The sequence below is a fragment of the Phascolarctos cinereus genome, unplaced genomic scaffold, assembly GCF_003287225.1.
Source record: "Phascolarctos cinereus isolate Bilbo 61053 unplaced genomic scaffold, phaCin_HiC Scaffold_7;HRSCAF=346, whole genome shotgun sequence".
Lineage (NCBI taxonomy): Eukaryota > Metazoa > Chordata > Mammalia > Diprotodontia > Phascolarctidae > Phascolarctos > Phascolarctos cinereus.
Window position 1 is genome coordinate 40,279,898 of NW_027556180.1, and position 144,179 is coordinate 40,424,076.

The window sequence follows — 144,179 nt, forward strand, 5'->3', positions numbered from 1 at the left end:
AGGAAATAAGGAGTCTTTTTGCAGACCTTTGAGTTTTACATTGTATACAACCACTTATTCATAAGGCCAACTTTAGTGGCAGTCAGTATTTTTCTTATGCAGGGAATAACTAACGGGTCCTGTTTGTTATTCATCATATTTCAAAGTAAACAGAATCATTAGAAGCAGCATGGTACAGTGGGCATGGCTAGCCTAGTGGTCAGTTAGATCTGGGTTCAAATTCTACCACTAACCCTTAATGGTTGTGTGACCCTTAACAAATCATTTCACTTCTCAGTAATCTGGCAATTTATAAAGATTCCAAGCCTTTAAGACAGCTACATTGGTAGAAGGAGGTTTAAGCTCTGTGGTCTAGTCAAATGAACTTTTGACTGTTCCTTATATATGGTACTCCATTTCCAGACTTTGAGCCTTTGCATTGACCATCACCCCTGCCTGCAATGTTCTGCCCCCTCACCTCCACTTTTGTTTTTTTGGTTTCCTTCAAGACTCAGCTTAAAGCTGGAAGAGGCTTTTCTTTGGCTCTCTAGCTGCTAGTGTCTTCCTCTTTCAGATTACCTTCTAGCTACTCTGTATATATCTTGTACATACCTAGTTATTTATAGGTTGTTTCTTCTGTTAGAATGTAAGCGTCTTGAGGGAAGAGACCATTTTTCTTTTTCTTTGTATTCCCAATGGTTAGCATAGTGCCTGGCATATCTTAAGTGCTTAATTACTGCCTATTAACTAATTGGCTGACTAAGACATTTAATCAGAACAGAAATGAGTAGGGAGATCATTTCATGGACATTCCTGAGTGAGCATGCAGTTGTCATAGTGATCTCTTGCTTATATTACTGCCCTCATGGTCTTGAAACTTGGGAGCAGCTACCATCTTTCCTCATCCTCGGCCATCATCCTCAAGATATGGTCACCTTGTGTCACAGGCACAGTCTCGTAGGAACTGAAGTCCTGCGAACATGACCTGCCTGGGAGTGATCATACTGTGTCCCAGGCATTCTGGGAAATGTAGTCCTTGAACTAGCCTGTTACATTTAATTCAAATCCATAACCACCCAAGGGAGGTAAGCACTGATACCTCGCTGAAAGTCCTTCCCTAGTACACTTGGCAGCACAGGAATCATTTTGATTTTCGAGGGAAGATGATGGGGTACATCAAAGGGGAGATTTATAAATGAGCTTCCGGTTTTTCCCCCAAATACCACTTTCATAGCTGTGAAATACACTTATTTGGATTTGGTGTGTCACTGCTGGCACAAATGGTAGCCCTCAATTTTGACAGCAAAGAACAGTGCCAACAAAAGTGATTTATTTTGGAACAGAACAAAATGATCATTGCTATAACTGAAAGCTTAGATCTGTTTCAGAAGGTGCTGAGTAGGGATATAACAATATATATGTTATATCAAATATGTTAGAGTAGCAAGAACCCTTGATTGGGAGTCAGAAGATCTAGGTTCAAATATCGACTGTCACTGACCAGCCTTGTGAGTCTGGGCAAGTCACTTCCCCTCTGTAAAATGAGATATTTGGATGAGATGTCCTCTCAATCATCTTCTGTTTCTAAAGTCTAGGAATTGTCCTTTGAGATCCAAACAGCTAATGGTGACTCACATTCTTCAGATCTACAGATGCCTTTGATTTTCTCCACTTGCGTAATTTGGAATAATGGACATTATTAGAAATGCTTTAATGAGAAATCATCAGACAGAGTGGTAGCCACAGATATGAGTTTCCTTCTCCTCCATTTAGCTGAAAGCTGAAGCTGACAGGAATCTCAATTAGATTGAACAAACATTTATGAAGCACCCACTATATATATAAGGCAGCCCAGTGGTCTGGTGGATAGAGCCCTAGACATGGAGTCAAATCCAATCTGAGATACTTGCTAGCTGTGTGACCCTGGGCAATCTGCTAACCTTCTGTCTACCTCGGTTTCCTCCACTGTACAATGGAGAAAATAATAACACCTACTCCGCATAAAATGCTTTGCAAACCTTAAAGCACTATGTAAACATTAGCTATCATTATTATTGTTGTACTAGTTTCTGGGGATATAAAATTCTTTTATAAGGTCAATGTATGACCTATGTCTGTAGGTCACACAGCGACCTAATAGAAGATCTCTTCTAGTAATTAGATTCATGCTTTCCTTGTACAGGGGAAGAGACTAGTAATTGAAAACTAGTGCCTTGGATTTACTGAAGCAAGGCATTGTGGAAGATGGCAGAGGGGGAGATGGCGCATCCCTAGGATTCTAAATCTATAGCTAGAAACGACCTAATGAGCTATCAAATCTGACACCCTTACTTGGCCAGGTGGTGTCAGAAGCAAGATTATATATGGGGAATAGTATACAGACAAATTTGACTACAACAGGAATTGTGTGAAAGGAGGTAATATAAAATCAGACTGGGAAGGTCAAAGGGCACAAGGTAATTACCAAACCAGTTTTTCATTTGGATGACTGTGAATGCCTCTGATTAGTGATTCTTCCTTTTAAAGCTCTGGTATCATCAAAGAAATATAGTTTCTCCTGACCCTCTACACTCTTCTCCCAAATAAATACTTCCCATTAAAGAGATAGTCTATGTGTTGTGATTAGGTTGCCATACTCAGAATGAGTCTGGCTCACAAATTCATTTATTCAGCAAACACTTTTTAAGAACCTACTTTGCACAGGGGGCTGTGTTGGGCTTTGGTAGAGATACAAAGCATAGGTAACACAGGGTCCCTGCCCTCTTGGAGTTTATTGTCTAGTAGAAAGATAAGACCCTGGCACAGATAATATACCATGCTATATGATAAGTGGATTCATTTTTTAAAATCTAGATGAGACCTTTAAAAATATTTTTCTTTATATTATTATGAACTTGACAATATCAACAAACATGAACATTTCTGTATACAAAGAAGGGCAAAACAGGGGACTGCATATAAAATCACAAACCTCCACTACATGGATAGCTTAGGTTTTTAAAGCATTTAAAAATTTTAATGTGGTAGTTTCCATTCTCAAGTCAATAAGCATTTATTAGGCATTTACTATGTGTCAGGCACTGTGCCAAACTCTGGGAAAACAAGAAAGGCCAAAAGCCAGTCTCTGCTCTTAGGGACCTCACAGTCTAATGGAAGACAACATGTAAATCACTATATACAATCGAGATACAAACAAGGTAAATTGGAGATGAAGTTGGAAGGCAAGCAATAAGATTAAGGATGACTGGGAAAGGCTTTTTCTTTTTTTTTTCTGAGGCAATTGGAGTTAAGTGACTTGCCCAGAGTTACACAGTTAATGAGTGTTATGTGTCTGAGGCTGGATTTAAACTCAGGTCCTCCTGACTCCTGGGCCAGTGCACTATCCTTTCCTCCATCTAGCTGCCGCTGGGAAAGACTTCTAACAGAAGGTAAAACTTTAGCTGAGATTTCAAAGAAGCCAGAAATGCCAGGAGGCAGAGATGAGAAGGGAGAGAGCTCCAGGAAGGGAGGATACCCAGTGAAAATGCATGGAGTCTGAAGATGGAGTATCATGTGGGAGGAACAGTAGGGAGTGAAGACTCTAATTCTTCAGTACCCTTCCTAATGAGTGAAGGCAAACCTTACATGCCTGTGGACTCAGAGGTTTTTTTTTTTTAAACATGGAATAGAGGCTATACATACCTCATAAAGCAACAGATGATGAAAGTGACTGAGAGACAGAGAGAAGGAAAGCACAATCATAGATATTATGGATACTGGCTAACAATACCATGACCCACCTCTTTTTCGCTTTTTTTTTTTTTAGCAGCTGAATTAGTGGAAATTTTGGGCTTTACTAAGAGTGTGCTGGTAAGTATTCAACAACTGGCTCTTGTGGCTGGGGGGATGTGGGCACTACACACTTTTAAGTTTAATATGTGTTATTAACTTTCCCCCATCACTTTCTTAATTCTAGACAATCAACAAAAGAATAAATCAAGTCGTGTTTTCTAGTGTTTGCTGATTTCAGAGGAATAAACGCTCACACTGAAAACTGAATAATCAGCTCGTGAGCTGGTTCAATCTGGCTCCAGTTCATCCCTGGCTGTATTCCAAGGAACAACCAGAACACATAGCCATTTTCTCATTGCGTAGGAATAATCATAACCTGAGGACTGATGTGATAGAAACATCTTGATCTCTTAAAAGAGCATTCTAGTTCTCAATTTATAAAAAATCATTATTATGTATTGGGCAAATGAAATGGATGTTATTTCAGGATTATTACGAGGGCTCTGTGCAGCCAACATACAAGAAGGTCTCTGACTTCTGGCTTCCTGTTCCTCCATTGAAGAGCTCTTCTCTTAGATTGGTGCACTGATCTATATTAGTGTTGATGTTTCAAGCTGTGGCTGTCATTGCCAGGACAAATGCCAACAGTTCCTCTACTAATGAGACCTGACCTGAACCCGGGCCTGTGACTTGCCCAATAATTGTTCCTGCATTTGGTATAGTATCACTTGATGCTTGCTTGAATATTAGAGATTCTTCATCACCTCATAGGTGTGTTGTCACATAGACTAGAAAGTTAAAGCAATTGTTTTAGGGTTGATAAGGTCATACTGCAGACTTGCCAAATTCATGCAGCTCACTGCATCACATCTTAGGAGGCTGACTTTTCAAAAATTATATTATTTATTTATTTTTTAACATTCTTTAAAAAACCAAAAACTTTTGACTTCCAAATCTTCTCCATCCCTCTAGCCCCCTCTCCTACTGCTTGAGAAGGCAATCAATATGGTATAAATGATACATGTGAAATCATGCAATACATATTTCCATATTAGCCATGTTAAAAAGAAGGGGAAAAAAGCAATAAAAAACAAGAAGTATAAAGAAAGTGAAAATGGTATGCTTCAGTCTGCATTCAGAGTTCATCAGTTTTTTCTCTAGAAATGGATAACATTTTTCATCATAGGTCTTTTGAAATTTTCTTGGATCATTGTATTGATCAGAGTAGCTAAGGCTTTCACAGTTGATCCTCATTACAATATTGCTATTACTATGTACAATGTTTTCCTAGTTCTGCTTACCTCACTCTGCATCAGTTCATGCAAGTCTTCCCAGGTTTTTCTGAAGCTATCTTGCTTGTCATTTCTTATAGCATAATAGGATTCCATCACATTCATAAACCATAATTTGTTCAGCCATTTCCCAATTTATAGGCACCCCAATTTCCAATTCTTTGCCACTACAAAAAGAGTTTCTATAAATATTTTTGTACTTATAGGCCCTTTTCCTTTTTCTTTGATCTCTTTGGGATGGAGGCATATTTTCAAGGTTGAACAAATAATAATAATTTTATTTTTAAAAAATGAACTGCCCATTTTATTAAAAAAAGAACTGAGAGTTTACATAATCAATTCCATGTATAATAAAAATAATTCTAATTAATAATGATTAGAAGCTAGCTAGCCTTGGAGTCAGGAGGACCTAGGTTCAAGGCCTGTCTCTGACACATACTAGCTCTGTGATGATGAGTATATATATCATTTAATCTCTCCATGCTCCAAGCAATTCACAGAGACTATGAGTTGCTGTTCTGTATCAGTGGTGGAAATTTCCATACCTGGAGTTCCCCACACCAGAGAAGATACCTTTTTTACTTTATTTTACTCCTTGGCACATCTCAGTCACATGACTGGGACAAAGAATGCACTGCCTGGTATATGAATGCTTTACCACTGTCCTATTATAATGAAATAGAAGAAATGTGGGGCTTTACCTCGTATTACAACTGGCAGAAAAATCAATGGGAAATCTTAGATTTCAGATAGGAAAGAAAAATTCAGTGCTAGTCTTCTGTCTCTCTGATTATTTTGCTTATTTCTGATGTTCTATCCGCGTGGTACTTTTAAAGTTGTTCAATCTTTCAGGAAAGTGAAGCTCTTGCATATTAACCCCTGGCCTCTCAGAGTGTGGCTTTCACATCCCTCCTTTCTCTACACTCACCGCACTTCCACCTTTGTTCAGACTCTGCTGTCCAGGACTACTTCAATCACCTCCTAACTGGTCTCCCAGCCTCGTCTCTCCCCACTCCAGTCCTTTCCCCACATAGCTGCCACGGACTGACCGCATCACTCATCTACTCAGGTTGCTTTAGTGACTCCCTATAGGCTCTTTGATAAGGTATAAATTCCTCTTTTAGACATTCAAAGTTTTCCACTATTTTACTCTGACTAAGTACTTCATGAATTGATTTTATATTATCACCTGTCTTAGCTTACTTGCTACTATCTCACCAGCAGCTTTGGTCACCTAGATACATCTCCACCCTAGGTTTGCTCTTATGATTGTTGAGTCCCTGGCTAGGTTGTCATTTTACGAGGGGCTGAAGTCATGGCTTACTTTACTCCCAGGCAGGCTTTCTCTACTGGCTGCTCTACCTTCTTCTCACCAGCAGCCTAGTGCCCTTGTGCTCTTCTACTCCTCCCATCACTTTCTAGCTTTCCTTTATGTTTGATCTTCCCCTAATGGAATATAACCTTCTTGGTAGTAAGGTCAATTTTGTTTCCTTATTTTTTGTATCCCCATTTCTTTGCACAGTGCCTGGCCCATAATAGGTTCATTCTCTCATTCTCTCTCTCTCTCTCTTTCTCTCTCTCTCTCTCTCTTTTCTTTCTGTCTTTCTCTGTCTCTCTCTCCCTCTTTTCTTCCCCCTTCTCTCTCTTTCCCTACCTTCCTCCCCTTCCCCCACTTATTCCAGGTTCCAACCAAACTAGTCTACTAGCTGTTCCCTGTACACAACATTCCACCATCTCCTACTTCTATACCTTTGCACAGGCTGTCCCTCATGCCTGGTGTGCTCTCTCTTCCCACCTCTGTGCCTTAGAACCCCTACCTCTTTTCAAGGCTCAGCTCAAGTGCTACCTGGTACTACAAGGAGCTTTTCTTGATCCTTCATGTTTTTAGTGGCCCCCAACCTCAAATTACTTCGAATTTACTTTGTATAATTTTGTATTTACCTACCTAGGTACATGTTGTCTTATCTCAACAGAATAAATGCTGCCTGAGGACAGGGACTGTTTGTTTATGCTTTTGTAACTCCAGCACCAAGGATAGTGCCTAGCACAAAATAAGCCCTAAGTGAAGGCTTACTGAAGTTTGTTAGTTGAGCACCTTCCCCCATCCTATCCCCTCACCCCCCAAATAGTTCTACCCGAAAAGCATTTGTTTGACAACGCTCCAGGCCATTTACATGATCTTGCCTGATGATGGTTAATGCTATATGCTTCCCAGCAAGAAATCCAATCTCTCTAAGTGTAACCGGATGAGCTCTGTGTCTTTTCCTCTTGGCTCCAGCTGGCTGCCAGCTCAATCTGATGATTGATTACCCTTGGCATCTGAACCTTGTTTACATTAATGGCAGTTTCCAAATTGAATCACAGAAAAAGCTTTCCTTATTTCAACTATGAACTTGGTGGAACTGGCAGAGGCAGCCAGACAGTGAAGTCAGTGGCCCATTATTAGAGCTGATCTGGTCTCATAGTTGAAATGCTGGCATAGCTTGCTAGAAGAATAGTGATGATGCTGGTATTCAGGCAGATCCCAAGAGGTGGAGGCTAGCAACCCAATGAGGTGATTGAAAAAAAAAAAGGCTTGCTGTATCGTGTGTGTGTTTGTGTGTATGTTTGTGTGTGTGTGTGTGTGTGTGTTATAATTATTCATTTGTATAAGTTTAGGTATTTCTCACTTTTCTATTTAGATTGAAATCTTTATTAGCAACCCAGAAACCACACCCCCAACAATCTGAAAGTCAGTAATTAGAATAATATTTGAGACTATAAACTGAAGTAAAATTTAAGACCCTGAGTTTTCCTGGGGTTCCTATCTGTGACAGAGGGCTGTGTGGTATGGCTGATGGGGTGCCGGACTTGTCAGGGAGGCCAGGGTGCAAATCTCACGTCAGAAACTAGAGGTGCAAATGATTCTAAGTGATTCAGTTCTCTCATCTGTCAAGTCATGGGGCTAGGCTCCATGGCCTCAAAGGTCCCTTCCAGCTCAAAATCTATGAGGCTATGAGACATTAGGTTGTTAGAGAAGGAGATGCTTAGCCATCTACCAAGAAGAAATCAGCACGAACCCCAGATAAGTCTTTTGATAGAACAGACTTTGCTGTATTTGTATCACTTTATTTTACTCAATCCTCCCCATCTGTGATATTCCAGCTCCTAATTTTACACAAGCCTGGGACACCCTTCCTCATCACCTAAAACCTTAGAATTCCTGGTTTCCTTTCAAGTCCAACTTGGTGTTCCCTCCTGCGCAAGAATTTTCACGATCCCCCTTCCTCCCCTAGTTGTTAGTGCTATCTCTTTTGTGAAATTACTTTGTATTTACTAATCTTAGAACATATTGTATCTCTTCCCCCCCCGCCCCAACCCCAGTAGCATATAAACTCCTTGAGGGCAGAGAATGTTTTGGGTTTTTTCATCTGTGCCCCCACTGTCTAGCAGATGCTTAACAAGCATTTGTTTAATTGAATTGAATTTATCATGTCACTTTACATGGAAATGGAAGAAAATGAAACATCAGATCAATAAGAAGCTAAAATAAATGAGTATTTCACAGGTCACCATTAATGAAAACCTGCAGGATCCTTAGTTATTAATCCCCATTACTGCTGAATAAATTCCTTCTTACCAAACCCTCTCTAGCAAGTCCACTACTCCATTGCAAATAATCTCATTAGAGTCATACATTTTGTATGGTAAAATGTAAGAAAGCCCTAAGAGTGCACTTTGATACAGGCTGACATGTTACAAATCATGGCAGGCTGAATTTCTTGGTTGTAACTTAATTTCTTTTGCTGTCTCTTTTAATGGCATAACCCACCCTGCTCAGACGGAGCATTTGAGCTCCATAATGCGTCAAAAAGCAAGCTGACCACAAATTATAGATGATTTTCCAAATGAGAATAACATGTCAGTCAGAAGACTATATACATCAAATGGGAGAAAACACTTACCTTAAAAGCAAATCTCTCCTTGGATAGATTTATTGTAGTTGCAATTTACAGCTGTCTTTTTTTTTTTTTGGTTGTCAGATTGGAGTTTCTCCGGTGTACCAGCCTTGCTGTGGAAAGCTCAACTGAAGCTTCTCTCTACACTTGCTTGTCTGCAGTGGTGCAGCTGGCTGGGAGATGAAGTCTGAAACACGCCCTCTAAACCAACTTTTCTTTCCAGATAAAAGACTGCTAGTGGAACCTGGAATGATTTGAGTGTTTCAGACTTTTTTCCCCCTTCAGATTCCTACAAGGCAGATATTCTCATCTTAATTTCCATTTACCTCAGTTTCCTCAGCCGTAAAATAGGGATAAAAATAGCACCTACCTCCCAGGGTTGTTGTGAGGATAAAATAAGAGAATATTTGTAAAGCGTTCAGCACAGTACCTGACATATACAAGGCACTATAGAAATGCTAGTTATCATCATCATCATTCAATGTATTGTGTTTCTGGGTTATATTCTTTCCTATACATTTTGACCAAAAAAAAATTGCACAAGTGGGACAAAAGATCAGGAAAGATGATAGATATCAATGATCACACAATCTCTGTCCCTTGTCATTATTATAATGAATATTCTAACATCCCCCATGCCTGCAACGCTCTTCCTCTTTCCATTTGATCTCTTAGAATCCTTCCCTTCAAGCCTCAGCTTAAATGCTGCTTCCTAGAGGGGTCTTTCATAATTTTCCTAGCTGCTAGTCTCCCCCTCCCCCACTTATTTGTACATATTTTATATTTGTATTTATGTTGTATATATTATATATTTTACATATTGTATATATTCTACATTTATTTATGTGACATGTTATTTCCTCCAAGTGAAATATTAAGTTCCTTTGGGTCAAGGACCATTTCATTTTTTTCCTTTGTATCACCAGCGCCCAGCCCAGCATGGAGCACAAGAACATGTTCTTAACAAATGCTTGTTAAATTGAATAATTAACACCAGAAGGTAGGTGATGGAATTTTTGCACATATATATTGTCTTGTTGGTTTAGTAGAAGTACACATATCAGTAGGGGCACAGAAGTCATGGCTTTGAGTGGATGGTGACTCACAACGTGAAGATCTCATAGGCCTTACAAACATCTACTACTATCTTGGCCAGTGGAGTCTATTTCGTACCAGCTCCAGATTTGTCCATTGACCTGCATGTCCAAAATCATCAGAGATTCCATGGCCGTAGATGAACATACCTTGGTAATGCCATCTGCTTCGTTTAACCTGGGGCTGGATCAATAGTGGTCTGGCACAGAACTTCATTTCGTAGCTCTAACTTCTGCAAAGTACTCTCTGGAGAATGAAGGGCCTTGAGGGTCTCACCCTCGTTTTTTTTGGCTAAATCGTTACTTTAAAAACTGTATCATGGGATCCATTATCCAGTATGATTAAGATCCATGTATCCAGTGACTGCTGGAAGTCCTAAACTTTCAGCTACAAGTCCCCACATTAGTGGCCCAGAAACCTGTGTGTAACCTATCACCTTTACCCTTTCTGTAGGATATCACTATGGCTGCTGACAAAAGTAGCCTAGGTTATGGCAACAGTCTGCCAGTGGGTCTCCCTGCCACAAATCTCTCTCTACTCCAGTCCCTTCTCAGCTCAGTTGTCAAAGTGATTTTCCTAAAGCAAGGTCTCACTATGTCACATATCCCCCGCCCCTCCTCAACAAACTCTCATGGCTCCCTATCGCCTTCAGCATCAAATATAAAATCCTCTAGTTGGCTTACAAAGCCCTCCGATGAACCTAGGCCCTTCCTACCTTTCAAAGTCTTCTTAGACCTTACTACCCCTCCGCATACTCTACTATCCAGTGACACCAGCCTCCTTCCTGTTCTATGTACATTACACTCGTCTCCCAACCCTGAGCAATTTTTTGGGCTGTACTTCATACCTGGAACTTTCTCCCTCCTCATCTTTTCCCTCTGGCTTCCATCAAGTCTCAGCTAAAGTCTCACCTGTTTTTTCTTTTCTTTGTGAGGCAATTGAGGTTAAATGACTTGCCCAGGGTCACATAGCTACTATGTGTCAAGTGTCTGAGGTTATATTTGAACTCAGGTCCTCCTGACTCCAAGGCTGGAGCTCTGTCCACTGCGCCACCTAGCTGCCCCTAAGTCTCACCTGCTGCAAGACGCATCCTTAATCTTCCCCTCTCTTGGGTGTTTCCAAAGTATGCTGTCTATATCTTGTTTGCTCATAATTGTTTGTATATGCTCTCCCCTATTAGACAGTGAGCTGCTAGAGAGCAAGGACTCTTGCCTTTTTCTGTATCCCAGAGCTTAGCACAGTGCTTGGTATATAACAAGTGCTTAATAAATGCTGTTGACCAACCTGAGTCTTCCCTGATGGTAGTGCATACTTGGCTAATGACTGCCATCTCAGCAGGCAGCATACAATTTAGAGCTAGTTGGAGTAGGTCAGTAGATCTTTGACTGCCCATATTTGAAAATGAGCTCCATGCTCAGTCTCAAAAATTTGTCAGGGCAGCCTGTTTCAAAGCCAAGAACTCCAATTAATGCATAGAACAAGTCTCGTTACTAGTATGCCCTCTACTGGCAAATGCAATGAATTTCAGAATCCCATTGCTCTCCTGATATAAAACTGCTCCCAGGCTTTGTAGGGTAGCTTCAGTGTGTAACATAAAAGGCTGGCTTGCTTCTGTAGGTACCAACGCTGGTGCCTGGGAGAGGCACTTGACCACCTCTGGAAAACTGCTCGGGGCCGGTGTCTTTTGCTTTGCTTTTTTTTTTTTTTATTAGTCTCTTATCTGTCTGTAGACATAGTCCTTCTAATGTCATATATAACATGTCATACTTTTTCTAATGTTATAACGGTCATGGGCTGTTTCTTTCTTGTCTTTGGGCTCAAGACTCAGAGCACAGTGTCTGGCAGGCAGTAGATGCGTAAGAAGTATTTGTTGTTAGAATAAGGATCCCACATTTTGTATGCCTCCCAATTCTGTATTATAGGCCTGGTTTTGCTGTGTTTTCTCTTGTCACCCACAAAGTCGTTTGCATTTATATATTTGGCCACTTGCCCAAATCAAAGGGAGTTCTGGGATTTTCTAGTCCCAGCCCTGTTACCTTCTAGCCAGAAGCTCCAAAAGCCAAGCTAACCTCCCCAGACGCACACAATGAAATGCGGTGGTGGTACAGCTTCAATTCAGTTCTAGGAGCATTCATTAAGTGCCCAATAGAAGCCACACAGGGTGATATATACTGGGTACGACAATGAAACAGCCGAATGGAAGCAGATCCTGCGCACCCGGAGCTGACTTTTCAGTACCCTAAGGCTACCTTCCCTCTACTCGGTGCGTGCACCGGGTAAGCGCCCACCTGAGCCTACTTGTAGATGGGTGTGGGGACCATATAGAGGTCTGGTGCAGCTAAAGATGCACCAGAGAGGAGCCGCTGGATCAAGCGTGTTCGAGGGTCGTAGATCTAGAGCCGGAAGGGACCTTAGTGCTTCATCGAGTGCAACCTTTTCATTTTACAGACGAGGTAATTGAGGCAAAGGGTCGTCCAGGTAGCACATATCCGAAGTGGGGGGATTGGAACTCAGGTCTTCCTAAGTGGGCGGCGCCCAGTCCACTCAGACGCACTGAGTCCCAGCACGGGTGCAGATCTATAGGAGAAGGGGAGGACCTCGGGAGACAGCCCGAGCAGCTGGAGCTTTCCAGCCTGCAGCTGGAGGTCACAGCGGCTCCCCACTCGGGCTCTGCCCCGACGGCCTGTATGATGTCAGGCGAGTCCCTTTTTCTCCGGGAAAGAGTGGGTGGGACCAGGTGACTCGTGCGGTCTCTGGGGCTCCCGCTCTTGGCAAGTCCCGCCTAGCCCCTTCGCAGGCCCCGCCCCATTCCTCTAGGCCCCGCCCCCTCCACGCTGCAACCCAACTTGGTCTCTCCTCCGCCCCCTTCCGTCGCTGGGCTGTCTCCCCGCCCCCCGGGGACGTTCTATTGGTCAGGCGGCTGCGGGCTGGGGCAGCGTTTCTCTCGGATTGGCAGGTGCGGAGGCCTGTCCGCTCGTCATTGGCCCGTGGCGCGGCGGCAGCAGTGTGGTTGCGCTGCGGGCCGGACGGCGCTTTGTTACCTCAGGGGGAAGCCGGGGGGCGGGCGGCGGTTGCTGGAGCCCAGGAGGCGCCGGGGCCGGGCAGGCCGGGGCCGGGGGCTGCTTCAGTGCGGCGGCGGCAGCAGCAGCCATGAGCGGCGGCGTCTATGGAGGAGGTGAGCGCGCGGGCGCGGGCCGCGCGGGCCCGGGAGAGAGCCGGGCCGCCGAGCCCCAGAGAGGGCATCCTCGCGCTCCGACGCCGTTCCGGGAGGCGGGGAGAGGGGAGCCCCGAAGCCTCTGCCGGAAGGCCTGCCCCGGCCTTTGCTGGGGCCCAGAGAGGGCAGCGGCCGGGCGCCGTCACACAGCAGCGGGGAGGGCGCGGGTCCGCGGGCGCTAGAGCTCCCGGGAGCCCGAGGCCCAGAGAGGGCAGCCATCCGCGTTCTGGCGCCCAGCACCAGCCCCCAGAACGCTGGGCTTGGGAGGGAGGGGGCCTGCAGCACCATGCGGCGGCCGGGTCATGGGGGCGGGGGCGGCGATTACCAGCAGAGAGCCCCCCGGGCAGGGCAGGAGCCCACGGAGCGCCCCGGGGGCCATGTGCGGCCTGCTTCGGGGCGCCTGGACCCCAGGACCCAGCGAAGACTCTGCCTCCAACCCCTGCGTCCCACCAAGGGCACTGGGGGCCCAACGCCCCCCGTCCAGAACCTCCAGGGAGCAGTGGCCGAGCCAAGGCCAGTGGTCGTCCCTGCTCCCAGAGACGAAGGAGCCGAGGCCTGGCTGGGGAAGGGGCTTCCCTAGGGGAAGGGCCAAGCCTTGGGATTCCAAATTCAGCGCTCAGTGCCTCCATCTGTCGTGGTGGGAGATGCTTGGGGCTGCTGATACCTTGTGGGCCTTGAATGCCCTTTGTCAATGTCTTAGGCACCACAAGGCTGGATCTAAACGGGTGGTGATGGTGTGTTCTTCCTGGCAGAATGAGCTTACACTGACTATGATGGGGATGACCTCTCCACGCCATCATCCCTTGTCTGAGTAACAATCAAGACATCACGGTATTATAGAAAGTTTCAGGAAACTTAGAGATCATCTAAACCAGGGGATTCTTAATTTGGGTCTATGGCTAGATTTCAGCAAGGTCAATGACCTTGAACAGGAAAAAACGATAGCTGCGACAAACGACATTATTTTAACTAATCTCTCGCTGAAATGTAGCATTTCCTTGATTATAACTTAAAACAGCAGCCAACATGCTGAGTAGAGGTCCTTAGTTTTGACCAGATTGCCAAAGGGGTTCATGACACAAAAAGGTTAAGAACCACAGATGTAGAATCTCTTCTGAGGTCCATAGAGGCCCCGTGGTTCTTTTAGAGATGGCCAGTGGCCTTCCACCATCACTTCTGCACACAGGCCAAGGATTCGTGGTCCTGTCAGGGCTGAGCAGTAGCAGTAGATGCTTTTTGACAGTTGACTCTCAGAAATTTTTTTCTTTCTTGGGATACAGTTGGAAAAGCTCCTGGGGTTCAGGAGATTTAGAATGGGATTATAAGTTTGTATTCTGTTCTTAGAAGTCTTTGCTAAACTTTTCTGTGCACCTTGTGAAGTGAGGTAGTCATAAGAACAGTGGGCCTGGGAGTCAGAAGAAATGGCTTTCAGGCTGTATGCCCCATTTAATTAGTTTATGTCCTTGGAGACATTACTTAACCTTTTTGGACCTAATTTTTCTCATCTCTGAAAGGAGAGGGTCAGCTTGATGATTTCTAAGGCTTCTAAAATCCTGTGTTCATAAGGGGCTCCCACCAGTTGCATTGTTGGCTGCCTTATCTTTATTAACTCTTCCCCCTAGCCTTCCTGCACCTTAGCTAAGGGAGCTATACCATAATACACATTATTTCATTTTATTTAGCATTGAACAACAGCCACATCAGACTCTTCTACTCCTATGGTTGTGCTTTGTCTTTGACTTGATGAAATACTGAAGCTTTGAAAGAACAGTTAATTACTCCCCCTCAGTCTTTCTCTATACCCAATTCCAATGGAAAGTAGCTCAAGCATTGTGGGCATGTGGATGGTTTGGAAAACCAGCACATTTCTAGTTTATAACTTTTTGCCTTTAATACAGCATAATGTTAAGAAGCATGTATCAAGTGCCTTAATGTCACTATTCTGAAAAACAAAATGATACGGCAGGAATAATACTGAACCAAAGGTTAGACATGATCATAGGCAAGTTATACTTAGAATCTCTTCAAGCCTCAATTTTCTTCCTCTGTGAAAGCACTGCATACCAGACTTATAGGATGTGAGCCACTTAGAGGTCCTCTTTTTACATGTGAAAAAGCTGAGACCCAGTGAGGTGAGATGATCTGCCTGAAGATCACACATTGATTTAATGTCAAAGCAATCAGTTGACCGGCCAGCATGTGTTGTTTTAGTATAAATTGTTTTCCTGGTTCAGCTGCTTCAGTTCATATGAGTCTTTCCAGGTTTCTTTCAGCCTTTTTGTCTTTCAGCTTAGTATGTTATTCGTATGATTTGTTCATCCATTCTTGATTGATTGATAGTTTCCAGTTCTATGCTACCAGAAAAAAGAGCTGTTATAAGTGTTTTTGTACATAAGGTACTCTTTCCTCTTTCTTTGATCTCTTTGAGGTACAGGATAGACCTAGAGTCAAAGGATGTGCACAGTTTGATTATTTTTTGTGTCATTATTACAGATTGCTTTCTACAATGGCCAGACCATTCACAGCTCCAACAGGAGTGCATTAATGTGCCTGATTTTCTATAGCCTGTCCAACATCCAGCAGGAATTTAAGTACCTGCCATGTACTAGATTTAGGAAGATGCAAAGACAAGAAAAATGAAATAATCTCTGCTCTCAAGGAGCTCAGAGTGGTTTGGGGTAAACAACACATCCATTTTTGAGCATATACTGAATAAATACGAAGCATTTAGGGAAGTAGAACAGCAGTAGTTGGGAGGATCATGAAAGAGTTTGTAGAAAGTGGTATTTAAGCTGTTTTCTTGAAGGTAATGGGGTACCCCTGCCTACCTACATTGGAAGAAATGGCAAGGGAAGACTTTTTTTAAAGTGTATAGAGTGTTTGCTAATTAACTTTTTAGGATTAAAAGGGAAATTTCTGTGTGATTATTTCAAAATCACTATTACTTTGAACTAGTTGTAGAAGACTATCCAGTGGGGAACGTGTTTTTCTGAAGTACCTAGCTTCCACTTTTTCAGCAGTAATAACAAAAATATGAATGAAACTTTAATGTTTAAATAATAAGACTCTTATCTCTAGCTTATTTATTTTTAAAACTCTAGATGATGGAAGCAGCTCCAGGATGGTGGAGGTAGGGTAGAGCACTTTGTTCTTAAGGATCTTTTCTATCTAAAGTTTTATGAGACGGGTGTGCAAGTCATTATTTTAATTAAGGAAACACAATGACATGCATCTGGCTATTGTTCAAGTCTTTGAACAGTTTGGAAAACATTTTCCCAAAGTACCTGAAAGCTACTATATCAATAGCAAACCTTTCCCCTCCCCACCACAAACAATCCTTTTGTGTATTTCTGGATAGTCTATTTTAAAGTAGATTATCATTGGTTGCATAGTGGATAGAGCACCAGGCGTAGTGTTTGGAAGACTCCTCTTTGTGAGTTCAAATTTGGCCTCAAACACTTAGTAGCTGTAAAGTCACTTCACCCTGTTTGCCTCAGTTTCCTCGTCTGTCAAATGAGCTGTAGAAGGAAATAGCAAACCACTCCAGTATCTTTGCCAAGAAAACTCTAAAAGGGGTCATGAAGAATTGGACACAACTGAAAATGACTAAACGACAACAAACCATATTCTGAATATAGTCTTATAGTTAATACCTCAGCTATCCAGGCAGCTTCCAAATCTCGTCATTTTCACTTCTCTAACATCTCTTGCATCTTTCCCCTTCTTTTTTGCTCACCTGACCACTCCTTTATTGTAGGCCCTTATCACCTTCGACTGTTGCAGTAGCCTCCTAACTGACCCCCCTGCCTGATGTTTCTTCATGCTCCCTCCTTTACACAGTTGCTAAAATGATGTTTCTAAAGCACAGGCCTGACCATAAATTGCACTCTACTACTTGGTAAATTGCAGTGCTTCTCTGTTGCTTCCAGGATCAAATATAATAGTCTTTTTGGTTTTAAAGCCCTTTACAACCTGGCCCCACTTAACTTTTCAGCCTTACGTGTCATTCCCCTTCCTGCATACTATACATTTCAGCCTAAGTAGCATTTCCGTTCCTCACACACATTACTTCATGATCTTTGTGCGTTTGTACTGGCAGTCCCCCATGTCTAGAATGTTCCTCCTGTACCACCTTCTGCATTGAGTCATGATTCACTTGCAGCTGCTGGTAGTATCCTTATTCCCTTCCAAATTACTTTATCTTCTGTATGAACTTTGGTAAATACATATTGTCTCCTCCAGTAGAATATAAGCTCCTTCAGAGTAATGACTGTTTCATTTGTGTTTGTAACCTCAGAATCGAGACAATGACAACTTTTTTTGGTGTAGACCTGTGATTCTGTTGGTGTAGTGAACTCCTAGTGAGGACATCCCTTCTACCCAGATAGAACAACTTCTGTGTAATAGCTCCTCTTAGGGAGTTGCTTGAGGTCCTGGAAGGTTAACGAAGTTCCCTCAACAGTCATGCTGCAGCACGTTATCAGAGGCCAGACTTGGATCAGGTCTTCCTCACTCCAAGATTGGCCTAGCCACTGTGCCACACTGTCTCTCATTTGGTGCTTAAAAAATGTTGGTTGATTCATTTATTAGGCTAGGCCATTTTATACAAAACTGGATTGTATAAAATCAAATTTGACTTATAGTCAACATTAAATGTATGCAAATATTTTTTCTTATAACAGGATTTCATTTTAGGGATATTGCTTCTATTTTGGGTCAGCTTTAATATTTGGACCTTTAAAGCAAATTGACTTTTCTGATGTATTCTAGATGATATTTTTTAGATATATTTTAGATATATTACATATATCTAAAATTTTAGTCACAGATAAGTTTGTACATACTGGTTTCAGTTTATGTATCGCCCATCAGAATTCCTATATCACTTTGAGGGGTTGTAAAGATTAATTAATGTCCCAGGCCTGTTCCTGGAACTGTATCACTAATTCAGAGAGTTAATTTGTACAAAAACCTTCCTTTTCACAATATTAATTTTATTGCTGAACCTGTAAAAATTGGATATAAACTTTCTCAAAAAGCCATAGGCCCTCATGAAACCAAAGTCATCATAACTTTAATTGATTTTCAGGAGACGGATGAATCACAAGGAAATAAGCTGGTATCTAGGATTTAAATGGTTTGGCAAGAGTTAGTACACATTTAGGTTAATCCTCTTTACCATCTAGATTCCTAGGGCCTGAAAGATTGTGATTACTATTTAGGATGACCCGATCCTAATGATAATTATTATTGGTATTAGCTTGCACTTTTATATCATTTTGTGGTCACAAAACACTTGACTGTACATAAATGCTAACTATCATTATCATTATTATTATTATTATTATTATTATTATTATTATTATTATGTAGCACTTTAAAGTTTGCTTTGCAAACCTTATGAAAACCTTTACAAATATCTCATTTTTATCTTCACAACAATCCTGGGAGGTAGGTGCTATCTCCATTTTACAGATGAGGAAATTGAGATAGACAAAGGCTAAGTGATTTGCCCAGGGTCACACAGCTAGTAAGTGTCTTAGGCTGAACTAGAAATTAGACCTTACTGACTCCAGGTCCACCACTCGTTACTGTGCTACCAATAGTTAATATGTTATTGCATTGATTCTCCTAACAACCCTCTAAGGTAGGTAGGGTAGATATTATCTAAACATTAAACAGACAAGTTTATATAGAAATAATGTGAGTCACTGGAGTTAATGGAATAGAAGAATGTTATGGTCAGATCTATGCATAAGGAAAATCGTTTTCAGGATAGACTGGATTGGGAGAGATTTGAATAAGAGAGACCAATTAGGAGGCTGTTACAATCCTAGAGGGTTAGGTTTTGTCTGTGGGTCCAGCAATGGACTGTTGGCCTTTTTTCTCCACAGGGATCTGTTCAGTTCAGAGGGATGCAGCACTAGGTTGACCATATGATGATGAATGCTTCAGTCATAGACCCTCCTGAAGAGCATCTAAGTGGTAGAGAGATTGTGATCTGTGTTAAGGGAAATCGTGAACACTTTAGCTTTTATTGTTTCATATGTTTAGAGCTAGAGAAGTGACCTCAGTATTGTAGTATATCTATCATGAGTAAGAATTGTTCTCCTTTTTAAAAATAAGGAGACTCAGAAATTATTTGACTTTTTGAAGCCACGCAGCTAAATGGCAGAATTGAGACACTTTACCTCAGCTTTTCTAATTCCTAATCTCATGCTTTTTTCATTTGGTCGTGCAGTCTCTTTTACCAAATGAATCATGCCAACGAATACAAGTTAGACATCTCCTAAGGTCTCTGGTGGGAAGAACACTAATGTTTTAATGGGAACAAGGTGTTTTGACTTACTGAGTTTTCTGGTAAACTCTAGGCTAACTAAAGGTTAACTGGAAATAAAAGACAGAAGACTGAGCTCTGGGGACTTTTAGAGTTAGGGAATTGAAACAATAGCCTGTGAAGGAGACAAAAAAAGAAGCTAAAGAGGCAAGAGGAAAAGCTAAGTTAAGGAAGCCAAAGGAAGTGTTTCAAGCAATTTGTCAGGACTATAAAAATAAGCAAATTGAGCCAACAGTACCAGTTGAGAAATTGTGTTTCTTAACCTGTGGGATTAATTCTCTATTGAGAAGATAGGTAGTATGAAGACTGATTGTTTTTGGCAGCTAAGTGGCACAATGGATAATAAGGCCTGGCCTGGAGTCAGGAAGATCTGAGTTTATAACCAGCCTCAAGACACTTATTAGCTGTGTGACCCTGAACAAGTCACTTAACCTTTGCTTGCCTCAGTTTCTTCATCAGTAAAGTAGTGATAATAATAGCATCTATCTCCCAGGGTTATTGTGAGGATCCAGTGGGATAATATTTGTAAAACATTTAACACGGTGCCTGGCACATAGTAAGTATTATACAAATATTAGTTATTGTTATTAGCTATTATTGGACAACTAAATTAGTTATCAGTTACTATATTAATTATAATTAGGATATATTTTAAAATATAATTGGAAGCTTTTGCTTATGAGTTTAAATATAAAGTTTCCAAAACAAAACTCATCTCTATTGGTCCATATAATAGATTCAACTTAAAGTAATTTCATTTTCATTATTTTTCACAGGGCGCCGTGTGTGCATAAAACTCTATTTGGAATACTTTTATTCTGCTTTATATGGAATATTCTTACTTTGGATGCTTCTTACCCTTTTTGTCAAATGTCTTTACAGTACTGCCATTTTTTCTCGTGATTTGTAAAAGTAGGACCCACGAGAGCTGAATTCTTTGTTTGATTTCAAGTGCTAAATTAAATCCATTTTTTGTTTGAGTTCCACATTTATGCTACTAATAATATAATGCATTGTATTTAATTCCAGCTTTTTCTTTACATCATTTTGTTTTAAACAGAGTGCATTTCAACTCTTACTTTAATATTAAAATGATCGTGTTCATTGGCTATCTACTTATGATCTCCTTTTCATCCTTCCAGATGAAGTTGGGGCTCTTGTTTTTGACATTGGCTCCTATACAGTGAGAGCTGGCTATGCTGGTGAGGACTGCCCGAAGGTAAGTACAACTGTTGGGTTGTAGGGTATGCATAAAAATATCACTATGCAGCTTTAAATAAATTCAAGAAATTTTTATGTGGAGCAATATAGAAACAGGGCTATATAGTTCAAAAGAAAACCACTTCATTCAGCAAGAATTTATTAATGCTACTATGTGCCCAGGCATTGTGCCAAGTGTGGAGGATCAAAAGACAACAATTAAACAGTTCTTGTCCTTAAGAAGCTTACATTCTATTGCGAGAAAATAGCATATACACAGATAATTAATTTAAAAGTAACTTATCAGGGAGAGCAGTTGAATCTGTGGGGATCAGGACATGCCTTATGTAGGAGTCGGCAATTGGGCTGAACCTTGAATTGGTATTCCAAGAAGCCAGGTGACAAGTGGGAGGAATTCTAAGCACTAGGACAGATGTAGAGATGAGGAAGGAACCTCAGGTAAGATAATTTGGCCCAAACAGAGCTCATTAGGAATTGATGAAGACTTACACGGTCGAACGTGCATGGTGTCTGCTACCTATTAGGCACTTGACAGATATTTGGCAGTGGGCTACAGTTGAATGGTAGCTGCTACTTTAGTTCAATGGTATAAAGTTTCAATTGAAAGGGATCCTGGAGGGCTGTGCATTGACTTAGAAAGCCACAAATTATGATATTATGTTGTGTTGTGTTTTTGTTTATTTTATTTCCCATTGACATTTTAATTGGGTTCAGGGAACACCTGGAGTTGGACACCTCTGCTTCAGCTAATCTTAATCATAGCTGATATTTACGTATCAGTTTAGGGTTTACAAAGCACTTTGCTAACATATAATTCAATGACCACAGTGACCCTGTGAAGTAGATACTGTAGGCATTGTTCTGATTTTACAGATGAGGAAACTGAAATTCAGAGAGCTTAAAAGGTATTTGCCCATAGTCACATAGCTCACAGCCATTAGAGGAAGAATGTGAAGCTGCATCTCTCCTGATTCCAAGTCTAACACTTTTCCCATGAAGGAAAGTAATATGTACTGTAAATAAGCCTGGAGCTGGAGGCTGGAGTCACTGTGTACGGCTTCATATGCCAAGTAGAGGAGTTTGTATTTGGTCCTAGAGGCAATAGAGAGAAATGCTGGAGCTTCTTGAGCAGTGCAGTGACAAGATTAGGTAGATCAGTTTGGAAGCTAGGGTGGATTAGAAAAAGGAGAGCTTTGAGTCAGAGAGGCCAGGGAAACAGCTATTGCAATAGTATAGGAGAGAGAGGATGAGGTTCTGAACTAGGGTGATGGTTGTGTGAATAGAAAGAAGGGGATAAATATGAGAGGTATTGAGGAGATGGAATTCATTTTACTTTTTTGCCTGATTGCATATGGGGGAATGAGGGAGAGGAAAGAGTCAATGATTCCTTAAAGTCTGTGAACCTAAGGAGAATAGTGATGTCTTCAGCAGAAATAGGGATGTTAGAAAGAGGGAAGCATTTTGAACGTTTGGAATTTTGAGATACCTTTGGTACCATGTAGTTGGTGATGGGGGACTGGAGCTCAGGAGAGCCACTGAGGCTGGATATATAGCTTTGGAAATCATCTGCTTAGAGTTGATACTTGAAACCATAGGATCTAAGAGAGAATACATAGAGAACTTCGAAGGCAGGACAGAATTTGGGGAGGTGGGAGGAGGTGGGATGAGATACCCTTGGTTATGATATGGGTTATGGGATAAAGATATTATAACTTGTATCCTTTTCCTGTTTCTTTTATTGCAGGTTGATTTTCCCACCGCTATTGGTGTGGTACTTGAAAGGGATGATGGGAGCACATTGATGGAGATAGACGGGGATAAAGGCAAACAAGGAGGTCCCACATACTACATAGATACTAATGCATTGCGTGTTCCAAGGGAGAATATGGAGGCAATATCACCTTTAAAGAATGGAATGAGTATGCTACTTTTTTCCCTTGGAAATAATGACCAATATACTATGTGGCATATCTTTTGCATGTGAAATAGTTTTTCTTCTCAGTGGAAAAAAAAACTGTCTATTATGTATTACTTTGCTGGTTGCTCTGGATTTGTGAAGAAAAACTACTACATTTTTCCTTATTTCATTCAGGTTTCTTTTTACTTATGCTTGAAAATCTTCAAATCACACAAATTTCCCTATATTCAAAACAAAACATAACATGTTGTTAAATATATGAGGGAAAGGAATTACAATAGGGAGGTTCACACAATATCCAGGATGTCTCCAGATTTTGTTAAGGGTTTGGTTTAATATCCCTGCTTACATTTTATTGATGGGAAAACTGAGGAATAGAGACAAAATTACAAGGGTGTAAAGAAACCAAAACCAGGTCCCTAAACTCTCATTCCCTGCTGATAATATATTTGAGATGCTGAGAATGTCACATCTCCCAGTACCTAGCTACATGAAGTAAAGTGTCAGAAATACTGCCTGTAGTAGTTGTTTTCTCCCCCAGGGCAAAGCCAACTGCCTGCTTTTACCCAGTGAGCTTATTCTTGCCTGTACATGTTAGCTGTAATTATTCTTGTACTCCATACCCCCTTAGAAGGTTCTCTTTCCTTTTCTCTGCTAGGAATAGGCACCAGGACTCTGGAAACCTGAAGTCTCCACAGCACTTTCAGCTTTTCTACAGGTTTCCTTTTTAAAAAGAGTACCCTTTATACATTTTTTTTTCCACTATAGTAATTTCCCTGTATATATACTTTCTTCTTTGTTCCTCCTTTTGGACCAAGAGGAATAGTTCAGCAAAAGTTACTGACAGGGCAGCCCCATCTTACATCATATGCAGCATTCTGCATTTATAACCCCCAGCCTTTCTACTGAGAGCCGGGGAATATATGTTCTCTAGAACATTGGTTCTTCCAATTAATCAGACTTTTGCTGCTGTTTTGTAGTCTTAGAGGTGGTATTCTTCTGTTCTGCCCTTTTTTTTTTTGGTTCTTCATCTTTCTAAAAGGTTCTTATGACCATACTAGTATTATGCAGCCATGAAGGGTTCATGGGGACCAGGATATCTGGATTTAGGTGCCAGCTTTGCCACTTCATCCTGTGGCTGAGAACCCAGTTGGTCTCATTCTTCTTGTTGGCAAAATAAGGGGTCCTCAGAAAGCCTGGGAAATAATTTTTACAGGTAGTGTCTCTGATAAAGGCCTCATTTCTAAAATATATAGAGAACTGAGTCAAAATTATAAGAATACAAGTCATTCCCCAACTGATAAATAAAGAATATAAAAAGGCAGTTTTCAGAAGAAGAAATTAAAGCTATCTAAAGTCATATGAAAAAATTCTGTAAATCACTATTGATTAGAGAAATGCAAATCAAAACAACTCTGAGGTACTACATCACACGTATCATATTGCCTAACATGACAAAACAGGATAATGAGAAATGTTGGAGAAGATGTGGGAAAATTGGAATACTAATGCATTGTTGGTGGAGTTGTGAAATGATCCAACCATTTTGGAGAGCAATGTGGGGCTATGCCCAAAAGGCTGTAAAACTGTGCATACCCTTTGACCCATTAATACTACTTCTAGGGCTGTATCCTAAAGAGATCATAAAAATGGGAAAAGGACCCATATATACAAAAATATTTATAGCAGCTCTTTTTGTGGTGGCCAAGAACTGGAAACTGAGGGGATGCCCATCAATTGGGGAATGGCTGAACAAGCTGTGGTATATGAATGTAATGGAATACTATTGTGCTGTAAGAAATGATGAGGAGGCAGACTTCAAAAAAACCTGGAAAGACATGAACTGATGCTGAGTGAAGTGAGCAGAACCAGAACACTGTGCACAGTAACAATCCATGTGTTCCATGACTAACTTTGATAGACTTAGCTCTTTTCAGTAGTGCAAGGATCTAAGACATCTCTAAAAGTCTCATGATGGAAAATGCTATCCATATCCAGAAAAAGAACTTTGGAGTCTGAATGCAGGTCAAAGCATACTATTAGCTCTCTGTTTTGTTTCTTCTTTGTTGTGATTCCTCCCATTGGTTCTAATTCTTCTTTACAACATGACTAATGTGAAAATGTTTAATATGAATGTATATGTAGAGCCTATATCAGATTGCACACCGTCTTGGGGAAGGGAAGAAAATTTAGAACTCAAAATCTTATGGAAGTGAATGTTGAAAACTAAAAATAAATAAATTACTTTAAAAAAATAAGGGATCCTCTAACATCCCTTCCAGTTGTAAACTTCTATGGTTCTGCACACTTGTCACTGTTCTCTGATTCCTTCCTCTTGGTTCATTTTGTCTTCCTAACTTGATTGTAAGATCTTTGAGGGATTATGCCGTATTCTTTTTTACATTTTAATAGTGTTTGCTACAGATTAGGCATTTGATAGATACTTGGCAATTGGCTACAGTTAGTAATAATTAATGCTTTAGCTTAGTGGTGTAAAACTCAATTGAAAGGGACCCTGAGGGTCGCATATTGACTTAGAAAGCCACAAATGAACATTATCTATGTTGTATCTTATTTTTGTTTATTTTGTTAAACATTTCCCAGTGCTGTTTTAATCTGGTTCAGGTAGCACTCAAGGTTGGACAGCTCTGCTTAGCTCATAGTAAAAGCACTTTGCTAACATATGATTAGATGATCACAGTTCCCCTGTGAGGTTAGCACTATTGGCATAATTATTCTGATTTTATAGACGAGGAGAATGAAGTTCAGAGAATTTAAATAATTACCTACCTTCATCCAGAGTGGTCATTAGAGGAAAAGTGTAAACCTGGGGTTCCGGTACTCTTCCTACTTCACTGTGGTGCCTTGGGTATCCAGTAAAGACCTTTAATCAATGGGAAACCACCAACAGACCCCGTCAGGCATTTATTGAGCTATGTTGTGCTTTTCCATTCTGGAGATATGCTACTGTAAGGGGAGGAGGGAACAAAGGAAAGACTGTGTCTGGAAAACGAAGTCTTCTTTGTAAGGGTTTTACTATGAAGTAAGAGTGTCTGTGAATTGCTATTGGGGTCTTCTGGGTCTGGAAGATAAATCGTTGGAATGTATTTCAAAATATATGGCATATTTGTCTTTAAACTGTTAACTTTGTTATTGCAGTTGAAGATTGGGACAGCTTCCAAGCTATTTTGGATCACACTTACAAGATGCATGTCAAATCAGAAGCCAGCTTGCACCCTGTTCTAATGTCAGAAGCACCGGTGAGCTAAGGCAGAGCTTGTGTTCCTGATTCCTCTTTAATAGCTGTTTTATTAGTCTCAAAAAGATTTGAGGAGTTTTTTCTTTCTCTGGTTTCGATTTAAGAGGGCATCTAAATTGGTGCTTTGAAGGTAGGAACATTCACATTCTTCCCCGTTTTTGTCAGCAACTTCAAGTTTATTGAACTTTTTTCCTAAAGAGGAGCACTTAGTTTTTAAAGAAAAGATGATTTCAGTTGGAATTTTAAGAGGGCTTCTTTATTTTTTAGCAAAATACTAAATTAAACATGGGATTAAATAGTGAAATACATTTTAAGATTTATTTCTTTCCATCAGACTCTAGATCTGAAATGAAGAGAAAACAACAATGTAATAGTAAAAGGGTAATTTGGACCTTTGTATTAACATTTTACAGAAATGACAGCCAGTTTCATGCTGAATTTGAAAACAAAGAAGTCTAAGTTTAATCTGTTTTAATAGCTATTTTAGAATATGATGAGTTTGGAGTAATTCAGTAAAACCTGAACATAGGGGTGCTGTTTTTGGAAATGACCATAAGTTATCCCACCTGTGTATTTAGTTAACTTATTTCAATTTGGTGGAATCTCATAGTTATCACTTTTTTCCTCCAAAGATTCCATTAACATTTGGATTCATTTTGTGTGTATCTTTCAAATTTCAGTGTATTAATTTCCTTTATATCCCAAAGTCTGCTTATTGTCACTTTGGTGAGAAATCATATGTTGAACCAGGAATTGAGATTATCTGATGTTGAGAATAACATAGTTCATTGAATGGAGGAGTTAGGAAAAACTGATTATAAATTATGAAAATAGTTTTCTGTGATTTCTTTTCACTTTGATGATGGCTGTACAAGTAAAAGGAGGATTTGGCAACTTTTAGTTGCATATTTTCAAGTTTAGTTACTGGATACTTTGAAACACTTTGAGCACATTTTTTAAAATGTCTACAAGAAGTCTGATTTCATTTCCTTTTACTTGGAAGGTTTATTTTTATTTATTTTTAAGAACTCATAGCAAGAGATAGGTAAATTGAAACCTAGTTTTATAATGAGCTTTCTTTGCCAAACCAGCAATGATATTTGATTATATACATCGTGGATATTGATTACTTTACTTCTATGGTAGTGAATCTTGAGATTACCATGTTTAAATTGAGCTAAACAGTCACATTTAAGCATTATTTTTCTCCCTTCTTCCTTTCTCCTTTCACCCAACCCCCAAGTGGAATACCAGAGCAAAAAGAGAGAAACTGACAGAGTTGATGTTTGAACACTACAACATCCCTGCATTCTTCCTTTGTAAAACTGCAGTTCTTACAGCGTATCCTTAAAGTATTGGTACTTGTGGGTTGTTTTTTTTTCCAGAAGTAATATAAATATGCTTATTAAAAGTAACACTACTGGAATTGAGGCATTAATTAGCTCTTTCTTATCCATAGGTTTATTAAACAGTTTGCAGATTGTCATGCTCTCTTTTCTTTCTGCCTTTTTTGGTATTTTACTTGTTATTAGCACTGCTATCCTAGAAGGTGAGAAGAGAGAAAGAAAGCCGACATTCACATCAGTTACCTTGGCTGCTTGTTAGCAGCCCTGCCGGCAAAAGGCTCATTGATGGGGATTGTAATGATGAAGTGCAAGTTTTCTTAGATTATATCTATATTTTGTTAGCCATACTTTTTTTTGGTTTTCTTTTACCACAGAAAATGTAGAGTCGTCTGTAAATGCATTTAAGGAAGTCAATGAAACACTGGCTAAATACTAATTGTACACAAAGCATTCTGCTCCGTTCTGTGGAGGATACCGAGATAAATGAAATACGTCCTTATGCTCACTAGTCTAGCTAAGGAGAGCAGTATATGAAAAGTTAGGTAATAAAAGATTGAAGCAACAACAGTACAAGACCATAATATAAGAAGTTTATGATTAATTTTGCATTGCATAGGTTCTGATTGTTTTTGAATTAAGACTAGTAGTAAGGGATGACTTCAGACTTTACAGAAGAGGTGGTGGTATTTTAGCTGCATCTTGAAGGATGGGCAAGTAGGACTTGTCCAGGCAGAGAGGAGGGCATTGGACCTTGGACCATCATGAGTGAAAATAGTGCAGATGGTGGCAGATGATAACTGCTTACACTGATACAGCACTTCCTGGTTTAGAAAGGACTTCAATGATATTACCTTCATTGTTTAAAGTGGCCTCTTGGGACAGCAAAACAAGCATTTAGTAAATGTGTACAGTGTGCTAGTCCTTATGCAAAGTGTTGGCAAATACAAAGAAAGAAAGGCAGAAACAGTCCGACTTCAGGGAGCTCACACTCTTGTGATAGAGACATGTAAATGCAAGATACCTATGGCGTAGATGGAAAGTGTATTTTAAAAATTAATGCTTGTCATTTGTCAACAAGAAGCTGGTCTCAGTTTCATTAAAAAACCAACTTCATAAACATTGTTATTTAAAGAGGCTTTTGTCACATCGAACAGGATTTTAGGTATCTTGAAGTTATTTCTTTAACTCTTTGAACTAGATTTGCTAACGGTCGTTCCACAGGGCTAATTTTGGATAGTGGGGCCACTCATACTACTGCCATTCCAGTCCATGATGGATATGTCCTTCAGCAAGGTAAATGTCCTGGAATAACGCACATGCACACACACAATTTATTTAGAAACAAAAATTGTCAGGAACTATCTTAGGCATTTTCAGGGAAAAAAATGCTTTTTGGTCTTATAGTTTTATAAAAGTCTGCTCTTTGGAATACTGTATAGTTAAAGCTGATGTCTCAGAAATTGAGAGCTTGGTGATACCTTGCTTGTGGGTGTGCTAGTGTGTTTCATTTGGGGCTTGGTGACCTGAGGGGCTGGTCCCAGGGAACTTGATTAGGAATTAATGGCCCTTGGGCATTTCTCTTTTTCCTACAGGCATTGTGAAATCACCTCTCGCAGGAGACTTCATTACCATGCAATGCAGAGAACTGTTTCAAGAAATGAATGTAGAATTGATCCCTCCATACATGATTGCGTCAAAGGTAAGTAATAGTTGGATTAGCTAGAGATGGTTTTGTCTTTTTTCCTGCCACCCTCCCAGGTTTAAATCTTTGAATTGATTCTACTCCTTTTGCTGTCTCAGGAGGCTGTTCGTGAAGGATCCCCAGCAAATTGGAAGAGAAAAGAAAAGTTGCCACAGGTTACGAGGTCTTGGCATAATTACATGTGTAATGTAAGTAGTTGCTCTTCTCATGTGATCACTGTCTGTAGTGTTTCTTTAGTGGTATGTGGGAAACATGATGTTAAAATGCCTACTGTCATAACTGTAGCTGCTCTGTGATTGGGTGGATACTCCTGACCCCCTGAGCTTCTAGTAACTTCCCTCCCCTCAAAAAAGTCCTTGTAGTTATTTTGAATATCTTTTACATACATTTCTATGGGTACTTCTCTCCCCTACTAGACTGTAAGGTTGTTGAAGGTAGCATTTGTCTTTGTATCTCTAGTGCCTGGCATATAGTAGATGCTGGATTATTTTCCTGACATCTTACCTTCCTTAGGACCTTACGGGTGTTTCATCTCTGTAGTAACATTTTATGAATAAAGTGGATTAGCTTGTTGGGGGGATTTGATTCTTACCAACTCGATAGCTTATAAAAGAATAGCTATTTGTTCTGGATCTCATGAGTTATAACAGAATTTTTCTTTTGGGAGGCAGGATCAAATGCTGAAAATGATTGTATTTCTGGGATATTTATTGAGCAGAGTCATAATCCCCTGTGGATTGGTTAGCTCCATTCTGTTCAGTAGCCACTGGCAGCATCTCCAACTTTACCTGCTTGTCTTGTCATTGTGTGCTAGGAGTCCAGGTGAGCAGGTGTAGGTGGGGCAACGTAAGAGCAGTTCATCTCTGCTTCCATTAAAATCAAGGCCTGGGAGAGACCTGAGAGATAGCTAATATAGTGCCTACATTTCACAGATGGGGAAATCCAGGACCCAAAGAACAGAAGTTATGACTCAAGGTCTCTCTCCTAGCATGTGCCCAGCTGACTGGGTCACATACAAAGAACTTGAATAAACTAGTATGAATTGTAAGCATGTAACTATTAAAAATTTTGAGGACTAGAATTGATCATGCCAGAGGCATGCCCTCTTTGTTTTTTTTTAAGCCTTAGAATTAGAGATAAAGATATTATAAATTATAAATATAATTATAAATATAATTCCTGGGGGATTAACTCCTAGCAAAATGATCAGAGATTATGACATCACCAAGGCTTCTGCTTTGACAACCCAAAGAAGACATAGTTATTTGACATTTATAAAAGGTTATACCTTTTGTGCTGACATGAAAAATTTAGTAAAATGTGGGATTACATATATTTGTGAAATGTGTGTGCGGTGTGTATATTCAAATAACTAAGTCCAATTCTAGGGCTGTTCTTTTTTTTATTATAAAAGTTTACTTCCTAGGGAGGAAAAAAAAGTAGCCGCCTTATTTTTGCTTTGTGCCATATAGTTCATAGCAATAGTCTGATCTGGATTTGGTCTAGTGCTGGCAACCCTACCTGCTCAATTTATCAGTAAAGTTGGCTGGATCAGAATAGCTCTTTACTCCCCTGATACATGTGGGTAATGAACTGGAACATATGAAGAAAGGAAAGGGCTTCTTAGGGAGGAAGATCCTATATTAATATATTCGAATTCCTCAACCCTGAAGAGATAGCTTGTTTTAAATAGAAAACCCAAGGGGGAAGAAAACTAATTATTGTAGCACTTCTTCTTTCTTCAGGGGAAGGAAGTAAATTTAGGTCTTCTCTTTTCATTGCTCTTCTGGGGGGGCTTTGCTGTTTCTCTGCTTTCTGCTACTTCCCCACAAGGCTGGAGGATTTTAGTGGATGGCATGCTCAGTGTGAGCCAGCAGTGTGTCTTAGCAACCATAAAAGATAATGCTGTTTTGAGAGGTACAGCAGCCAGACTGGTGGAGGGCATAGTTGTCTGTACTCTACCCTGCTCACATCATGTCTAAATTATTGTGTTCAGTTCTGGGTTGGATATGTTAGGAAGGACATTGAGTTATTAGAGAGTGGCTAGAGGGAGGCAGCCAGAGGCCTAGAAAAAGTCCTGTACAAGGATCTGTTGAAGGAATTGAGGATGTCAGCCTGGAGAAAAGGGGCATTAAGGGGAGACAGGATATCTGTCTTCCACTATGGGGAAGAGGGACTAGATTTGTTGTTTTGCTTTGTCCTAGAGGGCAGACCTATGAGCCATTCAGTGGTGGAAGTTAAAGTGAAACTGATTTTAACTCATTATAACTAAACGTTTCCTAATAGGAGCTGTCCAACATGGGTTTCTCTTCTGGGATGTGGGAGGTTGGATGACTGCCTGCCTGTCTGAAATGAGCAGGAGAGATTCCTGGATAGGTAAAAGTTGGACTATATGGCCTCCAACGTTATGTCAGTACTAAAATTCTGAGAGTTCCAATATTCCATAAGAGTTCCTTTCAAGCCTTAGTTAAATGTTAAGTTTCCTAAACATATTTTTCAGTATCTGGTACAGCATCTCATGTGTGGTAGGCAGTTCGTGTTTGCTGAGATCTTGATTATTTCAAAAGGAATCCTTTATTCAACAAGTTATCTAATACTCTGTGTAACACACATTATTAAAGATTTTATATTTTTATGGTATTCAGAGTGCTTAAAGGTAATTTTATGCCTTGAAATCTACCCATCATATAGACATTAGTTCTTGTGTCACACAATGACAAAGTTCCACCAAATAATATGATTTAAATAAATAAAAGTAAAAATTTGTTTTTAAAAAATCCTAACTGTTTAAAATTTTTTTCCCCTAGTGTGTGATCCAAGATTTTCAAGCTTCTGTGCTCCAAGTATCAGATTCAACTTATGATGAACAGTATGTTTTCTTCTGTCTGTAGCTCTTGTGACTTAACTTAAACTTTCACACTCATCTTTTAGAGGCCATATTTGTCTGGTGATTTACTTGACTATTTGGTTTTTATCTCATAGCTATAAAAATATTTGTGATTCTAGAAGTGGATAGGAAAGAATGACTTTGTTTTTAAAGTAAATTGTAGTTTATGTTTGAGTGTAAGTATGAATTAAAATGTAAAGCCAGTGAATACATTGTTATTTAATACTGCTGAATATTTTATTTCCTTAAAGCATCTATGAATTTATTGCCCTACTAGTTTTCTTCTTGTCCTTAAGCATTTTCAGTAGTTTCTCTACTGCTTTTCCCTCTTTTTAAGTTTTTCTGAATTTCTTTCCTCAGAGTGGCTGCCCAGATGCCAACAGTTCATTATGAGTTTCCTAATGGCTACAACTGTGACTTTGGTGCTGAGCGACTCAAGATTCCTGAAGGGTTGTTTGACCCATCTAATGTGAAGGTAAATGATGGAAGTGGCATGGAAAGTTTTGTATAGTACTGGCAGTTTGGTTCTTCTTCCTAGAGTTGTAAAGCCTGAGATAAGGCTTATTTTTAGAATGGCTTTTGATATACTTTACTAAAGTATGAGGTGTTGACTGATGACTACTCATTTTATTGCAGGGGTTATCAGGCAACACAATGTTGGGAGTCAGTCATGTTGTTACCACAAGCGTTGGGATGTGTGACATTGACATCAGACCAGTAAGTGTCAGCCTGTCATTGTACATCTGCCTCTTCACTAGATATTTTGAAGTACGTCACTGACATATGTACACTTTACAGTGATGATTTCTGTATTTGACAGTTCTGCCTACAGTTTTGTTTTACCTGAGCTATGGTGCAAAAGACAAATGTTCTGCAGACTCATTTTAGATTTTAATCATGTCTTAGATTTTGTGTTGTTCATGTCAAGTCGATATAGTACTATGTTCAAATCAATTCAATTTGAGAAACATTTGTCAAACATTTGGCCTTATGAGTGGAGAGATGGGAGATAGATGGGAGCAATGTCATAAAGGTAAAATTGGCAATTTAGTGGATGTGGCTTGACTGAGGTTACAAACCTGGGTGATAAGAAGAATGGTGGGATCCTCGACAGCTGGGGTAGATCTGGGGAGAAGTGGACAAAATCAGCTAAGCCATGTCAGTGTCTACTTTGGTCATTAGTAACTTCTGTTGAGGCAAGGGTAGAAAATATATTGGAAAATAAGGTTCAGATGTAATCAATTAAGTAGGCCAAAGGTTTGCATTACTTGATGCAGAAGCCCCATACCTATATACATATATTATATTGGACACAGTGAGTTTGAGATGTCTGTGGGATATCCAGGTGGAAATATCCAACATGGCAAGGTGATGAGGCAGTCCTGGCACTTAGGAGAGTGACAAAGGCTCCCATGTAGACCCAAGAGTCATCTGCACTGAAGCCAGGGGAGCTAATGAGATCATGGAAATAGATGTGAAAGCAGAAGGCAAAAGGAAATTACAGCTAAATGGAGAGATGGCTTACAAGTTCTTTTCTGGAGGTAAATGAAAGAATTGATGGGAGTTGTTTCATTGAGTGGCCAAAGAAAATCAGAGATGTCCTATCATGGAACATTTGTCATCTTGACTTGAAATGCTCTTGATAAGCATCATGGAGATAACTGTAGCCTGTGCATGAACAGTTGCTACAGAGGCAGAGGGATTTTGTAAAGAAAATGACCAAGCTCCCCAAGCCATGTCAGCGTCTGCTTTGGTCGGCTTTGACTTCTGTGCCCAGGGACAGATGGCAACAAGTGTTCTGGAAAGTAAGCTTCAGATTCAGCAAATGGAGCAGACCAAAGGCTCAGGATGGCTGAAGCCCCACGTCTGTGTTTTCTAAATGTTTTAGGAAGAGAGTCTCAAAGTTTTGCATATGGCCAGAGCACAAAATCTTAAAGAGAGAGAACTTATTTCTTGTATTTTGAACTGGTCATTCAAACAGCATTAAATCTGTCTAATTGAACTATTGTCTAGCGCACATCTCTCCAACTTACTTAACAAGGATAGCATGAGAGACTTGGTCAAATATTTTGCTAAAATCTAGACAGATTTTTTGATATCTATTGGCATGTCCTAGATCTACCAGGCTAGTGACCCTGACCAAAAAAAATGGAAGAGAAGCCTGCTGTCACCTGTCCTTAAAGCTTTGCTGTCAGTATTTATTAAATACCTACTGTGTGCCTGGCACTGAGCTAAAGGCCAAGCAAGCACTGGGGATACAAACACAAGCAAAACAACAGACAGTCTCTGCCCTCATGAAATTTACATGGGAGCCAGAAAGCCAGGGTGGCTGCAGGTGAAACTACCCAGTTGCAGGCCTAGTGTCAAAGCCTGGAAAGTCAATCAGCAAGCATTTATTAAGTACCTACTATATGCTAGGCACTGTGCTAAGTACTAGGGATACAAAAAGAGCCAAAACATAGTCCCTACTCTTAAGGAGCTCACAGTCTAATGAGGAGACAACATGCAGACAACTCTGTGCACCCCAGATATAGATAGCATAATATAATAATGAGGGGGATCAAGGAAGACTTGTCGAAGATGAGATTTTGTTGTTTGTCCTTCCATTTCAAAAAGGACCCGTGACATCACAGGGTGATATCTTGACTTGTACATGAATTGGATTTAAGTGAGGCAGAGCTGCACAAAGTCTTTTCCAGAGTCATGGAGGTCCAGTGGCAAGACAAAAGTCAAGGTGACTGGTGATGGCCTCCAAAACAGTGGATGACCTTGGCATGTTCAATGTCTCACCAAGTTCTGAGCACTCCACAGCACCTGCTTCAGCCACCTTCATGGCCATTGGAACAAATTGTTCTCATCCTTGAATTCTACTGGGGGTAGTCTTCACTTGCTTGGAGTAGACACCCCCTAACTCACTGACAGGTTTGAGGCCCATTGACCCTGGTTTAGCCTGTCTACCAAGACGGTTTTCAGGATATGGCTGCTATGCATGCTACAGCCTCTTGGGGCCAAAGGTGAGAGTTGGGTGAAAGGTGACACCAAAGGTGGACGAGTAGCCTTGAAAAGAGCTTGGAAGCCCACACACCAGAGGTGCTAGTCCTCCTTCACCCAATAAACCCCTTTTATTTTTAAAAAAAAATTTTTTTTAGTGAGGCAGTTGGGGTTAAGTGACTTGCCCAGGGTCACACAGCTAGCAAGTGTCAAGTGTTTGGTCTGAGACCAGATTTGAACTCCGGTCCTCCTGACTCTAGGGCCAGTGCTCTATTCACTGCGCCACCTAGCCGCCCCCATAAACCCCTTTTAGCTGGGGCTTGAAGGAAGCCAGGAAAGCCAGGGAGGGAGGGAGAATATTCTAATGAAAATGCCTAGAGTCTGGAAATAGGGTGTCTTGTGGAGGGAATAGCAAGGAAGCCAGGATCCTTGGACTGTCCAGTATGTGGTAGGGGAAGTAAGGTGAGAAAAGGCTTGGAAAGGTAGAAGAGGGCCACGTTGGGAAGGATGCTCTTTGTAATCACCACTTCCTTTTCGTTAACCAGTCAGAAATGGAAGCCAAACTTTATCAATCTAGAGTTTGCAAAATTCATTTACTCTTCTCCACCCTCCCTTTACTCCTCCACCCTTCCCTTCCATTAAAAAAAAAAATCAAAACCCTTTACTTTCTCTAGTCCTGTGGCATCTGCCCATGATATTTCTAAGATCACCTGCAGTGGTTCCTTTGGGCAAGTAGCATCAACTCCTCACATGCAGCCAAGGGACTCTGTTGCTAGTTTTAGACTTATTTCCGAGATTGACTTCCTAGCAGACATTTTTGATCTGACCTTTTACAATCTAGAGATCTTTCTTGATAGAGAAAACAGAAGCAATCAGAGTTAAGCAGCTGTCATGATCATCTGATTTACTCTGCTCAGATGAGACCAGCTGTTCAGTCCCTTCTTTGATCTTCCTTTTGTCCTCAGCACTCCTCATTAGCCTCAGCTCAATATGAGCCATAACACCTTGGATCCTGTTTTTTTTTTTAATATATTAATTTATTTTTAGTTTTAAATATTCACTCCCATAAGATTTTGAGTTACAAATTTTCTCTTGTCCCTCTCCCCACCTCAAGATGGTGTGCATTCTGAGTACCCCTTTCCCTAATCTGCCCTCCCTTATATCTCTCCCCCCCTTCTCCTATCCCTGTCCCCTCTGTTTTCCTGTATGGTAACACAGCTTTGAGTGTGTATGTTATTCCCCTTGGATCCTGTTCTTACAGAACTTTTGTGTCCATCCTGTGACCTTCCTTGCTCTCACTTCTGTACACGTCTTACAATGTAAACTGAAAGATGAGTTAGTCTGGAGTGAATTGTTTTTGAATTTTACGCTTTAACTCTCCTAAAATTGACTTGGTTTGTAGAAGTTTAGGCTGTGGGAGTCTTACCAGTTTTCTTTGAAAAATGTAGGGTGTAGACTGCCTGGTTTTTCTTTCTATTTCTCTTATAAATTTCAAGTAGGTCACATATGAGAAGGGAATAGGCAAGTTTCGCAGATGATTTTCAGTAGCAGACAACACTCATATAATATAAACTAAAAGGGGCAGAGAATACAAGATATGGCTGTTACTGATGACAGAATAAAATTAAGCACAGTTGAGCCAAAACAGCTTTAAATATTCTCCTTCAACAAAGAATCTTTATGTGTATGTTAAGGATTCCCAGGGAGCCCTCTTTTGCCCCCAGACACCTTGCAGATCAGTGGCAGATGTGTGCCTCTAGCAGTTGGAAGTTCTAGGGCGTATATTTTATGGGCCCTGCATGGCTGTGAGGTATTCTCCCTTGGAGCACAGTAATAGAGTGGAAGACAGCTAGATTTGGACTCTGACCAAGTTACTTAATCCTCTTGGGCCTCAGTTTCCTTATTTGTAAAATGCAAAGGTTAGAGTAGTATACAGTTATTAGTTGTGTATACAGTTTTTGGTTGCTTTTCTATGACAGTTCCAAAATGGTTTCCAGAATCTCAGACCAGTTCACAGCTCTGCCATTAGGGTTTTAATGTTGTCTTCCCACTGCCCTTCCAACACTAAATATCCTTATTTTGTATTATCTTTCCCAGGTTGTTGTGTGTGAAATGAAACCTGAATTGTTTTAACTTGCAGGTCTCTTATTAGTAACGTGGAAACTTTTCTTCTGGTTTTTGATCATTTGCATTTCTTCTGTAAACTGCTAGTTCATATCTACTGACCACTACTTATTGGGGAATGGACCTTTCTATTACATATTTTTATCAATTCTTTCTACATTTCTTGAATCACAGACCTTTATTGGGGATATTTAATTCAAAGATATTTTTTCTCACTTGTTTTGGTGCTGTCATTTAATTTTATATCAAAAACACATATTTTGGTTTTGGTGTGCCTTATTCTGTCATTACAAGCATCTATCCCTTGTTTGGTTACGAATTTTAGCCTAATAGATTTGAAGGTAGTTCCTTTCTGTATCCACATGTTAGAAGCTGATATGTGGTATAACAAGTGATTTTAAAGTCAAATAGAAACAGATCCCTACAGGCCACATATTGACTTAGAAAATCAGAAATTAACATTATCTGTGTTGTATTTTTATTTTGCTAAACACGTCCAGATTACATTTTAATCTGGTTTAGGCTGTACTTGGAGCAGGTCTTGAGTTTCATAGCTGTAAAATATTGATTTTAATCTAATTGTACCCAATTACTTTTCCAGTTTTCTTAGCAGTTCTGGTTGAATTGGAAGTATTTTCCCTCCTGGTTTGTGTTCTTGGTTTATTTGTGCTGTTGTTCAGTTACTTCAAGGTCTTGCTTTATTCAGCTGATTTCACTAATATATTGTTTTTTAAAAATAATAACAGGCCTACTAGTTACTGCTTTATAATGTAATATGCTAATGGTAGACTGCATTTATTTCTACTTTTTCTTTCTACTTTTCCTTTCCCAAGGTTCAGGTGCTTCAGGCTTTGAGGACAGATTTTTGTTATTAATTTAGCTAATGTTTATTTCTACCTAAACTCTAACCCATAAGAAGTCATAGAAAAAAATTAAATTAGAAGACAATAGTGGAGATGTCTCTTTTATTCATAGTTTATATACTTAAATCTTTGGAAACATTTGAACAATGGATTTTTCTTGCCGTTTTCTAGGGGCTTTATGGCAGTGTCATAGTGGCAGGAGGAAACACTCTGATACAGAGTTTCACTGATAGATTGAATCGGGAGCTGTCTCAGAAGACACCTCCGGTAAGTGGTTTGCTCTGAACCATATGTTCAAGTGTATTCTTATTCTTGGTGGACTCTTGAGACAAAAGTTGTTTCTTTGGCTGATTAATGTTGCAAAATATATTCTCAAATTTTTCCATCATTAGGTCTCAAACTATTTGAGCCTTTCCCTTGTTACATCAAGATTAAACAAATAGAAACAAGAGTAACAGGGGTGCACTGAACATGAGTAACTGTCACTGTGGCTTTTGAAAAGCACTTGGTGTTTGACACATTTGGCTTTCTGTAGGAACTATGTTTAGATGCACTACATCTAGTCACTAACCTTTCTATACAACTATTATCATTCTTTTATCTGTCACATCTCACTTGAAGCTCCAGGCCCTCAGGGTAGGATGGATATGCAAGACCTCCAAAGGAATCTTTTTTTGCTAGCTGAATACAGTTGTGGAGGAAAGAGTGAGGCAATCTTTTTTTCTTTTTAAAAAATAACAAGAGGCAGTGTGCATAATAAAGGGGCTGGGCCTGACTGTCGTTGACACCAACTATCTGTGTGACCCCAAGTACTCTTTACCCTTATGTGCCTCAAGCATCTCCCTTGATAGGTACTATCTGCTAAATCCTATATGGGTTGGAATCTACATTGTACACACAGCACAGGATCCTTCATATAGTCACATATAAGCATCCTTAAAATTAGTGCAGAGTATTAGTAGAAGGACAAGACTGCTATCTATCACAAAGGCTAGCCATATTTTATCAGTTTTACTCAAATGACAGCAGGGGAGAGGACTGACAGATTGATTTGTAGCATACTTGAATCATTACATTCAGTTGGAATATAAAGAAACCTTAAAAGATAAAACCCCTTTTATTTAAAAACAACAGCACCAAACCCTATTGCCTCAAAAGGGGAAGAAAACTATAAAGCCTAGGGACTTGATTAGGTTAGCTTTAGTTAAGTAGTAGAGCCCAAACTAGAACAGCTGAACAAAGTTGTAATTTCAGATGCCTGGATAAGTAAACTTTTAATTTTGAGGGTGTGGGGAACGTGTCAGGGTGACATTTAATTCTTATGATGAACCATTACAAGTATTTGCCTCACTTCTTTCTTTTGCTTTGTTAATTCTTCCAAAATCTACATATCAAAGATATGAAAAAATCTTGCCACATGTAAGTGTTGCCCATTGCATGTATGCAATGTTTAGAAGCCAGTGTCGACTGGCTACTAATCCTGTTAATTCCCTAAGTCTTTGCTCTTGAAAAGTTAGCATGCAGGCAATGTTTGAACCATGGGGAAAATGTATTGTTAAAAATGACTCGACAGAGCTATCTAGAGATCTTTTCTCCGTAGGGGGTTAAATTCCCAGAGCTGTGCCATCTGTTTAGTCTAAGCTTAATGAGGCTTCTCTCCACCTCCACTCCCCCACCCCCTTTTGTTTTAGAGCATGAGACTAAAGCTGATTGCAAATAACACAACGGTGGAACGGCGATTTAGTTCATGGATTGGTGGCTCAATTCTAGCCTCTCTGGTTGGTATATAAGATACTTTGCATATTTAAAAAGAGAATTAATTCTCAGTGATTAAAATTATTTTTAAAACTATAGTTTATAATTCATTGAATGCCAAAGCTGCTTGCACAGCAGCTGGTCTCGCGGAGCAAAATATAAGGCTGTCCCTCACATTGCTGACGATTCCTCAGATTGGTTCCCTTTCTGAAATAAGTCAGATATCTCTGATAATTCCAAGTCTGGTGCATGTTAACACCTAGGTAACATCATGGAGCCTTATACAAGTGTCAGATTTGAAACAATTCCCCTAAGAAATCTGTGAATGTGTACTGTTGGCATTGTTATCTGTGGACCTCAGGTCAGTGGCTTGTTGTAGTTTTAGTTTCTTTTGGTTTACCATTCTGGCTGAGTCAAGTCCTTTGCAAAGTAAAAGAAATAGCCAGAAGGGATTTTGTAAATAAATTATTTTTAGATTCAGAGTTGGTACAGGGAATTTTAAGGATGATCTTAAAGACAACTCTTTAAAAGATAGAGTTCCCACAATCCCTGCTAAGAGTCTATCAGAAGAATTATATACAAACACTTATGTCTTCTTTACACTTAAATGTTTTGCTTAAGTTCTACTTACTTAGAGCTAAAACCTTATCTTTTTTAAAAAAAAGCCCTATTCATGATCTTCTGGAAGAGTAATATCTTGACTGTTTTATGATTTCTCTGATTTATAAAAATTCATTTAACTTTCTGTCTGTGTAAAGGTATTAGCAATTTCATGTGTCATTACATTAAAATTTTTTTTCCCCAATTCTACTATAATCTAGATTACTAATAAAATAGAATCACAAACATTTAGTCCCAGAATCCTACCAACTTGCTATTTCTCTAGGTTGAAACCAAGCCACTGGTCATCCTCACTTAAGTACATGTATCTATCCCTGATTAGTATCACAGAACTGTGGGGCTATGGAAGGGGTTAACAACCCTCTCCAGCCTTAAGCATAGATAGTATGTGTTGGTAATTACCTCTGCCTGACAAACCTGCAGAAAAAGCCTGGGAGAAGGTAAGATGCATCCATACTTTTGCCCTGTTCCATATTTTCCTGGCTAGTGGTTGGTCATTTCCAAGTGAGTTTAAAAGACAGCAGGAACTAGATGAAATTTTAAAAGTTGGAAATGGGATATGATACATGTTTCTTTCTCTCTGTTTCACAGGGTACCTTTCAACAGATGTGGATTTCCAAACAAGAATATGAAGAAGGAGGAAAACAATGTGTAGAAAGGAAATGCCCTTGAAGCCAGTTCTGAAAAAAAAAAAACAAAACTGTGGCCTTCCCTATGATCCCTTATGTTTCATAGCTTTAGTATACTCAGGAACAAAAATGAACATCTTTTGTAGAATGTTTATACATTTTTGCATACTTCAATTTCCATTTAACAAATTTTAAAGCCTTTAACGGGCCATATAACTTAAAATGAGTTTTTGCCTTCCTTGTAAAGCAATAACTCCTATAAGCATTTTATAATTTTTGTATAAATATCTATTTTCTCTAAATATTTTTCTTTTAGTAAACTGCTTTCAACCCTCTGATTAGCATACTGATTTTCAAATGATTGGTAGAATTGATTTTTACTGACTAGTAAAACTTACTGCCTATACCTTTACCTCATACTTGCAAAAGTAAATAATAAAGATTTCTATCCACTATAAGGAAGGACTTTTTGGTTATGTTAAAATCAACAAAACTGTAGTGACTTGCTGCTTTGGACAATCAAAACAACTTTAATCCTACAATCCTGTATTCCTGGCTAGGTTATATCAACCTTACATTGCTAGCAGGATGAAATTAAAAAGTGCTTAGAAATTCGGACAGAAATTAAGATTTAGTTATGAACATCTGAGAAGCATTTGGCAGAATTAGGAAGGAATAGTCAAACTTCATAAGACTGAAATAATTTTTTTAATAAATCACTTACCATGAGTTTGCCATATTTACCAGCCAGCCTTAAATTACAACTTAAGCGAAAAGTTCAGTTTTACTGAGGTGAAATGGTACTAGGAAAAGAAAAGGACACTGTATCCTTGATTGGATTTCAATTTTGGGCTTCCACAGACATGTGTGGAAATTTGCTTCGAAGCATTTTCTCTTTCTTCTTCTGCAAATTTTTCTTCTTGGCTTCGCCACGTAAGTACTTTTCAAGCCTCAGTCTAAAATAAAAAACAGAGCAGCAATTGGACAAGTACAACTAATGCTTTCTTTCCTTATATCCATCACCAGGTATAGATCTGTTTAGGGAGCCATTCTTTTCTCTCTCCTTACATGACGTGAGGCCTATGTTTACCGATGTACTGTTGCCCAACATCCGGACTATTTAGTGTAAATGAATGAGTTTTATGTGTATGGTGGGTTAGTAAAATATAAGATGTAATTGCTTTTTTCATACAGCTCAATTCCACAGACTTTAATACTTACTATTGTGCCAGGTGTCTCTTTCCTGTGATAAGTACTGACTCTGAACCACAAACCCAGTCTTGATCTGGTCTGGAAAAATAACTCATTGTGACTTTTTCTTGAATTTCCCAATCAGGATTCAACCTGGCGCATTCTCTAGACCTGTTTTTTTGGAGCTGGGGTGGTGGTGAGAGGAGTATGCCATACTTTTTGCTATTCTGCCACCTTGACTATTTTTCTTTTTCTTTTCTTTTTGTGTGTGAGGCAATTGGGGGTTAAGTGATTTGTCCAGGGTCACACAGCTAATAAGTGTTATATGTTTGAGGCCCCATTTGAACTCAGGTCCTCCTGACTCCAGGGTCAGTATTCTATCCACTGCACCACCTAGCTGCCCCCACTTTGGCTAATTTTCAAAAAGCAAATCAACTGTTAAAGGATGAAGATGTCACCAAGGAGTACTTTTTAAAATACAGCATAGGCCCCGAAGGCAATTTCAAGATAGATCCTGAGAAACAGCAATCAACCTCCTATGATTTTGTTAAAAATACAGATCAAATTTGGACAAATCAGCATGGACTGTCAGGAGTAGACAGTTTATTCAGAGTACATGGTTACCTTGTGGGTCCCTAAAGATTCAATCAGATGCAGAAAGGAAACACTGTAAAAAGGATACAGCATGAGCAAAGTCTGAGAGAGACAAATGAACAAAGTATATTCAAGAAAGAATGAGATTACAAGCTTGGAAGGAATAAGAGGGACCATATCAAATAAGCAGTGGGAAATAAAGATTAGTTAGACAGTGTAGGATTGTACTGTGATTGATAGGCTTAGAATGCCAAGAGGTGAAGCACAGATTTAATCCTGTGTGCTATGGAGAGCCACTACAGGTGGTGGTGGTGGGTCTCCCCCAACCCAACACTATAAGTAATAGTATAGTAAGAATAGTCTTACAGTGTTGCTTGAATGAAGTGGAAGAAAGAAAAAGGATGAAGGGAGATCAGCTGGATAAGAATAGTGGCAATGTGTTTTTTCAAAAAAAGGAAGATGAGACCTTTTAAGAGAATAAGATTTGACAATTAATTGGCTTTAGGGGAAACAACAAAGATGATTTAGGTCTTAAACCTGGTTCAAGACGTGTTACCACTGACAGAAAATAGGAAAATTGAGAAGCGGTAGCTGGTTTGGTGATGAAGACAATGATAAAGATAAATATACCTGCTTAACATCTCCCTCAAGGGCAGCCAGATGGAGGCAGTGGATAGAGTGCCAGACCTGGAGTCAGGAAGACTTATCTTCCTGAATTCAAATCCAGCCTCAGACCCAGCTGTGTGACCCTGGGCAAGTCACTTAATCCTGCCTGCTTCAGTTTCCTCATCTATAAAAAGAACTGGAAAAGGAAGTGGCAAATCATGCCAGTATCTTTGCCAAGAAAACGCCAAATGGGGTCATTAAGAATTGGACATGACTAAAAATGACAACAAAAAAAAATCTCCCCCATCCTCAATTACCAGCTCTTCTCACTAAAGTTGGGATGAGTTGCAGGTTGCCAACAACCCTGAATCGTAATACTCCTCCATTTAAAGTAATACTGAGTGTTGGGGGAGGGAGGTGAAAGGGAAGGTTTTTTCTCTTTTAAGGAAAACTCTTTTGGTTAGGGAAAAAGCAGTTCTATGTTGAAGGACAGGAACACCCTTTGTGATTTTAATCTTGTTCTTTTCTTCTTTGGTGAGTGAACAGGAAACCTTTCTACCTGACTATTGAGAACACAAAGCTAAACTAGGCCCTTTTAGCACTAAGAGCCTAAATGAATGAAAAAGACTACTTCTTTTTTGGCCTGAGATAAACACCACCAATAGCAGAAGCTGGATGGGGACATTAAGCCAGAAGTCCTAGAGGCAGAGTACATATATGTTAATTTACATACCATCCACCTAATATAGATTGTGTGAGCATGCAAAGGTAAAACCTAGGAGGTCTGGGAGGTCAAATTTTGAAAGGAGTTTATGATAAATTTCCAATTTCCCAACACAGTGAAATATGAAGGTCAGTATTTTCAAAGAAAGAGATTAAGCAAGCAAATAAAGGCCTATTTTAACACCTGGAGGGAAAAAACTAGAAATAGCTAAGGAATCCATATTTACAAAAGTGTAATGTTTAAAGTAACATTTCTGGTTTTCTGAAGTGAAAACTCAACACAAGACACTGCAGCTGAAGGAATTATTGAGGAAATAAGGGTTGAGTGATAAATGGGGTCACTGTCTAAGACCTAGTTGGGAAATTCTGAAAAGCAGAGACTGGTGGTAATTGGGGGAAGAAAGCTAAAAATGGGTCATTAAATCCTGTTTCCTACAAGAACTGCAGTATAAAAAAGCTGCTCTGGGACATAATATTGTCTCTGACATTTTTTTTCATAAATGCTGACTCAGACTCTTGACAGTCCAGGTCAAGCACCCTGACTTTCTGCCACATCTCACATTCTCCAAGCTTTGGCTGATATGAAGGCAACCAGGTGGCTCAGTAGATGGAGCTCTGGATCTGGGGTCAGGAAGATCCCTCTTCCAGAGTTCAAATTTGGCCTCAGACATCTTACCAGATGTGTGACCCTAGGCAAGTCACTCCCCACCCCACCCCAACACTATAAGTGGTTATGATAAGTAAGAATAGTCTTACGGTGTTGCCTGAATGGATTGGAAGAGAGAAAAAGGATGCAGGGAGATCAACTGGGGGCTTTAGCAGTAATCCATGTATATGGTGATATAGATATACTATGAGATATATATGTTTGCCTTGGTTTCCTCATCTGTAAAGTAAGCTGGAGAAGGAAATGGCAAACCACTCCAGGATCTTTGCCAAGAAAACCCCAAATGGGGTCAAAGAGAGACAACTGAACAGCAGCAACATCTGTTGAGGTCACATCGTTGCTTAACTCACTCACCAATGGCAATTTACTGAGTGGCTGTGCCAGAAACTGCACCAGGTGCTGGGAACACAAAGCCAAGAACACAAATTTACGATGTATGGGGAGAACACCACACACACAAATCAATTCGGGGAAGAGAATAAGTTATCTAGAATTACTAATAATTGGAGTGACCGATCTGGACCCTGGACCCTGTACAGGAATAGCAGTTAATGCTTTTCTGAAGGACACGTGGGGGTCTGACCTAGGAAGCCAAACTATTAGACGCTGGGCAGGGGTGGCCTGCATAAAGGCAAAGCTGCTGTCTATCTGCTGTCTATGGGCAACTGCAAGTTGGCCAGTTTGTTTTGAACTTACGAGTCCATGAAAAAGAGGGAGGTCTAATAATCTTAGAAGAGTAGGCTGGGTCCAGATTATAAGGGCCAGGAGTACCAAAACATATGTATTTCTATTTTACACATGAAGCAATGGAGGAAAGGAGAATGCTATGGCTAGGGAGTGCTCTGGGAATGTCAATTTGAAAAGGGGGAGGGGGAAGAGGAGGAGAAAGGACAGACTGGAGGAGACAATGAGGAGGCTGGGTAGTGGTCAAGTGAGGGGAAAGATTCAAGAGAAGATAAAAATGTACAACTGACAACATTCAACGACTGATGCTAGATATGGGAGAGTGAAGAATCCAGGATGTCTCCAAGGTTGTGAACTTGAGGGACTCCAGCCGACCCTACCTTCACCTTCCAAGCTTCTTTCAACAATTTATTTAAAAACTAAAACCATCCCTTGCAACAGTTTTCCAGGTTTATTTCACACTATTTCCATTCAAGAATCCTTAACATGACATTCCATCTTCTGCCTGCAGGGCTTTGCCCAAGCTGTGCCCCTGTCTAGAATGTGCTTCTTCCTTTTCTCCCCCTCTTAGAACCTGTTGCTCCATTGAGGCTTAGCTCAAGTACCTATTATAAATCTTTCCCATGTATTGGTATCACCCCACTAAAAATGTATTTTTAATTACTTATCTGTGTACATGTTGTTTCCCTCCAACTGAATGTAAACTGTGTGTCAGCAGGAATTGTTTTCACCCAAGCACAATGCCTGGCACATAGGAAGCCCTCAGTAAATGCTCTGAATTGAATCAGAACCCACAGGTTCATTGTAGGCTCAGTTCCCCATGCTACCTCTGATGGGAAGCCACTCCTGATCCCCTCTCCCTGTTATCACTCGCTCCTCCTTTAAAGCATGATGCATAGACTCATTTTTATGTGTTGTGTCCTCATAGCAGAATTTCTTCTCTTCAAGATGGAGGTCTCATCATTCGGTTTTCTCTTTATATTCCCATCACCTAGGACAGTGCCTTGCACACAGGTGACTGATATCTCACAAGACATCCAAAGAGGTCTCATAAGAGTTACATCCTTCCAATTTTGTCCTATGGTTTACAGAAGATGTTCATTCACAAAATCATCGTGCCTACCTGACAAACGGTTCCACATAAGGCATGGCATAGAACTTTTTCCTGTTGTATCTTTTGTTTAGGTACCAAGGTATTGGCCACTGCTTGTACTTGTGCCTGTGAATAAAACATATATGACATCACCTTTTAGAAAAAGCACATCCATTTGTTTATCCTTCTTTGTGCTAAACTTAAATTTTCACTTAAATGACATGTTGGACTCTTGACTTATAATGTTAGTACCTTAACTCTCCATTTTTAGATATGAGTGAGTGGTGGTGGTTGTTGTTTGTCCTTCCTTCTTGAAGAGGACCATGACATCAGGGAGGTGATGCCATGACTTGCAAGTGAATTGGATTTAAGTGAGAGAGGGCTGTGCAAAGTCACCAGCCTCACTTTCTCCTCCAGAGCCATCTGGGTCCGGTGGCAAGATACAGATCAGGATGACTGGAGGGTTACAAGGGGTTGCTCTATAATCCACAAAGTGATTAAGACTTCATGTGATCTGTGATTTTGTTTGTGTGAGCCTCTCCCTCCACCTATGGTGGGTCGTTAATTCTCTGGCATCTGATAATCCGTTGTGGCCTCAGGTGAGGGACCACTCTGAATTCAGGCTGATTCTCAGACCACCTCAATGGGAACGGGATGACTTGTCAGAGTTTGTATCCAAAAGGCATGATACCTTTGAGAATCTAGGATCACCTCAATAGCACAATGAACAATCAAAGCTTTAAGGGAAGAAAAAACACCATTAAAAGCCTAATTTCTGATTCCATTCCAATTTCTGTTCTATTAATCATCTGACAAACAGCATAAGAGAGGGTGCTGAAGGTTCAGAAAGGAGAGACCAGCCAATGAATATAAATCTGACCTACTTCATAACTTGGCACAAGCTTTTGAGAGTAATAGTAGGAAACTGTAGACAGATGCTGGCGAAAGAGTATGTGGCCTTGGGTACAGAAACACCATGAAATAGCCTGCAATCTCAAGTTACTGAGGGTCACCTGGAACTGGACATGTGAGCTCTGAGGTGGGATGATTACATATTGATCTCCTCTAGAGAAAGACTTGCAGAGATAAAGCAAAGAATTAAATTACAAACTGAAGAAGGGTCTCTGTTACTTTTGTCAGTAAGTCAAAATTGATTTTTCAGCCCCTGGAGTACTAAAAAGTCTTGGGATTGGGATACCTCTACTTATATCGCATATTTCCTGAAAGTATGATGGTTTTGAGATTTCCCATCCTCTGGTTTTGTGGTTGTGGTTTAGGAGGCTCTGGGTGAGCACAACAGTGGCATGGTGCCCAGTGCACACAGAAAGATGAGGCACATGCTTACCCTTGAGGACCTTAGGAGAAAATGAGAGCATAACCTATGTACATACCAGATGATTCGTCCAAAAATGTCTTTTCTCCAAGCACCTGGTCTTGGCCTTTCTTGACCTGTCTGAAGAAGTCTCAAAGCATCATCTCTTTCCTGAATAACTTTATCCAAAGCATCCATGGACTCTGACACCTAAGAAGAGAAGAGTAGCAGGTAAGTTAAACAGAATCTTTTGCCACAGAATTCCAAAGAATGAGTCAAGCCAATCCTATGGTTATACTTTGTGTCAACAAATGCTCTCTAAGTAATCTGTTACACATATCTAGATTTTCATTATTGGGTTCATTTAAAACAATGTTATAACTGCATGTGGTTACATTTGGGGGAAACTTCATTTAACACATGCTATAGCTCATCAGTATGAGGTACCATTATATATTCTAAGTTGACGCTACCAACATTATCAATGTAGATTTGGCATTAATTGGGTCAATTAAAACTCCTAATAAATGTAATAGCATTTAATATACTTTGAATCTCTGAACCTCAGCTGTCTTATTTGTAAGATTAGAGGGCTGGATAAACTTTCTGCTCCAATGACATATTCTACTTTTTATAAATATCAGCTGTTTGTTCCTACAATATTTTTGGGAAGTAAAAAAACGTAAAAAAATATGACAGATCCTGTATTTAAAAGAGATAGACTTAAGTTAGTGAAGTGGCCAGCAAGTGAATGCACAGACTGTGCATCTTCCGGGCACTTCATGCAACTGCTGACCAACTGTAACCTTCACAGTGCAGCCTGAGGATCTGGAGAAGTGAGATCCAGATTCAAGGCTTCTAGCTCCATTCCACTGTTCTTGAGTCCCAGGTCCATGAGCCTAGCACTCCGTTTTCCATGCTAACAGGAGAGGAGTCAAATGGGGAACTGCAGAAAAACATACAGTTTACAAGAAAAAAGAGCCTTCCTTCTTTTCCAGTTCTGGTTTACTTTCTTGGGAATCAAGACACTGGCAGAAAGAACACAGAGTTGCTGGCTCTGTCGCTTACTCTGAGATATCAGGTAAGTCATTTGCCTCTCTGCCTCAGCCAACTCATCTGTAAAAAAGAGGGAGTTGGATTAGATGGCCTTTTAGGGTCTTTCCAGCTCTTGAAACCGTGCAATCTCTAGGCAACACAGACATTTCTATTTATAGTCAGGAGCTAAAGTTACATGCTAGGACCATGGCAACTTGAAGAGAAGGAATGAGGCTGTAAACCTGTCATACTGTGAAGCAGAGTCTACGATTTCTGTACCCAAATCTAAAAATCATATATGCTTAGGCTGTCAATAAATACTATTCTGTTTGCTACAACAAACAGTCCAGCAATTTGGAGAAAGGCATATACTCAGGATAAGTCTCTACTGCCTAAGTGAGTAATTACACATAAGAAGCTAATTCATAATGCCAGGATTACAGAAACTCCTCCAAATAAACATTCAAATGTCCTTATTAATTATCCTATAAATAAATCAATATGTAATGTGCCAGAAAAACATAAAAAACATAAAGTTAGACAAATACAGAATAAGAAATCCAGGGTAGAAACAATGAATTTTAAAAAACAGGGATCAATTCTCCAAATATCTCAAAAAGGAAAAAATACCAAAAGAAGGGGGAAGATCATAAGTGTTGCTTTTCCTCTCCTTGCATAAAAAAGGTGACTAATAAGTCAAGAACAATTACCAACCTTCTCTGCCTACTTTCTAATTTCCACGAAATTTTTATGAGACTAGTCTATATACACATTGAGAAAAACACGAAAAAGGATTAGGAAGATTTTTTAACAAGAAATTTTCTACAGGAGAGTCACTTTATTTTTATATTCAAACAACTGACCTGAGGGGTATAGTGGACATAAGAGGCTCTCATGAGACAAGGTATCTCTTGTAAATTCATTAACATTATTAAAGACTCCATCCGTGAGAGAGACCACTGAGTTTACCATATTGGTCCAAATACAGTTCACTCCCTGGCCCTCACTAAATCTTTCAGAAAAAATCTATACAGAAATATACTGAAAAACAAATAGATAATAGGCACCATGTAGGTTTTATACAAGTTAGATCTGGAGGAAAAAAACCCATGCTACATATTCAGACCGATGAATATTTCAATGATCCATTGGGTATTAACATCAAGTGAAGCAGAGATATATATCTGATAGTTTCCAAACAAAAGAAAGATTCCCTCCCAATGGCAAAGTTTTCCAAATGCTCTAATGGACATGTGGTGCTGTACTTACTGTATTATGGACATGATGAACCCTCCCTCAGTGAAATGAACAATAATATGTAAGCTTCATTGAGGTAATCACATTGGAAAAACAAAACTGACCAAAAACCCACTTTTACAAGCCATTTTAGAGAAGGATGATTAAAGATCACAAGCAGTGTCACTTCACAAAAAAAGTGAAAAGCAGTTGAGGAAAAAACAGACCTGTGGAAAAGTTTGGCCTGAAATCAAATTAAACCAGCCTGCCCCCATGAGCATCTGTAGATGCTGAATATAGATCTGGGAGTCACCTACATAAAGGTGATATTTACATCCATGGAAGCTCATGAGGTCACTAGGACAGACATTAGAGAGTGAAAAGGACCAAAAGCAAAGAATGGGGACACACATGTAAATAAGGAATGGGTTAAGGATAATGATCCTGTGAAGAAGACTGATAAGGAGCTACCAGACAGGATGAAGAACCAGGAAGAAGCACTCCCAAAGGAAAAAGGGTTTTGGGAGAAGAAAAGGTCATCCATTTGGGCACTGAATAGATTACTAGGAATCTTGGGGAAAGCAGTTTCAATTAAATGATAAGGTCAGAAGGCAGACTGCAAGGGGATAAGGGATAGAAGGGAAGGAAACCCACCAAGACCAACAATCTCCTTTGAAGTGCCCACTGTAGCGAAAGTTTTTCATTTAAACAATTTAAACAATAAGGTGGCATTTACAAAGAGTTCTTATTTGTCTGATTTGTTCCTTCACTCACAAGATGCTCTCAATCAGTGCATCTGTCTTATTGGTTTTGGGACCCTTTTATACTCTTAAAAATTATTGAGGACCCCTTCAAAGAGCTTTTGTTTATGCAGATTATATCTACTGATACTTAACCCTGTTAGAAATTAAAATGTCTCAGTAACTAGTATTAGTAATTAGTAAAAAGCTTTGTCCTGGTGGACTCTCTGAAAGGGTTTTGCGGACATGTATTTCTTCCTGTTAGCAGGGCTATATACAGATAGGGTGTCCCAAAAATCTGAGTGCAGTTTTAGGATATTAAAGCTTAGAATTTTCAAACTTTAATAGTTTAAAACTGCACTCAGACTTATGGGACACCCTGTATCGAAAATGAAAAACCTATTTCTTGAAAAATTCTCTGTAACTCAGAATTTTCACTGAGTGAAGCTGACTTTCCCTAGAACTAAGGCTAACAATCTGGATTTTATTCTACCATCTCTTAATTTCTTCCACAGTCCCAGGGTCCACTTCTCAAAAAGAGAGTGTGGTGAGAAAAACGGTGGCCAAAAGAAGGCAGTAGAATCTGATCTGACATAGGAAGACTAAGTACGGTCTGCGCTGACTGCTGTCATTATGAAGAGGTCAATAGCGAACTCAGCCAAACAACACAAGAACCGCTGCCTGCTTCTTTGGTTTTTGAACACCAACCTCCAGGTTCTTCCACTTCCCCAACGTCCTACCTTGTCTAATCGCTCTGGACTCGGCATCGGCAATCTCTGTCTTTTGGCCTCCTGCTCTAAAGTGAGAAGCATATTTCTTTCTTTCAGTAGGACATACCTAAACCAAAGAATGTAATAAAGCCTGTAACTCACCAGAACATGTTCATAAAAGTAGTGATTCCTAACAACTGAATTACTGTTCTGCACGCAAACATTTCTTAGAAAACTCACAACAGTTCCCTTATGCTGATTACCACTACAGGGAAGAAATTCCAATTTAATTTAGAAAACATTACGACATTCAGGGTTATGTGCTTTATACAACAAAACTATGTTCCCATTTGTTAGTTCATTCAACAAGTATTTAGCTTTGTGGAAAGCTGTGGAGAATACAGAAAAACAAGACAACATATCTGCTTTCCCAAAGGCTATATACCCTGGTTGGGGAGAGAGATGTATTAACATCTGTGCAACACAAGGTACTATTTGACAAATGACATAGCAGCAGTACAGATGCTAAATGACACAGGAGTTTGAAGGAAGTGTTCATTCCTGACAGAGGTAAATATACCAGGTTTCTTGGAGCAGGGAGGATTTAATTTTGGATTTGAAGGATGGGGAGGGATTTATCTGGGTAGAGATAGCAGGGCATGCCGAGTAGAGGAAATAGCATGAGCAAAGATACAAAGGCTTTTTCAGAGAACTCTAAGCAGACTAATCTGCTTGGAGAGAGTTCATATAAGAAAACAGTATTCAGAGAAAGGGCTAGAAAATCTAACAGGGGTTGAATTGTATGTAGAAGGTCTCAAATATCAGGCTAAGGTGGGGAGGAAAAGCAAATGACTAGTTTTAGGCTGGCTGAGTTTGAATATGGCCCAAACAGATGGACAAAGGAAACAGTGACACTGCTTTGTTGACATAATTCTTAACAAAGACTAATCCTACATGAGGAATGGTTTTTCTGAGCCCTTTAAAGTTATTTTATCTACCCATTCAACTAATTGTCTTTTAACACTTTTTATTTTCTCTCCTTCAGATTAAAATTATAGGTGAATATTATGAATTAAACTCCACCTAAATTCTCAAGCCACCTAGAAAAGCTACAGCACATAAAAGAACTCAAAATTTGAAGTAATAAAAGGGTGGGAATGAAGCTATGTTCATGAAATCAATTCTATTCCTACTTCTTTCCACTTTCTATTCATAACTAAATTATACTAAAACAGTGTGCTACACAGTTTGTTGTTATGGCCTCTAATCCAGGGTAAAACACCATGGTTCAATCTCCATCCCCAGTGAATCTCTGTCTTATAAAAATCTGGGAACTTCCACCCCGAGTATGTAATAACAGGGGAATTTGCTAGACTGCCTTTACCAAAGAAACTCCAGCTGGAAACAAGGTCCCCCTTATTAAATGATATAGAATAATCTTGTACTGGATGAGATGATATCTAAGGTCCTGTTCAGTTCTAAGATTTCATTTGCTTCAAATAGTTAGGTGTAAATATGTGGCAGACCTACTAAATACAAGGATGTTATTCATGAAAGAAAAGTAGGGAATGGTCACGTGACAAAGAACTAGGACTAATTACTGGAAACCCACGTGCTCCACTGGTATCCACATAAAGTCAAGAGCAATCGTGGAATGCCTTCAGTAAGTGTATGGATCCACTGTATTACTGGAAGGATCTACATGATTAAATCCCATCTACTTAAACATGTGGATTTTGATTATATGAGCTAGAAAGGTTTGAATTATGAACAAGGGACCCTAGCTGTCTTCTAGAGACCAGCCTATCTAGGCTCAAAGAGGCTCATTATCAGAAGCTTGGTCATCACAGGATGAATTCTCTCAGCAACAGACAACTGTGTCTGTTAAAGAATGAGGTGGCAAGGTTCTGATCCAACTTAGTGGGAGGAACACTCACAATGAGGTAACCACAATACTTAAACAGACTAAATATACCTACCAAAGTTTATGTAAATCTTCGTTACTCTTGCACCTCAACTGTTCACAGGTCCATGCAGCACCTGTTAAAATTAGGGGTGAAGTATGTAATTTTAGAAGCCAACATATTTAAGTTTTCCATAATTCAGCTTTCCATTATTTCTGCAATAACATGAGCTCACTGATCAATCTTCATTTATTACTTTATTGCTATTTTCCAGCCTCTCTGCTAGGTGCTGGGGATATAAAGAAAAAAAGAGAAACAGTCCCTGCTCTCAAGGAATTTACAGTCTATCTGGAGTGTATATAAAATAAATATAAGGCAGCTGAATTATGGAGGGAGGACATTGGCAGCTGGGGGGAATCAGGAAAGGCACTGTGTAGAAAAAGGTGGTGCTTGAGTTGTGTCTCGAAGGAAACAAGGGAATCTATGAGGTGGGGGGGGGTGAGGAGCACATTTCTGCCATGCAGATTGGCTAAGGCAAAGGAATGGAGACAGGAAATGGAGTGAAGAACATAGAGTCAAGTTAGGCTGGACCACATGATGCAAGAAGAAGAATATATAATGGTGGCTGGAAAGATAGGTTTGGGGCCAGGTTGCAAAAGGCTTTAAGTTCAAATCAGTTTACCTTTGATTCTAGGGGCAACAGACTGTCACAGAGGTTTATTCGGTTAGGTAGTGACATGGTCAGACTCTCAATTAAGGAAAATCATTTCTGCAGCTGGGTGGAAGATGGATTGGAGAGGGGAGAGACTTGAGACAAGAGACCAATTAGAAGGCTATTTCAACGATGAAGGTGAGAGTAGATGAGGGCATGGTCTAAGCTGGTGGCTGAGTAAAGGAACTAGCCACAGGAGATGTTGTGAAGGTTGAAATAGCAAGATTTGGCAACTGGTTGGAAGTGTGGGATGAGAGAAAGTAAGGAGTCTTCTAAATCAGAGGTTTCAGACACGCTGTGTCCTGAGTGCAGCCCAAACCAGATTAAATGTTAAATGAGAAATATTTAACAAAATAAATAAAAATACAATAAAACATAGCGATAGTATTGCATTTTAAAACTAGGTCAATATGTGGCCTGCAAGGCTCTTCATCTTTTTCACTATTTCGTTGCTCCCCCTTCCCATCTGAGTTTGACACCACAGAGCTACCAACAAATAGCAAAACTGACTGACTCTGGTAGAAGCTTCGAGTGGCACTAAAACAGGAAAGGGAAGCAAAATCAGACACAATCTGGGTCAAGAGCCCTTGAACAATCACAAGTCAACTGCTGGCATTTATTTTTGACTAAGAAGTACCGAAACCTTTATTGGCTGATGTCTCCATAATATCCCTGATGTTTGCACTTCCTCCACTGGCACAAATCACAGTCTATACCACCCTTTTCATCCCAGAGGATTCTTGTCTCCGTCCTTCCAGAAATGCTTTCTGGAGTCTCAACCCTATGTGCTGGAGGCCTTTTTCTGACTCTTTTAGTATTTCATGAATACCAGGCTTCTTTTAGGCTGCCCATCTGTTACACTCTGGTTTCCATGGGTAATCTGGCTCCTTTTTGGGTCATATACACATCCCTGGTATCTTTTATACCACTTCTCTCATGACAGTCATCTCTGGCAACATGCTGCAGCTCACTTATGCCTACTGGATGCTTTTACAGTAAGATCTGGGTTACCTGCCCTTCTGATTCTTTGAAGATATAGTACCCTCTGATTTGCAATCACACAGCAACAAAGGGACAACACCAGTGTTTAAAAGATGGGCTTTGGTGACAAGGAGCAGTTTGGGATCATCAAAAAGCAACGAGCAATTTTCTGAAGTGCTGCGCAGCCCATTTTCCTCCTCTAATTCAATTCTGAGCCCTGCTTACTGTGTAGCTAGAGACAGGTAGATCCTGAGGGAGTAACTTAATAAGCTATTCAACCAAATGCTACAAACTGGACAAGATGCATTCCACAGCCACTTGTTTTTCTGTGGGTGTGGATTACTAGCCCCCATCTTTTTAAATGATCAAGGGCCTCACCTATGAGGGACCTAGAGCGCTCCAGGGCTTGATGTAATAATCATCATGTAAAGTCTATATTCAAGTATAGAAAACTCTGACTTCTACATATTTACTTAAAACCCACGATGAGCAAGGCACTGTCCTAGGGATACCAGGACAAAAATGAAATTGTCCCTGTTTTCAAAGAGCTTATCTTCTGCTAGTGGAATACAGTTTGTACAAGTACAATGTAATCTGAGGAAAAGGCAAAAACTTAAAATGCAAATATCTTACCTGATTTGACTGTTTCTTCTCCCCAGTTTTTTGGGTCATCAAAAAATTCTTCTAGTCCTTTCCTTGGCAAAGTGGTATGAATTAATTTATACTGGTGGAGGGGTGTGATGTTGGCTGTATTCTCGTTTAACAAACTGAGAGTAAATCTGGATATGAGTACAAAGAAAGGCAAAAGACAATCTGTGCTCTCAAGAGAGTGACAACATGCAAACAGCTATATACAAACCAGATAATATATGGGGTAAATTATAGATAACTTCAGAGGGAATGCAATAGGATTAAGGAAGACTGAGAAAGTTTTCTTGTAGAACATACGATTTTAGCTAAGGCTTGAAGAAAGCCAGGAAATCCAGGAAGCAGAGGTGAGGAAGAAGAAATTTCTTAGGTATGGAAGACAGCCAGTGAAAATGTCTGGGGTCAGGAGATGGGAGTTTTGTATGTGAGAAACAGCAGGGAGGCCTGTGTACTAGATTAGATTGCAGAGTAAATGGGAAGTTGGAAACAATACTAAAATGAAGAAAACTAGAAAGGTAGGAAGGTACCAGGTTATGAAGGGCTTTAAAAGCTAAACAGAATTTTATATTTGATCCTGGTGTTGGATTTTATTGGACATTAGGGTTTACTGAATAGAGAGATGGCATGGTCTGCCCTGCACTCCAGGAAGATCAATTTGACGGCTGACTGGAGGATGGAATGGAATGAGGAGAGCAATGGGGCAGGAAAACCAAAGAGCAGGCTATGGCAACAGTCCATGCATGATTAAACTGGGTCTTCACCAAGGTGGTGACAAGAGTGTCAGAGAAGAGGCCATACAGGAGAGATGTTACAAAGACAGAAACGACAGGGTTCAGCAACTAATTGGATGTGGGGGAGAGGGGGTAAGAGGGAAAACAGTTAAGGATGACATCTAGGTTTTAAGCCTGGGTGACTGGAAGCATGGTGGTACACTTGACAGTAACAATGAAGTTAGGAAGAGGGGAGGGGACAGAGGTGGGGGGAGGAAATAACTTCAGTTTTGGACATGGTGAGTTAAAAGTGTTTATAGGACATTCAGTTTGAGATATCTAATGGGCAGTGGGAGATGCAAGACTATAGTCAGGAAAGGTCAGGAGACATTAGAGCTGGACAAGTAGATCTCCAAAGAGATAAAAATTGAAACCATGGAAGCTGATAAGATCACCAAGTGAAACAGTATATACAGAGGGGCAGCTAGGTGGCACAGTGGATAGAGCACCAGCCCTGAAGTCAAGGAGGACCTGAGTTCAAATCTGATCTCATACCAAATACTTGACACTTACTAGCTGTGTGACCCTGGGCAAGTCACTTAACCCCAATTGCCTTAAAAAAAACCAGTATATACAGAAAACAGAGTACATGATAGGGCACTGGGGGACCCCAACTGTTAGTGGTAAGATGTGAAGATCCATTCAAGGAAACAGAGGTGTGGTCATACAGGGAGAGAACTAGGAGCGACTGATGTCAGGAAAACCTAGAGAGAGGAGAGTATCGAGAAGGTAACTGACTGTCAAAGGCTGAAGACAACTTAGGAAGGCTATAAGGACTGGGGCAAAAAAACCCCAAAGCAAAACACTAGATTTGGCAGTTAAGAGATTGTTACTAATTTTGGAGACAGCAGTTTTGGTTTGAACAATGAGGCTAAAGGCCATACTCAAAAGAGTTAAAAAGAGAATGAAAAGGAAGATAGTAGAAGCACCTATTGTAGACAACTTTCTCAACGAATTTAGCCATGAAAGAGAGTAGAGATATGGCTAGCGGGGATGGAGGGATCAAGTGAGGATTTTCTGAGGACAGGTGAGACGTGGACATGTTTATGCTTGGTAGGGAAGAAGCCAGTAAACTGGGAGCAACTGAAGATTACTGAGAAACTAGTAATGTTAGAAGGGACAATGTGTTGAAGACCCCCTCTTGATTCTAACATATATTAGCTGCGGATTCATAGGAGTCACTCCATCTTTCTGAGTAGTAACTTCCACACCTATTTCACAGGGTTGTTGGGAGGAACAAATAAAATATTATTATAAATAATACCTAGAATTTATATAGCACTTCAAGGTGTACAAAAGTACTTTAGCCTCACAAAACCCTGGGAGGTAGGTGCTATATTATTATTTTCATTTTACACTGGGGCAGACGAGGAGGGCAGTTAAAGGTAACATGATCTGCCCCAGTGTCTGAGGCGGGATCTGAACTCAGGTCTTCCTGATTTCAGAATGACCACCAAAACAACGAGGTGAAGAGCTTTATAATCACAAAGTGCCATACAAATTGGTCAAAGTCTTGCCTCCCAGCTCCCCAACTCTACCGAGTTCCTGAAGTGAAGGGGGCAGTTTCTTTTCCGCTTTACCATGCCCCTCCCTCAAAAAGCCCAAGGCTGTCGGGCCATTTCCACGTGTTGGTTGGGCAGTGTGGGTTCCTCGGGGGTGACCTGTAAGATCCTATATCTGGAAAATGAGGGAATTGGCCCCCCCCAGACACCAGGGTCTACGGGAGCTACGGGATGATGCGAAGGGACTGCCAGGATGCCCATTCTACAGATGAGAAAGCTGCAGCCCAGAGGAGTCCCTGGACTAGCCCTGGGTCTCCCGGCCTCCCCAACCAGATCACCTACCCGGGGCTGGCGGCGGGGGTCAGCGAGGCCTTCAATGTTACCGGGACCTTCAGGCAGGCTGCAAAGCCCCGACAGAGAGAAACTAGCCGTCCCGCGGCCATTTTCACCCTCTTTCCCCCACACTGCGTTTCCGCCGCTAGTGCGCGCCACTTCCGACTCCTGCGCCCCGGCCCCTCCGGAGCCGCGCAGGGCTGCTGGGATTGTTGAGGACGCCGCCGGCCGCCGCCTCTTATTGGTCAGGAGCTTCCCCTCTCAGCGCCCGTAGCTGACGCCCAGGCCGGCTGAGGCCGTTTGCCCGGCCTCGCCATGGCCACCGCCAGCCGGAGCCTCTCATTGGTCGGACCCGCCGTCTGCGACTCCTCATTGGTTGGAGGAGCCGTCTCGGCTTCCGTAGCGGCTCCAGGCCTCTCGGCGTCCTGACAGAAAGCCTAGAGCGGCCATGGTGGCGATGAGCCTCTTGCTGCGGGCTTCGGCCTCGGCCTCGGCGGCGACCCGAGCCGGCCTGGTCCTGACCCGCCGCGGGCTCGGGCCGCAGCTGCGCCTCGGCGGCTTGCTGACCCGGAGCGTTCCGGGCGCGGGCTCCGTGGGTAGGTGCCGGGCGGCGTGTGGAGGGCCCAGCGGCCCCGCGGTGACCTTGGCCGGGCCTCGGCGAGCCGGGGAGGGAGGGAGGAGCGCGGCGGGGCCGAGGAGCCTTCGAGGGCCTGCCTGTCCACCGTCTCGCGGAGGGACCTCGGGCAGTAACTAATAATAAGAGCAAACAGCTAGCATGCTGATAGCGCCGTAGGCTTTGCAGAGCGCTTTACAAGTATTATCTCCTTCGATCCTACATTACATTGCTGCAGGCAGGTGTTACTAATCCCCATTTTACAACCGAGGAGACGGAGGCAGAGACTTGCCCAGGGTCACACAGCTTGTAAGCGTCAGGGGCAGAATTTGAATTCGGGTATTCATTTACTCCTACCTAGAAGCAAAGCAGTGTTCCCTCCATGGGCCTCAGTTTCCACAACTGAAAAATGAGAGGCTTGGACTTGGTAGCCTTGAAAATCCTTGCCGTGAGCTCACAGTCTGTAGCCCCCTACCCACCTTGGCCGTCCTCCAGACTGAGTTCTTTTCCTAAAATGGGGTGCCTATAGTTGGGCACGAACCTCCAAGTCTGCCTTGCCTCCTGGGGGAGAACCAGCTCTTTGGCTTTGTCAGAAGCCTTCTGGAAGGGATTTTGGCCAAGCCGTCCTTAGCCAAGGGGGCAGAGGTGACCATCGGCCCCTAGTCTGCCCCCAGAACGTCCGTAGAACAGGCTGGACTCAGGTGGTGTCCCCCAGTAGAATATAAACCCCTTGAGGACAGGGATGGTTTTTCTGGCTTGTTTTTATCTTCTGTACACATTATGAATGTAAATGGTGCACGGGAGTGGTACCGAGCTGGCTTTAAAGTCTGACTTGGCCGAGTTGATTTTCCCTTATCATGTACGTTGTAAGATAGTAGCTGAGCTGGAACAAGTCTCCTGCTAACCCAGTCCCTGTTTTCTTTCTTCTCTATTACTTTGTCTTTTTGCTTTTGCTGATTTCTCTGAGATATCAGCAGCTAGAATCCAGGACTCTTGGAATGCAGTGAAATAGAGGACTGGATTTTGAGTCAGTTCAATTCAAGCTAGAGGTCATATCCATCCTCCTAATTTTTTTGTTGTTTAGTCATTTCACTTGTGTCCAACTCTTTGTGACCCCATTTGGGGTTTCTTTGGCAACATACTGAAGTGGTTTGCCATTTCCTTCTGTAGATCATTTTACAGGCAAACAGGGTTAAGTGACTTGCCCAAGGTCACACAGCTATGAAGTGTCTGAGGCTGGATTTGAACTCAGGTCTTCCTGACCTCAGGCCCAGCACTCTGCACTGCACCGTGAGCCCATAGAGTTTACGGGGCCTGCCCAAGGTCACATGGGTAGTAAGCAGTAGAGTTGGGATTTGAACCCACATTCTCCACTTATATTTTCAGTTTTCATGCTCTTTATCTACAGTTTACAACTTTAAATATTTCACCCAGGTTTTTTTTTTTTTGAGTTCACATAATGTATTCTTTAGTGTGGAATTGGCAGGGAGTCATTCAGTGTATTTAAGGACCATGTTAAGAGTGGTGAGCTGAAAATTGAGTAGACAAGGACAAAAGTAGGATGAGCAGAGTTTTAATCAAGATGAAGGCAAGTTAAGGTTGTACAAATGTGTATGTGTAGTTACATTTAAATCTTCCTCCCGTGTACTGTTGGGATTGCTGAGATGCACTCCCTTATTACACATACTCGCCAGCAAGCCCTGAGTTTACTCGGTTCATAGGGATGGGGTTTTGCCCAAGTGAGAAGTATATAATAAAATCCTGGCCACCTAAATATCAAATTGTTTTTGGTGTTCTTCATCTGTTCTGCCTCCTTTGCTCTGTCCTTTCGTTTCTTTAGAATTTCATCATTTATAACTGCCTGCCCACCTACCCACATTTTCATCTTCCTGCTTTTATTTGATACTTGGTTCTCATCCTTCCTATTCTAGGCTTAGCACAGATGGTTTGAACTTTGTGCCTTACTCTGGCCTGAGATATCTGTATGCTCACTTGGCTCATGGCTGCTACTGCTGCCACTGTGTTTAGACATGGCCTGCTATCCCAGGAGCGGCCCTTTCTCAGACTCTTACCATCTGCCCCGCATCCCAGTTCCCTTGCTCACATTGTGGCACAGGACCACCCACAGTCCCAGCGTTTACATTCATGGGCACATGCACATATGTTCTGACGCAAAAGATATTATTGAAGAGAGTGGTGTGTGACCAGAAAAGAGGGCACGTAGGCTGGTCTACTGTAGGAACGTGGGAGGGAGAACAGGGCACAGCATAGTTGGCCCAGTGATGCCAACACAATGGGAAGAAATCTAGGGAAGGGTCCCTATTTTGTTGGGTGAACAGATCCAAAAAGGTTTCAGGTGAGATGGAGAAGGACACAGGATTAAAGAGTAGAGATGAGCTATGATCTGTATGTACCATGGAAGGAAATACCAGCATTCATGTCTCAGATGGCACAGATCCACAGAGTGCTTCCCACAATTCCTTATTTGTCCCTTTTGCCCACCCTGAGTATTCCTGTCTGCCAGTGCTGACCCAGGGAGTGGTTGTATTATCATCACATTTGGGGTTTGGGAAGGAGACCTAGATTGCTAACACTTGGGCAGCAGAACTTGGCAATGGGGTAGATCCAGTGAAAACAGTCTTTGGTTTCTTTATGTTTTGGAGCAGAGGGAGGAGAGAAGAGTGCTACCGGGCAAGTGGGTATGGGAGTGGATAGAGGAGCATGAATCTGGGAGATTTATCAAACCAGGGCCGGGGCTAGCTGGTCCTGGCAATGGGCTAGCTATAACAAGGCTAGCTCCAAAGGCGAACAGAGAGTAGGGACTCTCCTTCCCCAACTTCCTCTGAGAAAAAAAGAAAAGAAAATATCCCTTAAATATGATTCCTGAGAACAAAGGCCCTAAGTGCCTAATGGGTGTAATAATATATTCATGTTCTACTGTGGAATTAGTTTACTAGCCTAAGCCCTCTGGATCAAGGGTCACAGCCTGGACATCTAAGACTGGACTTGACTTTGGCCTTTCTGCCATCCAGCAGGCCGTCTCTCCACTCTTGACACACTTAAACAGTGCCGATTGCCTGCTTTCTTGTTTCTAGCCCCAGTCCGACATAGTGGAGGCCATGGGAAGAAAATGTTTGTCATCAAAGCTTCTGAATTTTATGACAAGAGATTTTTTAAGTTGTTGGTAAGTTTCTTTCTGCTACTGTTTTTAAATGTTAAAACTAAGTACCTGATTTACATAAGTAATGTGCTTTGTTTATCTTAGAATGTGAGGCATTTTTCGGTTTTTTTTCTTGCCTTAGAAGATCCAGAGCCACTTTACAGAGACGTTGATGCTTCAGTAATTGTTAACACCTCCTTTTAAAGAGGAGTTCCTGTGGAACCCTCAGTATGAAATAATATAAAGTAAGATTTCATATTCACACCTACCAGAATTACTTAACGTATGATTCCCTTACTTACTCCGCTCCCCTGGTGCATCTAAGGCAGGATGCTGTTTTACAGAGATTTTATTCACTTTTCAAGAACACATCTTTTAGGCCTCATTTCTGAAATATATAGAGAACTAAGTCAAATTTATAAGAGTACAAGTCTGTCCCCAATTGATAAATGGTCAAGAGGATATGAACAGGCAGTTTTCAGATGAAGAAATCAAAACAGTTTATAGTCATAAGAAAAAATGCTCTAAATCACTATTGATTAGAGAGATGCAAATCAAAATGATTCTGAGGTACCACATGACACCTATCAGATTGGCTAACATGACAAAACAGGGTAATGAAAAATGTTGGAGAAGATGTGGGAAAATTGGAATACTAATGCATTGTTGGTGGAGTTGTGAAGTGATCCAGCCATTTTGAAGAGCAATTTGGGGCTTTGCCCAAAAGGCTGTAAATCTGTGCATACCCTTTGACCCATCAATACCACTTCTAGGGCTGTATTCCGAAGAGATCATAAAAATGGGAAAAGGACCCACATGTACAAAAATATTTATAGCAGCTCTTTTTGTTGGTGGCTAAGAACTGGAAATTGAGGAGATGCCCATCAATTGGGAAATGGCTGAACAAGTTGTGGTATATGAATATAGTGGAATACTATTGTGCTATAAGAAACGATGAGCAGGCAGACTTCAGAAAGACCTGGAAAGACTTGTATGGAATGATGCTGAGTGAAGTGAGCAGAACCAAGAGAACGTTGTACGCAACAACAGCCACACTATGTGATGACTAATTTTGATAGATTTAGCTCTTCTCAGCAATGCTAGGATCTAAGACATCTCCAAAAGTCTCATGATGGGAAAATGTTGTACATATCCAGAAAAAAGATCTGTGGAGTTTGAATGCATATTTTGGTTTTTTTTTCCTGTTTTATTTCTTCTTTCTTGTGGTTCCTCCTACAGGTTCTAATTCTTCACGATGTGACTAATGTGAAAATATGTTCAGTAGGAATGTGTATGTAGAGCCTATATCAGATTTCATGCCATCTTGGGGAGGGGAGGGAGGAGGAAAAATTTAAACTCAAGAAAGCTTATAGAAGTGAATGTTGAAAACTAAAAATAAATTAATTTAAAAAACCCACATCTTTTATTAGAAGTGAAATCACACTGATAACAATAATACCAAAAAGAACAGGCGTTGCATCTGAGTGTGATCTAGTGTAAAGGGGGTGGGATTGGAAGCAAGAGGCCTAGATTTTAGCCATAGCTCCTCCACTAACTCACAGTATGACCTTGAACAAATTGCTGAACCAATCTGTGATGTCTTCAGTTTTCTCATCTGTAGGATGAAAGTAATGATGGTTGTACCACTTACCCCACTATATTGTTGTGAGGAAAGTTTTGTATGCCATAGAATATTATCTGATTGGGAGCTTTTGCTAATTGAAATGAAAGATCACATTTAAATTGCAGTTCAGCTTTCAAATGATCTTTTGCCTTCCAAGATTAAATTATAGTGTATATACTTCCTGCTTTAAGAAAAACAGTATACTAAGAGAATAAATCAGGCAGTGATTATTTGCATTACAAACATTACTTATTATAATGATATTTATTATTTTATATATATGTATATATATATGTATATATATATATATATATATATATATATATATATATATGAAAATTGTATTCAGGTTTTTCTTAAATATGGAAGCAACTTATTACATGGGGCAGCGAGGTGGTATAGTGGATGAAGTGCCAGACCTGGAGACAGGAAGACTTGAGTTCAAATCTGGCTTCAAACACTTAGTAGCTGTGTGACCCTGGGCAAGTCACTTCGCCCAGTTTGCCTCAGTTTCCTCATCTGTAAAATGACCTGCAGAAGGAAATGGCAAACCACTCCAGTATCTTTGCCAAGAAAACTCCAAATGGGGTCACAAAGAGTCAGACACTATTGAAATGAATGAACAACAATAAACTTATTGCATATATGATAGGATTTGATTTCTGCAATTTTGTTTATAAAACAGTATAACTAAGTTCAGAGAATTTCATTATGAGGTCTAATGCAGGATGATGAAAACTGGCAATCATAGCTCTTAGAATATCTAGAAGGCCTGGAGATGCAGTGATAGGTATTTTTGGAGGGAGTTCCTACCCTGAGGTATCACAAGATTGTTGGAATGTTCACTTTTCAAGTTTAGGAACACAGTTATTTTGTAGAGTGAGGTAAACTGATCTGTTATTTTCATCACTAACTCTGTGAGAGTTGTGATGCCAGTTGAGAGGGTGCTACCTGTGTGCTTAGGACAGGGCCATTTTCAGGAGATACTGTGGGGTCTTTAAGAGCTAATTGATGGTTAAGACCCTTGACTCTCAGCCATTGCTAGGAACCTAATGATTAACCATCTTTTCCCTTGTCCCCCTCCAGCTCTTGTGCCCTGCCAAAAGCCCAACTGCCCTCAGTCATCTCTTTTATCAGGATCCAGTTCTTGTTGTGATCATTCTATTAATAATAACCATAGTCATAGTAAAGTTTACAGACAGACTTTGAGTCCAGGCCTAATTATAAACTGGATGTCTGGGGACCAGCTTTGCTCAGTGGATAAAGGCCCTTCACCGGATAGAGGCTGCCTCTGAAAGTGTCTTCTGAAGCCTTAGGGTTTTGGAATGAAACAAAAGATTGCTTAGTCTTCTTTTGCACTTTTAAAAAAATTTTTAATTAATTTATTTTGAATTATCAACAATCACTTCCATAAGCTTTTGAGTTTTAAATTTTTCTCCCCTTCCTTCCCCACTTCGTGCCCTAAGACGGCACACAATCTGATAGAGGCTGTATGTGTACATTCCTATTAAACATATTTTCACATTAGTGATGTTGTAAGGAAGAATTAGAACCAATCGGAGGAACCACCAGAAAGAGAAAACAAAACACAACAGAAGAAAAAAATAACAAATAGTATGCTTCGATCTACATTCAAATTCCATAGCTTTTTCTTCTTTGTGGATAGCATTTTCCATCACAAGGCCTTTGGAGATGTCTTAGATCCTTGTATTGCTGAGAAGATTTAAGTTTGTCAGTATAAGTCATCCCACAACATGGCTGTTACTGTGTACAAGGTTCTCCTGGTTCTGCTCGCTTCACTCAGCATCAGACCATACAAGTCTTTTCTGAAGTTCATCATTTCTTATAGCGCAATGGTATTCCATTATATTCATATTACACAACTTGTTCAGCCATTCCCCAATGGATGGACATCCTCTTAATTTCCAGTTCTTTGTCACCACAAAAAGAGCTGCTGTAAATATTTTTGTACATGTGGGTCCTTTTCCCATTTATATGATCTCTGGGATACAGCTCTAGAAGTGCTATTGCTGGGTCAAAGGGTATAGTTTTTAGTGAGTCTTAAAAATATATTTGAATGTACTTGTACAAAAGATTTTAATAGGAATAAAAATAATATACCTACCAAGAATTTTAGCATTTTCAGTGGTCAAACACTGAATGGTTTGAAAACATAGAGAAGGAAAGGAGACAGAAATTATTTAGTTTTTAGATTTGATCAGCTTCATAGCATATCTTGCCTTGCCCCTGCTTCTGTTGTTCTGCCAGCTTCCCTTGATCCTTGCTTTTTTCTGCTGGTGGTGCTGAAGGTCACCTTAAAGCCAGTGAAGGGAAAAGCTCAGTACTTGGTGGGGGTGATTGTTGTTATTTTTCAGGGAGTGAGGGAGTGGTGTTGGGGTAGAAGAGGGTCTGGTGAAGCTATATGGAAAGGTATCAGATAATAAATACAAGTGTGACCTAGAAATCCATTATGTGATGCATTTTATTTTCTTTATCTTACAGAGATTTTATTTATTATTGACTGGAATTCCAGTAGCAGTTGTCATAACATTGGTGAACATATTCATTGGTAAGCTTTAAAAATATTTTTATATGAATGTCGCAATGAAAATGGTCTTTAGTATGGTAGTTTGAGCTGACACTTGGGAATTAGATGTAAACAGCTAGCTCTTAGCTGTCTCTATGAATGGAGTGGTGTAGTGGTGGTGTAGTGGAAGAAATCTGAATTTGGATTCAGGACTTGGGTTTAAATTCCTGCTCAGCTGTTCGTTATCTGGGTGTGATGTTGGGCAAGTAAATGATTTAACCTCTTTGGTCTCTTTTCTTTATTTGTAAAATAAGGCAAGTTGGACTATGAATGTGTGGGGTGGTGTTTGGTGTTGGTCAATAGGGGTAAATGAAAAGGAGATTGATCAGATCTGCTACTCATTTTTCCCTTTTGCTTAGTAGCAAATTTTTCTTGAATGAACAGTTTTGTGGTAATTTAGCAGCCATGACTAGAGAGGAAAAGACAACTTAATCACAAAATTTCTATATCTACCAAACTTAATAAGATCTATTGAAGGATATTGTTTCTGGCCAGCTGAGGCAAGGAGATGGGGAGTTTGCAGTGGGCCGTGAGATGTGCATCTCCAGTCTAGCATCTACCAGTTCCCTAGCTAGCTGTCTGTTGTGCCACTTAAGCTTGCTAGGGAGGCAGGCCTTCCATTGGTGTGGGGGGGGGTTGGAATATCCAAGATAAAAGGTCATGTTTCTGGAGTGTGTCAGTGCTGCTTGGCCACTTTTCCTCATTTCCCAGGGGTTCAAGGGCCATGCTGGGTGGGTAGGCAGAGTGTAGTAACCTGCTCCTAGAGGTTTGCTTTGGGATCTTGGAGCATTGTAATTGGTGAGAGGCAGGTAGGAGGAAGAAAAGGACAGGGATTGGGAAAGGGGCAGTGCAGAGAGTGGGAGAGAAGGCTCACTAGCTCCAGAGCTTATTCTGGAAATTTATTGGTCCTTTTCTTGGAGCCCAGGGCCTTACTGCTGCCCTCAGATAGCCATGAGCTCATAAGTGGCTGCCTGGCAAATTGAAGACAGAGGTGCTGTTAAGTTTGTTCTTAGCCTAAATTTCTTGCCAACTCCTAATTTTCCTGAGCTAGATTGTCTTTTCTGGCTAGACTAAGGCAGTTGATGCCAGCCACAGTTATGCACAGGCCTTTGGTTCAGTACTTCACCCATGGGGTTTCTGAAATCTGTGAGCTGGACCAACAGACAACCACATGAGGCCAGAATAGGTCTTAAGATGGACCAGGCACCTCTAAGGCCCCCTCCAGTTCCAGGTTCTCAGGCAGCTGGTGGAGCAGGAGACAGAGGGTTGGGCCTGGAGTCAGGAAGACCTGAGTTTCAATCTTGTCTTAGACACTTTACTAGCTGTGTAACCCTGGGCCAGTCAGTTATTTAAACTCTGTTTGCTTCAGTTTCCTCATATGTAAAATAAAGATAGTAATAGCATCTGTCCGCTAGGGTTGTTGAGGATCAGATGAGATAATATTCATAAAGCACTCTGCAAACCTTAAAGCACTTATATAAATATTAAAACTATTACTATTATTATTGTTATTACACCTATTATCCTATGATCTTATAATACCTTTTCCAGCATTTGTGGAGGATTTGTGATGTAAGAGGGTCAGAACCAGGGTTGAGAGACCTGGGTTCAAATCCTGTCTCTGGCACTTACTAGCTGGTGACCCTACAAGTCATTTCACTTTTATGAACCTTAGTTTCCCTATTTTAAAACAGAGTTAGTATTTGTACTGCCTACCTCACGGGCATGTTCTGAAGAGAATTCTTTAGAAAATTTGAAGCACTACAGGGATATGAATGTTGGTTAATAGAAGATAGAAAACTCCTCCAGGTTAGAAATTTCTCATCTAAATGTAGACTCTTGAGAATCTCTTCCTGCAGTGTTCTTTTTAAATATGAGCTTTCTCCACCTCTACCAATGTAGATCTGCAACCTTTTTGCAAATTAGAATCTTAGAGAGACACCTTCCATTCCCCCAAGCAAGATGAGACTTGAGCCAATGCCTCTCTATGCCTTGCTGTACTTAAAAGATTCTAATTTTACATTTTAAGAACATGCCCATTAAAGAAGTTAGCTGCTATTAACCCTTCTGTGCCAGCACAGCCATCTACCACTTTGGGACAGGTGATCCCACAATTATGAACTGACTCATGGATTGTCAAGATTTTGTAGGCTTGGAAAACATACATGGCTTGACTATGGGTGGTGGTGATGGAATGCCCCACACACTCACAGAAGGACTCTTATAGTTAATTCTGCAGGCATTTATTCTGTGCCTGATATGTGCAGACCAATGCTGAATCGTAGGGGAGATGACACATTCCTTGATTTCATGGGAGGAGAGGACATATGCCCCAATAACAACAATACAAACTAATTCAAATACGTTATTTGCCAAAGGGCATTATCAGGGAGGGCACAAAGGAGCAGGTGGCATTTGAAGTAGGTAGTAATTCCATAGGTAGATAAAAGCCAGGCACATTCTAGGCTTTTGGAACAGGGAAAGAGCACTTCAGGGAGATGGAAGTCTTAGCATCTGCATGAAGTGTCTCCAGTCCAGTTTGGCTGAGAGGAGCAGGGATTGGAATGGTGGTGTGGCCCCAGATAGCAGAAGTTTCAGCTTTATGTACTCAGCTAGAAGAGGCCATTGAAAAGTTTTGAACAGAGGAGTCATGTGACTAGCTCTCTGCAGCAGAAAGATAAATGTGATGTCAGTGGCATGGATTGATTGATGGAGGAGAGGGTGCAGGTGGGAAGGAAAGCCTGTCAGAATTCAGGTGGGTGTTAATGCCCTCAGGTAGCCTGGAGTAAATAGGAGCAGATGAAATGGGTACAAAAGAGTTTTGTAGGTGGAATCCACTGGCTTGTTAATGCTGTAGCGTAAAAGGTGAGGAAAGAGTAAGAGAAAACCCTAGAGTTTCAAACATGGGAGAAAGTGGAAAGGGAGGGGGAGAGGAGCAGCAAGGGAAGAGGTGAGGTAGTACATGAGAATCAAAGACTTCCTGGTGGCATGGCAGATCATCCACAGGGCCGTGAAAGGATGTAGTGAGTGGGTGCACGTAGGCTGCAAGGTAAAGAAATGTACACAGGTTGAGGGACACGGTGGAGTGGGGAGAATGCTGACTTTGGAATCATGAAGGCCTTGCTTTGAATCTTTGAATCCTGCTGAAGGCACTTACTAGCCAGGTGAACATTGGCAAGTCATTTCATCTCTCTGAGTCTCAGTTTCCTCCTCTCTAAAATTGGGGGGGGGGTAGGAGGAAGAGGTCTTGACTGACCTCTAAGGTCCCTTCTAGCTCAGACTCTAGGATCTGATGATCTGTGATCTTGTGATCATCTATGACTTGTGAACCAGAAATACTGTAGAAGGCATCCCCAAGGGGACATCTGCCGGAAGTAGAGGTGGGCTGGTGATGCAGCCAGAATAGATGCCGCCCTGGTGTCCACAGGACATTTAAGAGGTGGCGGGGATGGTCTGCTGCACCTGGGGAAGATCCCCTATGGAAGATTTGGGGAAGGAAATTGAAAAGAGTGGCACAGGATGCAAAGAGAGACCTCAGAGTGATGAGGTCATGGAGCTGTCACCTGTGGAAAGGAACAGAATGATTTGTTATGCCCTTCTCCCACTCCACAGCCGATACTTCATCAAACACCACATTCATGGGGAATTTTGCTAAGGTGCTTTGTCACCTTTGAACCCTAAAGAGTCTCTCATGAAAGCTAAAAAGGATATAATAAAAACATTTCCCATTAATGATTTCTCTCCAGACTGAAATGAGTGAAAAATTTCAGATATATTCATTAGTTATCAAGTCTTGGGAAAGTTGGGCTCTTGAAGTTGCAGTGATTTGATTCTTGCTTAAAATGATGAGGAAATAATACTGAGTTTCTAGTGATTGTGTTAAAAATCTCCATTGTCTTCCACCAGGCGAAGCTGAATTAGCAGAAATCCCAGAAGGCTACGTTCCAGAACACTGGGAGTACTACAAGGTTGGTGCAGAAACCCAAATGTTATAGAGTGTAGTTATTTCAGCTGCTATTTGTTCTGTGAACAGTGATGTTATAGGGATAGTTTATCCATCTTTCATCCCAGCTGGCAAAAGAGTCTTCCTATGGACAGGTCTGTCAGGATATTCCTTCTGACGGCACAGAAACCTTCCGTAGCTGCCTCTGATTTATATAAACTTCTTAGCCTGGCTTTTATGGCACTTCATGAACCAGCACATTCAGGCTCCAACCAAACACTCCTAGTTTTAATTCAGATCTCTTCAAGTCCTTGGTGTTCTAGCCAATGACTAGATATCTTTTATGGGGAGAATCCATTTCCTCCTCATTTCAGTAATAAGCCTTAGCTCCTAGGGTTCTTGTGGGAATTAAATAAAAATAATATTTGTAAAGTGCTTTGCAAGCCTTAAAGCGGTAGAGAAATGCTGGCTGCTGTTATTATTTTTTCTACCTTTCAGGATCTTTTTCTTCTGTCAAAGGTTAGTGTGGATACCACTTCCTTCATGAAGCCTTCCCTTCCTTTTCCTCATCTTTCCCCTCCAAGTGTTCTTTCCCTCCTCATAGTTTCATAGAGCATTTTGCCCACATGACAAATGACCTATAATATTACACGTATTAATGCATATGATATGTCTTATCCTAGTAGAATATAAAGGTGTCTGTGGGGGATCTCTTTAGAACAGGGTCTCTTAAACCTTTTTTGTGTCATGGACTGTTTGGCACCTATGGAACTCTTCTCTTTTTTTTTAATTTTTTAATTTTTTCCATATGCTTTTGAGTTGACAATTTTTCTCCCTTTTCCTCCCCCCCACCCTCCCCAAGACAGCGCACAATCTGATATAGGCTTTACATTTACATACCCATTAAACATTTTCACATTAGTGAAGTTGTAAGTGAAAATTAAAACCAATACGAGGAACCATCGGAAAGATGAAACAAAACTCAACAGAAGGTAAAAATAAGTGATAGCGATTCGACTTCCATAGTTCTTTCTTTGAATGTGAACAGTATTATCCATCCCGAGGCCTCTGGAAATGTCTTAGATCCTCATAATGCTGAGAAACGTTCAGTTTAACAATCTTACTCATTGCATAACGTGGCTGTTATTGTGTACAAAGTCCTCTTGGTTCTGCTCACTTCACTCAGCATCAGACCATATAAGTCTTTCCAGGTTTTTCTGAAGTCAGCCTGTTCATCATTTCTTACAGCACAATAGTATTCCATTACATTCATATGCCACAACTTGCTCAGCCATTCCCCAGTTGATGGGCATCCTCTCAATTTCCAATTCTTTGCCACCACAAAAAGAGCTGCTATGTATATTTTTGTACATATGGGTCCTTTTCCCATTTGTTTGATCTCTTTGGGATATAGCCCTAGAAGTGCTATTGCTGGATCAAAGGGTATGCACATTTTTGTAGCCCTTTGGGCATAGTGGAACTCTTCTCAGAATAATGTTTTGATGCCTACATTAATAATTGAAGGAAGTACCAAATTTCATTTAGGCATTTGTGAAAATAAATTTTTTTTCTCTAGCCAACTTCATTGAGGTTAAGAACCCCTGCCTTAGAGGTAGGCATTTTATCATTTAAGATCAATGATAGACACACATTAAGTGGTTATTATGTGTCATAAACTGCTGACATAATAAATGAATGTTGAATTCAACTGAATTTTTATTTAGATATTAACAAAATGAATAAGACGTTGTAAACAGCATTGTTATGGTTTCATTCTTATTGTTTGTAGACTTTGGTATATTTAAATATGTATATTTCCACTTTTTATAGTTAATCTACTGGTATTCAGATTTTTTTTATTTTAAATATCTTTTAAAATTGCTAGAAAATTCAGAATGTTGTGTTTCCATTTCAAAACCACAGGAATTAAACATGATCTAAAAACCCCATTATCTTTAAATGACTAGATGGATATTAAGATTAACCTCAAGGTACTTTTCTTAATCATTGAACACTTCCCCAAAATAGAAAGGAATTGCACACGTCAAAATATTCTTAGCAGCGCTTCTTCTCGAAGTAAAGAATTGCAAACAGAGTAGATGCCCATTGATTTGGGGTTGGCTAAACAGAATGTGGTACTTGAAGGTAATAGAATATTACTGTAGTGTAAGAAATGATGGCTGGTCTCATGGGGAGAGTTCTATGAACTGATGCAAAATGATGGAGAGCTGGGAAAACATTGTACGTTACCAGTACAACAACAAGGAAAGAACTGACAGCAAATGGCACCCAAAATGCTATTTTCTTACAGTGGCTGTTAAAGCTGGCCCTGGGGGGAGATTTGCAGGTGCCCTCGGCACTGTGGAGGCTGTGAGACCTCTTTGTATCCTTTAGGACTTGGCTGATGTATGGATTGTTTTGCTGAATTTCCTTTTATTCTCTTGTATCTTATTAGAGATGGCCTTCTGGGGAGGGAAGGGGGAGAGATATTTGAGGAAATAAAGTCATGTAAAAAACAAAAGCTATCAATACAAATTTTAAAAATTAATTCTCAAATTTGCCGGCTGATGTTTTAACCCATTAGGATAATTGTTTCGCTGTTTTACGAAGGCACAGGAGGAATTGGGAAGAGCCTCGGGATTTGATTTACAAAAACGAAAGATCGTAGTTTTAAAAATAGTTTTTACGTGCATTATAGGGCATCATACCTGAAAGAATCAAATGGTTATTTTCTTAGTCAAAATGAGTTATATTGGAGAAAAGAAGTAAAATTTAATATTAATTCTTTAGCTGAAGTTTCTTGTCTTTGCTAATTCTTTACTTATCAGGAATAATTTTTTTGAATGTGAAATGAAGGAGTGGATGGATGATGGAATTAAGAAATTAATGTGAACCATTGTCTCTCATAGCACCCCATAAGCAGGTGGATTGCTCGTTATGTTTATGAACCTCCCGAAAAGAATTATGAAAAAACCATGGCACTCCTTCAGCTGGAAACTGAAAAGGCTGATGTGAGGTAAACTGTCGAGGTCCCTAGGTTGGCGGGGAGGGAGGGAATGCCAACTCTGTGCTTCCTCAGCGTGCTGCTCACATACAAAAGGAACAGAGCTGGGTGAAAGCTGTTTGATGACTAGGCCATCAGACTTCGAAAGCCTGCATACAGTGGGGTCAGCAACTCACAGGATAGATCTGGGTACAATAGACTCTGGGCATGGGGAGGAGGGAGGAGGATCTGTTTCAAAGGCTGGTTTTCATTGTATTCTGACCTTGCTGGTTTATATACAACTGATCAATGATTAAAGGATTGAAATAATAAAGAACTCTTTCCACAAGCCCATCTGTCACCATCATCAAGGACATGAGTGCCTGACACTCACCTGGGGCTAAAATAAAGTCCTTTGAAACTCTTGCTACTTATCTCTGCACTTGATATGCTCCGGAAAAAGGGGCAGTAGGGGGCTCTTGTGTTATCCAGATTTAGGCCCTGAGCGAGGCCAGGTGAACCTGAGACCCATCATCCCAGATGGTGGGTAGTGGAGCAAGAGGGGAGGAAAGAAGGGTAACAGACACTTCCAGGACAAAGAACAGGTGCCTTCCTAGACATGGGAGATGGCAGGTGAGAGGCATGGGATGAGTGGGCATGGGTGAGCTGCACTGTCGAATAGTGCCAGTTCTTTTTATGATTGGATAGGCTTTAAGGTTTATTGTTCTTGCAAAGATTGGAAGAAAAGGGTTTGGCCATTTGAGAGATGTCTGAGAACCTGTGCAAGGCCTCAGAATATTAGTCTGGCTAGAGCAGAAGTTCTGTGGAAGGTATAGTAGAAAGTGAAATCAGCTACACCAGTGCAGAGTACAGAAAATACTACCTTGACACCAGTTGATATGCTTTTTAATTTACTGAAGTCAGAAGGATGGTGTGATTGCTGAAAAGATCCATTCCTTCTTGAGCCTCAGAACAGATTGCAAGCTCCTTGAGGGAAGGGATTGTTTTCTTTCTGTCTTTGGATCCCTAGTGAAGAATGACTGAATTTTAATAGTGTCTGGAACAAGAGAAGGAATAACCCTGTTGTGCTCTGCCAGTGAAAGCCCATCTAAACTGTTGGGTTCGATCCCATGGGATATACTTTACAAGATGTCAGTCTGGAGCACTACTGTGGGACCATGCCTTAGGAGGATGAAACCACATGGCCAGGAGTGCAGTGGTGCTCAGTTGATAGTCCATACCCTGTGGAAGAAAGATTTAGGGTGAACATCTGTTTGTTTTAAAAAGTATTTGAAGAGCTAATAGCTAGAAGACAAATGGATTTGTCTTCCAGAGGCCAGAACAAGAGCCAGTAGGAGGAAAGGAGTCACATTTTTTACTTAATATAAAAAACTTCCTGTGGCTAAAACATTTAAGGTTTCTAAGCCTTTAAGGTTTACAAAATGTTTGATATTATCTCCCTTAATCCTCACAGCTCCCTTGTGGGGTAAATGATCTCCATTTAACCAGTGAGGAAGTTGAGACTCAGAATGCTGAGTGACTTGCCTAGGGTCACACAGTAAGTATCTGAAGTGGAACTTGAACTCATGTCTTCCTGATTCCAAGTCCAGTATTCTCCACAGTGAAAAATGGAATAGGCTTCTTTGTAAGGTAGTGTCCCAGCACAGAAACTAAATGATCATTGGAGGAAGTTTTAAAGTGGGATTTGTATTTGTACTTCAGGTAAGGTTGGCTTAAATGGCCTTCCAGTTCTGGGATTGTGTAGAGAAAGCCATCGGAGTTGAGTAGAAAGAGCTCTGGACTTGGAGTCACGAAACCTCAATTCCAATTCTGGCTTTGACATTAGTGGTGACACTTTGCTTAAGTCACTTAGTGACTCAGCCTCAGTTTCCTTGTCTGTAATCTAAGACTTGTGCTACAATACCTCATGGGGTTGTTTTTAAGCCTTAGAATTCTGTATAAACTTGAGCCATTATTGTGAATGAAATAGAATGAATCCGACCATCATTTCATTAATTAAGAAGCATTTACTTAGCACCTGTGTGCTAGACACTATTTTAAGCACTGGGGATTCAAAGACAAAGAAAGGAACCATCCCTGCCCTCGAGGAGCTTACAGTCTATAGGGGAAGGCAATATGTACATAAAAAGATAGAAGATAATTTTGGAAGTGATGAGACTAATAGCCATCAAGAAAAGCCGCATATAGGAAATCATGCTTGTGTTGAGTTTTGAAGGAGTCTAGGGACTGTAAAGAGGCAGTGGAGTTCTTATAGATTTGACAGAGTTCTTTATGTATTTGAGATATGAGACCTTTAGCTGGGAAACTGTCTATAAATTTTTCCCTTAATTTTCCGTTTTCCTTCTGATCTTGGCTACATTTGTTTTATTTGTATGAACCCTTTTTAATTTAATGCAATCAAAATTGCCCATTTTACATCTCACACTCCTCTCTATGTCTTGTTTATTCATAATTTGTTCACTGATCCATAAATCTGCTAGGTAATATGTTCCATATTCTTCACTGTGTTTGTAATATCCCTATTTATATCTATGTCATGTATTTCATTTTGACCTTATCTTGGTAAATGGTGTGATATATTGGTCTGTGCCCAATTTCTGCCATACTGCTTTCCAGTTTTCCCAACAATCTTTTAACAGATAATGAATTCTTATCCCCAAAACTTAAATTTTTACACTTGTCAAACATTAGGTTACTACAGTCACATGCTGCTGTATATTATATATCTACTGTATTCCACTGATGTACTTTTCTGTTTCTTAACCATTACCAGATAGATTTTAAAATTATTTTAAACTTAAATCCTAAAACTTAAATACACAATAATAAAAGAAAAAGAAACATAAACTTAAATACTAAAACTTAATGGAAAATAAGAAAAAAAAGTATTGCCATGTGCATAGCAGAACGTGAGAGGATTCAAATTACACAACAGTTTTGTTTTCAAGAAAGCCTATATAATAAATACTATACATTGTGTTCCAAGCTTTTTGTAAGTTTTCTTTTGTTCTCTGCTGTGTACTTTTTACTTTGTTCTCCCCCCCCTCCCCCCCAAATCCCCCCAAGAAGGCTACAATTAAGCATGGATATGTTTATGTGTGTGTGTGCGTATATATATATATATATATATACGCACACACACACACACATACATATATATACACATATATACTTAGATATCTATAATCATACTCATATATAGATATATACATTCATATGCCTCTAAGACCATATTGTACTTGTTTATCCTCTGTTTCTTTGAAGGTGAATAACGTCTTCTTTCATAGGTACAAGTCTTTCTCTATTTTTCTAAGTCCACCAACCCATTGTTTGTTTCCTATATCACAGCAGTATTCCGACCTTATACTGTCTAGTTATTTTAAGTAGTCTACAACAGTAGTTTCCCTATTTTTCTCTTCTGATTAAATGTATGTTAGTTTTAACTTTGTCTGGACCAGATAGTTTTGATAATTACTACCTTTTAATGTAGTTAAGATCTGGTACTGCTAAACCTCCTTCCTTTTACATTTTTTTATTTGCAGAGTTCATAAAGAACTTTGTCAAATCTATAAAAGTACGAGTCATTTCCCAATTGATAAGTGGTCAAAGGGTATGGACAGGCAGTTTTCAGATGAAGAAATCAAAGCAGTTTATAGTCATATGAAAAAATGCTCAAAATCATTATTGATTAGGAAAATGCAAATTAAAACAACCTTGAGATAGCATTTTACACCTATCAGTTTGGCTTAAATGATTGAAGGGGAAAGCTACAAATGTTGGAGGGGGTGTGGAAAAATTGGGATGTTAATTCACTGTTGGAACTGTGACCTGAACCAGCCATTTTGGATAGCAATGTGGAATTATGCCCAAAGAGTTATTAAACTGCCTGTCCCCTTTCACCCAACACTACCATTACTAGATCTGTTTCCAAAGATGATTAGGGAAAAAAGAAAGAACCTGTGTGTTCTAAAATATTTATGGCAGCAAAGAATTGGAAATTGCAGGGATGCCCATCATTTGGGAAATGGCTGAACAAGTTGTAGTATGTGATTGTGATGGAATATTATAAGAAATGATGAGTTCGATGAACTTAGAAAAACATGGATAGACATGTATATGAAGACCGAAATGAGCAGAATCAAGAGAATGTTGTATATAATAACAGAAATACTGTTTTAGGAACAACTTTGAGTGACCAAGTCATTTTGACCACCATATATACCCTAATTAACTACAAAGCACCTATGAAGAAAGGTGCTATCTGTATCCAGAAAAAGAACTGATAATTAGGAGTGTTTGTTGAATGATTTTACGTTTATGTATATGCACACACATATTTATGTCTAATGGTAGCCATCTCCAGGGTAGGGTAGGAGAGCTGAAAGGGAGGAAAAACAAGGAAAAAACAAAGTTACATGATAATTTTGTTATGTGTTTAAAAGGAGTAGCAAGTTGTATATAATAAATTTGCAGCTTCATGTGCAGTCATCTTTTTTTTTTCCTCCTGTACTATGTTATGGAAATGCTTGTTTTATTTCTTAAGTTCAGAAAAAGTAAAAATTTTTAAAAAGAGTTAGTAGTGAGGAGGGAGAGCTTTCCAAGTATGGAGAACAGCCAATGCAAAGGCTGGAGATGGATATAGCAGGGAGACTGTTATGTGGGAAGAACAGTAAGAAGGTAGGCACGGCTGGACCATCAAGAGTGTGAAGGGAAGTAATACGTAATTGAGAAAGTAAATTGGAACTAGTTTGTGAAGGGCATTTTGAGCCACTGAAGCTTATTGAGCAAGGGTCAGACCTGTGCTTTAGAAATAGTTCTGGTAGCTGTGTGGGGAAGATGGATTAATGAGGGGAAAGACATGAGGCAGGGAAACATATGCTAGGATGTTACAAAAGTCTGGGTGTGAATTGATGAGGGTGTGAACCTTCAGACGGTGGTACCTTTGTAAGGGGAGAAAAAGGGACACTTCTGAGAGGTATGGAGGTGGAGTTGATAAGATGTAGCTAGAGAGAGATTAAGGAGTGAAGAATGACACCTGAGTGAGTAGAAGAGTGGTCATTGGCAGAGATAGGAAAGCCAATGGGAGGGGTGTGTTTTGGTGGAAAGGTGAGGAATTCTGTTAGCATGTTGAACTAGAGCTACCTGTGTTGGTGATGTGGGAGTGGAGTTCAGGAGATAGACCAGGACTTGAAATTTAGAACTATGAGTCATCGGTGTAATTACAATAATTGAACCTAGGGAAACTGATGAGGTCACCTAGATAAGAGGTCCCAGGGACAGAGCCTTCGGTTATACCCAAGTTAGGGAATTTGGATGAAGATCCAGCAAAGGAGATAGAAGAGTGCTCATGTAGGTTAGGAGAACAAGAGAGAGAGGAGTGCCTTGAAGTAGCACAGAGGAGAGAATATTCAAGAGGGTAGGGTGGTCAGCAGTGTTAGATGTTACACAGAGGTAAAGAAGGAGGAGAAATGAGATAGAGAAGTTTTGGTTGAGTGATGAGATAAAAGAAGACAGATTGCAGGGATTGAGAATTGAATAAGAGGAGAGGAATTGGAGACAATAAATGTAGATGCCTTTTTCTAGGAGTTTGGTTGTGAAAGGAAAGAGATATACAGTAGGATAATAACTTGAGGGGATGATAGGCTCAAGTGCCCTATAAGGATATTTTTAAGAAAATGAACCAGTTGATAGGGACAGATTGAAGATAAATGGGGAATACGGGAGACAATTGTGGAGACAGTTTGTCAAAGTATACAGGAGAGAATAGGATCTCACGGTAAGAAGAGGGTTTGATCTTGGTAAAGATAAAGTCCATCTAATCAGGAAAGGAGAAGAGAATTAGAGAGGGAAGGTGATATCATGGGAGTTTTGTGTTGTAGAGTATGGGGAAAGAATGGGGCTCACAAGAATGACCTTTATTTTCTCAGTAAAGTGCAAGGTAAGGTCTAGTACAAAGAAGATGGGGATGCTCTGGGGAAATAGGGAGAAAAGAGCAAGGATAATAAAATTTACAATTAAGATTTTCTGTCTCCATCAGGGTGCTCCAGATAGGGAGTTAGTATAGGCATAGGATGACCTGGTTAAGGAGGAAGAAGACTTTTCCTTTTTTGGCTTGACATAGATTGTTGGGTAGGAATAGTGAAATCACAGACCCCATGGAGATGGCCATTATCCCAGTGAAAGTGACAGTGACCCAGATAAGGGTATCAGTAGTGGGAACAGAGGAGGGAATGGGTGGAGGAGATTGTTTGACGATAAAAGGTTGCCTGAATGAGCAGAAGTTAAAAATTACTCTCAGATTTTTTTGTGTAGAGTGGTCTACAATTCAAGCATGTGTGCGTCTGTCCTTGGAGAGAATCAGGTATTTTTCATTTGTATAAGACTAGCTAGTGATTGTACTTTGTGATGAAAGGAATTGTTTACATTTGTAATGGGAGTTCTCTCAGTGCTTGAAGTTTAATTTAAGGATTCTGTTTCTTACAGGTTGAAATGTCTGGAAACAGAAAAACTTATGCGAGGAAGAGGGGATGGACCCTGGTTTCATTACCCAACTCTTGATAAGGAACTTATTGATCGTGATCCTAAAGCAGTCCCTGATCATTAAGCTATTGATTCTACACTTCTGATGTATACTCTCTTTCAGGGGGGTGTTAAAGGAAGAAATGCATACTGTATTGTTGTTTTCTGAATAAAATAGCCGTTTCCCTTTTGGTCTTGCAGTTAGTTTTCAGTGTAGTTTGAGAGAATTGCTTTTGTTTTTAAGGGATGGTTTTCTTTTTTAAGAAGGTCATGAATATGGCAATTAAAATTGGAGGAGATCAAAGTTTGTGAACCTCCACAGGTATTATCGTTTGAAAGTAGATTCTACAATATGCCCAGTAAATGAAAGTTGTGGACAGGAAGTATAACCGTATCAAAAATGACTTATGTACCTGAGCATATAGAATATAGGCATCTTGGTTCACCATTGATAGCTCATCTATTTCAGTTGGCATTGGAATTTTTAGCCTGGATTATGTAAAAGATTAATGCCTTAATAAATCAGAAAAATGAAAAACTTCAGTAAGCAAGTCTTCTGGAATTTGACAAAGTTTTTATTTTTTTACTTTTTATAGCCAAGAAACTTTTTGCATCTCTTTAAAGAATGTGAGTTTTTCAAGGATCTTATCTTAACTATTGAGATATAATAAAAATCATTACTGGTAAATATTAAAAAGAAATTGGTGTTAAGAGTAGCTTAAAGTAAAGAGTTTTAAATGATAAAAATTATAAAATATATAAGACAAGAACTATTTGTTAAATTGAAATGCCAGGCCTAGACATAAAATTTTTAAAAAATTTCAACATCTAAAAATTCTCTTTAAAATAATTTAAATATAATTTGATAGGCTCTTTGTACAGGACAAAATTATTTTTAAAAAGTCAAGATTTGAGTATTTTGGTAAACATTCCTTAAAAGTATTATATTGACTAAGACCTCATTTGTTAGACTCTGACTCAGTTAACGTCTACTACTGAATGAAGACAGAAACCAGATTTAGTCACCTTGTTTTCCTTATAAACATAAAAATCAAAAGTAATCTTTTTAGCATGGGAAGACTCATGTGAACTGTTGCAGTATAGCGTGAACAGAGACCTTAATGTAAATAAAAACAAAAAGGACAATACAAGTCAGATAAGTGAACACAGGCGAGAGATGACGTGGACAGTGTTGGTTCCGAATGACTAAAGTTGTAGCACATCTTTCAACATATAAGAGGAAGGTTACATATGCTATCCACTGAATCATATCTATTTTAATTCCTCTTAACAATAAGTTCACGTGGCAGGAGTTGGGGAGGCGGTTGGAAAATAATGTTTCCATATTATCCAAACTAAAAGCAAAAAGTCTTTTTAACTTCAATCATTCAACAAAAAAAAATTTCTTTTAAAGAGTTATGTGCCAGGCATTTTGTTAGGTGCTGCGGTTATACAAACAGAAGTGAGACAGTCTCTGCCTCCAGGGAATTTCCTTCTGAAGCATCAGTCCTTGGAGAGCTGCCCCAGCACATGTGCTTTCTGCTGAAAGTGAAGTGGGTCTGCAATCTCCTCAGTTTGGATGTTCTCTGTCAGAATATACAGTTTATAGCCCATCCATACCTGCCTGTCCGGTGCTGCTCCTGCCTGTGAGCGAGCTCTCATTAATTTGGCAGGATGTATCTAAGGCTCTCCACGCCCCGGAGGCTGTTTCGATTTCTCCTGACCTTTAGAGGATGCAAGTGGCACGCTCCATCTGCTCACCTGTCATCATCGGTCACCACTGACACATGATCAGCCCATTTTTCCCTGTGAAACATTTTCTTAAAGATGGCTTTGACTCCGCATCTTCAGATAGCCTTCTCCATTTGTGTTAAAGCCTACCTTCTCCCTCCATGCGCCTCTTCGGTGCCTTCTACGATAACTCATTTTCAGTTCTTCAGAGACTTGTGTCCCTGCCTTACAACTCTGATTGGGTGTTAGATGGGGGTTACTAAAGGAGCTTTGCAATTGCCGAGGGCGATCCATCCCACTTCTGTCTCTGGGTCCAGCTCGTGGTTCATATGTGCTCTTGGCCCCAGGTGTACATACCGATGGACAAGCTGTTGTTCCTCCAACTGGATGTCATAATCCCTGCAGTAGACATCCTGACTCACGCTGAACAGTTTGGACAAACTCTTCAGGGGTGACGGATCTCTTCTAGAGGTTCTGCAATGTCCTGGGGCTTCACACACCCGGTGCAGTGTCATCTGCAAACAACAGCTGGGGGACCTTGCCATGTGCAGGGAATCTCTCTTTGACCTTGACTCTATGTTGAAACTCTTCCATAAATATGGCAGTCCATCCCAGCTCTAGTGATTCCCCTCTGAGGTTACCTTCCATCCACTCTCTCTACCCATGTATATACTTGATGTCTTCCCTGTCAGAATGTAAGCTCCTTGAGGGCAGGGCCTATTGCTTTGTTGGCACAGCCCCTGGCACATAGTAAGTGCTTTATAAATGCTCGTCAGTTGATTGATTTTATGTTTCAGATGATGTTTATGATCAGGGTGTGTTTGAACAGTTCTCTTAAATCTTTCATGTACCCTTGGATGGCCACTAGGTGGAGCAGTGGACTGAATGCTGGACCCTGAGTCAGGATCACCCGAGTTCAAAAGCAGCACGCAACTTACCAGTTGTGTGACCTTGGACTCATCACTAACCTGTCTGTCTGCCTCAGTTCCCTCAATCTGTAAAATGAAAATAATAGCACTTGTTAAGTTTGTGATAATGTTTGTAAAGTGCTATGTCAATGCTAGCTGTTATTTTTATGTGTGGATTGGGAGGTACCTTGTTGAAAGAGCCTCTAAGGCAGGATTTTACTGATTCAAAGGCTTTTTCATAATCAACAAATATCAAACACAGTGGAATCTTATATTCTCTGCATGTTTCAGTCAGTCGTGCAGTGATAAAGATGTGATCCATTGTAGAGTGATGTTTGCAAAACTGTTTCCTACAATGTGGGTGTTATTAAGAAAAAAACAATACGCTCAAACTTAATTGTGGTTGTTTATTGTACGCCCAAAAGAAGTGGCTTTGGAAATGTTTTGTCTTCATCTTACCTTTTTAAGACTAAAATGTAATTGTATAAAAATCTGAACTGTTTGAAATGTTGCCTGAAGTAGCAATCAAGATTTGTGTCAGCAACTTTTCCTCAGTACAAGGAAGGAATTTCAAATAATGTGAGTGGTCTAGGACTGCACAGGTCTGCCAGGTGACATAGTGCCCGAACCACAGATTGTGAGTTGGAAGGGACATCTCAAGCCTGTCGGGAGTGCCTTCTGCAGCATCTGAAATAAGTCATCATTTGGGCTGGACCCAAAGACCTCGACTGAGGGAAGAACTCATCTTTTCTGTCTAGTAATGAATTTGGGCAGGAGCTTCCTCTTATCCATTTTTGTTCTCTCCTTTCCAGTCCAAAGATCATTCTCCTTAACAAAGAAAACAAAATCTCATTGGCTTCCTCTGTCATTAACTGATAAAGGAGTTACTTTATATTCATTTTACATATAATCTCTATATAAAATATACATACATGTTTACCTCACTGGAGTGTAAATTCCTTGAGGGCAGGGAATATTTCACCTTTGTCTTTGTATCTCCAGGGCTTAGCACAGTGCCTGTCATATAGTGAGTATGTAATAAAGATTAATTGATTGCCCAGTTAAGTTTTTTCCTTGGTAACATTGCCATCCAAGACGTATACTGGTCCTATATTCTCTCAGTATGGCAAGCACACACCATTTTTGTTATCACGATCATTTCTGGATAGACCTCCTCCCTTACCCTTTCTGCAGAATCAAATTAACAGTAATTATGTCTGACATTGTTTATAGCTATGTAGCATTCTATCTGAGTAGTTCCCTACCCCTCTGCCAAGAGGAGGAAGGTATGTTTCATGATCTAGTTTCTGGAGTCAGTGCTAGTTTTTTAATTATACCAAGTTCAATTTCCTTTTTATTGACTTTTGCATTTACATTGTTATTGTGTATGTTCCGATTCTGCATATTTATCTCTGTCAGTTTATACAAATCTTCCCATGTTTCTCCATCATATATTGTATAATTATATTTATGACCTTCATTATATAATTTCTTTAGCCATTCCCAGTCACTAGGTGCCCTCTGTTTCCCTTTCTCTGCTCCCACAGAGGATGATTCTGTGAACATTTTGATCTACTTTGGGCCTTTGTTTCTGTCTTTTGTTGTCCTGGTGGTGGCCTTGTCTTTATTCTCCAGTGTCAGGTCTTACAGAGTTTCAGGACCTGTGACAGGATGCAACTATGCACACATATCATTCACCCTCCCATCATCTGCCTTTGCTTCCATCTTCTATGTCTTTTTTTGTCCTGTCCCAAATAAAAGATATTTAATCAAATAGCATAGCAAATGAAGTGACAACCCAAGAGTCTCTCACATGCAGCAGTAAGAGTACAATGCAGAGAATGCAAGGAATAAGAGGCATGCGTGGACAGCATGTATGCAGGGAAAATGCAGTTGAGTACAACTCTGTGGGGTTTTCTTGCAAAGATACTGGAGTGGTTTGCCATTTCCTTTTCCAGTGGCAAACAGGTTAAGTGACTTGCCTTAGGTCACACATTAGGAAGCTTCTGAGATTGGATTTGAACTCAGGTCTTCCTGATTCCAAGCCCAATGCTCTATCCACTGCACCACCTAGTGGTTGTGCATCTTAAAAAAAAAATCTGTTGGTTAGGGAGCTCCCTAACCTATCCATATGAGTTTCTTGAAAAAAATTTCCTCATTTCTTTTCCTCATCACAACTGGTTTTTCTTTGTGTCTTCATATACATTTTCATTCTTGGTAGGTTCCTATCCTTCCTGGGCTGGCTTCTGTAGAGTTTTTGCCATGGTGATCTATTTATTTCTCTGAACCCCATGAAATCTGCTTTCCCATAATGTAAGACGTATGACAAATCTATGCCCAGTTTATTCTCCCTCAAAGGTTTCATCATTTCCATCTCAGCAACTGGTTCCTCCTTATTGGTGAAAATTGAATTTCCTCTTGCTCATTCATTCCTCTTACCTTTGAAGGATGAAAGTATAATTAAGGTGGATCAGTCAGTCAATAAGGAATGATTAAATGTTTATTATGTGCTAGGCACTGTGCTAAGCTCAGTTTCCTCAACTGTAAGACAATATCTACCTCAGAGTTATTATGAGGGTTGAGTGAGATAATATTTGCAAAGCCCTTAGCAAAGTTCTTGGCTTGTGGTAGACGCTATGTAAATATACAGACATATCTTGTTTATTGCGCTTTGCAGAGTGGATTTTTTTATTTACAAACTGAAAGTTTGTGGCAACCCTGCCTTGAGCAAGGCTGTTTGTGCCAGTTTTCTAACAGCATGTGCTCATACCACGTCTCTGTGTCACATTTTAATAATTCTTACAACATTTCAAACTTTTTCATTATTATTATGTTGGCTGTGGTCATCTGTGATCAGTGATCTTTGATGTTACTGTTGTAACATGTTACATTGCCCATATAAGATGGTGAACTTAATTGATTAATGTGTGTGTCCTGACTGCTCTGACATCAGCTGTTCCCTTCTGTCTCCCCAGGCCTCCCTATTTCCTGAGACACATCAGTATTTAAATTAATAACCTTACAATGGCCTTTAAGTGTTCAGATGAAAGAAGACTCAGACTGATAGGGGCAAACTTCATTATCATCTTGTTTTAAGAAATTGCCACAGCCACCCCACCTTCCACCAGCAAAAACATTAAAACTTGCTGAAAGTTCATCTAGATGACGGTTAGCATGTTTAGCAATAAGTATTTTTTTTTTTTGCAGGAACACTCTATTAGGTCAATAATTCATTTTTAGCAATACAATTACAGAATATCACAATGCTGGTTACAAACATACTCAGTATGGTTTGATAATTACAAGTCTGTGCCATAGTATTATGAAAGGTAATTCTTGACACAACAAAGAATTGTCTTCAAAAATCTAGTAATGACCTAGGTATGTCTATATAAATTATTGTGGCACTATTAGTGGGGATTCTCACATAAGGTATTTTTAGTAAGTTGCTTTTAATAGTCAAGCAATTACTTTTATTTTTTTAAGAATCCCATTAAATTAAAATCCCCTGTAGCAATAAAGTATAAAAATAGTGCTGAACCTGGTAATATTTCAAAAATGTAACATTCTTTCACACTATAAGAGTAGAACTAAATTGTAAAGTTTTAGTTGACATGGCAACATAGCTTCCCATAAGAGAAATGTACATAAATGAAAAAATGTTACACAAATGGTACCTGCTACAGTTATTTAGTGATTCAGCACTTAACTTGTGCAGCACAAACCAAGTTTTCTAGATATATCTATATATAGATATATAGATATATCTATATATATATATAATTTTTTTTATCATAAAATTTACCTTTGAAAAAAGTGTGCACTTCCAACTCACTAAGGCCACTCATGCTATAGATACCTAAGATTGCAATTAAAGTACAGTCTTATTAAAAACAAAATCCTAAAGCACACTCCTTTGAAAATCACCAACAGGGAAAAACTGGATGCACTGCTTAAAACTTTCCTGAGATTTGGGGACAAAAGCATACCTAGTGCTCTTCAGTGTGGTGATTAATCTAGATTCCAGGGTTTTTTCCAACTTTTATTTTCTTGGCAAGAATTGAGATTCTCCAAAGCCAAAAGTGTAAACATGCATTCATTTCTGCGACAAGAAAATAAAACTCCAAAAGTAAATCTGGACTTAAGTAAGCATTTTTCTAGGCAAAAGTTTTGCCATGAATAGTAGCTTGTAGGCAGGACAGGCAACAAAATAAGAGGAGTTTGCAAGCAGAGAGCAGTTCATACACTTTGCTGCTTGCTGAATCCTCGTTTCCTATAAAGTTTATGCTAGCAGCTTGGTGGTCTTAGGCCCGGGTTTTCTGCCCGCTGCTTTGCCAGCACGGGGATAACAGAAAGGAGAATATGCATCGTCCAGTACTGCAGAAGCAGCACAAGTCAGCATTTGGGGAATCATTTTTAGGACATCCTAAGCCATGACCCACTTTTCCTAACGAATTAGGCCCAACAAAAACTTTCTAAGTCCCAGCCCCAAATAAAAATCCACCTTGTGTGCAGTAAGTTCAAACAACAGGTATCCAGATAACAAAGAGGAGTGAGTGTCCTACAAAGCAACGGCAGAGATTTGTTGGTAATAGGTGGTAAAGATGCTCTAAGCAGAGCCGGCTTGGGGGAACCATAACAGCCTACAGCCTAAGAAAACATGTGAACCCTCGATCTGAATGCAGGGCTGGATGAGGTGGGCTAGTGTGAAATGAGTGCTTATCAACACACTCTGCTTCAGCAGTGCTTAACCTCAAATGGATGACTGGGGAAGAGAAAGAATAAAATTAGGGGATGAGTGAGAACCAGGTCCACTCATGAATAGGAACGTCCCCCCAAACCCTAAAGCTTTTGTTAAAGAAGTCACAAAAGTGAGATGTTTTCTAAGCACTGAGTAAGCATAACAGATAGTTTAATTCATTTCATTGAGGCTTTCACTCTTTAAATTAAGGTCACATTCATGTCTTTCAATCATACAATGCTGCCCTATTAAAGGAGAAACCTTACACTTACCAGGGAATTGTTCTTCATTAACACCAGAAATCACTGAAATAAACTGACAAGTCCCTTTGTCTTTTCACAGCAATAAGTATTTTTAAATTAAAATATGTACATTTTATAGACGTAGTGCTATTGCACACTCGACAGACTACAGTATGGTGTAAATATAACCTGCACTGGGAAACTAACAAATTTGCGTGACTCGCTTTATTGCTCTATTTGCTTTATTGTAGTGGTCTGGAACCAAACCTGCAATATTGCTGACGTATGTCTATATGCTTATTCCCCACCCCCCATAAGCACTGGAGATACAAAGAAAAAAATGGTCCTTGCCCTCAAGGAGCTCACATTCTACTGGAATAGACAACATGCAAAAAAACTATGTACATCCATGATAAACAGTGTAAATGGAAGTAATCTTGTGAAAGGTGGGACTTCAGCTGAATTTTGAAGGAAGCCATGAGGCAGAGGTGAGGAGGGAGATCCATTGAAAAGGTACAGAGCATTCTACCAAAAATTTGAAAAACGATCCCAATATTATATAAACTATTTGGAAAAATAGTCAAAGGAGTCCTACCAAATTCCTTTTACAACACAAATATGGTGCTGATACCTAACCAGGAAAGAGCAAAAACAGAGAAAGAAAATTATAGACCAATCTCCCTAATGAATATTGATGCAAAAAATTTAAATAAAATACTAACAAGTAGATTAGAGCAATGTATCACAAAGATCATACACTATGACCAGATGGGATTTATACCAGAAATGCAGGTCTGGTTTACTATTAGGACAACATAATTGTATCAATAACAAAATCAATAAAAATCATATGATTATCGCAAAGTAGGCAGAAAAGGCTTTTGACAAAATACAATACTCATTCCTGTTAAAAACACTAGAAAGCATAGGAGTAAATGGAGCTGTTCTTAAAATGATAAGCAGTATCTATAAAACCATCAACAAGCATTATTTGTAATGGAGATAACCTAGAAGCCTTTCCAATAATATCAAGGGTGAAACAAGGATGCCCATTATCATCGCTATTATTCAATATTCTAAATACTAGTTATCCAATAAGACAAGAAAAAGAAATTGAAGGAATTAGAAAAAGCAATGAGGAAACAAAACTCTTTTCCCTCTTTATTTAGACAAATACTAAAACAAATACATAATAAGAAAAGAAAGAAACAAACTTAAATATAAAAGAAAAAAAGTCACGTGTACAGTAAAACATAGGAGAGGATTCAGAGGATATAGCAGTAATTTTCCATTTGAAGAAAGTCTATATATTAAATACAGCATGTTATGTTGAATGCTATCCATCTTTGCTTCCTTGTAGATTTTCTTTTGTTCTCTGCTGTATCCTTTTTACTTTGTTCTTTTTACCTCCTTCTTACCCCCCTGCCTAGGCTACAATTAAATATGGATGTATTTCTATATAGATATTGATATATACATATATACACATTTACATACATACATATATAAACATAAATCATCCCCAAGAGATTCTACTCATAATCTTTGTTTTTGTTTGCGTGTTTCTCTTTTTTCCTCTGTCCTGACTCCTCTACTTTACTTCTACCTGCTACCTTTGCCCTCCTATTACTTAACCTACCCATACTCCAGTAATCCCTCCCTTCTCCTCCCATTCCCATAAATCTAAACACCCTTCTATATCCCCATTTTAACCTATTTGGTCACCCTCCCCTGTAAAGATCCCTCCTTTATCCTCTCCTCGCCTCCTATTCCCTTAGAATTTTATTTCTTGGGGTAGCTAGGTGGTGCAGTGGATAGAACACCAGCCCTGGATTCAGGAGGACCCTAGTTCAAATCTGACCTTAGACACATAACACTTACTAGCTGTGTGACCTAGGTAAGTCACTTAACCCCATTGCCTAGCTTTAAAAAAAAAAAAGAATTTTCTTTCTTTCTAAATTTAGAAGACTTTTATACTCTTCTAAATGTATATGTATTTTTCCCTCTTAAACCCATTCCCCAGAACTAACAGCCTCCCTCCCCCATCTAATTCCTCAGTATTGGTTCTTCCTCTCACACTTCATTTGTATAAGATAATTACTGTTTTAGTTATTCTTGAATGTTTTTATTTTTTGAAGTCATATTATACTCAGGTCTACCCCAATCTTTCTTATAAACTACCTAATTACTAGTAACAATCTTAGACATAGATTTTTCATTTTACATACATAAAAGGTAAACAGTCTGTCCCTATTGAGTCCCTTATAATTGGTCATTGGTTTGTACCTTATATTTCTCTTGGCTCTTGTATAACAAACCTTCAATCAAGTTCAGTTTTTTTTTAAACGAAGTCTAAAAGTTTGACAATTCATTAAATGTCCATTTTTTTTTCATTAAGAATTATGCTTAACTTTGCTGGGTATAGTATTTTTGGCCATAACCCCAGTTCTTTTGCTCTTCAATGTATAATGTTCCAAGACCTTGGATCTTTTAGTATCACCCCTGCTAGGTCTTGTGTGGTTCTAGTTGTGGTAGTGCCATATGTAAATTGTTTTTTTTCTTGTTGCTTGTAATATTTTGTCCCTAAGCTGGGGGTTTCAGAATTTGACTATAATATTCCTGTGAGTTTTCTTCATAGGATCTCTTTCAGGTTGTGATTGGTGGGTTTTTTCTATTTCTATTTTCCCCTCTTGTTCTAATGCCCTAGGACAGTTTTCTTTAATTATGTCTTGTATTGTTGTATCAAGATTCTTTTTTTTTGGGGGGGGGCTAGGTAATGGGGTTAAGTGACTTGCCCAGGATCACACAGCTAGTAAGTGTCAAGTGTCTGAGGCCGAATTTGAACTCAGGTCCTCCTGACTCCAGGGCCAGGACTCTCTCCACTGTGCCACCTAGCTGCCTGAAGATTTTTTTTGTTTGATCATAGCTTTCAGGTAGTCTGATTATTCTTATGTTTTCTCTTCTTCATCCATTCTCCAGATCACTTGTTTTTCTTGTGAGGTATTTCACATTTTCTTCTATTTTTTCCATTCTTTTTATTTTGGTTTTTTGTTTCTTCATCTCTTATAACTTTGCTGGCTTCCTCTTGTCCAATTCTGATTTTTGTCATTTTCTTCCTTAAGATTCTGGATCTCCTTTTCTAATTGGTTGACTTTCTTTTCATAATCTTCTTATTTTTCTTGGATTATTCTTATTTTTCTTTTTAGTTTTTCCTCAAACTCTCTTATTTGATTTTTACAGTCTGTTTTAAGTTCTTCAGTGAATTCCTTTTGGGCAGGTGACCGTTTGGGGTAGAAGAGGGTTTTTTTTTTTTACTTCAGTATCCCCCTCTGAAGATGAACCCTGGTCTTCTCTATCCCTATAGTAGCTCTCTATAGTTGGATTCTTTCTCTTTTTGCCTGTATGCTTTTTTTTTGGGGGGGGGATAATTTGGTTTTTATAATCACCTCTCACCACAAAACTCACACTTCCCAGACCATATGATGGTATACTTAGAGAATTCTAGAATTCTAATTATTTCAACTAAATAACTAGTTGAAATAGTGAACAACTTTAGCAAAGTTTCAGGATATGAAGTAAACCCACATAGATCATCAGCATTTCTATATATTACCAGCAAAGCCCAGAAGACATAGAAAGAGAAATCCCATTTAAAATAGCTGCAGACAATGCAATACTTGGGATTCTACCTGCCAATACCAACTAGGAACTATGTGAACACATCATAAAACACTTTTTACACAATTGAAATCAGATGTAAACAATTGGAGAAATGTTAATTGCTCATGAGTAGGTCAAGCCAATATAATAAAAATACCAATTCTACCTAAATTAATTCACTTATTCAGTGCCATACCAATCAAATTGCCAAAAATTATTTTGTAGAGCTAGAAAAAAATAGTAATAAAATTCATCTGGAAAAACAAAAGGTCAAGAATATCAGGGGAATCAATAAAAAAAAAAGTGAAGGAAAGTAGCTTAGTAGTATTAGTAGTACCAGATCTCAAAGTGGTAATCATCAAAACAATCTAGTAGTGGCTAAGAAATAGTGATGGATCAGTGGAATGGATTAGATACACAATATACGGCATAAATAACAACAATAATCTAGTGTTTCACAAACCCAGAGATCCCAGATTTTGGGATAAAAAATCACTAGTTGACAGAAATTGCTGGGAAAACTTGGAAAGCAGTTTGGCAGAAACTAAGTGTAGACCAACATCTCACCCTATGTACCAAGATAAAGTTGCAGTGGGTGTACTCTTTAGACATAAAGGATGATACCATAAGCAAATTAGGAGGGCATGGAATAATTTACCTGTCAGATGTATGGATAAGGGAAGAATTAATGACCAAACAAGATATGTGGAACATTATGAGATATAAAATGAATAATTTTGATTACATCAAATTAAAAAGGCTTTTCACAAACAAAATGAATGCAGCCAGGATTAAAAGAAAAGCAGGAAACTAGGGAAATTTTTTTAAAAGCAAGTTTCTTTTATAGAGGCCTCATTTCTCAAACACATAGAAAGCTGAGTCAAATTTTTAAGAATACAAGTCATTCCCTAATTGACAAAGTCAAAGAAGGCAGTTTTCAGGTGAAGAAATCAAAGCTATCTATAGTTATGTTTTTAAAATGCTTTAAGTTACTATTGATTAGAGAAATGCAAATGAAAACAATTCAGGTACCACTTCACACCTATTGGATCGGCTAACATGACAGAAAAGAAAAATGACAAGTGTTGGAGGGGATGTGGAAAAATAGGGACACTGGTAGAGTTGTGATCCAGCCATTCTGGAGAGGGCTACAAAACTATGCATACTCTTTAGTCCAGCAATATCAGTAATAGGTCTGTATCCCAAAGAGGTCAAAGAAAAAGGAAAAGTACCTATATGCACAAAAATATTCATAGCAGTTTTTTTTTTTGTGGTGGCAAAGAATTGGAAATTGAGAGGAAGCCCATTAATTGGTGAACGGCTGAACAAATTGTGTTATATGATTGTGATGGAATACTCTTATACTATAAGAAATGACAAGCAAGATGCTTTCAGAAAAACCTGGGAAGACTTCCATGAACTGATGCAAAGTGAAGTGAGCAGAACCAAGAGAATATTGTATATGGTAATGGCAATCTTGTAGTGATGATCAGTTGTGAATGACTTGCCTATTCTCAACAATACAGTGCTCTTAAGACAATTCGAAAGGATTTATGATGAAAAATGCTATCTACCTCCAGAGAAAGAACTGATGGAGTTTGAATGCAGATCAAAGCATACATTTGAAACTTTATAATTCTTTGTTTTTTGTCTGCATTTTCTTTCACAACATGGCTAATATGGAAATGTTTTGCATGACTGCACATGAATAATCTATATCAAATCACTTGCCTTCTCAGGGAAGAGGGTGGGGAGGGAAGGAGGGAGAGAATTTGGAATTCAAAATTTTAAAAATGCTAAAATTTTTTGTTTACAAGCAATTGAGAATTAAAAATTAAATGTAAAAAAAAAGAAGAGGCATAGAAACAGGAAATAGAGTGTTGTGTGTGAGGATTCAGCGTTGTTGGGTCAAAGAGTGCATGGAGGAGAAAAAATTATTAGATGACTGGAAAGGTAGGAGGTGATCACGTTCAGGACTTAAAAGGCAAATGAAGGATTTTATGTACGATCCTGGTGTAATAGAGAGCCACTGGAGTTTACTGCGCAGGAGGTGATGTAGACAGGCACTTTAGGAAGATCCCTTTGGCAGCTGAGGGGAGAATGGACTGGAGCAGGGAGAGACTTGAGGCAAGGAGACCCACCAGCAGGCTATTGCAATAGGCCAGGTGAGAGATGATGATGATGTGTACCAGAGTGGCAACTGTGTGAACATAGTCACCCTACTTTGGGTAGAGAGGGAACCCCAGTCAATGTCTACAGAATAGAAGTTCCCCCCATCACTACTGCATTGTGCCTGTGTACCAGGTTTGTGGTATGTTTCCTGAACTCCTCCTCCTTCTCCTTCTCCTTCTCCTCCTTCTCCTTCTCCTTCTCCTTCTCCTTCTCCTTCTCCTTCTCCTTCTCCTCCTCCTTCTCCTCCTCCTCCTCCTCCTCTCCTCCTCCTCCTCCTCCTCCTCCTCCTTCTCCTTCTCCTTCTCCTTCTCCTCCTTCTCCTTCTCCTTCTCCTTCTCCTTCTCCTCCTTCTCCTTCTCCTTCTCCTCCTTCTCCTTCTCTTCTCCTTCTCCTTCTCCTTCTCCTTCTTCCTTGTTCCTTCTTCTTCTCAATGGGGTGAAGTGACTTGCCCAGGATCGCACAGTTAGATCACTTTCTTCTTTATGTCCAGGTAGACTCTAGTATAATCTGATCCCAATCTTGCTTTTTTTTCTGCTCCCATTGATCTTTCTCCCTACCCTGCTTCTCCACTCTAGTTCATAGATTTCCTGATATGAGCCTTATTCACATACGATGGTACCCTTGCCTCCTCGCTTACCTATCCTGTTTCTTTCGAAGAAAGCGTGGCTTCCCAGAGCCAGTATGGCTTTCATACTATCAAATCTCATTGATACCTATAAGGTGAAAGTTGAAACTTTACATTAAGCTCCCTGCTTCATTTCACTCGATACCCATACTTTGTGCATGTTTATGCAGACGTGAAACCCAGGGCTTCCTTACTTATTCTTATACATTTTGTCTTCATTTTACTTCTGGTGTCTACTGCTGTAGTTCTTCTTATATGATAGTTATTCTCCATGCTGTTGTGATGACTGGATCCAAATGTCCGTTTTCTTCTTTCCTGTTTCCTTTTTGGTTTAAATCTTTTGTATTTGTTTTGCAAGATTCCAGGCATAGTGGAGAGAAGGTAGGTTATTGATCTGTGGATCAGCTTGAAAGGCCCAGATCCTTAACTCTCTTCACTGCCTTATGATAGGTATTCATGGCTTGGGTTTTGCAAAAATAAGCTTATTTTACCTTTTATATTTCCCACAAGGCAAGTACATACAGCCTTTCCCCCACCACCCCCGCTTTTGTTTTTGCAGGTGCCTTCTGCAAAGGTCCCCCTATGAAGGTTTTAATTTTGTAACAGTGATAAAACCCTAAGTTTGAGGTCACAGACTTGGCTGAATTCCTCCAACATGTAGAAACTAAGTGACTACTATGTCAGTGCTTTTCTCCCTACCGCCTGAGGGGTAGAATACTCTCTACCCTTAGTGGGGACCCAGTATCACTCAGCACTTGGGGCAATGACTAGGCTGATACTTGGTCATTTGGGCTTCTAGTTCAGGTATGCAATAAACTGCTACTTGTGGTGATAGGGCTCTGCCTCTTATTACCTAGGTGAGCTCCCTTTCTAGGCCTCAGTTTTCTCATCTGTGAAATGGGAGTGGGAGAGGTTGGATTAGGTACCTCAGAGAGCCAACTCTCTTGTTTTATGGAGGAAGAAATGGAAGCCCAGGGAAGTTACATGATTTGTCCACATTCACAAGACTTCTGAAGGCCCTTCTAGGTCTTCCCTCTGCAGATGGGGAAAGGGTCAGATCACTGGGCTGAATGTGTTGGGCAATGGGACCTGGGCCCCCTCAAAGGAAAAGACCCTGTCGTTACCCCTGAATTTTCCCACACATTTCTACCTAGACTCTCAATACTCCTTTCAACTGTCCTTTGCCAGCCTTTCATTGTCTGTACCTGGCCCACCCCAGACTACTTGCCACTCCTTGATTCCATTCCAATCTTCCCATGGTCTTTTTCTGTGTAAAAGTATCAGTCCCATCCTCATCAAATGCACAGATTCTTAGAATCTGAGCCACGTATGTTGGTGTCACAAATGCCACGGATTTACTAGAAAACTTGCCCACTCAACTCATGTCATAATAAACTTGCTACTTGGACTTAAAGAAGGCTTGAATGATCAAATTCTTTTGAGGCAGACCCGGCCTGTACCCTTGCATTTCAGGGTTCCTAGCATCCCTAAGTTGAATCAAATGGACTTTAAAGGAGCAAAGGTTATTGGCAGTAAATTGGCAGTAAAATACCTTGGAAGCTGTTGATGGAGAATGACATTGGATCAGAGCCTCCCACTCCCTCTTCTGGCCCTAGGAAGAAGTATCTGAGATTCTGAATTGTGTGGATTTCTATAGACAGTTAAAAAAGAAAAAATGACAACCAACTTGGAATCTTTGTTAGAAAGGAAGGCAGATTCCCCAGTTGATAAATGGTCAAAGGGTATGAACAGACAGTTCTCAGATGAAGAAATTAAAGCCATCTATAGTCATATGAAAAAATGCCTTAAATCACTATTGATTAGAGAAATGCAAATTAAAACGACTCTGAGGTACCACATCACACCTATCAGATTGGCCAACATGACAAAACAGGAAAATGATAAGTGTTGGAGAAGATGTGGGAAAATTGGAACACTAATGCATTGTTGGTGGAGTTGTGAAATGATCCAACCATTTTGGAGAGCAATTTGGAACTATGCCCAAAGAGTTATAAAAATGTGCATACTCTTTGACCCAGCAACAGCACTTCTAGGGCTATAGCCCAAAGAGATCATACAAATGGGAAAAGGACCCACATGTACAAAAATATTCATAGCAGCTCTTTTTGTGATGGCAAAGAATTGGAAATTGAGAGGATGCCCATCAATTGGGGAATGGCTGAGCAAATTGTGGTATATGAATGTAATGGAATACTATTGTGCTATAAGAAATGATGAACAGGCTGACTTCAGAAAAACCTGGAAAGGCTTGTACAGTCTGATGCTGAGTGAACTGAGCAGGACCAAGAGAACGTTGTACACAATAACAGCCACGTTGTGCGATGACTAATATTGATAAATTTAACCCTTCCCAGCAGTACAAGGATCTAAGACATCTCCAGAGGCCTTGTGATGGAAAATGCTATCCACATCCAAAGAAAGAATTATGGAAGTTGAATTGCTATTTTTTTTCTTCTGTTGAGTTTTGTTTCCTCTTTCTGATGGTTCTTCCTATTGGTTTTAATTTTTACTTACAATATCACTAATGTGAAAATATGTTTGATAAGCATGTAAATATATAGCCTATATCAGATTGTGTGCCATCTTGGGGAGGGTGGTGGGAAGGAAGGGGAGAAAAATTTTAAACTCAAAAACATATGGAAGTGATTATTGATAAATCAAAATAAATTAATAAAAAATTTTTTAAAAGGCAAGTGAAGGATGAAGAACTGAGCACATCCTCTTGTTCAAGTCAAAGTATGGCTTTTTTTTTTTTGCTAGGCAATGGGGTTAAGTGACTTGCCCAGAGTCACAGAGCTAGTCAGTGACATGTATTTGAGGCCGGATTTGAACTCAGGTCCTTCTGACTCCAGGGCCAGTGCTCTATCCACTGTGCCACCTAGCTGCCCCAGAGTATGGCTTTTCTGAAGGGTGATTGTGATTCCTCATTCTCTTCAAGCCAAGAGAGAGAGAATATTTTACAGTGCCCTGGAGGTTGAGTTGGGCATTAGCTCCCTATTAACCATTTCCCCCTGCCCTTTCCAGTCCAGAGATTATTTGCCCTGGCAGAAAAAAAAAAAACAACAAACAAAATTTGATCAGCTGTTTTCTCCAACCTTAGCTATACAGTAGTTACTTGATAACTAAGTCCCCTTGATGGGGACTTAGAGGGACTGAAAAGTTGCTAGGATACTTAATGTGCTGAAAAAAAGTCATTTAAGTGTAAATGGTTACGAAGCAATTTGAGTTCATTTTATTAATGTTCAATGTTGTTTTTAATAAAACATTTAATTAAAAAATAAAATGAAAGTGTTGGACCAGAAGGCCTCCAAGGGGCATCTATTCCAGTTCCAGATCTATGATCTTACAATCCCCAAACATGGTCCTGTCCAACAAGCAGGTGTGTGGCCTATTTGAAGATCTCTAGAAAGAGGAAACCCAGCACCTGGCTCTGATTCTTACTATTTGTATAACCTTGGCCAGGACCACTAGGTGGTACCAGAGTACATGGAGCACTGGGCTTGGAATCAGGAAGACATGAGTTCAAATCTAGCTTCAGTTACTAGCTGTGTGACCTTGGGTAAGTCACTTCACCCTGCTTGTCTCAGTTTCCTCAGATGTAAAATCAGCTGGAGAGGGAAACAGCAACCACTCCAGTATCTCTACCAAGAAAACCCCAAATTGGGGTTATGAAGAGTCAGACATTGCGCAACAACCTCGGCCAAAATGCTCAACTTCTCTGGGCCTTAGTTCATCATTGATAAAATGATGGGATTGGACTCTATGACCTATTAAAGTCCCCTCTGGTTCAAAAATCTTTGATCCAATGATTGCAGTTTATTATATATCAGGTCCTTTGTAAATGATAATGTATCACATAAATGTGACTTAGTCTCATTATGTTTTTTATTATGTTTTAAAAGTAAATTTTATTAATATATTTTACCATTAAAATAAAATGTACTGATAAAATTCATTTTTAAAACATAATACCTCACCTACATTCCCCAACATATCTCTCTCCCCAACATCTCCCAAACAGCCATCCCCCATAATAACATTTGAACAAAACAAGAAAAAACAAAAAAAATTCTGCAGAACTAAAAAATCAAAACATATATTTAAGAACCATAATCCTACAATATATCGTTTAAAAATCTGGAAAGACTTATATGATCATATCAAACATGTTTTTAAAAAGTTTGACATTATATGCACTATCTGACACCCCTGGCCCACACCCCTTCTGCAAAGAGGTAGAAGGAGGTATCTTGTCATATCTAGTTATTTGGGCCAACCTTGATAATAATTTCACAGAAATCAGTTTCCATTACCATTGTAGTGGTTATTGTGTTCACTGTTTTTCTGGTTCTCTTTATTTCCCTTTCCATCAGTTCATATAACTCTTTACATCCTTCTCTGCATTTGTCGTATTCATCGTTTCTTACAACAGAGTATATATTCCATATTACATTCATGTACCATAACTTGTTTATGTCCAGTGGTGCTGTCCAGAAGGAGTATCCTTTGATTCTAATGTCACTCACTTTTGTCTAGAGAGAAATAACCTGGATTAAAGAAAGAACACTTATGTTACTTTGGATCAGAGTAGAATGGGAAAAAACTCTTGACTTGGAGGCAGAAGAGCTGGGTTCAGATTCTGACTCTGCTACCTACTAGTTGTGTCTTTTAGCAAATCACTTACCCTTTCTGAGCTGGAGAAATTACCTGCTCATTGCAGATGAGGAGAGATGAAGTGACTTGTCACACAGGACAGAGCCAGGATTTAAACCCCAACACTCTATTTCCAAATCTAGCCCTCTTTCTCCTGTTGTCTCCAGGATTTCACTGAGCTTCCTCTAATAAGGATCCCATTAATTTCTCCATCTTTGTTATTTCACATTCCAAATTAAAATTTAAGGTGATTGCTTCAATGTAGAACTCATAATAACACAACCATCTTGGATCTGTCATTTACAGTCTTCATAGATCAGTTCATTTTGTTGCCCTTGAAACATTTTATTTATTTTTTTCCCCTTAAAACGTTTTGAAGAGACAGGTAAGGCAAAGGAAGGAAATATACATTTGTGAAGTGCCTGCTATGTGCCAGGCACTGTGCTAAACAATTTGATCTGGACAACAACCCAGCAAGGTAGATACTATTATTATCCCCATTTTACAGTTGAGGAACCTGAGTCAGACAGGATTACATAGCTATTAAGTGTCTTGAATTCTGGTCTTCCTAACCAGTGCTCTATCCACTGTGACACATTGCCTCTTCATTGATTGATTCTCAATAGAATAGAAAGCCTGCAGCTCTTTGGAAGTGTACTTTGCTAAGTCTAGACAAACTCATCATAGGCTTGGCTGCAGGGCGACTAATTTTTCAACTGCTGTTTTCCAAGTTATGGAGGGGTTATGTTCTGTGTCATGGGAGAGAGAATCCACACACTGACAAACTCTCTTAGCCTTGAAAGGTAATTATAGGAAATATTTTAAGTCATTCATTTCTGTTTGCTTTGTGAAATTCATACTTTTCTTTTCATATCTCCACATTTATAGAAACAGCTTAATCAAGTGAACAAGCAACGATCATTTATTAAGCACCAGCTGTGTACCAGAGACTGAACTCAGAGCTGGGCATACAAACGAAAAGGAGACAGTTGGTGTCCTCATAGAACTTACAGTCTATATTAAAGAAGACAACATATGTGTGTATATATGTATGTATGTATGTACATACATATATGCATATGTATGTAAGAGTAGGATGGTTAAGTAAACCATTCTAGTCACCTCACCCCACTTAAAATAAGTGACACACTGCTTATTCAATCATTTAACCTCAATCTCAGGCTTTAGGTAAAGCGTAAAAAGTTTTTAAAAGCTGTTGAAAGAAATGAAATTATGCTAGACAGGAAGTCTATTCCAACTGTTTAGGAGATTTTGTCTTATTTACTGTATCCTGTGTAAAAGCATCACGTTAGCTGGAATCTGGGAAATAGAGAGAGTATCAAGACAGGAAAAAGAACAGTCCAACAAACCTCTGAGAAGAAAGAGGAGGGAGAGAGAAAGGGAGAGGGAAGAAGGAGAAGTACTGAGTTCAGCCTTGGCCTAGATTTCCTTCCTGTTCCCCACCACCATCTCCCTTTTGGCTAAAGGAGGCCCTTTCATCGAGCAGGGTCTGGAGTGGACTCCCCACCCTCCCGCTGATTTCCTTGTGGCATCCTTAGGTCAGCTGATGGCAGCGTCTGCCCTGGCAGCTACAGATAGACTTAGATTCACAACTTCACAAAGGAGCCCAGAAAAGAAATCACAACATGCCTAAGGGGAACTTTTTGAGCACCCCCCAAAATGGGAGAAAAGGGCTTCTACTAGCATCGAGGAACTATGAGTCACCCCCTTGGCCTCATATGCTTTCTAAGCTTGAGCCCCACACCAAAACATCCCTGTCTTTTCTTGTTTTATCTTGGAGTCACCTGATCAGTGAAGCCATCAGGAGGGGCTAATGCCACTCTTTGTACTTAGACAGGGTCCAGGTCTGTCTGTTAATCCAAAGGATTGATTAGAACCTTGGGAATAGTTGGTACAGCAACAAGCTAATAGGAAAGCTGTTTTGGGGTGAGCCAGTCCTTTAACACCTCTCAAATAGACACGCTTACTCCAAGAGCCAGTCCTAACAACTTAATCCTCTGAGAAAATCTAGTCTTAACCCCTGTAAGTCCCCAATCCTTTCCACTATTCCGGTATACTGGGCAGATGAATGAGATGGGTTTGTGATTCTCAAGACTGTCGCCTTCATTCTGTTGCTGTTGGGATTGCATACCTTCCTGTATTCAGTTCAGTCAGTGAGGCCTCTATCTCCATGGATGCCTAGGGCCTAACAGCTGGGCTGTGTCAAACGACAGGTGGAGGAGGGTCCATGTGGCTGCTGCTGTGAGCTCCAGATAAGGAGGAGGAATTCACCTCCCTTGTGGCCCCTTGAGGAGGTCTCTGATGTGTGGCCTTGAATCCTGACGCACCCAAAGCTGATTGTAATAACAACAGCCAGCATATTTGTCCTTCACCTAGCTGCCAGAGTGGTTTGCTTTAAATGCGGGGCCAGCCGGGTCACCCCGCCTTGCTCAACAAACTCCAGGGGTTTCCTATTGCTTCTAGGATCAAATACAAACCCCCCTTTTGGTGTTGAAAGCCCTTCATAACCCACGTCCCTCTACCCTTCTACTGTTCTTATACCACCCCACGCCACCCCAATCTAGTCTTTGATCTGGTGGCAACAGCTTCTTTGTAGTTTTTGAGCAAGACCGTCCCTCTCTCTCTTGGATCCGCATATTTTTGCTGGCTGCACCCACCCCGCTCCCCGCCCCCGCCCTCGACCCTGTGTCTGGAATCTTTTCACTCCTCATCTCCGCCTCCTGACATCTCTGGCTTCCTTCGAATCCTAGCTAAAATCCCTCCTTCTATGGAAAGTCTTTCCCCAGCCCCTCTTAATCCCAGCGTCTTCCCTCTGTTGATTAGTTGTACATAATGGTGTGAGTTGTCTCCCCGACTGCATCATCAGCTTCTTGTGGACGGGGACTGCCTTTTGCCTTTTTATGTCTCTCCAGTGCTCAGCACGGTGCCTGGCACATAGTAGGTGCTTCATAAATGCTTATTAACTGGTTGAATGACTCCAGATTGCTTTACAAATAGTATCTCATTTGATCTGCACAGCAATCCTTATAAGAAAGTGCCGTCATTATCCCCATTTTACAGATGAGGAGACTGAGGCAAAGAGAAGACAAACTCACAGCCACACAACTAAGTAAGAACCTCAGGCAGAATTGGATTCAGGTTCTTTCTGGCTCCTCTACTCTATCCGTCGTGCCGCCCGGCTGCCTCCGTGAGACCGGCAGACAAGAGCCCAGGGATGGGCAGGAGCAAGAATCCTTGCTGAACGCAGAGGGATTAGATTCGCCTGGCTTGGCCCCAGCAGGCAGCCTGTGAAGTACTGGATGGAAATTGTAAAGGAACACGTTTGCACTGAAAGTCAGGGAGAAGGTCCTGATTCTATGATTGCACTCAAGAGTCTAGAATGCGCTGCCATGGGAAGTAATGGCTTCCCCCTCCCAGGGCGGTCAATGGACCATCTGCTGGGGATGCAGTAGCCTCTTTTTCAGGTTTAGTTTGGACTAGATGGCTTTAAAGGTCCTTTCCAACTCTGAAAGCCTGTGATTCTGTGACTCAGTTCCCCTGAGACAAGAATACTCACTTTACTGTTAGGTGGGATCAGAGGATCGTAGATTCAGGGCTGTAAGAGATCTGAGGGCTCATTTGGTCCAACCCCGCCCCCCCCCCCATTTTACGGATGAGGACGCTGAAGCTGAGGGAAGCTAACCAATTTGCTTCAAGTCACACAGGAAGCAAGTGAAGCATAACAGAGATTGGAATCCAGGTCCTGTGACCTCTGCCATTGACTGCCTGTGTAACCTGGGCGGTAAGTCTCTTACCCTCTCAAGGGGTTCTCTTATCTGTAAACTGAAGAAGTTGAGCCAGATGACCTCTAAGTGTCCTTCCAGTTCTAAATTATGATCCCATGATTCTATCAGGTTGCTTTCAACATGATAGGTCACTTTTATTTGTTCTTTTTTTTTTCAAATAAAAGCTGGGCCTCCTGATCACATGTAGGATGGGAGTTCAGCAGCCACTCAGAAGCCTTGACCTGCTTTGTTTCCAACATGGTTGGTTCATGCCTCCTTAGGCAGGACGGTCCCTGGCTTCCAGAGGCTCGTCATATTGCTCAGTCCATACCATATTAGCCCTACTGTAGCTCAAACTTCCTGAGCTCAAGCAATCCACCAGCCTGAGTTTCCCTGATAGCTGGGATTACAGCCTGTCTGGGTTGGCATTCACCTGTCACCCAACTCTCACCTGTGGCTCCAAGAAGCTGGGGCTGTGAGTGGTCATACTCTGGTAAAACTGTCTCAGCAGACGGGTGAAACCAGTTTGAGGGTAACTCAGACGTGTCGGTGAGTTAGGGGGATGTCTACCCCAAGCATGTGGAATGGGCTGGTTAGAGCAGCTTGTTCCAACAGCCGTGAGGGCATCTGAAGCAGGTGCTGTGGAGCACTTAGAGCTTAGGCAGACAGCAAAGACTCCAAGGTCATCCACTGCATTCAGGGCCATTGCCAGCCTGACTTTCATCTTGCCGCTGGCCTTCAGTGACTCTGGAGGAGAGAGTGAGGCAGCAATTTTGTGCAATTCTGCCTCACTTAAATCCAATTCACTCACAAGTCAAGACATCACCCCGTAATGTCATTGGTGCTCTTTGAAAATGAAGGATGAACAAAAAACCCAGGCTTGTTCTGCCACACCCAGCCCCAGGGTCACTTCTATGCCATCCTGAACCATAGAGAAGAACCTCATTGGAGGATTCACCCCAGTAACCAATCCCCCACTTCTCTCTTCCTACAGACTTCCCTCTTATCATTCCTATTCCTGATGTTATCAGCATCCCTGTGCCTGTCTTGCTTTCCCTGAGAGCAACCATATATAGCCACTCCATCCCCTCCTGTCTACTGCTGCTCTTGAAACACTGGCATCTGTGTACATGAAAGGGACTGAGTTCCCTGACAAGCTGGGGATCCATTAGCCTCCACTTGAGGGGGTGCTGAAAGATGTTCTTCCTGTCCATCCAAATGGAAGGCTGGGGAGGCACAGCCTGGGAACAACTGTGCTTTGCAGTTGTCACTCTTTCATTTTTTTTCTAGACACACATTATATAAAACCCAAATCTATATAATTCCAAGGGGGATGTGTGTGTTTTTTTTATTTAAAATTGAACTGGTAGAATGTAAACCCCTGGAAAGCAGAGACCATATCACTTTACATCCTTGTACCTCAAACACCTGATGTAATAGTGCCCGACACCTAATCAATGTTTAAAATATGCTCAATAAATGATTGTTAAAACTGAGTTAGAACCTTCATAAAAGCCCATACTTTAGTTCATACTTGCTTTCTTCTTCCTAAGCATTAAGATAGGTGACCTCAGTTTATTTCTGCAGCTGAGTGGGACCTCAAACTCCACTGGTGGAGTCTTTCAGAAATCAAGTCGCCCCATCTCCAGGCAAGGCTTTGGAAGGGGACAGTTCTATTAGCCATGATTAATTTAGTGGCTCTCCCTTCATTAGTAGGTGCTTAATAAATGCTTATTGACTATCTAATTATTGAAAAAACTATGTGAATATGGCCTATGGCTCAGGACAAATGACAGAACTTTTAGGTTATGGAAAGATGGCAGTCTATTTTATCCTCGACTGTCTTAGGAGATGGTTCATTCCCCCTCCATGGAGATCTACAAGTAGAGGCCAGATGACTTATTTGGGTGTGTTACAGTGGGGATTCTCTTTTGTGTCATAGACTCCCTTGGCATTCTAAGGACCCCTTCTCAGAAGATTATTTTTAAATGCATTAAACAAAATATATAGACTACAAAGGAAACTAATTATTTTGAAATACAGGTCTCAAATTTTTTAAAGTTCACAGACCCCAAGTTAAAATTCCCCCTGCCCTAAAGGCAATCAGTAAAACTCTAGTAAAAGTGAATAGGATCATAGGGTTTTAGGCCATCTAGTTTAACCCACTCATTTTACAGATGAGGGGAACCCAGGGAGAGGAGGTGGCTTTCCAAGGTCATACAGCTGGTAGGATGTAGGATGAGACCGTAGGTTCTCTGACCTTCTGTACCATTCAAACACCCAGTTGCTCCTCTGTCCCCTTAAGTTTGGTTTCCCTCAGTTGTTTAGTCATGTCCAACTATATGTGGACTTTGTCCATGGGGTTTTCTTAGCAAAGATACTGGAGTGGTTTGCTATTTCCTTCTTCAGTGTGTCCTTTTTTTTATAGATGAGAACTGAGGCAAATAGGGGTTAAGTGACTTGCCCAGGGTCACACAGCTAGTAAGTGTCTGAGGCCAGATTTGAACTCAGGAAGATGTCTTTCTGACTCCAGGCCTGGTGCTCTGTACACTGCCCCACTTATCTGTCCCTTTCCGTTACTCTTCTGAAAAAGCTCGAAATCACAGGTGACTCTTAGGGCAAAGGAAAGATCTAAGGTGCGTAAAAGCAAGATGCAGGAAACGGTCAATGATGGCTGGCACACAAGAAGCAACAGAAAAGATATGATCCAGGAAACATATGATTGTCAACTGAGGTTTGCTGGTCAACCAGTCGTGTTATTACAGTGAGGGATAACAGATGGACATCTTGAGCAAACATAGCACTGTTAGCCAGGGGATGTCGAAGGCCCAGGAGAAGGTCTCAGCCTTCCTCTTTGGAGGATTTATGGGAGGGCATGGACAGGGTGAGAAGATGGCATGACTTAGAATTTGTGCCTTCGGAGATCACAGACCCAGTGAAGTATTGAAAGAAAAAGAGTGGCAAGCAAATTAGGATGATTTCTTTTCCTTTCATTAACGCTGGTGAAAAAGGTACCAAAACGTATTAAAATCTCACTGAGAAAATATAACAAGAATCTATAATCAGTAGAAAGACCCTATGAAGAACTATAGACTAACTTTCCTCAAAAAGCTCATCATAATGTTATGAAGTTCCTGATATCTTATCTAATGTCACTTGTTTTTCCTCCCTACCCAGCTTATTTTAAAACTGGCTTTCTCTTTTTAACCAACTTTAATATCTTTTTTTACTGAAGTCTTTTGATTTTTATACTACAGGTATTTCCCAATACACCAATCCCAAAGGTGCCTCCTTTACAATAAAGAAAAATCAGCCAACCCAGAAATCCCATCTGACGGCGTATACAACGTTCTGCATCCATAACCCCACATCGCTTTAATCAGAGACAGCATATCAATACTTCATCATATGTTCTCTAGGATTACTCCTCCTCCCCTCCTAATAATAACAACTAGCATTTATATAGTGCCTTCTATGTGCCGGACTCTGTGTTAAGCACTTTACAAATATTAACTCATTTGATCCTCACAACGATCCTGTGAAGTAGGTGCTGTTATTAGCCCCGTTTTATGGATGCGGAAACTGAGGCAGACCAGAGGCTAAGGGACATGCCCAGGGTCACATAGCTGGTAAGTCCGAGGCCAGATTTGAGCTGCATTCTTCCTCATCCCAGGCCCAGCACTATATCTACACCACCTGCCCTAAGTATACGATTGGTCATTGCACCTTATATATGGTAGCTACCTTTCTAGGGTTGTTTCCACATATAATATTGTAGTCATAATGTACATTGTTATCTTGTTTCTGCTTTCCTTTCTCTGCATCAGATTATATGAGTCTTTCACATTTCTCTGAATCCTTCATTCTCTTAAGGCTTAATCAATATTCTATTACATTCTTTTGTCACATCTTGTTCAGCCATTCCCCAATCAATGATACCTACTTTATTTCCATCAAGAATTCAGCACATTTTATGAATTAAAAATATCATTTGATCTAATGTTCACCCAGTGATTTATTTTGTGTAATTTGGACAATAGAATATAGAAAGCAAGCTGGTCTAAGAGTCAGGAAGTCCTGAGTTCAAGTCCAACTTCTGAGCCATACTGGCTAGGAGACCCTGGCCTAATCATTTACCCTCTAGGGGTCCTTAGGCAACTCCTTCAAGACTATAAATTACATGGAACTGTGCTCAAAGGGCTATAAAACTTTGCATAATCTTTGATCCAGCAATACCACTACTAGGTCTGTGTCCCAAAGCAATTTTTTTTTAAAAGGGAAAAGAACCCATTTGTACAAAAATATTTACATCAGCTCTTTTTGTAGTGACTAAGAATTGGAAATTGAGGGGCTGTCTGTCAGTTGGGGAATGGCTAAACAAGTTGCAGTGTATGATTTTAATGGATTATTGCTTGGGTATAGTTCCAAGTTGCTCTACAGAATGATTGGATCAGTTCACAACTCCACCTACAGTGCATTAGGCTCCAAGTTTTCCCACATCCCCTCCAACATTTATCATTTTCCTTTTTTGATATATTAGCCAACCTTATAGGTATGAGGTGGTACCACAGAGTTTTAACATATACTTTAAAAAGCTATAGGTAATAGAGATTCATAATAGCATATATTATCTTCTTTTTATATTCTTCTTTATATGTTTGTGGTTTTTTTTTTGATGTGTGTCAAAATCCAAATAAAAATGAAAGAAACTAAAAAAGAGGGTCTAGAATAAGAGTTGACTTACAGTAGTAAAAGGGGTTTGTTCATTAAAAATTTCCAACACCAATGAATCTGAGGTCTGGTCTGAAAAATAAAAAAAGGATTTATATTTTAAAATGGATAATTCACATTTACATCTAGATTCTGCAGTGAGAGAGTAGATCCACTGAATCCCAAACTGGCAAGCTCGTGCTTTCTATTTCTGTACAGATATTAGAGACATATGCCTGAGGAGGCACAGGATCTCTGAATTATATCCCTGCAAAACTTTGGGGCCCAGAGTGCTTCACTGCTTGAGAGGGAGGTGCTGGCTATCACAGCCAGACAGGGTGCATTGAGCACAAAGCAGAAGGGGTCTCTCAGAACCTCAGAACTTTTTGGAAAAAATAATAACAACAATAGCAACAAAATTGGGAAGGATAATCTAGAAGAAGAAAATAGCAGTAGTGACACCAGGGCAGTGAGATGAGGTATTAGGTTTTCCTTCTGAAAGGCTATCTTCAACAGGACTCTTCTCCCAAAAAACTATGTTGATGGCCTCAGTGTTGTGCAATTCTGGTGCTAAAGTTTCTTGTGCACTCCAAGAACTATAGCAAAGTTTCCTACCTCCTCCCAAGAGTGATTAGTGATAGCAACTAATATTGCTTTAAGAGTTGTAAAACACTTTACATATGTTATATCATTTGATCATCACAAAAACTCTGTGAAGAGCTATTACTATCCCCATTTTACAGATGAGGAAACTGAGGCCAAGAGAATTTACATAATCTAAATGCCCACAGTCACACAGCTAGTAAGTGTCTGAGGCAGGATTTCAATTCAGGCCTTCCTGATTCCAAGTCCAGCACTCCTTCCAGCTACTCCCTATCAGGGGTTGAGTTATACCTCTTCTTATTGCTCTGGGGAAGCAGAAACAGTATTTGGGAGCTGGTATACCTAACTGCCTGACTACGTGGCACTCACATGATAAGATGGAGCAGGAGACACCTCTGCGACATACCAATGCTGATGCCTGTCAGCAATGCCCATTAGTGGGTAGACTGAGAGGGTCCGTTTCCAGTGCTGGGAAGATAAAATGAGACGGGGACAGGGATTGGTCTCACAATACTGAGGAGTGAGGAGATACTTTACTGTGGGAATGCGTGGGAGGGGATAGCCATGTAGAGAGGGAATTTTCCTTGTCATCTCTTTTGCTATGCTCTTTAATTAAACAAGAAGCAGGATGTTATAGTCACCACTGTGCTGTAGTGGATGAAAAGCGGGCCTAGAAGCCACAAAGACTTGGGTTCGAGTCCCAACTGTGACACATACTGGCTGTAAGATGTGGGGCAAACCATTTCAGCTCTCAATTCTCTAGCCAATTTTCTGAGCAGAAGTTATTAGCCTGCATTAATAGATGAAACTTTGTCAGCCAAGAGTCCCTTCTACCAATGAAATCATAGATTAAACTCCTATTTAATTAAATATATTTTGCTTTGAAATAACATGTCCTCTTGGTTAAAAAAAAAAACAACACACTGATGGGGGCTTCTGAGCTAGAATTGACATGGGCCCACAAAGTGACTTGAGCCTGGGTAGGCTTCGGGATACTCTTGTATGAGCCATGACCTCACCTATGACCCAAATTAACTGCTGTCTTATTCTACTGAGTGAATTTTTGGCTTCTTGGCCTTGTAGGATTCCATCTGTAAGCCACTAAGTCTGTTTTCCACAGTACTTGCTAGGTAAGCACCCTCTTTGTAATGCCCCAGGAGTTCTGATCTAGGCCTGTAGAGCTTTTCATTTGTCAGGGGACCCCAAAGGCAGTTTTCACCCTCATTTTTAAGGCCAACCCACCATCAATTAGCATTGTGCTAACGTAGAACATGCTTGAGGCCACTTTATGTCAGCTGGCCTGAGTCCATCCAAGCTATGATCCATTTCTGTTCAAATAAAAAAAAAAACTGTTGGCTTTCAAGCCCCAACATATTATGGCAGCCCAAAAGGCAGATGCCATCTTGGTCTATGTAAAGAGAAGGAGCTGATGGCATATTGTCACCTGCCCTGATCTGACCACACTTGCAGCCACGTGTTCTGTTGTGGATGCCACAATTTAGAAAGGACGTGGATAAGCCATGTGGGAAAAGACCCTGGGAGAGTGCCGTCTGAAGATCAAGTTGAAGGAAGTGGGGAAATTAATCCTGGAGAAGAGAAGGCTCAGAAGGGGACCTGAGAGTTGTCTTCAAAGATCTGAAGGGCCATCACACGGGATAGGGATTCAACCCATCTTGCCCAGCACCAAGGACAGAGTTAGGAGCCATGGGTCAAAGTTGGAAAGAGGCAGATGTTAGGAAGAAGTTCCTAACAATTGGAGCCTTCCCAAGATAGAATGGGCTGCCTTGGGAGACAATGGGTTCTCTGGTCCTGGAGGTCTTCAAGCAGAGCCAGGTTGGACTAGATGGCCCAGAGGTCTCTTCCAACTCTCAAAGTCTGGGATTCTAGGATCCTCCATTTGGCAATAGAGATCAACATACTCTAGTACCTGCTGTGGCTCATAGCTGCCTCCTGGTGTGATGGTTTAGGATCATAGAATCCTAGATCTAGAATGGGTTGTAGTCCAAGCACCTCATTTTATAGGTAAGGAAACTTAGTCTTAAAGAGCGAAGAGATTTGCTCAAGGTTACCCAGGAAGGAAGTGGCTGAGGCAGAATTTGAACTCAGCTCTGTGATGCTGAATTCCATATTCTTTCTACTGCGCCATGTTCCCAACCATTGCCTCTTGTATGATTTTTTGTGCAATTTGGAGAGGCAGTAGAACAGAGATAGCAAGCTGGTCTAAGAGTCAGCAAGTCCTGACTTTTCATTTTATGAAGCTTTATAGGTTCACGAATTTAGAGTCGGAAGACCCTTCAGAGGCCATCTTGTCCACCCTCTCATTTTGCACTTAAAGAAGCTGGACCCGGAGAGGGGTCTTGCCTGAGTGTCATAGACAGGAATTGAACCAAGCCTCAATAGTCAGTATGCTTTCCGCTGTACCACACTGCCTCATTTCTGAGCTAACCACCTGGAATGTCCTTCTCTGGGCAACATTCCTGGGGGCTCCTGGGTGGAATTTGCAAATAAACGCTGTCATCCAGAAAAAATTCATTGTGTAAGCAGTTCTGCATTATATCTAGATTCTGATGTTTTTCAACCCAGCTGCTGTAATCTCACTTTCAAGTCCATCACAGCTCTGACATAACTGAGCTTTTAAATGACCCTGCTATTGTAAACTGTCTCAGTAAATATGGTTTTGAAGGCTATGTCTGTGAGGAAAATTGTCATGAGATGGATTTTCCTTCATCTGCAGCAAGTTCCAAGAATTGCACCCTGCCCCCATAAGTTCATTTTCTTCCCTGAGCCAATGTTAGACCATGAGGTCCTCATCCTTCACAGCCTAGCTTCTTGCTCTGATCTTACATTTCTGTTTCACCATCCTGACCCTTACTCTGGAGTTGTGAGAAAGCCACTTTTCTTCGGAAAAAGTCTTCTCTACTCCCTTCTGGGACATGTTGGGAGGGAGCAGGGAGTGGTCTGTCTTTCCTATTTGGAATGTAACTCAGGTTTCCAGGCAAGCCTGTAGTATTTTGCATGAGATTCTCCTAATTGGTGGAAAGAATGCTGATGTGATACTGCATGTCTGCAATGGGACAGAGTTAGTATGAGTGCTTTGGAGAGGAAAAACATTCCTTATTTTTTGAGAGGGACACTTGTGGTTTCAGACTATATGCAGGACCAGCTCTGGGATGAAAAGAAAAAGAAAGAAAGACTCCCTTATAGACATGCAGGGAAAGCTGGGTCCTCAGCATGTCCCTGACATCCCAGTTGTCTCCCTAGAGATTTCAGGGACTTTCCCCTTGGGTGAGATTAGGATTTTTCTCTTAGTTGATTGCACTCTTGCCTCACTCTCATTCAAAGAGCTCATTTAGTCTACTATATTAGCTGGTATCTTCTAATCTGTATAACTTCTGTTTGCTATTTGCTTGCATAAGTGAGTTCACTTGCTATTTGCTATTTATGGTGATCTTTTGTGTGACTTATATTGGAGGGAAGGAGTCAAGCTGGCAAGTATAAACTAAGGGCTACCTTCCACTCCCCTTTAAGGGATAGCAATAGGAAAAACTTATGGCTTTTTGTTTTGAACCAGTTGTGACTCTGAACCAGTAATATTTTAGCAGGGCACAGAGCTGTGATTCTAGTCCAGTATTATTCTCTCAGAGGAGAAGAGAGCAGTCAGCCTTTTGGCCTCTTTTCCTGTACCCCTCAAGGTGGAAATCCTAGTTTCCCTTGAAGGTGAGTGGGCAAAGTTCCAGCAATATCTCTCAGTGCCTTCCTTGGAGTCTTCTGTCTCCATATTTAGACAGCCTGTATGGACACGTACACCTTACACAGACAACACACACTTCATAGTACTAAGAGTTGTAGGGTTCATTTGAAGCTGGACACCAGCACATTTAAGCCTCAGGTTGTATACTGAGTAATTTCCTCACCTACTGTTTTTTTTTTTTTTTGCTTTTTTGGGGAGGCAGTTGGGGTTAAGTGACTTGCCCAGGGTCACACAACTAGTAAGTGTCAAGTGTCTGAGGCCGGATTTGAACTCAGGTTCCCCTGACTCCAAAGCTGGAGCTCTATCCACTGCGCCACCTCGCTGCCCCTCCTCACCTACTTTCACAAAGGACAGAAATTGGTTATGTCTTTTCTCAAGGAAAAGGGCCTAAGTGCTCTTAGAAATGCCTAGCAAAGGAGGGCTAACATGGCCACGATGCTCCCTCTCCCCCTCTCTGATCAGTGGCCAATGCTTGCCTCTTTGACATCCTTCACAACTGTCTCTCACTCACAAGGCGACCACATCTCACTTATACTATTCTAAGAAGCCTCCTAACTGATCTCTCGAGCCATCTTCCACACAGCTTATAAAATTATAATTCTAAACCATAGGTTTGATCGTATCACTCCTGTGGTTCCCTATTGATTTTAGGATCAAATATAACTGCCTTTGTTTAGCATTTAAAGCAATCAACAAGCTGGCCCCAGTCATTTCATATTTTTCCCCTATATACACTCTAAGTAGGCCAGCCAAACTGGCTTTTTTGCTCTTTCCCCTAAATGAAATTCCACTTCCTGGCTTTCTGAGGTCGGTCATGCTGGAAATATTTTCCCCCCTCACCTCTGCCTTTTGGAATTCCAACCTTCTTCCAGTGCTTAGCTCCTGGAGAAGGTGATTCCCAATCCTCTCTGTTCTTAGGGCTTCTCCTCTTGTTTTGCCCCCCCCCCCAATTAATTTGTGCTAACTTTGTATTTAATTGTCTAACTATATGTTGTACCCTGCCCACCAGAATATAAACTCCTTGGCTGCAGAGATGATTTCATTTCTTGTCTATCATAGTGCCTGGTATTTTGTAGGTACTTAATAAAGTATGATTATTTTGTTTGTTGAATAAATAAATGAATGACTTACCTCTCCAATCTTATCACCTTGTATAGGCAAATGGGTCCACCTGTTTCTGTGATGTAGCAGTGCTTATTAAGAGGGACAGTAAAACTTTATTTTCTATGGAAAACATATGGGAGTTCTTGGCTCCCCCAGCCCATTATTTATTGTCCATTATTCTGGATATACTGGGGACACCTGAAGGTTAGGAGTTTAGGGCATCAAGTCTGTCCCCCGGGAGATGCTGTTACAGGGAAAAGGCACATTGTACAAGTGCTGGGGGGCAAAAGTCTTCTGATTCCATAGTCAGGATTCTTTTCCCTGTGCCACATTTCATTCCCAAATGAAAGCAACTCTGAGGTTCCACTTCACACACCTCTCAAATCAACTTTACAAGTTATGATCTGAAAAGAATAAAAGGAAATAGATAAGACAAATTCAGTTGAGTGAGAGAAGAGACCATCCAGGCCACTGTCCCTTGGGTAAAGGGGAGACAAAGACTCGGGAAACAAGCCTATACTGGGTGGCTGTTAAGGGAGGCTGCTTCCTATCAGGGAACAGGATGGGATTAAATCAGGTAGGAGCTCTTTCAAAGAATGAGCCATTGGGGACATGGAAGCACTGCCAGCTAGTAGCTTGCTGGTTTAACTGTTCTTGCTAACGAGATGCTAACTGTAGTTGTTTCTATGCTGCTGAAAGAATGAAAGAACCATCAAAATGTAAATGTAACAAATAAAAAAAATACATCCCCTTTTTGAATTGTCATTTAGAAATATTGCACCCTTTAAATTTTAGTGCCTAAGGATAGAGCCCTGGGCACTCCATCCTAGTTACAACTCTGCCACTCTCTTTTTTGGTACTAGTCAGAATCATTATTATCTGTGCCATAGTCTTCATTTTGTCTTCCACCAAAGTTCTTAAAATGTCATAGATGTAGCAACTAGGGTTGTACGCTTTTGTTGGTATGATTTATTCATTCGATAGTCAGTGCCTACTCCGTGCACCTATGGGAGCAGCAATAAGTTATTAGTCAGCAAGAATTTCTTAATCACTTACCGTGTGCCAGGCACTGTGCTAACAGCTTTACAAATATCATCTCATTTGATCCTTTCAACAACCCTGGGAGGTAAGTGCAATTATCCTTATTTTACCGATGAGGAAACTAAGGCAAACAATGGTTAAGTGACTTGCCCAGGGTCATGCTGCTGGCAAATATGAGGCCATATTTGAACTCAGGTCTTTCTGACTCCAAGCTTTGAGCCACCTAGCTGCTCCCCCTTCCTGGAAGGACAGGATTACTTGTTACTTGTTACAATTACTTGTTAGTCCCTGGCAAATAGAGGGTTTCTCCAGTCCATCAAATCAGGAATTCCCCTGATCCCCACTGCTACAGCTATATAAATGTGAATTATTACGATTAGGGATGAGGGATTAGCCATGATTCCATTGGCATAGGAAACTCAAAGATAATTAAATTTCTCTGCCAATGCAGGTCTGCACCTACTCTGCTAGCTCTTAAAGAGTTGCCTAGGATACAGAGATCAAGTGATCGCAGAGCCAGTAGGTGTGAGAGGTGAGATTTAAGCCAAGGCTAGTTCTCCATCCACTAGGGCCCTTCCTACCTTTCCAATTTTCTGAGACCTTCTCTCTAGACACACTATTTTCCACACACTGCACTCCATCCTCCTTCTGTGCCTTTTGTATTAGTTGTGCCTCACACTAAGAAAGTTCTTGCTTCCTCACCTTCTCTGGCTTCAAGACTGTTCAAATCCCAACCTCCTCAGCTGCTAATGCCTTCCGCTCTTAACTGCCTTCTCTCCACTCTGTGCACATCTTGTATCCTGCTCCTCCCCTGCTGAGCACGTTTTAAAAAGAAGAAAAAGGAATCCCTCAATACATGCGTATATATATATAGTCTGTCAAAACACACTTCCATATTGGCCATATCTGAAAATGGTTCTTTCTACGTTTTAGGTTCATTGCCTGTCTGGAGTGAGGTGAGTGTCATATTTTATCTTCATTCTTTTGGACTCATGGCTCATTGCATTGATAAGAGTTCTAATGTCTTTCAAAGTTATTTTTCTCTGTGATATTTCCCCAAACATTTCCTCGTGGATGGTTCTGCTCACTTCATTCTGTATCAGTTCATAGAAATCTTCCCAGAATCTTCTGAAACTGTTCATTTTGTCATTTCTTATGGCAAAATATTATTCTTTTACATTCATATACCTCAATTTGTTTAGCCACATTCTTAGTTTTCAATTTTTGCTTACTATGAGGAGAACTACTATAAATATTTGGGTACATATGGGTCCTTGCCTTCTTTCTCTGATTTCTTTGGGATATAGGCCCAGTAGTGGTATAGCTGGGTCAAAGGGTATGCAGTTTGGTCTCTTTGTAGGCAAGTTCCAAATCGCTTTTCAGAATAGCTGAACCAATTCACAATTTCACCAACAATGTACTTGGATATCTGTTTTCATACATTTTCTTTGGAGAAATTTTCTATCATTTCTATCATCTGTTTTTTGATCAACCAGTTCTTTAGAATTGTTATTGAATCTCCAGTTTATTTAAATTATCTCTTTTTATCATATCTATATTTATTATAGCCTTACCTAACATTATGATTGCTACTTGTTGCTTTTTTCTGGTTCAGCTGACACATAATAGATTTTGCTCCAGCCCCTTATTTTAAGGCTTTGGGAATCTTTATGTTTCAAGTATGTTTCTTATAGACAACATATTGTCATTCTGGTTTCTAATCCATTCTGTTATCTTCTGCAATTTTATAGGTGAGTTCATCCCATTCACATTCACAGTTATGATTAACAACTGTGCATTTCCCTTCATCCTGTCCTCTGGACCTTTCTCTCTCTCTTTGTTTCCATCTCTATAAATAAGAAGATGGTAAAAGAGAGGAAATTTGCCCAGACAGCTGTGATGTTACAAGTGAAACAGCTGGTTCCCTCTCTGTCCGGAGCTTCTCTTTACTTGCGCTTATCTTGTGCTCTTGATCCCAGGTACTTAGTCTTCCTTCCTTTTCTTTTAATTCCCCCTTCATGATCCTCTTTCCAACATCTGAGTTTGTTTTGCTTATGACAATTTCTTTACCCATCAGGCCCTCCCTGTTAGACCCCCTCCCCAGCCCTTCCTTGTCCCTGCCTTTTTTTATTTCCTCTTTCAGTTTAATATATTTGTAGATTGAGGTCTCTCTCTCTTTCTCTATAATTGTGTTCATTCTTCCTTTATGTGGTTCAGACGAAAGTGACTTTGATGGTAAGCCCATCCCTGCCCCCCACCGATATATTCAGTTTTTATGCTTCCATTATACAGTAGTGATTTCCCTCACCTTTTTCCTCCTGTTTTCCCCAGTATAGTTCCTCTATCCCTCATGTTTTTATTTTCTCCTAAGACTATTAAAACAGAACAAAAACCTCCTGCAGACCCTCTATTGTTTTTTTTTTTTACCTTTCCCTATGATCCTCAAAGGTATTAAGGTTCTGAGAGGATGTCTGTTTCTTACCCTTCTGTTAGCATATAAACAATTCATCCCCACATTTTCCCTTTCAATTAAGCAAATAAGTGAGCCTATCTATGTTTCTCTTGGTGTCTGTATTTCTGTTTCAAAAATCTACTCAGTTCTGACTTTTTCATCAGAAATGCCCAGAAATTCTTTATTCCAGGGATCAGCAAACTATAGCCCATGGGCCAAATCTTGTTCACTGAGTACTTTTGTACAGCCTCCAAGACAAGACTGGTTTTTTACATTTTAAAATACAGGTTTATTATGTTTAAAAGGGTAAAATGTCAAAATGTAAAAACCATTCTTAGCTTGCAGGCCCTAGAAAAACAGATGGTGGGCTGGATTTGGCCCTTGGGTCATAATTTGCCTGCCCTTCCTCTGTTCCATTAAAGATCTAACTTTTCCCCTGTAGGAGTATACTTAGTTTGCCAGGATTGGTCATCTTTTGTCTTAAGCACTTGTGGTATCGCTATTCCGAATTATCCTCTCCTTTAAGGTGGCAGCTACTGAAACTAATATGATCCTTACTGTGATTCTTGGGACCTGAACACCTTTTTTTGTGACTGCTTGCGGTATTTTTTCTTTGACTTGGTAGCTTAGGATTTGGGCTATGATGTTGCTAGGAGCTTTAATTTGGGGGCTTCTTTTCAGAGGTGGTCAGCAGATTCTGGTTTCACTTTATGCTCTGGTTCTAACAGTTCTGGCCAATTTCCATTTATAATTTTTTGGAATATCACATATAGTAGATTTTTAAAAAATCATGTTTTTTAGATAATTCTTATCTCTCCTTGACTTATTTTTTAGGTTATTTTGATACAGTGTTTCCTATGTTTTCTTTGTTTTTCTTTTAATCTTTTGAACTATTATCTGTTTCCTTACTGATTCATTGTTTTCTCATTCTAATGTAAAGAGCATTCAGTTCTTAGGTGAAGTTTTTAATCATCTATGCTAAGACATTAATTTTTCTCACCTTTCTTTCCTCCCTAGACTTTCCACTTTGTATGTATATCATTTCTCCCAGATACTCTTGCGGTCTCCTTGGTCAGGACATTCTTTTCTCTGAGGTTTAAGCAAGACTTATTGTGGGGGGCACTATCTTCCCTGGGGTCTATCCTCAGATGTTACCAATGCTGACTAAACTTAAAAGTGTGCCATGGGGAAACCCAAGTTGTTAAATATTTACCAACACACCTTTGGTTAAATCCCACATATAGAAATCCAACTATTTCTTTTTTCTTCTTCTTTAGTTTTATGAAGACGCTTCTATCTTCTTTTAAAAATTTCATTGATATCTTTTGTTTTTGATCATCTAATTTTCTTCCTGTATCCTTTCCTTTCCTCCCTCCTGGAGAGCTATCTCGTATAAAAAAATATTATATTTTAAAAGAAAATAAAGAGAAAAAAATCAGCAAAATGGATCAATCCACAGGAAAACATTTGTGAATACATGCAATATTCCATTCCCAGGGACCTCCTACCTCTCCAAAGGAATTGTTGGGGAAAGTGTTTTCTCATGCCTCTTCCTTGGGGCCATGCCAAACTTGCTCATTTCTAAGTGGTTCTGTTCAACTGAAAGTTCCCAGAAAACACCTGCAAACTGCCCATACTGGGGCAGGTAGGTGGAGTAGTGGATAGAATCCTGGATGGGGAGTTAGGAAACCTGAGTTCAAATGTGACCTCAGGCATTCATTGTGTGACAAATCACTTAATCTCTTTCAGTTTCCTCTTCTGCAAAATGGGGATAAAAGCACCTATGTCACAGGGTTCTTGTGGGACTCAAAGGAGATAACATATAAATCGCTTTGCAAACCTCAAAGCACAATATAAATGCTAGCTATTATATAGCTTGATTGCTTTAAACTTAATGATTTTTCCAAAATTCATTTCAATCTTTTCCTCCACTTGCCTGTGATCTTTAGTATGTTTTTGATTTAAATTAAAAATTTTTAAATATTTAATATGTTGCTTTGTGAATCTTAAATGTCTTTTTAAATCACTAAGAGGAATTTAAATTCTCCTTTTTAAAAAAATGTCATGTACCAACCTTGTTGCTATAATTAAATAAGCTTATAGAGCTTAATATATTCAAAAGTGGAGTACAAAGATTATTTAAGGCTGACAAGCAAGGATAAATTTTTCCCCAAGACCAGAGATTGTCTAGTTTAAGCCCCTTATTTTTATAGATGAGAAGTCTGAACACAAGTTTGAGCTGTCAGCACATCTCTGCCCCATGTCCAAGAGGATGTCACCAGAAAGGAGGGGGTTTGATGGAAGTGGAGAGAAGGGGACTTGAAGTTCTAGGGATCTCAAGCTCTAAGCCTCCTTCTTTCCTCCAGGCTGGGGTCCCTTCCCTGCCCAAGATTGACACTGCAGGAGTGAGGAGAAGCCAGAGGGGAATCAATGTAAGAAAGGGAGAAAGTAAAGCAATTGGTACTCAAAGAGATGCCCCAAATTATTTGAAGAGTTCATTCATTTATTCCTACTACCTCCATATGTGTCAAGTGAACTTTCTATGATTTGTATCTAAGAACTTCAGATATAGACAGAGAAAATACAAATGGAGTCCCTATATACAGAAGCATACTTGAATGTTTGAAAAAAAAAATGCATGGCATGTGATTCGATTCAATTTGACAAGCATTTAGGTGCTTGCTCTGTGCCAGGCCATGGTGCTGGGAGCTGGGGATTCAAAGGAGCACATATTCTATTTGTGGGAATTTAAGTCAACATACTGTATATAAAGTAAATGCAAAGTGATTGGGGGAGGAGTGAGGAGGAAGAGAAGCAAAAAACCCGCGGGTCTAGAAAGGTTAAGGGACCAGGTACCACTTGAACTGAGGCTTGATGGAAGCTCTGGGTCCCAAGAGTCAAAAGCGATCTGGTAGAGCATTCCAGGTAAGAGAAGTAGCTTATGCAGAGGCACAGAGGCAGGGAATACTATACTCATCATATCCTAAGAATATTAAACAATCTGATGCCATTCATTATCTATTTTGAGAGAAATGAATGTCTATGTAGAAATAGTATATATGAAGATATCAGCTAACATGGAGATCTGAAAAGGACAGGCCTGAAGTTTGCCACAATGACCCTGAAACACAGAAAACTTTCCAAAGGGATGCCAAAGAAAAAATGATGTAACGTCAGCAGCCAAAGTGATTGTTGGACACACCTTAAAAATAAGCCTGATTTTCATTTTCTCTTATCAGTTTGAGCTGATAAAATAACAGGCTGGAAAGATCACAGAGCTGTAATGGGACCTTAGAAGGCATCAAAGGCCCAGAGATATGAAGTGATTTGCCCAAAGATTTGAGAGAATAAATGGTAGATAATTAAGCTTTTGCAGATAATGTCTAAGGTGGGAAAGACCAACTGGGATTTGGAAGATATGCAGAGAGGCTACTTGGGGTAGTGGGTAGATTGCTAGAATTGAAGGTAGGAGCCAAACTCCACTTTTAAAATTTACTAGCTGTGTGACCATGGACAGATCAATCAACAAGCATTTATTATGTTCCAGGCACAGTGGTAGGCACAAAAGATACCAATCAATTTGCAAAGTCACAGACAGACTTCAAGAAACTTATATTCTTTGGAAAGTGGGAGAAGGAAATGCCACATACACTTACGAGATTATGGGCTCCTGATTCTTCAGCTAGTGGTGCAGTGCCGCTCCTCCTTTGTAACAGTCATAGCTAACATTTACATGGGGCTTTAAGGTTCATAAAGTATTTTATGTGTTATTTCAGTTGAGCCTCATAATAATCCTGTGAGATAGGCACGATTATTAGCCCCATTTTACAGGTAAGATAACTGTAACCGAAGTTTAAATGACTTGCTCAGGGTCATTCAGCTAAAAAGTGTCAGAATGTGAACTCGGATCTCCCAGTCCGGTTCTCTATTCACTACCACCTAAGTGACTCTCATATACTTGCATGCTCATATTATAGATGTAATGGGGTTATTGCCAGTGAGATGTTAGTAAAGGCTAAAAGGCTGTGAATAGCCTTCAGAATAGCCTTCAGGTTCAAAAGAGACATTTCTTATCATATGCCACAACTTGTTCAGCCATGCCCCAATTGATGGGCATCCCCTTAATTTCTAATTCTTCGCCACCACAATCGTTACCACAGAAAGGGCGAAAGGTGTGAATACCATAAGCGCACATGAAGAATCTATGCTTTCAGGCATAGATGGCATCCATACCTTTGCCTCAGTTGCTCGTCAACACAATATTCATTTTTAAAATTGTTTTACTTTTCCAGTCAATGAAAATTCACCTTTTCTTTCAACTCCTTCCTCCCTTTCTTTGAAGAAAAACAAAATCCCTATGACAAATATGTCAAGCAAAATAGATTCTCACATCTGCCATGTCCCCCTATAATGTTTCAAACTATACTCTGAGCCCATCTGTAAGGAGGTGGGTGGCATGAATCCTCTGGGATTGTAATTGGTTATTGCATTGATCAGAATTCCTACATTTTTAAAAGTTGGATGCTTTTATAGTATTGTTGCTATTGTATAAATTCTTCTCTTGGTTCTGTTAACTTCACTCTGCATAGGTTCATACAAATCTTTCTAGGTTTCTCTGAAACCATCTCTTTTATAATTTCTTATAATACCTAAGTATTCCATTATATTCCTATACCATAATTCAGTCAGCCATTCTCTAATTGATGGGCATTCCCTCAGTTTCCAATTCTTTGCCACCCCTCCAAAAGCTACTATAAATATTTTTGTACATATGAGTCCTTTTTCTCTTTCTTTGATCTCTTTGGAATACAGACCTAGTGGTGTTATCCCTAGTGGTATTATGCCAAAGGGTTTGCCCAGTTTAATAACTTTTTGGACATGGTTCCAAATTGCCTTCCAGAATAGCTGGGTAAATTCGCAGCTCTACTAATAGTGCATTAATGTACCTATTCTTCCATAGTTCCTCCAGCATTTGCCTTTTTCCTATTTTGGTAAACTTTTCCAATCTAATGAATGTGAGGTGAAACTTCAGATTTGTTTTAACATGCATTTCTTTAATAATTAGTGTTTTCAGAGCATTTTTTCATATTGCTATTGATAGCTTGGATTTCTTCCTCTGAAAACTGCCTGGTTATAGCATTTGACAATTTTTCAATTCGTGGAATGGCTCTCATTCTTAAAAATGTAGTCAGTTGCCTATATATCTTACAAACAAGACCTTTATCAGAGAAACTGACTGCAAAGATTTCCCATTTATCTACTTTTCTAATTTTTGTTGCATTTTTGTTTGTATATTTAAAGCTGTGATCATTAATTTTGTATTTCCCTTTATGCTATTCACTTATATTTTCCCTTCTCTTTATTTCTTACTCCCTCTTTATAAAGAAGAAGAGGGTGGTGAGAAAGAAGTGTGGTCAGCATAGGTTTCTAGATTTGGTACAATCTGCTTCTGCTTCCTTGCCCCTCTTCTCTTTCCCTCACCTACAGCCCAATCCCAAATTCTTATCTTTTCTTTCAAACTCCTCTTTCAGATCCTCCCTAATTTGATTTTTTTCTTAGGACTAATCCTTTAATCTGCTCTCTCTTTTTTTCCTCCTCTTTTCTCCCCTTTCCTTTCTGTTTCCTTGTTGAATGAAACATATTTCAGTACCCAACTGTGTGTGTATATATTTTTCCCTCCTTTGACGAGTTCAGATGAGAGTGAGGTATAAGTGTTGTCTGCTCCCCAGTTCCTCTTTGTATAGACTTATATTTGCATACTCAGAATATGTAAAATAATTTCTCCTCTCCTTCCCTCCTCCCAAATGTATTTCTCTTCCCCTCCCCTTTCTATTCTTTTAAAGATCATCAAAGCATAACAAAACCACTCTCAGGACCTCTGACTGATCAGACTCTATGACTCCTGATGATAAGACTTTGAGGGGATACAAATATGATCTTCCCATATTAGAATGTAAGCAGTTCGTCCTTGTTTATTGCCTTATGATTCTTTAATTGTGTCTACCTTTTTATGTTTTCTTAACTCCTATGTTTGAACTTCAGAGTTTCTACACAGCTCTAGTCTTTTCATCTGGAATAGTTAAATGTCCTCTATTTCATTAAAGATCCATTTCCCCCCCCCCCCCCGTATGATTATGCTCAGTTTTGCTAGGTAGGCTATTCTTGGTTGTCTTTTTTTTTTTTTTTGCCTGCAGGATATCACATTCCAAGCTCTCCACTTTTTTATAATGGTAGCTGCTAACTTGTGTGTGATCCTGACTGTTGCTCCTCAGTCCTTGAATTCTTTTTTTCTGAGTGTTTGTGGTATTTTTTTTTTTAATCTGGAAGCTCTGCATTTTGTCTGTACCATTACTGGGAGTTTGTATTTTGAAGTTTATTTCAGAAAGTGACCAGTTAATTCTTTCATTTCTTTTCTAATTTTTCCTCTAGTGACATTTCACTTATAAAAACATTTTATTTTTTTAAAAAGCCACTGTTGTTTCATCTCTACCAGATATTCTAGTTAAACTTGTGCCCAAACTGTGTTTTTCTTTAAATCTTTTCTTGTAGATGTTTTGGAGTCATTTTCTTCTTCTGGGTTTGTGTCGACCATCCCTATAACCATAACAACTCTTTATGGTGGGATTCTTTTTTTTTTTTCTTTGTTCATTCTTGCAGCATACTTACTGACTTTGTTAGAGCCAGGCTCTGTGCACTTTTGGAGGTAACGTCTGGATTAAGCTTTTGAGTGTTGTGTTTTCTAGGATTTCAGGGACAATTCAGGCTGGAAACCTACAAGCTTTCAGTGCTTCCACAGTGGACTGATCCAAGTCTGATCACCACCCTTCTTGTTTGAACTCTGTAAGCTTCTGACCTTGGTTTGGGTCTGAGCAACATACCTATGGGCTTGCCCCTGGTTAGAGTTCTAGTAGACTGCTGCTGAACTCAGTCTGGAAAACTTTCTTGGTTCAGTGACAGAACTATAGGCTTTGGTCTGGGTTTCCCTCTCTGGTTATTGGATTCAGACGGGGCTGGAGTCTGGAAATGACATGCTGCTCTTCCTGGGGTCAAAGGCACACAGTTATTGCTTGGTTCTGAATCTGTGTCTTGCTCCGTCTTTAGCTTATGGCTCATGATGACTACTTGCCTTGGACTGCCATCCCTAGGTACAGGTCCCCTCTTCAGTCCTCCCTGGATCTGGGCAGTGAGCAACAGAACAGCCAGTGAAGAGCACTTGTTCCTGAAGGCTTTATAAGGTCAGGCAGCTCTGGATGGGCCTAGGACCACTTTGTTCCCCAGGTACAGCCTTGGTCTTCTTGTGGTCTCTGAAGTGTAATGCTTGGTGCAGCATTTTCTAACTACATTCCATCCCAAGTGTCCATTGATCTCTCTGTTGATCTGTGTTGGAAGAATGATTCACTGAGATCTTTTCTTGGATTTCCCTATTAGGATTCTGGTTCCTTTTCTGGATCTTTGTGGAGGAGTTTTGGGGGAGTGCTAAATTGTACTTCTTCCCTTGCACTACCATCTTGGCTCTGTGGAATTAGGGTTAGAAATAGAATTGGTAGTATGGGAAGTGAAACTGATTGAACCTCGGTACTCATTTGCCATTGCTAAAGTGAGAGCCATCATCCTAGCTGACAGAGCTTTGTAGGACTCCCAGTCAAAAAGAGGTGCCTGTGTCCTGAGAAGAACTCAGTGAATTAACACCCTGCCCAACTCAGAGGATCCTTGTGAAGAGTCGACCAAGAGCCATGACTGATCCAGCCCAACCGCCGCCTGACCCTTCCAGGTAAGACAAGGCACCCAAAGAGGAGCAGCCCAGCTGAGCTGCTGGTCCATCGGAGATGCTGTACACTGCAAGAAAATGGCTCTTCAAAGAGCCATCCAAAGCTAAACAACAGCAGAGCAACTCAAAGGAAACTTTCTTGGTGAAAAAAAAAAGTCCTGGGATTCTGGAGTTGTGAACGGCCTTGATTACCTGTGCCTCATCGCCACCCATTCTTAAGTTCACGTCCACTATTTTCCTTTCCTGGCATCTGGGTGTGTTTGTGGGAAAGCAAGCTCCTGATAATTGGGGGGAAATGCTTGTAACTACTGTCCTTGCTATGCTATTAGAGTAAATGCCTTTGCTGTAGGCCAGACTCCACTGGCTAATTAAGGTGACCTCCCCGACACCCCTTCCCTCCTCTGTGCTCTAGCATATAGGGGGATAACAACTCACAGGGTTGCTTAAAACTTGAACTCCGGGAGTTGCAAAGGCCACCCTTCTGGGGACCTAAATGAATGAGCCCTAGGATGGGGTGGGTGTCATGTAGGAGGTGGCCCTGATTGAGAAGTCACTTCAACTCTGAGATTAAATTCCCTCCTCTGTAAAATGAGGAAAATAGGAATAGGAGTAACTACACCCTTCCTCAACCCCAAGGTTGTGGTGAAGATCAAGTGAGATCACATATGTAAAGAGCTTAGAGTCCTTCCAGATGCTCACTCTGTGTCCCAAACCTCCTCCCTTTAGAAGGCATCACCGGTGATCCCATCCCAGTTCACAGGCCCTTTTTGGATACAAGAGGACCCTCAGATCCAGAGAGGGGGATATGACTTGGCCATGGTCAATTAGTAGCAAAGCCAGGATTCAAATTCGTCCTCAGAGGCCTAGTTTCAGGGTTCCTTTATGCTATTTCTCAATCGACCCTCATTTATTTTTCAAGCGACGTCCCCCAGAGTCTCTCGGGGCGCCCCCTTTCCCCTAGCATTTAGACGCTCTTCTGTGTAATTTTAGAGTGGAGTTCTCTGGTCTGTAAAATGAAGGGGTGGGGCGAGATGACCTCTGAGGTCCCTGCCAGCCCCAGGCTCTGCTTCTAAGTCACTTTCCCCTCTCTAGGCCTTATTTCCTTGCAAAATGAAGGAGAGGAGGGGGAATGGGACCGATTGGCCTCTTAAGTCTCTTCCAGCTCTGGTCTCTAGAAGAAAGGCTAGACAAGAGTATGACTCCTCACAGGCAATACTGTCATATGAGAAAGGGGCCTGATTGCGAGCCCCCACCCTGTGGCCTCTTCTTTCTCCGGCTCCTTCCCCGTCACCCTTCTCTCCTTGGGTTTCCTCTCTTTTCTGGGGCTGACCCTCCCTGGTGTCCCCCCGTCCTCCGCCTCCGCCCCTCTCCTCCGGGCTCGGGGAGCAGATGCGCCCCCTCCCCTCCCCTCTCCTCCTTTCCCCTGCCCTCCCCATCCCTGCCCCTCCTGCCGCTGCCGCCGCGGCCGCTGCAGCTGGTGATGCGATTCGCCATTGGATTAAAAATAGCCTGGTCCCCCTCCCTGCTCTCCCGCGCCCCGCCCCGCCCGGGCTCTGGCCGCCTCGCGCCGCCTGCCTGCCCCCGTCCGCTCGGCCGCCCGGGCCCCGCAGCTCCGCTGCCCTGCCTCCGCCTCCTCCCGCGTCCGTGCCGGTGCCACCGCGGCCGCCGCCTCCTCGTCCTCGTCGTCCTCCTCCCGCGCCCGGCTCCCGCGCCCGGCCCCCCGCCGCTCCCGCCCTCCCTCCGGCCCTCCCGCGCGCGCGGAAGCATGCAGCGGGCCGCCCTGTTCGGCAGCCCTGGCGGCGGCCCCGGCGGCGGCAGCGGCCCCGGTCCCGGCCCTGGCCCCGGGAAGATGGCTGCAGGAGACCTCGGGGAGCTGCTGGTCCCTTACATGCCCACCATCCGCGTCCCCAGGTCCGGGGATCGAGTTTACAAGGCGGAGTGCGCCTTCTCCTACGACTCCCCGGTGAGTGCTGGCCAGGCGCGGGCTGGGCGGTGGGGGGAGGCGGACGCGGGGTGAAGGGTGGGGGGCTCTGCCGGAGAGAACCATCGATCCCGTCAGACAGCCCCCCACTAGGAGTCGGGCTGGGGAGATGTTCCCCACCCCCCGGCCCCTCCCCGATCACTCTCGGGGTTAATGCACAGTGCACCCACCGCGCGCGTCCACTTTGGGGAGCTTTGGAACTGAGCACCCGCCCCTCCAAGTCCCCAAGCCTTGGGCTACGGGAGCCAGGGAGCTGCGGCCGGGAGCTCTCCTTCTGAGCCAGCTACCCTTAGAACCCTTCCTGCAGCTGGCTGTCCAGGCTGAGGTTTGGGGCCCCTCTGACCCACCTCCCAATCTGGCCCCAACTCGATGAACCCTCTCAAGTGCACAATCTGTCCCCTGCCCCCAAGGCTGCAGGCAGTGGATAGGACCCGGACACACACAACCAGCACCTTCTTTTTCTGGGACTGTAGATTCTGTTTAGAGATTCCTAGTCTCTGGACCAGCCCTCCAGAGTTCTGAGTTCTGTGATTTTGGTGGTTCCCCTCCACCCCCCTCCCCTTGCTTCCTTTCTGAATGACAGGAAAAAACAGTGCTGTGGCACAAGTAGTCCTAGGGTTTCGAGTGCATCATGATTACTTTTACTAAACTTCCTTTCCCTCCTTCCCCCCCAACGTGAGGTTTGGAGCTTGAAACATACCAACACAAATTTGAAAAACTTTAACCCAAATCTTGGCCTCAGTGGCTAGAGGAGGAAGTGAAGGGTAGATTACAGTTGTCAGGGCCAAGCATGAGTGGTTGGCTGGTGGCTTTCAGATTTCCATGGTTTTTGTGCGTGTGTGAAATTTAAAACAAACAAACAAACAAACAAACGAAGAAACAAACCCAAAAAACAACTGAGTCCCCCTTTGGGGAGTCAGAAAGCACTTCCCAAGTCACTCAGCTGTGTGGCGTTCATCATGTCTTTTTGAGGACTGGTTATTTTTACCCACACCCTTTGGAGCTCATGTGTCATCCAGCAGGTCTCCCTCTGGCTGCAGAGGGAGTTGTACTGGGGAGGGGGTGAGTTGGCTGAATCTCTCCAACACTCAGCACCAAAGCAATGACAACCTTTGACATGCAACCCATCAAGAAGGCAAACCAGCTTGTGGGATGCTCCAGAGACATGTCTTACCATTCTGCTAGACTCTTTTGGTTTCAAAGTACTTTTTGCTCCCTGGCTAACTAGGGAGCATTCATAGGATCATAGCTTAATGATTTTGTAATCTACCCCTCTTATTTTGCAAATGAGAAAAGTGAGGCCGGAAATAGTTTTTATGATGCTGACAATTTGTGAACTGTTGTCTATTTTTCTTTTATGACTTTTGAATGAAGATCACAGGATTATGGCTGATCACAGGGGCTGTCTTTGGCCTTTCTTTGTATCCTCAGTGCTTAGTATCTTGCTTGGCACATAGTAGGTGTTTAATAATTGTTTATTGGCTGATGGACTAATGAGCAGGAAGGGACCTAAAAAACCATTTAGTCCAAACGTCCTCATTTTACAGGAAAGGAACCAGAGGCCTAGAGAGGGTAGGTGGCTTGTCACAAAGCTAGCAAGGGGCAGAGCTAGGGCTCCTCTAGAGTTCTCTGATTTGAAATCACTTTTCTCCTTCCCTCCATGTAAGCTGCTCATTTTCTTTTAAACTCGAGAAGTCTTTCTGAGCCTTTCTAGGACCATCTCTTGAAAACTTGATGGTGTTTCTTTCTTAATCTTTAGGATTCTATTGATCATGATACCGGAGGCCACTGTCAAGAATGCCATTAGAATTTCTTACTATTAACAACATATTTTAAAATAATGGATTTTACATCCCATGATTTTGTATTCCTCGACCTAGCTCCTAAAAGGGTTAAGATGGATGAGGCAAAAGCAACGGGCATGTTACAAAGCATTGAAAAAAACCAGAACTTTCTGAATTTCTTAGAATATTAACTTGGTGGCAAGGTGAGTTGGAGGGAGTTGGATTTGGAGGCAGAGGCTCTGGGTTCCAGTCCTAGCACTGCCACTTCTTACCTTTGTGGCCTTGGACAAATCACTTTATTTCTCTGGGACTTGCTTCCCTCCCTGTTAAAATGGAGTTAAAATTGGACTAGATGGCTTCGGAGGGTCTTTCCAGCTCTCCACATTCTGTTCAATCCACCCTCTCTATTTCGTGGAGAGTAGAATGCTTACAAGTGAGTGTTTCTTTCTCTAAACGAGTTAGTTAACAAGCATTTATTAAACTCCTGCTTTGTGTCAAGACTGTGTTGAGTGCTTAAGGTACAAATAAAGGCAAAAAACTCAACCTGTTCTCTGAAGTAGCTCACAGTTGAATGGGAGACAATATGCAAACAACCATGTACAAACTATATATTCAGCATAAATTGGAGATTATTTTAGAGGGAAGGCAGTAGCATTGAAGGGGGGATTGTGAAAGGCTTCTTGCAGAGTGTGGAAATTTAGCTGAGACTTCAGGGAGTCTGGGAGGTGGAGAGAGACAGAGAAAGGGAGAGAGAGGGGGAGAGAGAGAGAGAGAGAGAGAGAGAGAGAGAGAGAGAGAGAGAGAGAGAGAGAGAGAGAGAGAGAGAGAGAGAGAGAGAGAGAGAGAGAAGGCTTGGAGAATAGCCAGTGAAAATGCCCAAGGGTTGGAATGTTGTCTGCAAGAAGGCCAGTGTCACTAGACTGAAGGGTATGTGGAGACAAGTTAAGTGTAAAAAGTCTGGCAAGGTAGACATGGATGAGGTTATAAAGGGCTCTAAAAGCAGAAGAAGATTTTATACTTGATCTTGGAGGTGACCAGGAAAGTACTGAGGCTTTTTTGACTAACTGGGTGACATGGTCAGACTTGAGCTTTAGGAAGATCAGCCTGACAAGTAAGTGGAGGCAGGGAGACCAGGCAGCAGTCCCAGCATGAGGCAATGGGTTCCTGCACCCAGGTGGTGGAGGTGTCAGAGGAGAGAGGGGAACGTTTAGGGGAGATGTTACAGAATCATCTAGAATGATACGGTGGAGCAAACAGCTGTCTTGGAAATAGGCATTTTCGTCATTGTCCTGGTCTGGTTTGTAAGAGAAAAGCATGTTCAGTTCAAACTAACAATTATCCGTTCGGCACCTACTATTTGCCGTACTATCTTGCTGGTGTTGTGGATACAGAGAAACATAAAAATCAGCCCCCGCCCTTAAGGAGTAGAGTGGAGCATGTACACACATAAATAAATGCAAATTACATACAGATTCACTGCTGAGGTTGGAGAGAGAAAGCCAGCAACTGAGGGGATCAAGAAAGTTCTCTGTAGAAGGAGCAGCTGAAGGGAGCTGGGGGTCCCAAGAGGATGAGGTGAGGAGAGTTTTGCTGTGCTTTAGTTCGGACTATGACAGCATCAAGACGGCAAAGTGGATTGAGCTTCAGATTTGGAGTCAGGAAAATTGAAGTTCAAATCAGGCTCTTACTAGTGGTATGGAACTGGGCAATCTCTGGTTTCAACCTCAGTTTTCTCATCTGTAAAATGGGGATAATAATAATAGCACTGAAGTTACACATAGGGTTGTTGTGAGGAGCCCATGAGAGAACATTTACAAAGCGCCTGGCCAACATTAAGTGCTGTATAAATGCTAGCTATTGTTGTTAATTTGGGCTTAGAGCTAGAAGGCCATCTACTACAGACCAAGGTGGTAATAAGAGTTGTAGTGGTAATAGCTAACATTTATATAGTGCCTACTGTGTGCCAGGCACTGTGCTAAGCTCTTTACAATTATTATCTCATTTGATCCTCATATTAACCCTATAAATTTGGTGCTGTTATCTCTGTTTTACAGATGAAGAAACTGAGGCAGACTTGCCTAGTTTAGTTTACTTGTGACTTGCCTAGAGTCATACAGCTAGTAAAGTACTAGAGCTGAGATCTGAGCCCATTGCTTCTGATCTTGCCGATGTCCCACACTCTCTTGTACTTCCCAGACAGGGCTCTTTGACAAGGATGGTGAATCAACATATTTTTGTTAATCTGTAAGACAAGGAGGAAGACAGGGGAGATTTTTGTTGTGTTAAAGCAGGGGAGGCTTGGGGGAGAGGTTAGAGAACTGGATTTTGTTGTTGTTCAGCTGTGTCTGACTCTTTGTGACCCTGTGGACCATAGCACTCCAGTACTGTCCATGGGGTTTTCTTGGCAAAGATCCTGGAGTGGTTTGCCATTTCTTTGTCCAGTGGATTAAGACAGAGGTTGAGTGACTTATCCAGAGTCATATAGCTAGTTAAGTGTCCCAGGCTGTATTTGAATTGGCTTTAGAATTAGACAGATCTAAATTTAAGCCCTGCCTCTGAGACAAGTGACTTAAGTTCTTACTGCTCCAAGAAGCTCCTCTGCTTCCAAGTTGCAGAGCGGCTACCAGACCTATATTGGTGGAACAAGGTTCCTGATTGGGAATTCCCTATAAATCCCAATTCAGTTCAGAAAGATGAAAAAAGAAAGTGACATAGTACCTAATATAGTTCAATATTTGATAAAGCATTTTTTTAAAATAAAGACAGCCTTTTATGATGCTCTTCAACTCCAGAGAACTATTTGGAATCCTATTTCCCATAAAAATTTCTTGCTCTGAAATAGATTTTTTTGGGGGTTAGATAATAAGATTTAGATTTGGGAGGGACTTTCATTTTTATTTCTGAGGAAACCTAAGCCCAGAGAAATGGCAGGTCTGGTAATAAGTAGCTGAGATTCAAACCCTAGTCTTCTGACTTGAAATCAATCACTCTTTCCATGACCTCCTGGTACTTTAGAGAATGTGAGTGCTGCAGTTTTGGACTGGCCTCCCATCTTCCCAAAGAACTGATTATCTCTTGTGTCAAATCATCTTGTGATTTCTTAAATAACAGGCTGGCTAATCCGTTTAAATGTTGCTAAGATCAGTAATTTTCATAGCCATATTAAACCATGTTCTACCCCAAGTACCCCTGTTCATATTCAAGCTATACTGCTTTGGGATGAAAGTTTGTTTTATTAAAGTTAGAAGTGTGTGTGTGTGTGTGTGTGTGTGTGTGTGTGTGTGTGTGTGTGTGTGTGTGTGTGTTTTATCTCCAAAGAAAACTTGTGATTCCTTTAAGGTGTGTACAGCTGTTTCTGCTTTCAGATATCACTCTCAATTTTATGAGCTAATGTGAGATGCTTATGGCATACTACTGTTATTATTATTACTACTACTACTACTACTGCTACTGCTACCGCTACTGCTGCTACTACTAGCTAGTATTTATATAACACTTTAAAATTTGCAAAGTGCTTTACAAATATTATTTCATTTTATCCTCACAACAACCCTGGAATGTAGATGCTATTATTATCCTTATTTTACCGATAAGGAAACTGAAGCACAGAGAATTTTAATGATTTGCCAAGGTGTCACATTACAAGTGTCTGAGATTGGCTTTGAACTCAGGACTTCCTGATTCCAAGTCCAAGGCCTGATCCTCTGCACCGCCTGAAAGCCACCCAACCTATAAAACTGTCTGTGTGGCCCTGACATTGGGAGAGGCTATAATATCAGCTTGATCAGTGGTTGTCGTTAAGCAAGAGTCCTCCCCACCAAACTTGATTATTCTAACTTCCTGCAGTTCCCCCTTTTCCACCCTGGACATGATTCCACCCCCTCCCCCCTTCTCTAGCCTTCTAAAGGTTTTCCTTCTCCATTTAAACACTTACTGAAATTCCGCCTCTTTTTCTAAACAGTTCTGTGGTTGGTCAGAGAACTGATTAATTCTTCATCCCTGTTCTTAGTGGACATGGACTGTTGATATTCCCTTACCCACAATTCCATCAGCAGAATCCTAGAGCTGGAAAAGGACCTCAGTGGCCCCGTCTTCCCAGCCCAACCCATGTCTGAACAAGAATCGCCTGTAGGTAGAAGGGAGGTGCTGACTTTGGAGACATAAGAGCCTCCTATGGTGCCAAAATGGTCCCTGGCCTCTGGGAGTTCACAGTCTAATGGGATGACACCCTACGAAGGGCTAGATACATGCAAGATCTCACTGGAACAGATGGTGGGCAATTTCAAAGAGAAAGGGAGGGAGAGGCCAGACTATGCAGGGCTTCGTAAGCCAAACAGAAGACTCTATATGTGATCTCGAAGGTGGTAGAGAGCTACTGAAGTTGGTTGACTAGTGGGATGACGCAGGCAGCCCTGCACTTTAGGAAGATTCCTTGGGCAGTCGAGTGGAGGATGGACTGGAGTGAGAAGACACTGGGGGCAGGGAGTTCAACCAGCCATTGTAAATGAGGTGATGAAGGCCCGCTCCAGAGGGGTGTTTGTGGGAGTGTTGAGAATGGGCAGAATACAAGGCATGTTGGGAAGGTAGAAATGACAAGATTTGGCAACAGATTGGGTATGTGAGGCGGCTGTTGGTCTCTGCCCCTTAAAGTTGACTCACTCTTGATTCGTATTCAGTGTCTAGGGTAACAACTAATAGCTTCTGTTTGCACCGTGGAGTGTGAGCTATGGTAGATGAAGGAGGGCTTGGAGTCAGGAATCATAAGATCACAAATTTAGACTAGCAGAGACTTGAAAAGTTATTGAGTCCAACCATGTCATCTTCCCCCTCCCCCAACCCCAGTTAACAAAAGGAGGCTGACATCCATAGCAGGGGAAAAGTATTCAGAGCAGGGTGGGGATATTCATTGAGGGTGCAGTTGATTCAAGTGAGCAAAGCTTTCTTGTCCTGATGTTGGTCTATGGTCAAGAGCCTGAGAAAAAAAGCTCTAGTGTACTGAATGCCAATCCCCTCATTTTACAGATGAGGAAACTGAGGCTGAGGGAGGTGAAATTATTTGGCTCAGGGTCACTCAACTAGTGAGTGTGCAGTTGTTGTTTTTCAGTCCTTACTGAGTCTTTTGGGGGTTTTCTTGGCAAAGATACTGGAGTGGTTTTCCATTTCCTTCTCCGGCTTATTAAAAAAATTTTAAAACCATTTTTATTTAAGGTTTTGAGTTCCAAATTCTATCCTTCCCTCTCTCCCTTCCCTGCCCCCTCCCTGACATGGTAAGCAATCCAATATAAGTTATACATGTGCAATTATGTAAAACATTTCCATATTAGTCATTTTGTTCAAGAAGACCTGAAACAAAGAAAAAGAATGAACGTGAAAACTAGCATTCAGTCTATATTCAAACAATATCAGTTCTTTCTCTGGAGGCAGATAGTATGCTTCATCATTAGTCCTTTGGGATTGTCTGGGATCATTGTATTGCTGAGAATAGCTAAGTCATTCACAGTTCATCATGGAACAATGTTGCTATTACTGTGTACAGTGTTCTCCTGGTTCTGTTCACTTCAGTGTGCGTCAGTTCGTGAAGTTCTTTCCAAGTTTTTCTGAAACAGTCCTGCTTGTCATTTCTTATAGCACATAATATTCCATTATAATCATATACCACAGCTTGTTTAGCCATTCCCCAGCTGATGGGCATTCCTTTGATTTCTAATTCTTAGCCACCATAAAAAAGAGCTGTTATAAATATGTTTGTACAAATAGGTCCTTTTCCCTTTTTTTGGATGTCTTTGGGATATAGACTTAGCAGTGGTATTACTGGATCAAAGGGTGTGCACAATTTTATAGCCCTTTGGGCATATTTCCAAATTGCTATCCAGAATGGTTGGATCAGTTCACCAACAATGAATTAGTGTTCCAGTTTTCCCACATCCCCTCCTGCATCCAACATTTTCCTTTCTTGTCATATTTAGAGTTGTTTTAATTTGCATTTCTCTGATCAGTAGTGATTTAGAGCATTTTTCATAAGACTACAGATAGCTTTGATTTCTTTGTCTGAAAACTTCTTGTTTATATACTTTGACCATTTATCAATTGGGGAGTAACTTGTATTTTTATAAGTTTGACTCAGTTCTCTATATATTAGGGAAAGAGGGTTTTATCAGAGATACTTGTAAAATCCCCCCTCCCAAGGAGTTTTCTGCTTTCCTTATAAATTAGGTTGTATTGGTTTTGTTGGTGTGAAAACTTTTTAATTTTATATAATCAAAATTATCTATTTTCCATTTTGTAATGCTTTCTGTGTCTTCTTTGGTCCTAACTTCTTCCCTTATCCAAAAACCTGACAGATAGACTATTCCATGCTCTCTTAATTTGCTTATGGTATCATCCTTTGTGTGTAAATCATGGACCCATTCTGACCTTATCTTGGTATGCAGTGTGAGATGTTGGTCTATGTCTAGTTTCTGCCATACTGTTTTCCAGTTTTCCCAGCAGTTTTTGTCAGATGATGAGTTTTTGTTCCAAAAGTTATATCTTTGGGTTTATCACATACTAGATTACTATGGTCATTAACTATAATGTAATTTGTATCTAATCTATTCTATTGATCCACCACTCTATTCCTTAGCCAGTATCAGATTGTTTTGATAACTACCACTTTATAATATGATTTGAGATCTGGTGCAGCTAGACCACCTTCTTTCACATGTTTTTTTCTATTGATTCCCTTGATATCCTTGGACTTTTGTTCCTTCAGATGAATTTTGTTATTTTTTTCCTAGCTCAGTAAAATAATTTTTTGATAGTTTGATTGGTATGGCACTGGATAAATAGATTAATTTAGGTAGAATTCTCTTTTTATTGTATTGGCTTAGCCTACCCATGAGCAGTTAATATTTTCCCAGTTGTTTAGATCTGACTTTATTTGTGTGAAAAGTGTTTTATGGTTGTGTTCATATTGCTCCTAGGTTTGTCTTGGTAGGTAGACTCCCAAATATTTTATACTGTCTACAGTTATTTTAAATGGAACTTCTCTTTCTATCTCTTGCTGCTGAACTCTGTTGGTAACATATAGAAATGCTGATGATTTATGTGGATTTATTTTGTTCTGCAACTTTGCTAAAGTTGTTAATAATTTCAAGTAGTTTTTTAGTTGATTCTCTAGGATTTCTAAGCATAACATTGTGTCATCTGCAAAGAGTGATAGTTTTGTTTTCTCATTGCCTATTCTAATTCCTTTAATTTCTTTTTTTTCCTCTTATTGCTATGGCTAACATTTCTACTACAATATTAAATAACAGAGGTTATAATGGGCATCCTTGCCTCACTCCTGATTGTACTGGGAAAGCTTCTAGCTTATCTGCATTACAGATAATGCTTGCTGATGACTTTAGATAAATAGAACTTACCATTTTAAGGTAAGCTCCATTTATTCCTATGCTCTCTAGTGTTATTAATTGGAATGGGCACTGTATTTTGTCAAAGGCTTTTTCTGCATCTCTTGAGATAATCATATGATTTCTGTTAGTTTTGTTATTGATACGGTTTATCATGTTAATAATTTTCCTAATATTGAAGCAGCCCTGCATTCCTGTTATAAACTCCACCTGATCATGGTGTATTATCTTTGTGATATATTGCTGTAGTCTCTTTGATAGTTTTTTATTTTAAAAATTTGTATCATTATTCATTAGGGAAATTGGTCTATAAATTTCTTTCTCTGTTTTGACTCTTCCTAGTCTGGGTATCAGCACCATATTTGTGTTGTAAAGAGAATTTGTTAGGACTCCTTCTTCACCTATTTTTCCCAATAGTTTATGTAGTATTGGAGTTAATTGCTCTTTAAATGCTTGGTAGAATTCATTTGTGAATCCATCTGGTTCTCGGGATTTTATTTTTAGGAAGTTCATTGATGGCTTGTTCAATTTCTTTTTCTAAGATTGGTTTAAGTGTTTTATTTCTTCTTTTAATCTGGGTAATTTATATTTTTTAGATGTCATCCATTTCATTTAGATTGTCAAATTCATTGGCATATAATTGGGCAAAATGGCTCCTAACAATAATCTTAATTTCCTTTTTATTGGTGGTGAGTTCACTCCTTTTATTTTTGATTCTAGTAATTTGGTTTCCTTCTTTCCTTTTTAAAAACAAAATTAGCCAATGGTTTATCTATTTTATTGTTTTTTTCATAAAACCATTTTTTAGCTTTATTTGTTAGTTTAATGGTTTTATTACTTTCAATTTTATTAATCTCTCCTTTGATCTTCATGATTTCCAATTTGGTGTTTAATTGGGGATTTTTAATTAGTTCTTTTCTAGTTTTTTTTTTTTTTAGCTGTATGCCCAATTCATTGATCTGCTTTTTCTCTTAAGCAATTAGAGATATAAATTTTTCCTTAAGTACCACTTTGGCTGCATCCATAAATTTGTCATGTTGTCTCATAGTTGTCATTTTCTTTAATGAAATTATTGATTGTTTCTCTAATTTGTTCTTTGACCCACTTGTTTTTTAAGATTAAATTATTTAATTTCTAATTAATTTTTAATCTCTCTTTCCATTGTCCATTACTGAATGTAATTTTTATTGCATTATGATCTGAAAAGTATGCGTTTACTATTTATGCTTTTCTGCATTTGGTTGTGAGGTTTTTATATGCTAATTCATGGTCAATTTTGTGTAGATGCCATGTACTACTGAGAAAAGGGTACATTCCTTTCTTTCTCCAGACATCTATCACATCTAACTCTTCCAGAATTTTATTTACCTCCTTAAGTTCTTTCTTGTTTATTTTTTGGTTAGATTTATCTAGTTCTGAGAAGGGAAAGTTGAAGTCCCCCAACAGTATAGTTTTATTTTCTATTTCCTCCTGTTACTCATTCAACTTCTTTAAAAATTTAGATGCTCTACCATTTGCTGCATATATGTTTAGTATTGATATGACTTCATTGTCTATGGTACCTTTCAGCAAGATACAGTTTCCTTCTTTATCTTTTTTAGTTAAACCAATTTTTGCTTTTGCTTTGTCTGAGATCAAGATTGCTACCCCTGCTGTTTTTACTTCAGCTGAAGCATAATAGATTCTGTTCCAGTCCCTTACCTTTACCTTGTGTGTATCTCTGTGCTTCAAATATGTTTCTTGTAAACAGCATGTTGTAGAATTCTGGTTTTTAATCTATTCTGCTATCTGCTTCTGTTTTATAGGTGAGTTCATCCAATTCACACTTGTAGTTATGATAACTGTATTTCTCTCCATGCTATTTTTTTGCTTTTTTAATCCCCACCCTCTCTCTTACTCCCCTCCCTTTACCGCCTTCCCCAACATTCTCATATTAGTTTTTTGTATACAAGTCTCACATTTGTATTTGTTTTTGCTCCTTTCTTTCAGTCAGCAAAATTATCAAGTCTGAAAGGTGCACACCGTTACACTTATAATTGACAAAACTCCAAAGATTTATACCAGTTTCTTGTTAATCTCTTTGGATTTTAATTTCATCTTCTGTAAAAGGATGTGGTTGGATTTTTTCTTGCATTTTAAAAATTTATTTAGTATTTTATTTTCCAAGTTACATGTAAGAACAATTTTTAACATTTATTTTTAAAACTTTGAGTTCCAAATTCTCTCCCTTCCTCCCTACCCCCTCTCATTGAGAAGGTAAGCAACTTGATGTAGGTTATACATGTGTAGTCATGGAAACATATCCATAATAGTCATGTTGTGAAAGAAAACAGACAAAAAAACTCAAGAAAAATAAAGTTAAAAAAAAGTATGCTTCAGTCTGTATTCAGACATCATTAGTTCTTTCTCTGGGGATGGATAGCACTTTTCATCGTAAGTCTTTCAGAGTTGTCTTGGATCATTGTATTGTAGTATATATATATATATATATATATATATATATATATATATATATATATATATATGAAATCTCATCTTATAGTATATAAAGCTGTTACTTTGTACACAGTACATTTCACTTTGCATCAGCCTATGCAAGTCTTTCCAGGTTTTTCTGAGAGCATCCTGCTCATCATTTCTTACCATCATAGTCACATACCACAACTAGTTCAGCCATTCCCTAGCTGATGGGCAAGGGATGTAGTTGGATTAAGTGGCCTTTGAATTAATTTTCAGCTCTAAATATATGATCCCTTGAATCACAGAATCTCAGAGTAGTAAGAGCCTTCAAGGGCCATGTAGTCCAACCCATACTTGAATAAGAAATCTGTTCTACAAGATTCTCAACAACTCATTAAGCCTTTGCATGAACAGCTTTATTAAGGGGGGAACTTGATGCAGCCCATTCTACTCTTGGACCCCTCTAATTGTTAATAATAGTTTTTCCTAACATCACACCTATATTTGCTTCTCTACAACTTTCATACATTGCTTCTAGCTCATCCTCTAAAGTGACCTTAACATAGTGAATCCTAGCCTTTCATGTGTTTTGACACCTTATCACTACTTGATTTCAAGATTCATTTTCCATTTTACCAAAACTCAAAAACTTTGATAGGTCTAGGATTTCCTTAATGTAGGTAATATGTTCAGTGGTGCAGATCATAACCCATCCATGCTTGCCATTCTTGGGTAGTTCTCCAGTAAGTCCTCCACTTGGAGATGCTCCCTCCCCTGTTGTAAGTCACCATTGTAGATCACTTGATATAATATAGGTACCAGTAGAACACATAGACTACCTGTTGTGTATCCTTTATTCTTGCTTTGTGACTGTCCCATCACCTCTTATGGTCTTACATGTTTTTCATGATGTCTTCTGTGCCTCATTTGATGCACAAATCTGTCTATAGTTTTGATTTGTACATCAAATGAGGCATAGAAGATATCATGTCAATACATGTATATGTTTATATAGTATCAATATATACATATGTGTCAATATGCATGTGTCAATACATGTATATGTTTGTATAGTCAAATTAAAGTGAATTAACGTTAATTTTACTTATGGACTTTGGAACTCCCCATACAAATACCACTTAGTGGAGGTGGAGACAGTGCCATATGAGGATTGGTTGAAAAAACCTGGTGATTAGCTGGAAAAAAAGAAGAATCAGGGCATATATATGATAGCTATGGTCAAGTATTTGAAAAACTGATAAGTCACAGAGGGATTTGACTTGCCGTTTGGCCCCAGGGGTTGAGTGAGGAGCAATGGGTCAATTGCAGAGAGGCAAATTTAGGCTGGATATCAGGAAAAACTGACAGTTTGATTGTTTGAACTGTTCAGAGGTAGAATGGGCTACTTTGAGAGGTGGTAGGCTTCTCCACTTTGGAGGTCTTTAAGTAGAGGCCAAATGATCACTTTTGGGCTATGTTTTAGAGGGAATTTTTATTCAGGTAGAGGTTAGAAAGGCTAGGCACCAAGGTTCCCTACAATTCTGTGACTCTGATTCTGGGGCACATCACTTACAAAGGACATTGATAAGTTGGTCAGGATGGCTTGGGGTATGGTAAAGGGCCTTGGGATCTTGGCATGTGATAATCTGTTAAAGGAACTGGGAATGTTTAACCTAATGAGGAGAGTTTAAGGGCACATGATAGCTTTCTTCAAATATCTGTATAATTGTTATGTGGAAGAGGGATTAATTAATCTCTTCAAAAAAATAAAGTTGATCCTCTTTCCCTCCCTTTAGCCTAAAATTACCAGTGTATTATTTTAAGAAAAGTATAGGCAGTTTCTGTCTTCAAAATGGGGCTGTGTTTCCAAAGTTAATCATTTCATAGGCTCGTAGACTTAGTCCTGAGACCAAAAAGTTTGATCATATTTGGCCTAGAGCACTTGTCCAGGGTCACATGGCCAAAGTGAGGTAGACTGCCTTTGCAAATCATAGATAATTAGATTTTGAACTGGAAAAGCTGTTAAAAGTAATTTGGACCAGAGGTGTCAACTGTGGCCTACAACAGTCCTGAATAGGGTACCAGATTAAAATGTGATTGGGAAAAATTTAACAAAATAGATAAAAAGATAATAGGTTATATATAACGTTAATATGTGGTTTTCTAAGGCAGTCTGTGGCTTGCAGGGATACTTATGTCTAGTTTTAGTGGCTCCTGTTTCTACTTGTTTGACATCACTGATCTTCACCACTTCCCTCATTTTCTACATGTGGAAAATGAAACCTGGAGGGGGAAGTCACTTGTTCAGGATTACTCAAGCAGCCAGGAGTGATTGGGCCCCAGGTTCTTTAACATCAAAGCTTTTTCATTAAAGCGACCCTTCCTTGAAAGTCTTCAAGCAAAGTCTGGAGGGCCCTCATAAGGTGTGTTATACATAGAGAGGGGCTTCTCGTCCACATATACGTTGGACTAAATGGCTGCCAAAGTATCTCTTCCAGCTCTGAGAGTCTCCTCTCGTGTTGTTGAGCTACCAGGTACTATCTTGAAAGAGATAGGGAAGCTACCGTATGGTTATGTGGTTTGGAAAGTTGGAAGCCCGGCCAGTGAATGAATGAATGAAAACATATTTATCAAGGGTTTATAATAAAAGACTGATACATCCCTTGATCTCACTGTAGTTGAGGGAGGAAGCACATATAGGAGAATTGAGCTGCAAGGTGGATGGCAAGGACCAAGGAGTCTTTGAGGCACACAAGCAGGTCAAATGGCAGGGCTTGGAGAACTAGAGGGCTTTCATCTTACTAGAGGCATTGTATTTGGTGGCTTCGAGCCTTTCTGAGCAAATATCTCACTCTTGGGCTGCTGGCTGCTTCTTATGTCTGGCATCCGATGAAGTCTGGGTGCCTTGGTAGGCAGGATAGCCAGGGACCCTTGCCTGGGATGTATTTTTAAAAAAGTGAATCCTGACATTTCATGCATATTTTTTAGAGCTTAGTATAACGTGTTGCCCAGAAGCACTTGGTTGTTCCCAGCTTGCTCACCTGCGTGAGTGTACCTGGGGCACAGTTACTTGTGTGACTTTAGATATCTTCCCCTTGCTGGGCTCGGTAGGGGTAGTGGATAGCAAGCTGGACTGGGAGTCAGGAAGACCTCAGTTCAACTCTTGCCTTAGATACCTATTAGCCATGCTGTGACCCAGTGTTAGCCACTTAGCCTCTGTCTGCTTCTGTTTCCCCATCTGTAAAATGGGAATAATAATAGCACCTATCTCTCACAGTTATTGTAAGGGTCAAATGATACAATCTGTGTAAAATGCTTTGTAAACTTTAAAGTGCTATATGAAAGTGAGCCATGATGAATATATTAACTATAGTAATTATAACAGCTAGCATATTAACTATCAATATTATATAATTATTATAACACTAGTGATAATAATAAAATATAATTTACATTATAATATATAACCTCATTAAGTTATCAGTGTTATATTAATATAATTTTTATAACACTAGCAATAATAATAATAATAATAATAATGATAAAACTGCTAAGGTTCTTTCCAGCTTTAAATCCATGGATTTTGCGACATCTCTTCCTCAGAATCATACTTCAGAATCAACAATCTGAACATTCTCCTGGCTGGCCTGCTTTTTTGTCAATAACATAATAAAAATGTAAATGGGAGTACCTTTTCTTCATGCATTTATCCTCAATAACCCCTGAAAATATAGACTTTGAGAGGTAACATGAAGACTTGGGATCAAATCTATGACTAGCTGAGTGACCCTGGGCAGGTCATCTAACTGTTCTGTTCCCCAGGCAACTCTCTAAGGCTGTGAGATGCAGAACAAAACTGATGTTGATCTGCAGTGGTAGGGAAATTCCTTATCAGCATTTCTCTATCACAATGAAATCATAGATCTGGTATAAAAAAAATCCATAATCATTGAACATCTATTAAGCACCAGCTGTGTGCCAGGCATTGTGCTAAGCACTTCGGATACAAAGAAAGGCAAGAAACAGTCCCTGCCCTTGAGGTGGGGGTGGGCAGGGGCAGAGAGAGACAACAGGCAAACAAGCCACATGGAGCATAAATTGGAGATGATCTCTGAGGGAAGGCACTAGATTGAGACATCAGTGGGAATTTAGGTTATAACTCTCAGCTTCTGTTCTTCATGACTATGTTCAGTTGTCAGGGTGTATGTGGAGCAGCACCTATTTTTAGGGGAGGCATAACAATGGCAAGAATTTAGTGAATTTGCACATGTCTTGAGACTAGGGAGGTTGGCCAAACTTTAGAATGTCATGGATCGGAGGAGATAATGTATGTGGGGTACTTGGCCAGTCTTAAAGCCCTCTAGGGATATCAGTCATTATTATTATTACTCCTCCTCTTCCTCTTCCTTCTCCTATTCCTACTATTAATAGCTAATATTTTTATAGCCCCTACTATGTGCCAGGCACTATACTGAGCACTCATTGGATTCTCATAACAAGCCTGGGAGGTAGGTACTATTATTATTCTCACTTTTTTGGTTGTTATTCTGTCATTTCTCTCATGTCCGACTCTTCATGACCCCATTTGGGGTTTTCTTGGCAATGATACTAAGTGGTGTGCCTGTTATTTCTCCAGCTCATTTGACAGATGAGGAAACTGAGGCAAACAGCGTTAAGTGACTTCCCCAGGGTCATACAGCTAGTAGGTATCTGAGGCTGGATTTGAACTTAGGTCTTCCTGACTCCAGGTCTGGCACTCTCTCCACTGCACCATCTAGTCCAAGAGAGCTTAGGTGGGACGTGGAGGTACCCTGAAGGATGGACAGGATTTGGGTAGATTGAGAGAGTCATAAAACCACAGAATTACCATTGCAAGGGCCCAGAAGCAGCTAGGTGTTAGGGTGATCAGGAAGACCCCAATATCAAATTCTATCCCTGACACTTACTGGCTGTGTAACCCTTGACCAAGTCTTTTGACCTTTCTGAGCCTCAGTTTTCTCTTGTATAAAAAGGGGTTAATAATAGCACCTACCTCATGGAATTGTGAGGGTCAAATGAAATAATATATCCAAAGCACTTTGCAAACTTTGAAGTACTATATAAATACAAGCCACCTCCCCTACTATTCAGCACCACTACACCTATAAAAGCACCCCTGCTACAGCATAAAAAATGGTCATCTGTGGTCCATCTTTTTGTCAACAGCAACAACAGTGTGTGTGTGTAATAGGAGGGGAAGGGGGCAGCACCAAGCTTAGAATGGCATTCCAGGTGAGAAAACAGTATAAACAAAGTAGAGATTGCTGGGATGTCTTGTGCGTGTATTAGGGGTCATTAGGGTGATTGGCCCAAGTGAAATTAAGGGTTTTTGCTGATGCTGCATGGGAAATAATATTGGGTGAGTAACTGTTACCAGGTTGTGAAGGGCCTTGGAAGTCAAGACATAAGGAATATAATTTTTAATGTACTAAGCAGTAGGAGAGCATTATGGAATTTGGAGATGGAATGGGCCATGCTGAAAGTGGTATTAAAAGAATCCTAGAAAAAATTGTCTTTGCTTGTGGCTTCCATCCTTTTCTCTCATTCCTTGACCCTTTGCATCTGACTTCCAGTATCACTGTTCATCTGAAACTACCCTCTCTAAATTTACCAGTTATTTGTTAACTTCAAAATCCAATGGACTTTTCTTAGCTTTCCCTCATCTTGACTTCTCTGCATGATTTGATACTTTCGGTTACTGTCTTCTTCCTGGAAACTCTTTTCTCCTTGAGTTTCCTGGTTTTCCTCCCCCGTGCCTGACTGCTTCTCACTCACTTTGGCCAGATGATTATTCATGTGTCCCCCAATGCTTTTTCTTTGACACTCTTCTCTTTCTTTATACCCTCTCTCTTAGTGATTTCTTGAGCTTCCACGGGTTTAATGATCATCTCTACGCAGATGATTCTCAGCTTCATATATCCAGCCCTCGTCTCTCTCCTGAGCTCCAGTCTTGTATTACCAACTGCCTCATAGACACCTCAAATTGGATGCCCTTTGTGCGTCTCAAGTGCAATGTGTCTCAAATATAATTCATCCTCTTTCCCTCCAAATCCTCCCTTCTTCTGAACTTTTTTATTTCTGCAGAAACACCACCATCAGTCTAGTCACTGAGATTTGTAAAATGCCATGGTGTTGGCCTTGACTCCTCACTCTTAGTCACTACACAAATATTGTCATTTCTACTCCTGCATCATCTCTCACATCCATCCCCTCTCCCTATTCATATAACCACCTCATCACCTCTCACCTATGGTAGTAGGCTCCTAGCTAGTTTCTGGACCGTAAGTCTCCCTTCCCTCTAGTCCATCCTCCACACAGCTGCTGAATGGATTTTCCCAAAGTCTAGGCCTGACTCTGTTACTCCTCTACCTAGTAAACTCTAGTGGTGTCCAATTGGCTTCAGGATTAAATATAAACTCTTATTTAGCTTTTAAAGTCCTTCATTGTAATCACTCTCTCTCCAGAACTCTGTGATCCTGAGAAAGTGGTCTCTTTTCCTCACACATGATGCTCTATTTTCCACCACCTTGTATATGGCCTTTCCCTGATGTCCCCCAACTGTGAGGACCTTCCCTCCCAAACCATCTTGTAGTTAGCAGCTTTGTTTCTATTCTTGTATTTGTTATCTGTGTTCCTATATATGTGCATGTTGTCTCCCCTGTGGGAATGCAGGCCCTGTTGTGAGCAGGGATTGATTCATTCTTTGTATTTTCAGCACCTAGCA

At 40.4% G+C, this 144,179-nt stretch overlaps 4 protein-coding genes across 4 annotated transcripts in view; 3 read left to right on the plus strand and 1 right to left on the minus strand.

The window, feature by feature from the left end:
* The first annotated feature begins 13,109 nt into the window (after nucleotides 1-13,109).
* Nucleotides 13,110-41,400, plus strand: ACTL6A (actin like 6A). Its single transcript, XM_020980752.2, has 14 exons — nucleotides 13,110-13,250; nucleotides 20,769-20,845; nucleotides 22,592-22,766; nucleotides 25,925-26,025; nucleotides 27,268-27,365; nucleotides 28,569-28,663; nucleotides 28,963-29,069; nucleotides 29,171-29,260; nucleotides 31,880-31,941; nucleotides 32,320-32,434; nucleotides 32,596-32,676; nucleotides 38,109-38,204; nucleotides 39,629-39,715; nucleotides 40,905-41,400. Exons 1-14 carry the CDS (start codon nucleotides 13,226-13,228, stop codon nucleotides 40,983-40,985), a joined length of 1,290 nt encoding a protein of 429 aa, XP_020836411.1. The 5' UTR covers nucleotides 13,110-13,225; the 3' UTR covers nucleotides 40,986-41,400.
* A 231-nt stretch (nucleotides 41,401-41,631) lies between these two features.
* Nucleotides 41,632-58,607, minus strand: MRPL47 (mitochondrial ribosomal protein L47). Its single transcript, XM_020980767.2, has 7 exons — nucleotides 58,393-58,607; nucleotides 55,764-55,909; nucleotides 53,513-53,573; nucleotides 51,564-51,660; nucleotides 47,892-48,022; nucleotides 46,531-46,626; nucleotides 41,632-41,898 (listed from the first exon to the last, which is right to left on the minus strand). Exons 1-7 carry the CDS (start codon nucleotides 58,491-58,493, stop codon nucleotides 41,784-41,786), a joined length of 747 nt encoding a protein of 248 aa, XP_020836426.1. The 5' UTR covers nucleotides 58,494-58,607; the 3' UTR covers nucleotides 41,632-41,783.
* A 180-nt stretch (nucleotides 58,608-58,787) lies between these two features.
* NDUFB5 (NADH:ubiquinone oxidoreductase subunit B5) lies at nucleotides 58,788-80,024 on the plus strand. Its single transcript, XM_020980755.2, has 6 exons — nucleotides 58,788-58,979; nucleotides 62,092-62,180; nucleotides 66,283-66,349; nucleotides 70,274-70,335; nucleotides 73,220-73,326; nucleotides 79,798-80,024. Exons 1-6 carry the CDS (start codon nucleotides 58,832-58,834, stop codon nucleotides 79,916-79,918), a joined length of 594 nt encoding a protein of 197 aa, XP_020836414.1. The 5' UTR covers nucleotides 58,788-58,831; the 3' UTR covers nucleotides 79,919-80,024.
* Nucleotides 80,025-125,511: 45,487 nt separating this feature from the next.
* USP13 (ubiquitin specific peptidase 13) overlaps nucleotides 125,512-144,179 on the plus strand; it is a 140,434-nt gene continuing 121,766 nt past the window's right edge. Inside the window, exon 1 of the mRNA XM_020980773.2 lies at nucleotides 125,512-125,763. Within this exon, the coding sequence (XP_020836432.1) occupies nucleotides 125,566-125,763 (198 nt within the window). The 5' untranslated portion in view covers nucleotides 125,512-125,565. The remainder of the gene's footprint in view (nucleotides 125,764-144,179) is intronic.

Coding starts and splice junctions, on each gene's coding strand:
- ACTL6A (XM_020980752.2), top strand. CDS start 13,226: ATGAGCGGCGGCGTCTATGGAGGAG. Junction 29,261..31,879: donor GGCATAATTACATGTGTAAT/GTAAGTAGTTGC, acceptor TTTTTCCCCTAG/TGTGTGATCCAAGATTTTCA. Junction 32,677..38,108: donor GTGACATTGACATCAGACCA/GTAAGTGTCAGC, acceptor GCCGTTTTCTAG/GGGCTTTATGGCAGTGTCAT.
- MRPL47 (XM_020980767.2), bottom strand. CDS start 58,493: ATGGCCGCGGGACGGCTAGTTTCTCTCTGTCGGGGCTTTGCAGCCTGC. Junction 48,023..51,563: donor GTCCAGAGCGATTAGACAAG/GTAGGACGTTGG, acceptor TTCTCTTCTTAG/GTGTCAGAGTCCATGGATGC. Junction 41,899..46,530: donor TATGTGGAACCGTTTGTCAG/GTAGGCACGATG, acceptor TTTTTATTTTAG/ACTGAGGCTTGAAAAGTACT.
- NDUFB5 (XM_020980755.2), top strand. CDS start 58,832: ATGGTGGCGATGAGCCTCTTGCTGCGGGCTTCGGCCTCGGCCTCGGCG. Junction 62,181..66,282: donor AGAGATTTTTTAAGTTGTTG/GTAAGTTTCTTT, acceptor TTTATCTTACAG/AGATTTTATTTATTATTGAC. Junction 70,336..73,219: donor AACACTGGGAGTACTACAAG/GTTGGTGCAGAA, acceptor TGTCTCTCATAG/CACCCCATAAGCAGGTGGAT.